The sequence below is a fragment of the Ochlerotatus camptorhynchus genome, unplaced genomic scaffold, assembly GCF_037179485.1.
Source record: "Ochlerotatus camptorhynchus isolate MF236.1 unplaced genomic scaffold, CSIRO-AGI_Acam_v1.1 ptg000257l, whole genome shotgun sequence".
Lineage (NCBI taxonomy): Eukaryota > Metazoa > Arthropoda > Insecta > Diptera > Culicidae > Ochlerotatus > Ochlerotatus camptorhynchus.
In genome coordinates, this window is record NW_027040747.1 from 1,267,555 (window position 1) to 1,411,733 (window position 144,179).

The 144,179-nt window shown below is 39.7% G+C and overlaps 6 protein-coding genes across 6 annotated transcripts in view; 4 read left to right on the top strand and 2 right to left on the bottom strand.

Moving 5' to 3' along the window:
- Positions 1 to 5,077: 5,077 nt before the first annotated feature.
- Positions 5,078 to 88,553, top strand: LOC135705077 (uncharacterized). Its single transcript, XM_065226648.1, has 4 exons — positions 5,078 to 6,015; positions 85,717 to 85,870; positions 85,957 to 86,078; positions 86,174 to 88,553. The coding sequence occupies exons 1-4, from the start codon at positions 5,977 to 5,979 to the stop codon at positions 87,167 to 87,169; spliced, it is 1,311 nt and encodes a 436-aa protein (XP_065082720.1). The 5' UTR covers positions 5,078 to 5,976; the 3' UTR covers positions 87,170 to 88,553.
- Positions 51,542 to 52,538, top strand: LOC135705084 (uncharacterized). Its single transcript, XM_065226659.1, has 3 exons — positions 51,542 to 51,950; positions 52,060 to 52,225; positions 52,289 to 52,538. Exons 1-3 carry the CDS (start codon positions 51,585 to 51,587, stop codon positions 52,531 to 52,533), a joined length of 777 nt encoding a protein of 258 aa, XP_065082731.1. The 5' UTR covers positions 51,542 to 51,584; the 3' UTR covers positions 52,534 to 52,538.
- A 15,090-nt stretch (positions 88,554 to 103,643) lies between the features above and the next one.
- LOC135705095 (uncharacterized) lies at positions 103,644 to 104,947 on the top strand. The gene is made up of 3 exons (XM_065226670.1): positions 103,644 to 103,680; positions 104,049 to 104,400; positions 104,542 to 104,947. Exons 1-3 carry the CDS (start codon positions 103,644 to 103,646, stop codon positions 104,945 to 104,947), a joined length of 795 nt encoding a protein of 264 aa, XP_065082742.1.
- Positions 104,948 to 116,454: 11,507 nt separating this feature from the next.
- LOC135705075 (cytochrome P450 302a1, mitochondrial) lies at positions 116,455 to 119,010 on the bottom strand. Its single transcript, XM_065226645.1, has 7 exons — positions 118,878 to 119,010; positions 118,180 to 118,262; positions 117,864 to 118,107; positions 117,617 to 117,801; positions 117,044 to 117,559; positions 116,661 to 116,983; positions 116,455 to 116,587 (listed from the first exon to the last, which is right to left on the bottom strand). The coding sequence occupies exons 1-7, from the start codon at positions 118,955 to 118,957 to the stop codon at positions 116,471 to 116,473; spliced, it is 1,548 nt and encodes a 515-aa protein (XP_065082717.1). The 5' UTR covers positions 118,958 to 119,010; the 3' UTR covers positions 116,455 to 116,470.
- Positions 119,011 to 135,499: 16,489 nt separating this feature from the next.
- RpL14 (ribosomal protein L14) lies at positions 135,500 to 143,194 on the bottom strand. Its single transcript, XM_065226686.1, has 4 exons — positions 143,189 to 143,194; positions 136,510 to 136,611; positions 136,091 to 136,285; positions 135,500 to 135,823 (listed from the first exon to the last, which is right to left on the bottom strand). Exons 1-4 carry the CDS (start codon positions 143,192 to 143,194, stop codon positions 135,587 to 135,589), a joined length of 540 nt encoding a protein of 179 aa, XP_065082758.1. The 3' UTR covers positions 135,500 to 135,586.
- Positions 143,135 to 144,179, top strand: part of TfIIEbeta (transcription factor IIEbeta) — a 1,188-nt gene continuing 143 nt past the window's right edge. Inside the window, exons 1-3 of the mRNA XM_065226588.1 lie at positions 143,135 to 143,315; positions 143,386 to 143,484; positions 143,545 to 144,179. The exon at positions 143,545 to 144,179 is cut by the window's right edge and continues 143 nt beyond it. Of these exons, the coding sequence (XP_065082660.1) occupies positions 143,254 to 143,315; positions 143,386 to 143,484; positions 143,545 to 144,179 (796 nt within the window). The 5' untranslated portion in view covers positions 143,135 to 143,253. The remainder of the gene's footprint in view (positions 143,316 to 143,385; positions 143,485 to 143,544) is intronic.

Genomic DNA, 144,179 nt, shown 5'->3' on the forward strand with positions numbered 1-144,179 from the left:
TGTCGACAAACGTTCCCCAAACACTTTAATTACATTTGTAACGGTTGATTTGGCAACTTTTAGCGATTTTGCCAACTTTGCGTGCGAGTAGCTCGGATTTTCGCGATGCGCGAGCAAAATTTTGATACGCTGCTCTTATTGCTTGGACGGCATTTTGACAACTGAAGAGTGAATTCCAAAATCAAAATAGGAGCAACATTCTACACACACACACCTTCAAAATGAGGGGTGTTCAGGTTTTTTAAATGCAAAATTGAAAGAAATACGTCAAGTTGATATTGACCAAATTTTGACCGTATCACCCTTTAATTTGATAATTTTGTTAAAAATTCCAAAGGAATTTAGAGGAAATTTATGAATAAATTCTAGAAATAATAAGGTATGTACGATACAAATTCCAATGGAGCTTTTGAAAGTATTTTTATAGAGTTTTGACTACAACGCCAAGTCAACGGTTTAAGTTCAAAGTAGAATTATTAGGTGGTTTTGTGTGAAATTACTTGATGATTGTTAAGAGGATTACAGGTTAATTCCTAATGAATATTCTAAATAAATTCCAAGAAGAATGTACAGAGAGTTCTTATGAGAACTTCAAAGAAATTCCGAGAGTATTGAATTCTGAGGGAATTAGAAATATAATTTCAAGTGAATTCTAATGAAAGTTCCAATGGGCATCCGTGAAAAATTACAAGAGTTTCGAATTTTCAATTAAATTCCTGAACCATTTATTTTGTCATTTATATATTATTGAATGGAACAGCAAAATAATCTCGCAGTTCTACGTGCTTTGGACACAACCCTCAACTTTTTTTTCAGGGCGGAGGAGTTGGAGTCGTGAAGTCCGAGTCGGGCGCGTTTTAGAGCCTAAGGAGTCAGAATTGAAGACGAAGAAAAAATACCGGCTCCAAGGAATCAAAAATATCTCCAAATGACAAAATGACAAGCGATAAACGAACCGAATGATAACGCTATGTCAGAAATGGAAAACAATAATGATATAATCTTCTTCCATTTTTTCCATGACAAGCAGCCCGTGCGACACAGCTCACTCGGGGCGGTAGAAGGAAACGAGCAAATTGTTAGCAAACTGCTTCACGAAGTAAACCCGAAGATGATACACGTGTGTTAATGGGAATTTTTTGTTATGTCTTTTCTCGATCCAGATCAAGCTATGTCCTCATTCATGTATATTGCAACAAAGCAGGCAAGCAATATATCATTATCCTTCTACCAGTCCGATCGAGCTATGTTACAGAGCGAGTTTGTCATAGTAGTCGTAGCAACCGGTTTGTCTGTATCGTTGGTTGCTTTATGTGTTTTGATTCGCTGACCGGCTCTGACTCCGACTGAATCAAAATTTAAAACTAGAGCTTCTCGAAATGTGATGTTGGCTCAAAATAATTCGATGGAATATGAGTGACTATTAGAACGGTGCACCGCCGCCGATGGTTTTGAGTCGGTACGAAGCCGTCATCATTTTTGACACACCACCTGTTCGCGAGCCATTGCTACCCCTCGATTTAGAAGGCTGAACCCAATTTCAAGAAAGTTTTTTGAAGCACGACTTCCGCTGTGCGAGACCCAAAATCCATACATAACACGTGTAACCGTCAACCAGGAATGAATAAATTTACAGACCGCTTGTTATTCAAATTCGATTCCTTTATTACCAGTCCGGATTACGATCTTCCGTCTCCGCCGGTGTTTGAGCTCCCTTCGTTTGTTCTCTGCGCGTACATTTGGTCCTTCGGGTTGGATTTCGCAAGTGAACCATGGAAGCAACCTGGTCTATACAAGGTGTGGAATTGATGGCCTGTACGTATTGGTGCAGTTCGTTTTTCACTCGGCTTTCAGTCGGCTTCGCACGATTTGCTTCTTTCGACGCTCAAACACGCTCGTAGTTACGTCATAACGTTTGTTTCAATCAGCGTTTGCATTGGAAATTGAATATGAATTATAGAATTTCTGTATGAAGCCAAAGTTTATGAATGTTTTTCTACTGAATGCTGAGATAATGTATTGATTATTTTATTAGCACACTGTATATCATGAAAAAGCAGCCTGCTGGTGAGTTTTTGCCCGTTTCCAAGTAAGGAGTTCCTATAATAATACAAAACGCCTGCTGATATTTTCCGTAAACTTTACAAAAGCATACAAGCAAGCGCAATCATCATGCAAACATATCTAGAATTTGCTGTACTTCATATTTCACAAATTTTCTTTCGACTGCTATGACGTCGTGGTCATCTTCTCCCGCAATGTTTACCTTTTTCCCACTACCAACACATACGTGAGGGCTAGATCTCCACACCTTGTATAGACCAGGTTGCCATGGAAGGCCTTCGAAATCGACGCGACGTGCTTTTTGAGCGAATGAAGTGGGAGCATAAAAAGTCATGTGAAGTACAAGAGCGATTACAGAAACTAACAGACTTGAGTGACAATTTTGAAAAAGTGCAAAGTGAAATCGAAGAGTGCACTCGCGGAATCGCTGAAATATCGACGATCTACAATCACCGAATAGAATTTGAGAACAGCTTCTACGAAACGAAGAATTTGTATCTGAGCTTTCTCAACGACGCTACCCTCCATGGAAGCACTGGATCAAAGGATGACCTCAGGGAAGCCATTAAGTTGCTGGTGAATTCGATGGCAAATACTCAAGTTGCAAACTTAGAAATAACTAATTTTACACGAGATGGAATCCATCTTTGACATTAAATATGAGACGTAAACAAACATGTTTTGTTATATTAAAGGGTGTCCCACATTAAATTGCATCACGGAAAAATCTCTATAGAACATTACCTAGTGGACCGATCCTTTTCAAATTTTCAGAAAATAAAATATAAGCCATTAGTAAGCTTTTGGCATATTTATTTCATTCAACTTCAACACTATAACCGTACGCTCGCACCTTACGCTAGACATCACGCATTAGGTTCTGTACAACATCTGGCTGCAGCTTCTTCTGTGCGGAAACCCACTTTTACATCATGTCTTCCTCAGATTTGAGCTCCTTGGAATGCTTCCGTAGTGCCTGCTTCATAATAGCCCAGTATTTTTCGATGGGCCTTGGCTCCGTTGCGTTGGGGGGGGGGGGGGAGGGTTCATGTCCTTGGGTACGAAAGTGACCCCGTTGGCTTTGTACCACTCCAGGACAACATTTGAATAGTGACACGAAGCTAGATACGGCCAGAAGATCGTAGGGCCCTCGTGTTGCTTCAACAGAGGAAGCAGACACTTCTGTAGACACTCCTTGAGGTAGATCTCCCCGTTTATAGTCCTGGTAGTCACGAACGGCGCACTCCGTTTACCACATGAGCAGATCGCTTGCCAAATCATGTATTTCTTGGCAAACTTTGAAAGTTTATGCTTCCTTACTTCCTCCGGAACATTAAATTTGTGCTAGGCGGTGAAGAACAGTAGCCCCGGAAGCTGCCGAAAGTCCGCCTTGACGAAAGTTTCATCATCCATGATGAGATAATGAGGCTTCGTCAGCATCTGAGTTTGCCGTTCGTCACGATTTGGAGCCTTCTGCACGTTGTACGTATGCAGTCCCTCCCGGTCCTTGGCTCTCTGAACGAAAGACTTGGACAGATTCAACGTTTTGGCCACATCCCTGACCGAACCATTGGGATTCCGCTTAAACGCTTACACGACACGTTTGTAATCCTGATCACTAATAGAATATCCATTCCGACCACATTTCTCCTTCCGTTCGATGCTCAGAGTTTCGTAGTAACGTTCAATCACACGACTCACCGTTGACTACACGATTCTGAATTGTTTTCCGAAGTCCCGATGAGAGAGTTGAGGATTTGCCAGGTGCTTGCGCAAAATCAATTCGACAGTGAGCATGCATAAGGGCGAATACGCGATGATCGATTCTCTTCATCGATTTTCTCTTTGCATTGCTACAGCTAAGCGAAACAATTTTCTAGAATTTGTTCAATGCAGAGTAGTAACAGGTCGTATTGGCTATCAAAAGCAACAGCAAACGCACCGAGAAACGTTAAATCTAGCGAGTTATTAACAAAAGAGAAAAACGACGAAGAGAATAGATCATCGCGTATAGGCCCTTATGAATGCTCACTGTCGAATTCGCGACGTTGCTTTTAGGGTGACGCCACTTTTTCCAACTTTCAAAAAACCGACAGTGATAAAAATACAGTGTAAACAATACACTTTACACTCTTTTTTTCGTGGTACAATTTGATGTAGGACACCCTTTAAGTGCTCTGAGACTGAAAAATTCGTTGCTTGAGAAAAAGTACGTTTGATTGAGCTGAATTTTGCGTCTATTATGACTGAGTTGTATGTCAAAATTGTCACTCTCAGAGCACCTAAATTGACATGTTTTTTTTTCTAAGCGTGTAGTAATCAACTACGAAAATTTAATATCTGCCTCATGTCCGACCATTTTCACATTCAATTTTAACTATTTTGTGGTTTAATTTTTTTTTTATTATTTTACGTTAGATGTTTGCTGATATTTTTTAAATAAAGGGCTCAGCTATCGTGTGTTTTTTATATAGTTTTACTGAAATGGTGGTTGTCCCATCAATTTGGCACCACAGTACTGTATGCAATTTTCAAAAAAAAAAATTATGATTAATAGTAATTATTGAAATACCATTTTAAACCCTTCCAACGATCATTTTATATTTCAACCCATCTAGATCAAGGGTCCTGTGTGAGACCAATACCAATATTAGATCACTTTAATCAAATTGTTCCTAACAACATAGTTCATTAAAAGTTTAACTGAACTTCGATTTGCTTCATCATAACTATGAATTTGAAAATCTCAAAGACAAATGACAAACCTCGTTTCGTTGCTTTTCTACGGTTAAACCCCCAGCCAACCCCTACCCATAGCTCGCTCCGATTCGGTTGCCAATTTCCTTGGGTCACTCACGACTCAGCTACGGACGCTTTCTTGGTTGTGCTTGACGGGTTGAGTGGCGTGCGCGCGCGTGTACCTACCGACTCAGTGCGAAACCATCATCGGCACACGGCTTTTGCACAAGCAAGAGATGAAAATTGCGCCAGTCAGTGGCACTTTGGCCAGCATTCGATTCAAACGCATTTTTCCTGACCCGCGGTGGCGCAAGCTCGGCTGAAAGTGTTTGCATTTTTCTGTTTTTTCGGGAAGGAAATTTTCTGTCGAACTACAGCGGTGCGGGTGCTCCCATATCCATTCAAAAAAAAAAAAAATTAAAACGAGTGTGTAATAGTGGAACGGAGTGCGAAAATTAAAAAGGGTGTGAACGCAGTGCAGTTCCGGAAGAAAACAGGTGCAAGATCGTCAGAGAGCGATGTTTTGAATTCAAATGAAATGCCGCGATAAAGATCAAATTGCATGTGCGAGTGCGAAGTGGTGCGGTAGTAACAGGTGGGAAATTGCATATGGAAGGCAGGAAAAACCTGAGCCATAAGAAAGCGACCTCTCTCCGTCCTTTGCGCGAGCGCGACACATTCAATGCGCTAATTAGTGACAAGTGATGTAACTCGAACGGAGGAAAACCTGTGATATTTTTTTTTCTTTCTAAGACCAGACGCGTTACGGTTGTCGGGTGCAAGGTAATGTGCTTGTGCATATGCATGCACTTATGAATAATTAGCCGAAAAAAAGTGATCGTGCGAGTATAACGAACTCCTCGTGCGCCGTCTGGATCAAATCGACTGTGAACCAATTCCTTCCACTTGGACTGCTTCGGGCGCTTCCGCTTTTTTGGTTTCGTTAGTCGTGTGCTAGTACCTAGGTAGCTGCTAATCAAAGTCACCTGCCTGTCTGCCTGCCTGCCTACCCACCAGGAGTGCGGCACATCCATCAACCGCAACATTTTCCGACTTTTCTTGCTAAGAGCAGTACTGAAGGCAAGGCGCTCACACCCACCCACCCATTTGCCTACCACGCTTATTGGCAGTAGCCGTTTCGTTTACACTCGCCTGAATTAACCGTCGACAAAAATGGGAAATATTTTCATACTGCTGTTTGGATTTTATCTGGTGAGTATTGGGTTGGGTTTGAATTTTCCCGGGGAAGGAAGCATGGAAGTTAATTTAGTGTGAAATTTTGTAATCGGGGGCTGTTAATTAAAGTAAATATGAAAATTGATAGGATGGCTCCGGTGTTCGAGTGGAAACGGAGAGTGTGGCCCGTTTAGGAAACATTGAACTTGACTTTTGTTTTTGTCCGGTTGGCGTTACGCAACAGATTGCCGTTCACTATTATTATATTTCTTCAACGAGGCCTATGTTTGAAGTTCGGTTTAAACATTGAATTTAAATCTATTAATCATCGCGATATCCGAGCTGATGGCTTGATATTTTCTTTTCGCTCCTTCTCTTTGCAACATAAAAAAAAACGTAATAATTCACCATCGGATTGCTATTGAAGATAAAACTTCGCGATGTCACCGTTTGAAATCATATTGACAGTAGTTTCCCGATTGCGATGTTATCCGCTGACCTGTTAACGATTAATTGCAATCGACTGTGCCAAAGCTTCTGTGATGAACACTTATCGTTTAAGTGTAGGCCAAGATATAAAAACGAATACACGGTGATTTGATGTGTCACATGCACATGTTCTTTCGGAGCGAAAAGTGGTCCTTGGGATTCTGAAACAACCGGTAGTGGCCTAAGAGGTGGTCGGAGGTCCCAAGGCTCTTTGAACAGGTAATTTTGTAATTTTATTTAACAATAATGTGAGACGGATCATACGTCCTATGACGAGAAGGTATAGGGGGAAAATCGGAACACTAAAATTGCAATCGTCACGAAAAGGCGTTAGGTTTTGAACGCTTATAACTTTGTCATTTATAGATGAATTTAAAATCCAAATACACCATTCGATAGGAAATATTTCTAAAAATCTGCATAAATGAATACTTTTTCAATTTTTCATTTAAAATAACGGGCAAAAAAATTAAACAAATTAAAAGTGGTAGTGTTTTTATTAAATAAACGTTTACCCACACTAGCCTGATGAAAAATTTGAAATTGTCGCTCCACAGTGTTCAAACGGTTCCAATTTGGTTCCTGATTAGCCTTCCAAAATTTGAAGTCATTTAGTAAGAAACTGGCCTGACACAAACCATTTGAAGTTTATATGGAAATTACTATAGGAAAACACAATTTTGTATTCATATCTACATAATAATTAATCCTATTACTCTGCTGTAAAAATTGATAGCTGTACTTGTAGTAAATTTGTACAGCTACAACTTTGTTCAAGACTGTTTTTCGATCAAATGTAAGGATCAAAAGTTAATAATGATTCAAGTCACTATTGTCTTATGATTATGCCCAATCAACTGCTCAACAGGCAACATTGATGTTTCTGGTGCGTAGAATAGAGCGAAAACATCATGGCTACTATGTCACACTGCAGAATACAGTGTTGCCAACAAAACAGTTGCTTGATCATGCCATAAGATTATCAATCTCTTAAATAATTAATAACTTAGTTGAAGATGTCCTAGCTCGCTATTCTACTTTCTGTATGCAATGTTCACACTGCCGTAATCTAAACGGAACTATCAATTCTATACTTTCATCTCCTCCTCATCTATCGTAGAAAAACTACCGCTTCAGTCTGTTATTCGAAATAGCATCTTCAACTATGTAAATCGTTGACTTCACGCAGAAGTAATACTAAAACATATAGTCAAAGTAAAAATTAATAACTATTTAATGTAATGTTTGGCTCAAAAAACAACATTTCGCAAAGTTGTAGCTGAGAAAATTTTCTATAAGAATAGCTATAGAAATTTTAAATGGAGCAATATGGAAGAAGGATAAAACACTACACACTTAGAAATACCTAACCTTACGCGTGACGGAATCCATCTTTGACATAAAGGATGAGACGCAAACAAACATGTTGTGTAAAATTAAGTGCTCCGAGCAGAGTTACATTTTTCTCGTGTGTGCAAAAATGTGCTGCCGAGACTCTCAACAAACCGTCTCCCGTCGCAACGAAAACAACATGTGACGAGCGAGAAAGAGACACGCGAGAATAAGATACGAGCGAGAAACAAACGCGACACCCAAAAATCCTGGCGTGCGCGAGGCTCGCGCTGATCTCATGTGCCTCATCTCATGTGCTACAATTAATGTTAGAACTGCAGAGCTCGAAGTTCTGGAAGGTGTAAGTAAGCGAAATACAGGCTGTTGAAACTTGGTTGCTTTGACCGACATTTCATTTGCGTTTGCACAAATTCTATTTTAGAGGAAAGGTAGCATATATTTGCAGTGCTTAAATTCTTGAAATCCTCTAATAGCAAAAGCCATTAATTTGCCGGTCAATTAGAATATTCTTTGTTTATTTTTTCCGGTTCAACACTTAACTGCACTTGCATGACTAACACACACGTTATTTTCAAAATATAGAATGGACAAAAATTCTACAAAAAGTGAATCGGTATTGTTTAGTACGGGGATTTGACCGTTGCATGACGTTCACACATTTTCAACGAAATTTAACCATTCATCGGCAACACAACTGGTATATTTTGTTAGATGGGATTCAAAATACGAATAGATTATATCGGAATGCTACAAATGCAGCAATGTTATGATAATTCAATGGGTGATAGATTTTTTTGCAGAACATTTTTTCTTGGCGTATTACCTTTACACGTTCACTTGTACTTTGTTACCATTACTTTAAAAATGTTCAGATTTTTTTTTTAATGTGCCTCATGTGATCGAGCATTCAGATAAATTCTATAACAGAAGCGGTGACCCACTGGGTGATGGCGCGGTATATGCTAAATAGTTGCAGCAAAATAGTGACATGAGCGGGCATCGTTGGCTTTAACTCAGATGAGCGTGTAGAACAGTGCAGTGATATATTTACCATTCCAATTATTAATATCACCAAGTCTACCGACCTTCTGTTCTGTTCCTTCAAATCGCTTTCTGGTTGGCACGGTACGATCTAGGTGGCTTCTGCTGACCATTGCTCTGCGGATTTCGATGGCATCGTTTTCGCGTCAATGTCCGTAATCGCTAAGAAGAAATAACCTTTTCGGTTAGATAACGGGGCGACCTTGCCTTCCCGAGCAAAGTCGGTTAACAAAATGAAAGCAAATCGATATTAAAGTTTGCAGTTCCTATCATAATGAAAACTAATTTTGATTTCAATTGCCGCGACAGAAGTCTGATATCATATTGTGCTTTCATTATGCAGTCAAGACTTTTTAAATAACTTAAGGTGATTCCCTGTAGCGTCCTTTTTCGTATTACACTTCGCAATTTCACATATTGCGAGGTGTTATGGAAAAATGGACTCTACAAGGAAAAACCTTAAACAACTTAACTTGAAGTTCTGCTGTTAACGTATTGTTTAAAATTTTATTTAAGTTCATGTTGTTGAACTAACGATTATTATTTTTTTAATTTAACGGAATCCTTTTATGAAGAGCTTTGAGTGTGTTGGTTTATTTCCTTTAAATTCCGTTATAATTGCTTATATTTTGACAGATACGCGTATTTCGTCTACTATACTTGCAGACTTCATTAGTGCCAAGTACTCAAGTGGTGTTGAGTACTTGGCACTGACGAAGTCTGCAAGTAGTAGACGAAATACGTGTATCTGTCAAAAGATAAGATATTCACCCCTATTCTGTATTTCGTTTCGAACGAAATTCTCATACAAAAAAATATTTTTTTTTTGTATGAGAATTTCGTTCGAAACGAAATACAGAATAGGGGTGATTATAACGGAATTTAAAGGAAATAAACCAACACACTCAAAGCTCTTTATAACGATTATTGTTTATTTGTTTATTTGTTTTGTATAACACATTTGAGGTCATTCGTGTTTTGCTCGGGGTGAGATTTGAGCTCAAGTCTTTCAACGTGAGAAGCATGGATACTAACCATTTACGCCAGGCAAGTATTCAGTTAAACATGAATGCAAAATCAGTAATCAAATTGATTTCATTGATAGCAGGATTACTTTTCCGTTTGATTCAACAGTGTAACATTTTGCTCTCATTTTTGCTGTGTTAACCGTTAAGTCAACCAAAATGAGATCAACTGGAGTGTTCAAAATAAGTTATATCATAACAGCAAATTTTTATTTCAATTTGATCTTCAGCTTTGCTCGGGTTTGTATACCAACAGTGTCAGAAGGAAGTGCCTGAGTATCGGCACCAATTCCACAAAGTGACCACAAAGCGCCACCATCTCGCTACAACAAACCAGAAAGTGGTACAGCCATTGCTACAACCTGCAACAGATCAACCGATCAAATCACCATGTTGCCACCATGTTACCAGAGTGTATGGTTTAAATTTGGAAAATACCGTGTTGAAAGTTGATCTATCCATTTGAAAAATTATGATATTCAAAAACTTAAGCACATTCTTAAGTCATCCTTTTTTTAGCAACTCTCTAATTCAGATCAGAAGAACATCAGCAAATGCTGATCTTTTAAAACTTCCTGGCTGTATAGGGAGCATATCTGAAAGAATATCCTGTTACTTATGCAACGTTTCCTGAACATCTACAAAATTTCCTTAGGTTTTAGAAAATTTACTCAAATTTCAAAGTACCTTGAAATTAAACGGTGGGCCAAAATCTTCATCTTCAGGAAGTTCATTGAGGTTTTTAAAATCTCTGGCAAACTGCTATGAAGTTCCCTAAACTGAAACGAAGATCCCTAAAGTATTCTATCTTTACGAAATTCCCTAAACTTTTTCAAAATGCCCTGTACTTCTATGAAGTTATACGCAGTTCCTCGAATTATTACGCAGTCCACAAAACTTCATCAAAGCTTGCTTCACGTCTACGTTTCTCGTTGATTTTGCGCAAAGCTCGACGCCCGAAATTTACTGAATTTGTGCGGAATTCTCTGAACTATTTCAAGTCCATGAGGTTTCATCAAAGCTCTGAAGTTATAAAAAAGGTCCCTGAATAATAAAGAGGTTCCCTGCCATTAAACAATAAACTTCTACGAAGATACCTAAACTTGTATAAAGTTCGCACTTCTACGAATTTTTCTGAACTTTTCCATGATCTCAGAATTTCAAATAATTTCACTAAATTTAGCTCATGATTCATCTGACATATGTTGGTCTTAATGCATAAAACAAAATATAATGTTCTAGTGAAAACAGTTAACGGAACATTAGTGTCAAACGAAGCATAAGTGTTACTAATCACATTAGCGACAGTATGGATAGCCTCATTCAGCCCATACTGTCAATTACGAGCTGCAAGGTGTATGAAGTGTCGTTGTCTTATAACTTTTTCAGGAACGTAGAAGAAGAGTTATCGAAGCAGTTCGATGAAACTCTACGAAGTTCAATAAGGTTCAGTGAGCTTCTACAAAGTTAGCTGAACTTTAAAGAAAAATCTGCACTTCAAGAAATTTTCCTGAACTTTTAAAAAGTTCCCTGAAGTACCAAGAAGTTTCTTGAAGAACTACAAAATTCCTTGCAACTCGGATAGCAGTTCGTACCCTGGTGTAGTGGCTGTAGGTGCATTGTCAGACAGCACCAGCAAATCAACAGAGGAAGTGGTAGAAGTGCTGCATGAAGAGGTAGTGATAATGGACGTGCCCTCAGGAGGCCGATAAAGCATGCAAAAACGAACATCAGCATCCTCGACAGAAAGGGTTTGTGGATCTGTCGAGATTCAATACGTTGCAAACAAAAAAAAATAATATAGGAAATCGATTTAGATCTCCATTGGAATATTTGTTTAGTCCTTCGGCTCCACAGAGCTTTCAAAGATATTGAACCTACTAAATAAACATTTTGGAAAACATGGTTTTTGATTCATATACTGACCGTTGAGTGTGACAAACATGTTGGATTCATCCCAAAATTTACAATCCAGTTTTCTTATTTCTCATCATATTTTCAGGTTGACTTCTACTTGGGACGAACATACCATGCTTTTTGTCTAAATATATTTGAACAGTTCTCAAATTTAAGTAGATGTTTGAATTAACTAGTGATGTCGGCTACAGCTTGAAAGGCTGAAAATACTGATGGATGAAGTCATACGAATCAATTTCAACAACGAAGTTTTTTTTAAAGGGCCCTCCGAACTATTGGTTCTCTGCCAGCTGCAAAATACCTATCAATTTGATCCACCAAGATCAATCGGATCCAAATCAGGCTGATCAATATCCCAAAATTTGAACTAATTTGGTGGCGAACTGATTCTGCACTGGCTCTTTGAAGTTTATATGGGAATTACTATAAGAAAAGTGTATTTTTTGTCCTCATCGTTCTAGCCCTGCACCATAATGATTTACGGAAAAGTTGTCCATCAGAGCCCCCCCCCCTCTTACGTGAAAATTTCCCAGCTACAACTTTGTTGAATGTCAAGAAAATTTGTTCTTAATTAATTTCCAAGTTGATAACGTGCTGGTAGGATTAATCGGCTGTTTTCAGGGCAACACTGCATCTTGCCCTTATGACATAATAGCCTCAATTTTTTGTCTGCTGAACAGTAAATGAACCATGTCAGAAGAACATTATCTTCCTAATCAATCAATAACTAATAATCCTAACGTTCAATTTTCCAATTCCCACATAAACTTCAAAGGGCCAAGTGCAATATGAGTTCGCATCCTATTGAGAACAAATTTTGTGAGAATTATTATTATTATTATTATTATTATTATTATTATTATTATTATTTAATTTTATTCATCGGACTATTGTCTACATGAAACAACCTTAAAGCTAAAACAATTCAAGTGTTTCTAATCCGTGCCAAAAAGCGAGATGAAGATTCCCCAAATTCGAATAATTCTTCGACAGCCGTAAACGTACGCATCATAGTTGTTAGTGGTTCGTTGTAACCGAACGCCGTTCGATGATCAGGTATGATCAGGTGCTGATTTGAAATCGTTTGAACTTGATGGAGCTAAATCAATATTTTGAACCATGAAAATTCCATGCGCATGGATCGGTAGCAAATAACCCCGCCGGTAATTGGTTCGTAATCGTTTAACACATCTTCCGCTTGAAATACTTCTATAAAACCACAATCTTTCAACTCTCAAAAACTGAATATCAACTGATTGAAATCAATCAGTTGTACCAGCAACACGAGAATGTGACAGGACTACAACAGTTCTCCACCAACCAGCCACTTTTAGCATGCACGCAGGACGTAGGTACGCTGCCGATCGCCCTAGAGCTCGCCGAGCTTAGCTCATGAGACACAGCACATGTGACACGAATGAGGCACGCAGAAACAAAAAAGAAACGCGAAATAATACGTCTCGAAATGTACCAGGCACCTACGATCTTATAGCAAGCGTGTCTCTATCACGCGGGATGGATGCACGTGTACATTAACTCTGGCTCCGAGACTGAAAAGTTCAAAAGTACGTTTGATTGAGCTGTATTTCACGTCTATTATGATTAAATTTTATGTCAAAATTGACGCTCGTATATGTCAGTCTCAGAGCACCTAAATTTACATCTATTTTTCTAAGTGTGTACGAAGAAGAAGTTTGGTTTCCCCATAGTAATTCCCATATAAACTTCAAATGGTTTGTGTCCAGTCAGTTTCTTACCAAATCAGTTCATACCTTGGGTGGCTAATCTAGACCCGATTTGGAACCGCTTGAGCACTGTGGAGCAAAGATGTCAAATTGTGCATCAGTCTAACCCACACTCACATGTCATAATCCAGTAATCGCTCTGCTTGAACCTGTAACGCTCATAGATTAATTACTATGATGAAAACATTTAATAGGTGGAGAACCTGTGTATGAGCTTGTGATTTAATTTTCTAATTGAATAACTCAGGAAGGCCACTGAATTTAAGAAATATAATCCTGATTTTTCTATGTTTTAAAGGCCACTTGGTCAAACACTACAGAGCCGAATGGGTCACAGACCGAATAGAAAGAAATTGTATGTTCAAGTGATAGATTGTACTTAGAAAATCTTTTTGAAAACAACGGATCAACGGAATTACATTTCACATCTCGAATTAAAATCATTTTTTTAAAGATTATATGAGAAAATTGTAAAGCGGCAATGCCAGTTTTTTACATTATTGAACTTTTCCGTCTTTGGAAAATTTGACATTTTCAATACGGCGTAATTTTCAAGATCTTTGATTAAAAAACACTACTCTTGGATTTGGACAATATTTTAGGATTTTAACACTTTGAAGTATTTTCTTGAGATTTTTGATAAGTATGTCATATGAGAATTGAGGAAAATTGAATGTGAATAATTCTAAAGGGATTGTGAGGAAAAGTTCCAAGTAATTTTTGGAAGTTTTACAAGACAATTTAAAAGAGAACATAAGGCAAAATCCAGAATTCAAAAGTAGTTCTGAACTCAGAAAATTCTAAATCAAATGAGAAGGATTGTCAGCATTCTAAGGTAAATAATTTGGAAGAGAATTCTAAGTGAATTAAACCTACGAAAACTTATCGATGATAATGATAATCACACTAAGCCCAAAATGATCGCCTGCGGCTGAAAATATTTTAAATGCAAACCAATATATAGATCAATAGAAGAATTCATAGAGAATAATGGTGAATAGAGCTCACCATTGATAATAATTCCAAAGAAATTTTATTCTGAAGCTATATATTTGCAGAATTTCAAGCTAGTTTCATGGTAGTTCCTTAGAGAAGTAATAAAATTTTAAAGATCATTTCCTATCGGGTTTCACATAGTTGAATTCACTGGAAAATTTCGGCATATTTCCAAAGATATTTGAAGTAGCGTACTCCAAATTTCCAAGGGACTGCAAAGGAGAGTTTCAACTGCATTTCAAGAAAATTCCAAGAGGTTCTCTCAAGGGAATTTTCAGAAGAATTTCAAAAGGATTCTCTGTATAGTTCCCTTGCAATTCTGGAGAAAGCTCCAAGGAAATTCTGGGAGAAAACTTTCTTAATTCAAAAGGATAAACCAAGACATTTCTGAAAAAACTTTGCAAACGAGTTTCAAAGATAATTATGGAGAAAAATTGAAGCAAATTTTCACGAGAGTTGTTTTGAAGACGAAGACGAATTGTGAAGCGATTTTCTAGAGTTTGCCGGAGGGAAATCTTGAATTGTTCTACCCAGAATTCCAATACTGTTATGGAGATAATTTTTAGAGAATACGAAGTGAATCATAAGGCTATTGAAGGGAATCCGTTTCAGAGAAATTTTCTAAGGAAATAGTTATTTTACAGAAGTTAGAATTTTACTAGGAAAACTGAGGGACATTTCTGTAAAGTGTAACAGTTAGATGTGTGAGAAATCAAACTTTTAAAAATCTTTTATACGTCGGACGTAATCCCAATCATCGAGGAATTTGGTAGCTTCAGTGACCGAAAAGTTTTCTAGGTTATAAAATTAACAAACATTTTTAAAATGCCAGACATTAGACATCTTACTACCACCGCGATTGCAAAGTAATCACAAGTCTGATGTTTAGAAATTGGTAGGGATTGTCATTGGTATCATTTTTGATAGTTGTCATTATCTTGAACTTAACAAATTTTGTAAATTTTTGGACATTGCTGATATTTTGAGACCTCAGATTTCGAGCTGCAAGAAATATTCAGAATTCTAAATAAAATTTCTGAGCTATCAGACTTACTATTTTTATCAATAGAATCTGAATATTAAAAAAATGTTTCAAATCAAATTCCCAGTTAATAAACGGTTTCTCTGGCTCAGTGCCCCCCTGATAACTGAATCTCTCTAATTTTCAATTAATGTTGTACTAAGCATCTATTTATTGGAAAATTCACAGAGCTTCAGAGAATTTCTTAAGGATTTAGAGAGCTTTGTTAAAATTCGGGAAACTTCATACAAGTGGGAACTTCTGTTTCGGGAAGTTTGTTGAAGTTTAAGGACTCACTTACTTATCCTAATCCGACATCCGACGATTGCACCTGCATCACAACGTTACGCCAATTCACTCGGTCCGTGGCTGCTTGTCTCCAATTTCTTGACCGTCCCACACTTTCAAGATCCTGCTCCACTTGGTCTAACCACCTTGCTCGCTGGAGCACTATTCGTCCTGTATCTTGCGAGATTGTTGTCCGGCATTCTTAAAACGTGTCCCGCCCATCGTACCCGTCCAGCTTTCGCAAATTTCTGGAAACAGGGTTCGCCATATTGTTGCGCCAGCTCGTGGTTCATCCTTCGCCTCCATACACCGTTCTCACATACCCCGCAATAGATGGTCCTAAGCACTCGTCGTTCGAAAACACCCAGTGCTTGCAGGTCCTCCTTGAGCATCGTCCACGTCTCGTGCCCGTAGAGAACTACCGGTCTTACCAGCCTCTTGTACATGGTACATTTAGTACGGAGGTAAAGTACATTTAGTACGGAGGTCTTGTGGAGTCCGTAGTAAGCACGACTTCCGGCAATAAAACGCCGACGAATTTCTCTGCTGCAGTTGTTATCCGACGTCACCAATGATCCGAGGTACACAAAGTCATCCACCACCTCGAACTCATCTCGGTCGATTATCACGCTTTTGCATATGCGAGCCCTATCCGCTCGGTTCCTACAGCTAACAGATACTTTGTCTTCGACGTATTCACCTTTAATCCAACCTTCTCTGCTTCACGTGTCAGCCTGGTGTTTTGCTCCGCACTTCCTGAAACGTTCTTCCGACAATGTCCACGTCGTCAGCGAAGCAGATGAACTGGCTGGACTTATTGAAGATCGTGCCCTGCATGTTAAAGCCCGCTCGTTTCATAACACCTTCTAGCGGAATGTTGAACAGGAGGCAGGAAAGACCATCGCCTTGTCGAAGTCCTTTGCGAGTTTCAAACGAGTCCGATAACGCACCGGATATCTTCACGCAGCACTGTACACCATCCATCGTAGCCCTGATCAATCTAGTCAGCTTTCCGGGAAAACCGTTCTCGTCCATAATCTTCCATAAGGGGCCTTGAAATCGATGAATAGTGCATAGGGACTTGATATTCACGACACTTTTGGAGGATCTGACGCAACGTAAAGATTTGGTCCGTTGTCGATCGCCCGTCCACAAAACCGACTTGATAACTTCCCACAAATCTGCTTGCTAGCGGCGATAAAAGGCGAAAGATGATCTGGGAAAGCACTTTGTAGGCCGCGTTAAGAATAGTGATCGCTCGATAGTTCTCACATTCTAGTTTGTCGCTACTCCCTCTTTCCACTCCTCCGGTCGCTGTTCTGTATCGCAGATCCTGACTATCAGTCGGTGCAGACAAGTGGCCAACTTATCCGGGCCCATTTTGAAAAGTTCCGCTCCAATACCATCTTTCCCAGCTGCTTTGTTGTTCTTAAGCTGTCGGATAGTATCCTTCTTCTATCGTTGGAGCTGGCATGTCCCCCTCATCCGCTGCACCGACGAAGCCATTCCTTCTGCCGCCTTGGTCCTCCGTCGCTGCGTCATTCAGATGTTCATCGTAGTGCTGCTCAGTTTATGGAACCTTGTTTAATTACAGGAAACTTCATAAAAGTGTTCCATGACCTTCTCTTAATTACAGGGCACTTCGTTAATGGTTTTTGTTAGTTTATGGAATTCTGTAGAAGTTCGGGGAACTTTGTAGAACTTCACAAAACTTCACAGAAAATCATCGAAAATCTTAAAACTTCAAGAAACTTAATAAAAGTGCAGTGAACTTTGTTGAAGCTTATTGCAGGGAATTTTGTAAAAGATCGGCAAACTTTCTAGAAGTTTGTAAAATTTGTAGGTGTTCAGGAAACTTCGTACATGCTCAGGAAATGACCTATCAGTTTAGGGAACTGTGTAACTTTGGGAGCTTCGTTAAGCCAATATGTTCACGAAAATTCAGGTTCAGGTTCTTTCCTGAAGTCAGAAGAAGTTGATGGATATTATGAGATCTAAAAATAACTTTGCAGAAGCTCAGAATTTTTGATTAGAAGCTAAGAGAATTGTGTAGATGATTACGGAACATTGTAATTATTTGGAATTCGTACAAGTTCAGCAAGCTGGGTGGAAATTTAGTTAAAGCTATCGAAAAATTAAAAGTTGTAAGCTATGGAAAAATCTTCGAAGTACTGGGAACTGCGTAGAAGTTGACGGAAAATCGCAGAAGTTCGACGAACATTCAGGGAACTTCATAGAGACTTTGACCAAATTAAAGTTCAAAAAACATCTTGAAATTGCAGGAATATTCGAATATGTTTTTTATTTCCGTGCTGGGTATTTTGATCACTCCGACCAGTACTTAGATCTATTGTGATATATTCCCCGTTTTGATATTGCTTTATTAGCATGTTGTAACACAATTTTATGAAGCGACCGATATAGACTGACCGAAAGCATTTTCCCAGTCAGGTATTACATTTCGAATGAATTGCACTACTTGGCTGGGAACTGAATTCCAAATATCAAAGGGTTCTGTCAGCCCTTAACCAGAAAAATACACCTCTTATTGAAGATTCCTGTACAAGAGCATAGCAGGCGTTCAGGTGTTTCTATGCCACATAATCGACACATGTCATCTTGAAGTTTTCCTATTAGCTTCCAGTGATATTTATATGGACAGTGCCCTGTTAATAAACCAGTGTACATACTGAGATCTTTCTTTGATAGTAAAAGAATTTTGCTAGGCATTGAAATGCTCGGATTAATTAACCGTTTGGACTGCCTAGCAATGAGAGTGTTGTTCCAATTGCTCTCCACTTTCATTTTTTCCCATTTCTTGAACTCCATTCTAAAAGAGCAAGCAGAAACTCCACAGAATGGTTCTGGTCCTATAAATTGTTGTGTCGGCTTTCTCATTCCCTTGAATTCCACAGTGACCAGGAACCCAAAATAGGTCCACTTGGTTTTGGCAGGCCAATTTTTGGAGTGACATTGCACATTCCCATACAAGTTTAGAATTACGTGTTGCTGATTTTAAAGCATTTAGTGCTGCTTAGCTATCAGACATAATGCAGATATTCGAATGTCTATAATTTCTACGCAAGCAAATTTTAGAACATTCAAGAATTGCTTGGACTTCTGCTTGGACCACGGTAGGCCAGTAGCCCATAGATATTGAGACATTTATACCTGGACCTGTTACCCCTGCTCCTACACGATTATCCAATCTGCTCTAGATTGTCTGTATAAAAGACAATTGATCCTGCACGAATGTTTGGTCCCCCATTGTCCCACAAATCGCGATCCGCATCTGCTACATTGTAAAGACGATCGAAGTGATATTTTTTCTTCATCCAATCCTCATTTTGTAGCACAATAGAATCAATATTGAACATTTTTAGGATGATCATATGTCCTCTAAGATCACCTTCAAGGAAGTGCTGTGACCGCGGATCCTTAATGCACTCCTTTCAGCTTCTAATTAAATAAATTGATGCAACGGAAGCAGATAAAGTAGAGCATCTAGTGCCATACTTGGTGTGCTACTCATTGCACCAGTTATAGAGAGAGTAGCTAGTCTTTGCAGCCTCCCCAGCTTTTTCTGAGCTGATTTTTCATAGGTTTTAGGCCACCAAACCAATGATGCATTGGTTATTCTGGGTCTTACAATCGTCAAATAAATTCAGTGGATCATTTTAGGTTTTAGTCCCCATTTCCTACCAAAAGTTTTTTTACCTATCCAAAGAGCATTTGTTGCTTTACTAATGACTTGCTCTTGATGCGAATTCCAGTTTAATTTGCTGTCAAGAGTAACTCCCAGATACTTGACTGTGTTTGAAAGTTCTAAAATTATTCCTTTCAGTTTAATACTATTTATGGACATTTTTTTCTTCGTGTAAATGGTACAATAACTGTTTTAGATGGATTAATATTCAATCCTTCGTTAGTGCACCACGATGACACCATAATTTAAAGCAATTTGCATTCTACTTTAAATAATATAGTCATATTTTCCATGCACTAATATGACTACATCATCTGCGAAGCCAATAATCTTGAAGCCCTGTGCTTCTAAGTTTTTGAGAAGGTCGTCAACTATTAAAGACCACAGTAGAGGTGAAAGAACACCACCTTGAGGACACCCTTTTACAGCTTACTGTTATGGACGAGCTTCCAAGGTTTGATGAGATTTCTCATTTGCTAAGCATTTCGTTAATCCAATTAACTATGCTTTTATCGAACTCATGTTTTATCATAGCGTTTTTCATTGAGTGATAAGATGCATTATCAAATGCTTCTTCAATATCAATGAACGCTGATAGGGAAATTTCTTTTGATTCAAAAGATTTTTCTAGTTTTGTAACCAGCGTTTGAAGATCTGTTAGGGTTAATTAACCAGTTTGATATGCAAACTGATATTTATTAAAAAGAATTGTAACCAAGAACTTTGACTTTATATACTCATCTATTATTTTCTCCATTATCTTCAGCATAATGGAAGATAGGCTAATCGGCCTGAAGGATTTAGGAGACGTCTTATCCATTTTGCTAGCCTTCGGAATAAATATAACCTTAACTTGACGCCAGTTTATTGGAATATAGCTTAATGTTAAGCTTGTTCTAAACATGTCTGTAAGAATAGGTGTCAATGTTTCTTTCTCTTTCTGGAGTAGTGCTGGAAAAATGCCGTCCCTACCTGGTGATTTGAAAGGTTCAAAAGAATCAATAGCCCATTCAACTCGTTTCTCTGTAAGAAGTATTTTGGCCAGATTTTGAGCATCTTTCCTGGCTCTCTCTGATCCAGCCGACTCGTTCATTGTTTCCTGAACATACGTCCTGGTTTTTTCAGAGAAAGTTTTTGCTGCACATATATTCTGATCTTCATTTATGTTAGAAGTTGAACATGGAAAGTGTGTTTTCATCATTATCCCTAACGTTTCCTCCACTGATCCAGTAAACGTGCCGTCCTCTTTTTTAAGAGTTCCTAGGCCATTTGTATGTTCTTTTGAAAGAACTTTCTGCAATCTAGCAGCAATTGGAGTATTTTCAATGTTTTCACATGTATGCCTCCAATCTTTTCTTTTTGATCTTCTAATTACTCTATTGTAAGCTGTTAGGGCTTCTCTATATTGATCCCATTCCTTTGTTATTTTTGCCCGGTTAAATAGTTTCCGGGCTTTCTTTCGAAGTTTCTGTTAGGTTTTATTCCACCAAGGTACATCTCTATTGGTAGAACGTGCCTTTGCAGGACAGCTATCGTAATAAACCTGTTGTATTAAGCCAAAGAGCTGTTGAGTGCCCTAAACACAACGTGAAGATTGTCATCGGAGATGCAAACGCGCAGGTCGGAAGAGAGGAATTCTAATCATTGGAACAGAGAGCCTTCACTCTGCAACGAATGATACTGGCCTGAAGCTGATAAACTTCGCTGCTGCTCGTGATATGGCCATCAGTAGCACCCACTTTGCACGCAAGGATATCCGAAAGCACACCTGGAGACACCCTAATGGCGAAACTTGCTCCCAGATCGACCACGTGTTGGTGGATGGTCGGCATTTCTCGGATGCCGTAGATGTCAGGACCTTCAGGGGTCCTAATATCGACTCGGATCACTACCTCGTTGTCGCGAAAATTCGAGCGCGTCTATCGACCGTTACGAGTTCGAGAAACCGCAGATCGATGCGTTTCAACATCCAGCGTTTGACAGTAGATGGTGTTGCTGCAGAGTACCACCAGAAGCTGAATGAGCGGATAGCGGAAATCAACGTGAACGAGAATCTCAACAATCTGTGGGAAGCTGTCCACGGAGCGGTGAGCACAACAGCACGAGAGACGCAAACAGACTGGAGTGCGCCAATTACAGAGGAATCACGCTTCGGCGTACAAAATATTATCACATGTTCTGTTCAACAGATTGAGACCGCTTGAGGAATCCTTCGTCGGCGAATACAAAGGCTGGTTTTCGTGAGGGTCGATCAACTAAGGATCAAATGTTTACCCTGCGTCAAACCCTTGAGAAGTTCCGGGAATACAACTTGCAGACTCATCATCTGTTCATAGATTTCAAGGCAGCGTACGATTCAGTAAAGAGAAACGAGCTATGGCAGATAATGCAAGAAAACGGTTTTCCGACGAAACTAATTAGGCTGATTCGTGCAACGCTGGATGGTTCGAAATCATGTGTACGGTTTGCAGACGAGATTTCGGCCTTGTTCGTGACCTTAGATGGGTTGAAGCAGGGAGATGCTCTTTCGAACTTGCTATTCAACATCGCCCTCGAAGGAGCAAAGGAGAGGAACGGTACCATCATCACAAAGTCGCACATGCTCCTTGGTTTTGCGGACGACATCGACATCATCGGAATCGACCGTAGAGCAGTGGAAGAGGCGTTCGCGCCTTTTAAGAGGGAGATAGCGAGGATTGGTCTCACAATAAATTCTACCAATACGAAGTACATGGTCGCCGGTAGAAAGCGTGGGAGCAATAGTGGTGTTGGTAGTGACGTGGTGCTAGATGGCGAAAAATTTGAGTTGTGGACGAATTTGTTTATCTTGGTACTTTAGTGACTTGCGGTAATGATGTTACCCGTGAGGTGAAAAGGCGTATTGCAGCCGCGAACAGGGCTTTCTACGGGTTGCGTAGCCAGCTGAAGTCCCGCAGCTTGCGTACGAAAACGAAATTCGCACTGTACAAGACGTTGATTCTGCCGGTAGCCCTTTATGGCCACGAATCGTGGGCATTGAAAGAGGCCGATTTCTGAACCCCCAAACTACCAATGGGTAATGTTTGAAATTCCAGGATTGTCCTATTTTGAAACCCTCTAATAAACATATAGAGGAAACGTTCCAGTTATGGCATTAATGCTCCCCTAATTGGCCATACGGCCTAAATCAAGTTCAAATTAAGTTTATCAATATTGTTCGACGTAGGCATGCAGAACAGCTTTGAGACTAACAACCTGTGAACTAAATTTTGATGTGTATGAAAATTTTGATTGTACGGCCAATTAGAGGACCAGTAGTGCCATAACTGGAACACTTCCCCTATCTGAACCTAATTGAACGCGTTTCCCAAAAATACATGACACACCTGATAACAATTCATAATTAATATTTTTTACTTATGTATGCAGTGTTCCACGTGTATCCCCTCATGGAACAGCAAGTGCCTCTTATCGATGAAAATTGAAATAATTACCCTACATAACGATCCGCTTTGCCGAAGGGAAGTAACCCAACGCCAACGGTTCGCTCCTGTATGCACTTCTAGATCAGCCATGTGGCCGATGCCGATCGTGGCGCCAATTGGTCTTTGTTCATTTTTTATGATTCACGAAATTGGTCCTATTACATCGAATTAGATGATCTCAGCACGGTATCTGTGCCATGTGCTTTCACAGGGCTGCGAACCGTTTATGCCATTCCAACAAAGAGACCTTTTTTTTTTGCAAGGAAAATCCCTTACTCATTCATCTGTCCTACACCAGACCTGAACTATGCGCGGCCCAGGTAATTTCATTGCACCGATGTGATTTAATTTATGAAAATGCGTCGCAATGCCACAGTCACGATTTCTTTCTTTCGATTCGGCTGCTGCTGTAATGGACGGCCTGGGTTGCATCTATGAGGAGCAGCATAGCCGAAGAAAATCAATGAATTTGTACTGCATATCCTACGGCCTACACTATTGCCCTACTACTGGTTTCCAGCAGCCGGGTGGCTGCGCTCCAATTTTGTGGGCTGTCGCGTCACCTTAAGTAGTTTTTTTTTTCTTTTGCACTGCTCTGGTGGTAAACATCGCATCTGTAGGGTTTCGGACCCATACTGAGCTATGGTTGTCGTTAAATCAGTTGACAACGAGAGCGTCTCGGTGCGGTGCTGTTCGTTTCGTATACCTACATGGATAACGGCTAGTCGAAGATGACGAAATGGAGTGCACATGGGGTTTGAAGCAACACCACAGTCAGAGTGGTCCGGCCGATGGTGGTTGGTGAATGATTGGTTCACTCTAGCAATGCACTGCTGCTCGTTGCATTACTGCAGTGATGTTTTTAATCGAAAACTAGACTCTTGGAAGGCTCTCAACACCTACGCTGCCGATGAAGTCATGCCCGCAAGTGACCGGCCCTCAGTTATTTATGCACCGATTGCGGTGTGCAACTTGAGAGCGATGCTCGATGGGCTTCAGCGGCAAATTTTATGCCTCGTTTGGGCAGTTACAATGTGTGAGAAGAATCAATGTTACGTCATTTAAAACCGACGGACTGGTTTAGAAGTCCATTGCTTACAATTAGGTGAAAGTACAGTGGTTCGAATGGAAGATTTCAGCTTTTTTTTTGGCATTTTTGGCCATAAACAGTTTCAATGTGAAGAGCAGAAATTAACACCAACGTAATTTAATGTTGTTCAAATGTGATAATGAACTGAAATATGTGAATTGATTACTTTAATACCGAAAACAACTCCACCAGCTACCAATGAGTGGTTAATAAGTACCGTAAACCCAAAAGATGACGGTCTTTAGTCAACACGCTCGGAAAATTCTAATTACGCACTACCATATGCGTGCACCCATTTCTCGTGGACCGTGCGATACGCCATCGTAAGCCCTCTTTTTTCTCAAATCTTACGTTACCAGACACGGACGCCCACTGCATGATTGGCCCTTGTTTTCCCATGCACCCGTTGCTACACATTTCCTAGCTGATGTAAAAAATTAAATTCACAACTACAGTACACATGTTGTGCGTTATTGTGTAACAAGTGTTTACACCGATTTTCCCCCTTACCGCAATGCACTCGTCAGTGTATGCGCACCACCTTCGCAGGCGGTGTTTTACCCACGATGTTACCGATGATGACTGGTGGTTAAGTCCAAAAATCGACCCTAATGACTCAAACGAGGGGCACAAATTTGCGTGCAGCTTCGGCTGGGCCTCCGCAGCCTCATTTCCCAAAAACAAAACAAAAAACTCTTGCCTGATTGTATGTATTACGAGATACATCAATCATCTGATGGGCATCGAAGAAACTGCAGTTGTAAGAAAATTCCCACTGATCAATCGACGACGAACCATCGGAAAAACAAGGTACAACCAAGGTACAACGGATGATACACGGCCAATGAGAGTAACTCAGTGGCTTGGTTAAATTCGACCCAATAGTTCTCAGACATTTGGGTTACGCAGTGAATGAGTAAAATTTCCCTTGCTTTGCCGGGAAAAACTGCTTGAATATAAGGAAAATCGACGAAAATTTTACTCAGTCTAGGAGTATAGTTAGCTCAGTCGGTAAAGGTACAGCTACTAAGGTGGCTGGGTTCGATTCCCGGTCCGGACTAGGATTTTTTCGGGTTAGACAAATTCTCGACTTCTGCGGGAATAGAGTATGATTGTACTTGCCAAACAATTGTACGAATGCAAAAATGATACCAGAAGCACTTAATTAAAAACTGTAGAAGTCCATCTAGAACACGAACATGAGAGCACGCAATGAGCTAATGTGCGATTAGCAATAACGTTTAAATGCGAAGAAGAAGTAGTACTATACTAGGGGAATTTACGTATTCTCGGCAACCTAAGCAGCGACCTTCTTTCTATAGTCTTTTTCTCTAAGGAACGCACACATATGCAGTATTTGTTTGTTTACAATCTTTTGCTGCCAGCTGCTCTAACAATTTCAGTCGAAAGAATTGTCAAAAACTGTTTTGAAACGCTTTTACAAAGCTCCAAACTTCTCTAGTGAGAGCGAGTATTGTCGGCAACGAGTTTTTCTTCGGCAACCGTTCCATTTGAAGTGCATGTAAATCTACTGTTCTATTATCGGCAACTCGAAATCAGCTACAATTTGTAGTGCGTGTGTTGCATTTCAAGAAAACCTTGCTAGATTGCTTTTTCTCAGTGGTAAAAATATAGTCAAATTGAACTTGAAAGCATAAAGAATCGTTTGCATGCATTCAGCGAAGTGTTTTCGTAAGAAAATCCAGTGAAAATAGTGTTTCAATTTGGGTTGCCGAAAATAGTCTGTCATGCCGAAGCCGTCATTTCCCCTATATTTCTCGATTTCCTCATATCCGAAAAAAAATCTGGAAGATCGAAGAAAAATCTGGAAAATTTTACTCACTCAGTAACCCCACTTTTTGCAATTTTGAGTCGAATTTTACTCAGCCACACAGAGTTACTCTCATTGACCGTGTAGCGTGTGCAGTGCGCAATCGCGGAAAGCCCAATAGGAAAAAAAATGGGAATCAATTATTTCACCATTAAGGTGTATTCAGATCTGAGCGTACATTAGCGGAGCGGAGCAAAATTTGCGTTGGAATGAGAGAGATAACTACTACTTTTCTCCCTCTCGTACCTTCGCAAAATCTCTCTCCGCGCGTGAAATATCGCTCAGATCTGAATACACCTTTAAGCTGCAGTGTTTTTTTTTGTTTTCTTCAGATTTTCGAATTTGTTTTCCACGTACCTTCGCGATTCCATACGAACGGTTGCGACGGATGGGTGGTTGGTGACGATGGAGCAATAAATTTAAGTGACCTTGAAATCGGTATCACTGCACGCCAATCAGCGATCCGTGAAAATGCGAAGCGCTTTGTGCGCATGTGTGGAATCACTATTCATAGCCTCTCGGTGGGTGGTGAACTCCGGTGGAGGGATGGATGCGCGTGTGCACACCATAAGATTACGACGGGCTACTACCCGAGCAAAGCCGGTTGACAAAATAAAAGCAAATTGTTAGTAAATTTGGCTGTTCCTATCATAGTGAAAACTCATTATAATTTAAATTGTCCTGCATCGTGTCCGATATCATATTAGGCCTTCATTATGCAGTCAAGTGTTTTTAAAATGAAAACAACTTAACTTCAAGTTTTGCAATGAATTACTTGTTGAAAATGTCATCTGTTGTTGAGCTACAGGTATACCTCGATATAACGTAACTGTCACTTTTGACTTCCATTGCTGATTTCTAACTATCATTGAATCAAACAAAGTAATAACACCATCGGAAATATGAAACAATCCTCCATCTATTGGTCATGCCAACTTCTATGACTGAATTGTTATATGTGAGATATCGACGATGCAAGTCCAACGTGAAAGTTAAGTTATATCGAGGTATACCTGTAATGATTATTGTATATTTGTTTTGGTTAACATATTTTAGATCATTCGTGGCTTTACGTGAGAAGCAAGGATGCTACCCCTTTACGCCAGGCCCATGTCCAGCTAATGAATGCAAAGTCAGTAAGCAAATTGATTTAACTAAATGCAGAATTAGTTTTCCAATTCATTCATCACTATAAAATTATGCTCTCAGCTTTAATGTTTTTACCGTTAAATACATGCAAAACGAAATCAACTGGAGTTATCATAAAATTTACATCATAACAGTAAATTTTGATTTAGTTTTGATCCCCAGTTTTGCTCGGGTACAGTCATTCAAAGCAAAACAGAATCATCAGAGTGTTTCCATTTTTGATTAATTAATAATTCAACACGTAGTTAATTCGGTTGAGTTAGTGCTGCAGGATTGGTGGGAGACTGATGGAGGGATAAGAGATGATTTTTTCAAAAACAAGTTTTAAAACGAAAAAAATTGTATTTAAGTGCATAGAGCTTTCTAATGAATGACCCTAGTGACACAAATTATTGGACGGGAGGACAGGTTGTAATGTTACCTAGATTTTGGTCCAACGGTATTCTCATTTTCGTTTTATCCTTAAAAATCACACGTTAGCATCATCTTTTTAACACTTAGATTTGCGCTACTTGCAAAGCACATCAATTTCTTGCGTTGTAATCTTATGACAACAGCTATTCCAGAACACAATTCACTCACATGCGACACACATAGATTAAATGTATCTCTCATGTTAATTTGGACGAGAGTAAGAACCCTAGAAAACTACAACCCTGGAGATTCATCACCGTCGCTGCTTCAGCTGATCTGCAGCCAGCAAAGCGTTTAGACTTCAAGTCGAAATGCGTCTATTGTCTACACGTAAAGGATAGCAGCGACCATTGTCATACCTACGATCGGAGCATCGAGAGCGGCAAATGAGATGATCATACGACGAATTGATAACTGTTCGATGCTAAGCTGGACCAAACGGACGGATAGTCTATAGCGCGAGAAGGAGATTTAATCTACGCTGCCACGGGTCAAGCGATGACCAGATCGGGATACGAAAATCAGTTGGTTTCGGTCACCGTATAGGACGACTAGTGTTTGCCCAATCCGCGAGTGCCCCTTTTTGTGTTTTTGTAAGAAGAATACTCCCTGGAATTCCGCACCCCGTTTCTCCCCAAAGAAACACCAACAATAGCCTCTAAGCTACAACAGACAATAAATTAACCCCAAGCATACGAGTCCCCAAGCAGTGTTGGAGTCGGCACGGATGCTCCAGTGCCACCACGTATCGAATGAGGTAAGCCGGCTATCCAACATTAATGATAATAGACTTATACATTACCTTCAGGTGTTTCATACTTTGAAGTGTATTGTCATTTATTTCAAATTCATGTGATTTACAATTGATTGATGAAAATGAAAACTTACCACCACCCATTGTAGCACGGAAACTCTATCCGACAGCAGTGAGCTCTCTTCTCTGTTTGTCTTGATCAAGCTTAAAAACCTCTGATAGTCCTCAACATGTCGCTGTGTGAAGGGCTAAAAACGGATTGGGTGGATCGATAGGCACAATTGGTAAAAATACGAGTCCCCAAACAGGAAGATGCCCCGCCCCACTGAACGTGGAGAAGAGCCCACCCTTTATCCACGAAATGTTATCAACACTCTCCCCGTCCAAATCGCTTCAATCGGGTGCATCTCGACATCTCGACTAGATAGAAGGTTGCTGTCAACACAACCTATCGTATAGTGGACAGCTCATTTCTAAATCCTCACAACTGGCCCAGCGAGAATATACGATTTGACTTATAATTACTTGCTTTAACTTGAAAGCTCGACTAGATAGATGGTTGCAATATCAACCCAAATTTGTATAATACACTGACTGATGCATGTAAACAAGAAAACTAGGTGTGAAGAGTGTGTAAGATGATGATGCCAGTTTAGTTAGTTTAGTTTCTTTACTATCGAAACTTTCAGCCGTGGGCTGGTTCGTCTCTTACGCCACTGGAGGTTCCGGGAGGGAGCCCAATCAGATACAAAGTTTGAGATGGGTGGGGCTCCAGATGGTTTATCCCCTACACGCAAACCAAAAATCTATTACAATAAATGTTAGTTCCGTTTCCTATCATCCTCTGTTCATGAACATCGCAACGAATGTTAGGAATTGACTATGCAAGCGATGTAATGGTTTTTTTGTCTTTTTTTATTTCGTGTTAGCGTGGATATTTCGACTATACCAGTAAGATTGTAGAACGACGCACACACTTGCCTCGAATGCCTCTATTACAATGAATGTTAGTTCCGTAATGGTTTTTTGTCTTTTTCATTTCGTGTTCTATCTACGCTTTAGACTATACCAGTAAGCTTGTAGAACGACGCACATTGTAGAACATTGTAGAACGCCGCACACACTTGCTTCGAATCTCTCCAGCAGAAAAAGCATACGAAGCCGAGTATGCGAGAAAATGAGCGCTTCATGTTTGCTTTTAGGCTATCCATATTCAGGAGCATGGAGAGAGCAGTGGAGAAAGCACAGGTCTGATAATCGAAGCGTTCTTGGTTCGAGTCCAGTCGGCAATCGGATTCCTATTTTTTCGACATAACTAATTTACCTCACTAATACACTCTAGATTTTGCGGTCTCCAATTTTCTTGCATTGGACCGCAGCTAGGTATATCGCATCCTCGGTTCATGCGGTCTCCACTAACATCCTGTGATGATGAATCCCACATAATTGTAAGCGAATCTTACATCCCTCGGTTGAGTGTAGTTACAAAGTTAATGGTGAGGCCCCAGAAGTAAGTCCCCTTAATTACAGAGTTTCGAATATAGGTGGAAGCCCCAGAAGAGGATTCCCCTACAATCAGAGTTGCAGTTTTATCAGAGTTGCTGCTGTCATAATTCATGTGGTGCTGTCATAGAAATCATCCGTTGGTGTTACAGTGCAAAAGCCATTTAAATGATTTTTATTTCTTGTGATTGTGTGGTTTACATGTATGAATTTTCAAGTGACACAGATGCGTCTTTTCAACTTTAGTACATTTGAGATTTTAATTATTATTTACAGTTCCTAGTCCTATCAGGCCTATTTTAAAGTACACTGGAGTCGCTTTTTACGCGGGTGATACGTCCCGCGTAAAAAAAAACCGCGTAAAAAAAACCGCGTAAAAAAAAACCGCGTAAATTCCGGAATCCGCGTAAAAAAAAACCACGTAAATTCCGAAATCCGCGTAAAAAAAAACCGAGTGAAAAAAGACCGTGTAAGAAAAAACCGCGTAAAAAGCGATATACCGCGTAAATTCTGAAATCCGCGTAAAAAAAAACCAAAATCCGCGTAAAAAAAAACCGCGTAAATTCCGGAATCCGCGTAAAAAAAAACCGCGTAAATTCCGAAATCCGCGTAAAAAAAAACCGCGTAAAAAAAAACCGTGTAAAAAAAACCGCGTAAAAAGCGACTCCAGTGTATGACCACCTTGGTGGGATTGGTTTGATTTGAATTGGAAAAAGGAGACTACTTATAACTACTATTTACAACTACACAGAAAACAATTCTGAATTTTAATTATCGCGCAAAATCTCCCTTCGTTTAATTTTGAGCTGTAGTTGGCATAAATAGCGAAATCGTTTACAAGCTTGCATACAATATTGCTAATTTATGCGATATTGTGCCTAAATTTACACGAAATTTCGCGTAAATTTATGCCAAATCTAATGTTAATTTTATGTGCGCTATATCTTGCAGAAATTTACATGAATTTTTCGAACGGTGTACAACTAACCTACAACTACTATGTACACCTAACCTACTATATACAAATTGCTTATCAAAGCATGTTCTGATAAATTACATTTTTGTGCAAATTTAGTCTTAATTTCGTTAATTTTGGAATCTATTTTGGCAATGCCTGCCTCTTCATGTAAATTTGTTATTCTAGTGTCGAAAGGACGATCAAGAACCATCCTCAGCACTCTATTCTGAGCGACCTGAATTTTGTTCCTGTGAGTCTGTGCACATGATTCCCACACCGGAGCTGCGTAGAGGATCGCAGGTGCTATGATTTGTTTGTAGACGGCCAGTTTGTTCACCCTTGAGAGGCGGGATCTGCGGCAAATCAGCGGATACAGACACCTAACCAAGACAGAACACTTGACTACTGTTTTCTCTACATGCGAACGGAAGAGGAGCTTTTCATCGAACAACATCCCGAGATAGGTTACTTCGGCGGACCACTCAACCCTTGTGCCATCCATGATTACAGTACAAGAGGGAGCCGGTTTTAGTTTGGGTGATTGCCGATGGAGGAACATGATTGTTTGTGTTTTGGAAGCATTGATTTTGATTTTCCACGTGGTGGCATAATCAGCAAAGGCGTTAAGGCATCGTTGAAGTTTGTTCGTTATTTCGCGAGGCATCCTTCCTTTGACGGCTATTGCGGTATCATCTACGAACAGGAAAAACACGCAACCGTCTCCAAGGGGAGGAATGTCGGAAGTGTAAATGCTGTAAAGCAAGGGGCCCAGCAGACTGCCTTGCGGGACTCCTGCTGGGATGGAAAACGTGTCTGAAAGACAGCCATTCAACGATACCTTAAACGACCTTTGCTGGAGGTAGCTACGGGTGATTTTAACCAGATGTAATGGAAAGTTGAAGTTACAAAGCTTGTACACAAGCCCATCATGCCAAACATTGTCAAACGCTTTCTCAACGTCTAACAATGCCATGGCTGTGGACTTGGATACAGCTTTGTTACTTCGGATGTTATTCAACACCCGTACTAGCTGATGATTGGTGGAGTGCCCCTTTCTGAATCCAAACTGTTCCGGAAGGAGAATGTTGCTTTCCTCGACAAACTTGAGCAAACGATTGAGAATGAGTTTCTCGAACAATTTGCTCAGCGCTGAAAGGAGGCTGATGGGTCTGTAGCTTGAAGCTAGCGTTGGGTCCTTCCCGGGTTTGCGGATAGGTATGATTTTCGCTGTCTTCCAGATACTTGGAAAGTAGTGCAGTTCCAAGCATCTGTTGAAGACAGCAGCCAGCAGAGAATGAACCTTCATGCTGAGATTTTTCAACACTAGGTTGAATATTCCGTCAAACCCGGGGGCCTTCATGTTTTTGGTGCATTTCAGCGCTGAGCAAATCTGTTCCACTGTGATTCTATCCTCCGGAGGGATGGCACAAGGGGAGGCATCTAAGTTTTGAACGCATTGCTCAACCTGAACTTCGAGCGGACTTTGGATGTTGGAGCCAAGCAAGTGCGATTTGGCAATATGCTCACCAATCGCATTTGCTTTCTCCTGAGGGGTGATTATGAGCCGATCGTCATCATTTTCATCTTTTAGTGGCGGAATGGGTTTAGGGTGCGTCTTTAAGACCTTGGCAATTTTCCAGAATGGTCTGGAGCGGTCGTCCAGATTCTGGACAAGCCGCCCGAAACTTTCGTTCCGGAGTGAGACCATTCTGGAAGCAATCTCCTTGTTCAGATCGGCCATTTCACGTTTCCTCGCTTGATCTCCAGTCCTCTGAAACTGGCGTCTACGAACATTTCTCAGGCGAATTAAGAGTTGGGTGTGGGAATCAATAGCAATAAACTTACCCCTCACAGGAACTCGTCGGACGAACGTCTCGTCAGCCACGGTTATGGCTTGGTGGAGTCCCTCCAACGCTCGGTCGATGTCCTCCACGGTGTCAAGCGGCGGGTTGTCGATGATGTGCCTGTCTACCACGCGTCCAAACTGGGCCCAGTTTACGTGATGATAGTCCTTGCGCAGGCTTGAAGCAGGAGCCACGTTGCAGCCCAGCTCAGCCACCACCGGTTGGTGGTCGGAGCTGAGTTCGTTCAAGGCTACCGGCTTGGACAAGCCGATATTTGTCAGGAACAGGTCTAGCGTCGATGGGTTGCCCGCCGGTGAGATGAATGTTGGTTCATCCGAAAACCAAACGGAGTACAGCCCATGCTGTGAGTGGTCGAACAGGAGACGACCGTTCTGGTTCTGCTGGTAGTTCCGCCAGGCCTCATGGCGAGCATTCAGATCTCCTCCGATTACGAAGCGGGAACCGGTACGGGTGATGGTGGACAGGTCCTTCTTAAATTTAGCCGCTAGTCCACTGCTGGCGGCACACTGTCGAAGGCAGTAGACGGCGATGAACTGGACGTATCCAGTCGACGACTCCACCTCCACACCAAGGGCCTCGATGATAGAGGTGCGGATATGGGACAGAGTGTGGTATTTTATTCCTTTCTTGACGACGACCGCAACACCACCCCCCCTGGAGCTGGTGCGATCAAGCCGGATAATGTTGTGGTCAGGCAACCAGAAGCTGTCGCCGGACTCTAGATGGGTCTCGGTTAGAAGGCCCACGTCGATGCTGTGCTTGCGGAGGAAGTCGGCAAGCTCAATTCTTTTTGCTCTTACGGAGCAAGCATTCCAGGTGACGATAGTTAGCGGTTTAGACGCCATACTGGATGATGAACTTACCGAGCACTTGGATCTGTTCGGGCTTATTGCGGCACTTACGAAGAGCACCGGACATGTTGACGAAAATTTCCATCAGTTCATCCGCTGAGAACAGATCGGGGTTGTTGTTTTGTGTTGTTGGTTGTCTCCAGAATCCAGGGGGGATGGAGAGCTTTGGCCAGCAGAATCACCGGAAGCTTCTTGAGGAGGGGCGGGTTGCACCCGCGAATTCGCTTGCCTTTGCTGGGGAGCACGAAGAGGCGGAAAATCCTCCGTCCTGAATGCTGGGGTTTTGTCCTTCTTGCGTCCTGGTTGATTGTTGCTTGACGCCTGCTTTCGGATGCGTTTGAAGTACTCGCGTTTGGAGCACTGTCTGTCGGAACCTTGATGTGCACCACCACAGTTGGCACATTTTAACGCCACGGCTCCATCCGCAGGGCAGTTGGAAGTGGCGTGTTCTTGAGCGCAGTTGCTGCAGCGTGGCTTGATGTTGCAGTTGCGGGTACCGTGACCAAAATTGAGGCACCGCTGGCACTGCGTTACGTCACGATGGCCGCCACGGTATGGCTCCCATCGTACGATGATGGAGTAGATCGATCGGATGGCTTGCAGCGCATTGAGAGTCACCGTCCCTTTCTGGAAGTGCACCAGGAAGAGGCAATCCGGGTACGTCTTCACGTTTTCGTCTCTCCTTGTCAGTCGGAATACAGCGATTGGGGCTAGCTTGTACCGGTTGATTTCAGCTTCGACCATCTTGGGGTCGAAATTTGGTAGACCCCTGATGACTACCTTGAAGGGCTTCTCACCGGGGATGTCGTGCGTGAAGAATTCCGCCTTGGAATCCTTCAGATATTTCACGGCCACTTCGTACTCCGCTTTTGTTCGCAGCATCACCTTGGTGCCGATCCTGCCGAGCTTAAACTCAGCGGCAACGCCCAGCGATGAGAGATCGCCAATCAGCGTGTTGAGTGGTACTTGCTTCACCACCAGTGGAGGAAGCTTGATTTTCACCGCACTCGGGCCGGCAGAATTCTCGGTTTCGACGGCGTCGCCGAAATCACCGATGTCGCTGGCGTTCGTCGCGGTAACATCGTCGCGTCCGCTCGTACCATCGGACTGTCCTTGATTCTTCTTCCTCTTTTTCGTCCGCTTCACCGGGACTGGGTTGGTATTTCCAACATCGGTGGGCAGAGTAGCGTACCTATTTGAGGTAGGTACCGAGCTACCCTCACCACTGTTCTTCTTCTCCGCTTGGTCACGAAGTCTGCTCCGAGAGCGCTGTCTTCCCATCACGCTATGCGACCGACACTACTGACGACGCGACGTGCAGTATATCTGCGAACGTTTGTAACAAACTATAGGTTCTCCGTTGGTGTTATCCATTTGAGAAAGTAATGTAGGTCGAGTATTGTCGGTCATCCAGGTTCGTGTTCAAGTGAGAAGCTAAGGTTGCTAAGGTGTGGGTGGGATAAACATTGTGATCGGCCTCAATGGGTCAAATGGATAAATATTAAATATATTCCAGTAGTCTGGCTTCTCTGCGGAATCCGAGTAATGCCACGGTTCTGGTCGGGTCCTCACTAAGGCATCTTTGATGCTTCCAGGTATATCATAAAATTCACGGGGGCACTCATATTGCTGGCAGTGGCATATGAGGTGCTTTACTGAGTGTGAGACATGGAATATGTCGCAGATTCTGTGGAAAGGACCGTTTCCGTAGAAGTTATGGGAAATGTTGGTGTGCTCCGTTCTTAGATGAGACATCACGATCTGAATTCACTGTTCTCGTAAGTCCTCCCACCTATGTGTGACCTCATTGATCTTTCGGATGAAAGTATCAGCCGACCAGCAGTCCCAGATGACTTATGAAACCAAGTGTTTCAAATCCTTCGCTGAGACCTCCCGTGTGTAAATAGGAGCTTGTCTTGCAGTTGCCGCCAGGTGCTCGGCCTCTATATTCCCGCGGATACCGCAGTGTCCAGGAATCCAGACGAAAGTTGTGTTCTTGGGGTTAAATGTTTCTGGATGTCATGGATCCAGGAATGGTTGAAAACATCTGATCCGATGGCTTCAACGACGTTGGCAGAGTCCGTGAAAACAGCGATTGGTCTGTTGGATGGTGTAGTGGCAGCGATGAATGCAGCGGCAGCCTCCACCGAAAATATGAAGTACTGATCCGGTAGCAAGTGGCATACAGACATTAGCGAGTCCGTACTTCTTATATCGACAGACTGCCGCGGGCTGCAGAGTCGTCGGAATATTGGATTGTATGGCCGTTGTATAAGGAAATGACTTTTAACATTACACGATCTATAACGTAAACTTGTATACCTATTCTATGTTTGTAGGCTCCATTTATGGGCATCATATTGAACAGAAGTTTACACTAGAAATACTCAGAGGGAGAGATGGGTGGAGAGAATGTTTTGAGCCAAATGAACTGTCAAAATCTGAACCAATCGAACATTCCAATTAGATTTTTTTCCGAGGATTTCTTATTCTTACTAGAATACATTTGAGAGTATTGCAATCGAACAGCAATTCAATCACCTTTATGTTTTGTGTGCTTCTCAAATTCAACTAGTTTTTGGAACCAAAAACAATATTCTAACTCTATTGATTAATCGATCTTCGTTGGTTAATGAATGGCACCAAGAAATGTGCAAAATATTGCGATGCAATCAATTATTATTTTGCACGTAAATCGAATCAAAAATAAAAGTCATTTGAAATGCTAGCTTCTAGCAAGGGTTGCAAGATAATTTAGGAACAAATCCCTGCTGCCGGATTGTCTTTTGTTTTTTCCGCCTATCTCTCCCTCTGAGTATTTCTAGTTTACACCACTTTTCTATCTTCTAACAGGAGTGCTTACTAACTAGTTTCAAATGCTACATCAATCAGTGGGAAAGAAGAATCTTATTGGAAAAAAATAGGTCAGATCACTTTTAAATTTTATGTCAGCATCCGAAAGACCTGGATTTTAATCTATGACAGGCAATCTATAGGAAAAAGTCGAAAAGGGTAATCCACAAATTATTTATGGGTTTTTGGGTGATTATTAGATCCAACCCCTCCCCTTCCACACTGTAATATTTTCAGTAAGCTCACCTCCCAATAAAATCTAAGCAAGATTTCAAAAATTTCGGAAAAGCTGCGAGTATTTTTATGTAAATGGATTAATTTGTAAGATTGATTTATATTTTTGGGGCCTCAGATAGACTGGTCAGTTAAGGCACGCTATTATCAGCCAGCCGTAAGTGCTGGGTTCGATTCCCAAGGAAATCTTTCAGTATGAAAATTTTCTTGACTTCCCTGGGAATAGAGTTTTACAGAAAGCCACACATGATTGGCAAGAACTCGAAACGTGGGTAGATCACCTTTTCGTGGTACGTTACGGTATGTAAGATCTAACATCGATTCCTAGTCCTGACTAGTTCAAACTAGGGGAACAAGGTTTTTCAGTAATCAAAGGAACGCATCTTAGTCCTTGTTACTTTTTATGCCTTGTTGATAGTGACAAGACTCGGCTTTGTCCACCGAGGATGATCTCGAAACAAGGAAAACATGAGTTAGTTAGTCTTCACGTATGTAACTCCTAATATTCTATTCGTTGTTCCATAGTTCTAAGTGATTTAGACTAGGGTTCATTGCTTAATTTTGTTGCTAAGGAATATAATTTTGACCAACAACGGGGCGCGCCTTTAGCGGGACATTTCAATTAGAGTCGAATCGTTGCGATAAATGCATAATTCATCATTTCTCAATAGTGATGGAGTAATACGACATGCACTAAACTAAGGACACGGGATATACTACAATAGATCAAATTACTGGTCGCAGTGGTGTTAGGTCACGAACAGAGGAAAAACAACAAGAACACTAAGTTGAGAGCTGGAAAATGCTCGCTACAGAAGCGTAAAAACATAGCAAACGAAGAAGAAGAAGATCGAATTTGCATATGCTCATTAGGGTGCCAATGACATGTAAGGGAAAAAGGAAACCATCGAATTGTTTAAATGGCCCACATAAAAAAATCATCATTTAAAAAAAGGACAAAGCAGTGCAAAGCAGTTTTAAAAAAAAATCAATTGGTTTGAACAAAAAAATACTTCTAGATCTCGGCATCTGACATACAAAAAATTCGATTTCCGAAATTTCATGTAGGGTAGATGTACCAGTTATGCCCACACGTTCCTATTATGGTGTGTATCAGTTATGGCCTATGGAATTCCCATATGCCATAATTGGAACACACCACAATATGAACGTATAGCCATAAGTAGTACATCTACCCTGCTACTACGGGATATTTTTCAGATTTAAAAAGTTCAAACTTTGACCGCCTTGAGACACCCCTAAATCATGTCCGATTGAGCCCAAATTGGCATAAGGACTGTTTTTCAGACAATGAACATTTTGTATATAGTCTGCCTCTAAAACAAATCATTGGCACCCTAATGCTCCTTTAAATATCGTCACATTTTAAGCATAAAAGTGGTTAAGATAACTGATTGTCGTCTAACAATTAAATCTTAAGTAAGATAATGTCAACTCTGCCCATTGCAAGAAACTGTAAAAAAATATGTTGGATAAAGGGTCGAAGAGAGGAAATACCGAAGAAGCAAAAGGGACAACCGATCGAAAGGACAAAATTTCAAAGGGATAAAAAATCGAATCGTTGTAAGAAGAGTTGTGGCAAACATTATCGAATGATTGAATTTGTTTGATGATTCCAATGGTGAGCTTCTGAGACTGTGGCCCAATTTCCAAGTTATAGATTAACCCTGCTTCGTGTTTATTTCTGACAGTAAAGAAATTAGATTTTCCCAACCGTGATTGAGTTCTGCTCGAAAACCGTTCGAACGACAAACACAGGGATTTTCGAACATGGAGAAAAATTATCAAAATGTCACTATTAATCACGGGTTAAATTTAACTCGACAAATGGAACACAGCGTCGACCATCAACTTTAAAGGATGAAATTACTAAAATTCGAAAATGTAGTTGAGTTTTGATAGATTTGGTTTAACGTCAAAGAGAATAGTTGAAGATGCTAATTTCAAATAACAGACTAAAGTGGTAATTTTTATACGATAGATGGAGTAGATGAAAGCAGAGAGTTGATAGTTCCGTTAGAGTATGGCAGTGTGAAGATTGCATATAGATATTAGAATAGCGAGCTAGGACAACTTTTAGGGAAGGTACAAATCGGTTTTTTCATCTCTCTTTACCAAACTCCCCCTTTGGAGAGAGATGTTATTTGAAATTAGCATCTTCAACTATGTAAATCGTTGACTTCACGTAGAAGTAATACTAAAAACATATAGTCAAAGTCAAAGAGAAGTTTTGAATTACTGCGCTTTATTTTACACCTCCATTTCCTATGTAAGTCGAAATAAATACATGTGCATTACACAACTGCACTATTAAGTCAGTCCATTCAATGCGATGACTCCACCAGTAGTGCAATAAGTTTGCGATCAATTAAACTTGTGCTCTAATCCCGTCATCGTCATACAGCCAAATGGAGATCGGATTGATCTATGGCAGCCGCAGTGATACCTACACAGCAAAAAAATAATTTTGATATCACATCAAACTGGATGCACTACAATCATGTCGAAAATTTCATGTAATTTTTATGACCACATAAATAAACAAATGTAGTAAAAGCAGCGTAATGTCAGTTCATACATTGTATTAATGATAATTTTGTCCTTTTTAGCAAGTAATATTACACCATATTTTCGACATGATTGTAGTGCATCCACTTTGACGTGATATCAAAATTATTTTTTTGCTGTGTATAAAGGAATAAATATTCCGAGATCGTGACGCCACTGCCATCGGATAAACGACGATGATGAGTCTGCGATTCCGATGATTTTCTTCCGATCTTTCTTTAAGGGCGGTAAAATTATTGGAAAGAGAAATGTGTTTACTTTTCGATGTCGACGAAATGGAAGGTAAATAGAAATGATCTGTTATTAAGATGATTGACGCTACTTTTAAATTCCTACCTTAGCTTGAAATTTGCAACAATTGATATTTTGTAGACGATGCTGATGGATGGTTACCGGCTATTTTCAAAGAACTATAAATTAAAATGTAAGACCTTCAACAAGGGATATATTTTAAACCTTCACTGTCGATGTATAACAGTTACAGTCAAAATGTTGGATGGAACCCGATTGTGTTTCCTATCCATCTGGTAGACTTACAATTGGTAATGACATGAACGCGTTCAAAAAATTATTTCATATCAGTTTCACTTCAAATCAATTAAAGCCCAGTGACGCAATTGTTAAAGCAACACCCGCTTGTTATTCTCCATTTCATCCACTCTTGGCTGCAAGGTTTCTGTTTTCATCTTGTTTATCGGTGTTCCTTCACTGAATGCATTGCTGCCACTAGCGTGTACAGCGTGAATTTAGGGGGCGGGGTAAGAGGTGGTATATTATTCTTAGACTTGTAAAAGCCCATTTGTATCAATTTATGGTGCTCCAAAGCCCCACAACCAGCTAACAAATAAACAAAATAAATAACGGGATCAGTATGACAGTTGTTGGGGCACTCATGACGAATTCACATCTTTTCTACATCCTAAACAGAAGACTTCAATGCACAGCAAAAACGAACCCCACCACCGTTCAAGTTCGAAGTTCTTTCCCATCAGACGTGCTCTAATCGAGTTCAGCCAAAATCAGCTGGATGTTGCATAATTCGTGGGACGCAGATGCGCGTTCCATCAACGCTGGAAACGAGTTTCCCCAAAACGAAGCTAATAAAAGTGGAGCACTCAGCCATTTCACTACATATGTATGCGAACGGCGTTTATCGGAAATATATAAGTAAGGAGCAAATATGGACAAAACGAGATAAGACTGGCAATCAGTCGGTGGTAGCTGGTACAAAACAAAACGGCGTGGCTTGGCGCCTCGGCGTATAGTGAAGCTTAGTGGGAAACGACCAGCGGTATGCTCTTGATTGCCGTCTGCTGATGATGATCATGAGTGGGAAGAGTTGTAGCAATCCAATTGACGGTGGTAACGGTGATAGTGGTAGCATAAATTAATTGAAGATGGGTGAGAAGAAGTGGTTGATGTTCATTATGTATGTTGATTGTGATAAATGGAGCTTGTTGATGCAGCTCACACACATAAGTGGCCATTATGTTTATAATATCTGCTGTTTGGCAGTAATTTGAGGAATTATGAATTTGTAAAAGGCAATATGTCTAAGCCATCATAACACTTTTTTGAATATTTTATGGTTGAACCGACTCTGTTTGTAGCTGATTCACATAGAACTCTTTGATTTTTATATAAATCGGACATATGATTTCGGATATCTGATGATTGAAATAGGTTTTGAAACACAAATAACTCAACATAATTCAAGTGTGTAGTCAGGTTTCAGAACCAGGCAAAATCTCAAAAATTGTGACCTAGTCATAATTGAATTTTCCAAATTAACAATCCTGAAATTCAATGATAACACAGTCCTGAAAACCGCTACATAATTTTCTCCCTTTCACCCCTGAAAAAAAAAAATTATTTCAATCTTGATTGATTTTCAAATACCAAATTTTTTGAAGGAGTAAGAATTTGATAAGAAATTTGATATTAGACCTGTGACTATCGTATGACCAAACACTCCCGGGTAACTGGCTCAGTAGCATAAGACCCCTGAACTGTGTCGCAGGGCCGGTATGTTACTGGGCAAGTATGGGCCGGCATGTTACTGGGCTACGTGGGCAAAGTATGAAAACACAGGACAATTTCATTTTCTAAAACATTTATTGCCCTTTTCTGTGGCGTGTGGGTGTGGGTTTTCACATATATGTGGCGTGTATGCGAGGGTTCAAAATTGGCACTGTACTCACTGCTGCAGTGGGATCTCCTACGGCGTCGCGACGCTGGCGTTGGCTCCCAGGGCTGCTTCTGCACTACCGTGTGGCCGGAAACTTGCGGCGTGGGCTGCAAACAGCGGATCTGGTGGCGTTCATCAGCGACATACGGCTCAGCAGGCGTTGCTAGCTCGTTTCGCTGGCAGGCGTCTTCCGTCGTTGATGACATCGGCTGAGCGTGGCATGGCCACCTTGGTCGAGCCGAGACGGAAGTTGGCAATTACGGCCACCGGCCTGAGGGAATCGTCCCTGATGGACGATCGAGGATCATTAGCGATTAGGCTCGGAAGCCATCTTGACTTCCAAGCCGAGTCGTGTGAGACCATTTTATTGTACGGTACGAGGTCCTGAGAATTATCACAATTCAGTGAGGGAAATTTCCGTCAGGATAATAAAAATCAACCAATTCAAAAGAGGTAAAACGCGGGATGTGCTTAGTAAGACGGAAATTAGATCAAAAACCTTATCTGTAATTTTATCTTTCATGCATTATTTTAAGAAGTGCTCGTTACTACACTTCAAACTATTGAAAGATAGCAATGACGTCATTAGTCAACATTCGAACATGATGTGAGTACCATAAATAAAATAAAATGACATGGCTACTGAAATAGTGAATTCCTATGGGATTGTTGTTTTATAACTCGACATTTCCATAGCTCGATGGAACCTTCAATATCGAGTGGTAGAAAGTTCACTGTATAAGAAAATTTTAAATTTTCTAACCAATTTGTCAGAATTTCTGTGACCCACCAAAAAGTAGCCCATAGACCCACCAGTGGGCATATGTTAATAACTTTTCACTCATTGGTTGAAACTTGTTATTCTTTAAAGTAATTGATAGATTAGGATAGATAGATTAGCGAGCATTCCTCTTTTCATTTTTACAACGCAAAATCAAATACTGTTTATTATTAGAATTAAAATTTACTTTTTTAAGTTTCTATAACAAGCTTAAACTCTATTCTATCTGCAGCTTCATAAAGAACTTTTTTTCTTTTATATATATATAATGCGTTTTTTTCACGCTCATTTGCTGTAGCTTTGTGGAGCCGATCTTCATTGTTAAGATCACAAAATTACTCAAAACAAACATAGTTGAAGATGCTAATTTCAAATAACAGACTAAAGTGGTAGTTTTTGTACGATAGATGAGGAGATGAAAGTATAGAGTTGATACCCCTCACCATCTCCTTCAACGGGGGAGTTTGGTAAAGAGAGATGATCAAACCGATTTGTACCTTCCTAAAGTTGTCCTTGCTCGCTTTCTACTCTATGTATACAATTTTCACACTGCCGTACTCTAACGGAACTATCAACTCTATACTTTCATCGCCTCATCTATCGTATAAAACTTACCACTTTAGTCTGTTATTTGAAATTAGCATCTTCAACTATGTAAATCGTTACTACTTTGCAGCGGGCCAAGAAACGAGCCGGGTTGTCGACGTTTAAGAAGGTGAAGGTGGCGAACCGAGATTACAAGCAAAACACGTCGGTAAAGCAGCCAGCGGTCCCGAAAGCTGTATACGAATCTGCTCACAAAGTTCGACTGTGTCGTCATGGACGACGAAACTTATGTGAAGGCGGATTTCAAGCAGCTTCCGGGACAGGAGTTTTATACCGCATCACGAAAAGGGAAGGTGGCTGAAATTTTCAAAACCATCAAACTATTGAAGTTCCCGAAAAATATCTCGTCTGGTAGGCCATATGCACGTGTGGTCTAAAAAACGGCATTTTCATTACTACGGGAACCATCAATCAAGAGATCTACGTCCAGGAGTGTCTGGAAAAGTGGCTGCTACCATTCTTAAAGCAACATAATAGACCTGTGCTGTCCTGACCGGACTTGGCCAGCTGCCACTATGCGAAAAAGGCAATCGAGTGGTACGATGCGAACAACGTGATTGTGGTGCCCAAATACTACAACTCTCCCAACAGCCCAGATCTCCGCCCTATTGAACGGTATTGGGCCTTGTTCAAACGGAATCTAAAAAAAAACTAATAAATCCATGGAAAACGAGCAGCAGTTTAAATCTAAGTGGCGTTCGGCGGCAAATAAGGTCGATGAGACCACTGTGCAAAATTCAATGGAAGGGTTTAAGTGGAAGACACGGCAGTTCGGATTTGGCAAACCAAAAGAATAAACGAATATTTTTTTTCCTTTAAATATATGGATTGAACAACCAAAAGAAAAAATAAGAAGATTTTTGTCGACCAATTTTTGCGCGTTCCAGTCTTTATCTTAAAATTTTCTGGGCATGGGATTCTTTCTGGTATTTTCTTAAAGTTCTAGTGAATCACTAAAAAACAATCAAGAAATACACTCTTAATTTTGACTGATTTTCGTAGTAATTTTCCTCAAAAATCTCATCGAATTCTTCGCAAAATTCCCTTAGAGCTCTTCTTAGAAGTGCCAGTTTTTGGCCCTAGTATTTCTCTGATTGGCCCTATCTTAAATTTGAATTTTTACCATTTTTATCAAATTTATTGTGATACGGAAATTGACGTATTCTCGGCAACCTAAGCAGCGACCATCTTTCTATAGCCTTTTTACCCTTCTTACAAAGAAGGGTATAGATATCACTTGAAAAACCAACTATCGTACCGAGGCCCGGAGGGCCGAGTGTCATATACCATTCGACTCAGCTCGACGAGATCGGAACATGTATTTGTGTGTGTGTGTGTGTGTGTACGTGTGTATGTGTGTATGTGTGTGTGTATGTAACGAAATGAATGCGCTTACGTTTCTCAGCAACCGCTCAACCGATTTGGACAAACTCGGCGCCAAATGATAGGTCTTGGGGTCCCATTGAACGCTATACAACGGTTTTGGAATCGGTGAACCGGTTCCGGAGATATGGCCGGAATAAGATCCAGTGAATATGGGCCTTCACACTGGATTTAACGAAAAAGGTATCAAAACCATCATGCGACACATCAAATTACTACAGAATTCAAAAATAAGATCAATGCAAAGTCGTGTTAAGTGTTCCAGACCACATTGGACACACTTGGACATGTTCCGGGTACCCCGGGGAAGTTGCTTGAATATGAATTGAATTAAAACCCATTAAATCACATTAAAATACGATGATAAGGTGATTGGTAGCCTCACCAAATAGACTACACCCGGATATATTCGGGGTACCCCCAGGCAGTGGCGTAGCGTCACTGGATGACACGGGGGTGGGGGGCTTGGTCACTGATAATGACAATAAAATAAATAAACTTGAATAAGTAAGAAGGGTCTGATCACACCATAGGTGGATAAATTCGGGTTTTTCTCTAAGGAACGCACACATATGCAGTACTGGTTTGTTTACAATATTTTGCTGCCAGCTGCTCTAACAATTTCAGTCAAAAGAATTGTCAAAAACAGTTTTGAAACGCTTTTGCAAAGATCCAATCTTCTCTGGTGGGAGCGACTATTGTGGGCAAGATCTTGTTATTCGGCAAACTTTCTATTTGGCTGCGTGTTAAACAGCTGTGCTTTCATGGGCAACTCGAAATCAGCAGCATTTTGTAGTGCACGTGTTTCATTTCAAGAAAACCCTACGATTGCTTTTTTTTAGTGGTAAAAATATAATCAAATTGAAGCTGATAGCCTAAAGAATCGTTTGAATACATTCAGCGAAGTGTTTCCGTAAGAAAATCTAGTGAAATTAGCATTTCAATTTAGGTTGCCGAAAATAGTCTGTCATGCCGAAGCCGTTATTTCCCCTACAACGTTAGAGCATTAATTTTGCCATGTATCTATGTAAATTGAACCATGAAAATTTATTTCAAATTTGAGTTAGGTCCAAGGGCCAAAAACTGGAGCATTATTGCTATAACTGGCTCACTTACCCTAGTACTCCTAGAATTTGTAGGATCTATTAGGATAAGTGAGCCAGTTTTTGGCCCCTGTGGTCCTCTAATTGGTCCTATCTTAGTTTTCTATTTTATTAAGTCTTTTCCAAATTTATTTAGATGCAAGGTTAGAACATAACTTTTGTCATACATCTACGCAAATAAAACCATTAAAATTTATTTCAAATGCCTGCCAACAATAAGAGCCCAAGCTCCATAACTGGCACACTAAACTGATGCAAAATTTGACATTTTCGCTCCACAATGATCAAACGACTCCGAATCGGGTCCTGATTAGTCTTCCAAAATCTGGAATCATTTGGTAAGAAACTGACTTGGCACAAACCATTTAAAATTAATATGGACATTACAATGGGAATTCAAATCTTTTTTTCATTGTCTTTTAGCCTTTTTCCATATTGCACTGTTAAAAAGATCTATAGCTATTCTTATGGAAAATTTTCTCAGCTACAACTTTGCCGAATCTAGGTTTTAGGCCAAACGTCAATTAAAATAGTTATTAATTGTTTAAGAGATTGATAATCTTATGGCATGATTAAGCAGCAGTTTTGTGGCAACACTGTATTCTGCAGTGTGACATAGTAGCAGGGGACTGGCAACCCCATATCAATCCTATACGTTTGACAGTAGGCAAGATCACGGGCCTTATTTAAATACGGCCCGCCTTACGTATACATGAAGGAAAGGGACGCAACATCGTGTTGTAAGCAGAAGACAAGAGCAGATGAAAGATTAAAAAACATAGCCGCCCGCCAGGTCCCTGCATAAAGCTGGGTTTAGACAGGGCAAGTCAATTGATCAAGTCAGTTGAATTCATTTGACTTGAACGCGAATTGTACGTGTAAACCATGCCATTCAACTGACTTGATCAACTCACTTGAATTGAAAAAAAGTTAAACCAGGCTCAACTTTCCAAGCCAATTGAATTCCACTGAGTTGATCATTTGACTTGCCTAGTGTAAACCCAGCCTAATAGTCATGATTTTTTAGCTCTATTCTTCGCACCAGAAACACCAATGTTGCCTGCTGAAAAGTTGATTGAGCATAACCATAAGACATCAGTGGCTTGGATCATTAATAACTTTTGTTGCTTACATTCTATCGAAAAGTGATGTTCAACAAAATTATAGCTGACACAATTGCCTACGATTACATTTATCATTATTTAAATACGGTGAATTGTTAGATGGATAAGAACAAAAAAATGGTTTTTCCATAGTAATTTCCATAACAACTTGAAATGGTTTGTGCCATGTCATTTTTTTACCATATGAGTTCAAATTTTGGGAAACTATTCAAGACCCAATTTGGAACCGTTTGAGCACTGTGAAGCGAAAACGTCAAATTTTGCATCAGTCTACTGGCACACTTTCCCTAGGCTGCTGTTATTCAAATAGAAATAATTATGCAATAAAGGCCATTTTTGTTCCAACCCATAAACAAGAAGAACGGGAAGTAAACAGTGAGAACAGTTGAAGTACAGAAGTTTTAAAATTGGGAAAATTTCCCCAAAAACTGAAGAAAATAAAATCAAACCAATCAAGACAATGGAAATTGAAAATTATGGTAACGCTCAAAGATAGATTTTTATGATCCATGATTTGAAACCTAAAGTATTAAAAACAGAAATGATTCCTGGAGGGGATGAATTTCTTAATCAAGAATTTCCAAACTTTAGATTCAAGGGCAATGAATCTCATTTGCTGGGATATCGCAGCTCGGAATATCAAGCTAACAAAACTCACCAGCTGCAAATCTCACCAAACTGTGGTGAGATTGAGTTTCATGATTTTTGCTTTTTAAAAATTGTGCTTTGTGCTTTAAGGAAAAATTGTCGATACCGATAAGATTGAGAACAATCTGGAAACGCTGCATTCTTGTCCGCTGACTAATGTATAGAAAGCTATGTCTGTTTCTGTACTTGATTTCCTGCAAGATTCTGTAAAGCAAAAATTAAAAGGGTTTTCCCGTATTTTCTGCAGCATTTACTTTTCACAACAAATTACAGCAAAAACAAAAAAGCAATTATGGAAACAATTTAGAGTGAACGGTATTGTAAATATAATATATTTGATAACGGCTTTTCTCAATTGTAAACTTTGACAAACGTTTATTTTTTGCACAATCGATCGGGAAATATAAGATTATATTACAGATTTTCATAAAAATCATATAATATGTTGTTAAATGTATAGGGTAAGTGTGCTCCTTTTTGGCCCTAGTGGTTCTCTAATGTATCCAATCTTAAATTTAAATGTTTGCCATTATTTTCCAAATTTATTTTGAAACAACTTTAAAACATAGATTTAACCATACATCCACGTAAATAAAATCATGGAAATTAATTTCAAATTTGAGTTAGGGTCTATGATTCATGATGCATGATATTATAGTGGTCTAACACCCAGCACGGAAACTAAGTCCAATAGCAGTAGGCTCTCTTCACTGTTTGTAATTATCAAGCTTAATAACCTCTGATTGTCCTCAACATGTCGCTGTATGAATGGCCAAAACGAATTGGGTGGATCAATAAGAAAATTCGCCTATGACGGATTTCACGCCAACTCATCCAGTGGTTGGCAGCACCCTCTCAGAACCTTATGGAACTTTGTGGGTGTGGAGACTTAGCAATTTTAAGCAACTTTGCGTACTTATTTTTTTCAAAATTTATCTCGCCTAACATTTGATAAGGGTCAAAGTTTTTTGTCGATTTTTTTTCAAATCGATATAGCTTAAAAATGACAAGCCCTACAAAAAAGTGATGTATGGCGAACTTTTAGCAAATAATCTGAAATTTTATAAAAAAAATTAAATAAATTAAAAAATTGGTTTCTACACTCTAAAAAAATATATTTAAAAATTAAAAGTCATTTTCCCAAAAATGGTACCCCTCAGATTTGCTTGATATTTTTTCTCATGAAAGGCAATATAATTGCCTAACTTTTCTTCATACATCGCAAAGTGGGTGCTTTTAAGGAAAAAAAGTTGTTCAAACAACAACTTTTTCATGTTAATTTTTTTTTAGCGTGTTTCACTCAAAGTCGAATAGTAATACGCGCACAACCTTATTAAAATCCGTTGAAACTTAATGAGCATAAAGATTTTGACCTTTTGATAATCTGGGCGTGCTTAAAACAAAAATCTAGCCTTACATTTGAAAGGGCCTAATACAGAGGATTTTCCTGAATTTCGAATGGTGTTTTAATAAATGAAAACTACGCAATATTTTGGATAGGAAACCGATGTTCCCTTCCAAAATAATGAATACGAAGAGCATTAAGTCATAACTTTTTGGATTAGCTGCATTTAAAAGTTACCTCCATTATCAAAGACATCCCCGTTTACGGTACATCGAAGCCGCATCTGAATTTTCCCCATGTTTGTGGAGCACGATATGCAGCTCGCATATCGTACAGTCGTGAAAATTTGATATTTGAATTTCACCGAGGTTGGCCTACCAATCGATCAAATTTGTACGATAAGCGGTTCATCCAGCTCGTGCTCTAAAAAAATGTTGAAAATGAAGTTGTATCTTCGATGTACAATCCTTAAACCACACAGTTGAAACAGTTAAAGTTATTATTATTTACCTAGTGTATCATCAAATTCCTGATGTTCTGATTGCTGATGACTTGTTGATGGTTGCGGCTCTTCAAACTTCCGAGCATGGCTTGATTCTTTTCCATCCGATCGCCTCTTTTTCGGGAGAGGTGTCCTATTGTGCACTAAAATTCCACGACACGATTCACAAATACGCATTGTTACATCCAATTGATGATCAAAGCCCCATGAATGTATTTTCTCTATGAGACTTGATGGTAAATTACGTAAATTATTGCGGCTGCAATTGGGATTGTTTATGTTGGAACTACATTGCACCCTCTTAATAATCAATTCAGCAGATTTTTCCATTGTTGTATATATAAACACTTTTTCGTTTCAACAACTATGCAGCACTACACTTTCAACAACTATGCACTACAGCAACTATGAGCATTGTTGTGATATCACCAAACTTAAATATTAGATTATGTCGGTAGAAACAGACTGCGGTGCTTTAAGTTTATACCTTATATCTCTCATGTGACTACCTGCGTTGTTATATAACTGCTATATAGCAGGTAACTTAATGATTATTTTAGGCATGCCTTAAATAATCGTTAAGTTACCTGCGCTATTATATGTATTCACTTGAGAGATGAGGTATAAACATATATGCATATTGCTTACTAATGGACACACCTAATACATAAAAATAAATGAATGATTATTTTTCTAATTAAATTAATCACAAATACATGAATTGAAATCTTTTCATGAATAAAACATACTAAGTGATTTTTACTTAGTTTACCTGTTGATTTGGAACAATTTGAGGGTGGTTTTATAGAAGTTGGATAGAGTGTATGCATATATTATAATACAATCCATCACAGGAAAGTGCAAACCATGCTGAGATGGCTGTTCCTCATTAGAACGTTTTGTTCTGAACTCTTATTGGACGATTTGCAGGTAACTTCTCTGTACCCTTTTCAAATGTTAGGCTAGATTTCGCCCAGATTATCGAAAAGTATACCCATAAAGTTTAATCGAATTTTAATAAGGTTGTGCGCGTATTACTATTCGACTTTGAGTGAAACACGCTAAAAAAAAATTAACATGAAAAAGTTGTTGTTCGAACAACTTTTTTTCCTTAAAAGCACCCACTTTGCGATGTATGAAGAAAAGTTAGGTAATTATATTGTCTTTCATGAGAAAAAATATCAAGCAAATCTGAGGGGTACCATTTTTGGGAAAATGACTTTTAATTTTTAAATATATTTTTTTAGAGTGTAGAAACCAATTTTTTAATTTATTTAATTTTTTTTTTATAAAATTTCAGATTATTTGCTAAAAGTTCGCCATACATCACTATTTTGTAGGGCTTGTCATTTTTAAGCTATATCGATTTGAAAAAAAATCGACAAAAAACTTTGACCCTTATCAAATGTTAGGCGAGATAAATTTTGAAAAAAATAAGTACTCAAAGTTGCTTAAAATTGCTAAGTCTCCACACCCACAAAGTTTCATAAGGTTCTGAGAGGGTGCTGCCAACTCCGAAGACGAGTTGGCGTGAAATCCGTCCTATACGAACCTACGGTACAGTAAAGAATCTCCTTCCAACTACATGATCGCAAAATTTGACTAAAAGACGAGCCCCAAAACAGGAAGATGCCCCAATGAGTGGGGAAAAGAGCCCACTCTTTATCCACGAAATGTTATCAACAGGAAGCTGCCATTCCCACGCTTCCCCTACCAAATCGCTTCAATCGGCTACCCTGTTGGACCCACCGTTCAATTTTGTACATGTATTTTGTACATGTATTTAAATTTATATGTTATATATAATGATTCATCACTTATGCGAGTCGATTGAAATCTACCAAAAATAAATGAGGGCTAAGTTGATTATTAACATAGAAGCGTTGATGCATAGGTAAAGAATAGAAGAAAGGAGAGTCAAATGTGCATGCAGAATAAGAAGTCGTCTAGATTGAATGCACATGTTTAAATATCGTTGATCTAGTTAACTATCTTTTAATTGTGCATCTAGCTATGATTATTGTCAATAATACTTACATTTCGGTGCTGCCTATTTTACCTTTAATTTGATACCAAACATCACATACGCCAACTTTAAGCATCTGATCATTCAATTGATCAATTAGGCTCTAGGGCCAAAAACTAGTGCAATAGTGCCATGGCTGGCTCACTTACCCTAGCTGTGCAGTAAAAATTGCCAAAATTCGGTCAAACAATCCGTCTGGATGATTGATTGCAACACTTATTAGCTCTTTCTCAAACACAATGCCCCCCATCATCGCGGTAAATTTCTTGTTCGCATTCGCACGCGCCCTAAAGCACCAAATTAGGCGGAACACATGTTGATTGTTTGCCGCGCTCAAAGAATAGCTGCCAGTTCATTTGCAAACCTACTGCAGCCACTACATATTTAGCCTACCCATCATCGATTACCGTGTTTCGTTCATTCCCATTCCACTCCATTCGCGGGTGAGAGATCCGCGAGGGTGGTACCTACCTCCAAGCGAATTGCAGTTCCATGCCGACCTTGCCATCGCGATTGAACAGCGTGTGCAATTGTATATAGTAACAGCGTTTACAAAATGTTTCCATGGGAATCATGCCTACCCGTACGATGTCATGGTTACGTGGGCGATTGACTCCCGCTCGTCCCGGGTAAACAGTCTATTTGGTAGCTTGTTTAGATCGATTACACTTCTTGCTGAGAATCGAAGTCAAGTCAACGGTTGTTCTCAAGGATGTCGACCACTCCCGGAAAAGGACCCAAGAAGAAGCCGCTGCCGTACTTTATGCAGCGCTCGGAGGACACGGTGCTGCCGTCGTTCCAAAACCGGCGTACCCTGGCCGACCACGTCAAGGACAACATGCTGTGCGCTGGGCGAAAGTCCTACTTTCAGCGAATCGTTTACGTGGGACGACATTCGAAGGTTTCGGCCATGACGATTCGAGATCGGTTCTTGAAGGTGATCAAAGAGATGCAGGAGAAAACGTCGATCGAAATTAAACTTTTTGGGCTGATGATCAACTTTGATGGGTACTCGATGCACATGGTCGAAAGTGCGGAGGAGACCATCGGGGAGTACATGCGGTATCTGGCTGCCAGTGATCTCTTTGAAAGTAGCCGGGTGGTGCTGGTGTATAATAACATTAATCAGGTGAGTGCGAGTGGGTTACTTCATGCCGGGCGGTCGACCGGTCGGTCGGTCGGTTAATCGGCCGGCGTGCGTCAAGAGTTCATTGGAGGTTTGAATTTTTCGATTGTAGAGATTTTTCCGCAAGCTGGTTTGGAGATTCGCCGATTACTTAAACGATTTAACTCCTTCTGTGATCGATCTGAAGGATCCCGATGTGGTTCAAAAGACTATCAACGGAATCATGGTACAAGTGTACACCCTCTCCAAAATGGTGCGTGCTGAAGAGTTGGATGAAAGTAATGTGTGATTGATGAGTTTAAAACATCAGCTTAGTTCATACCAAGCATCTTTATTTTCAGGATCAGCCTTCAAATCACTGTACTTGGATGAAAATTACGAAGAGCATACTCCGGATGCAGTCGTTTTGGAATATCTACTGAACTTGAAATGTCTGTTCACGATTCAGGAGTATGGACAATTTTATGGCGTCGTTCCGGATGTTACAACTTTCAAGGATAAAGTATGGCCTATTCCGCAGGATTTGACCCCCTACGATGTGTTCGATACTGGAAAGTATCAAATTAATCTCACTTTCGGAAATTGAACTTTCATATTGAAAAAAAACTTTCAGCTTATTGCGTGTGCGGTTGACTTTAATTAATTCTTCTATTTTGTGAAGGGTACGATAAATGCAATAAAAATATTCATCATTTTCCACTGAAGATGTTTTACTATTTTATTCATTTTAATTTTTGTTCGGTCTCTGTCCCACACGTAGTGCCCATCACCGACACCATGAAAGCCATTCCACGCCTGTGTCCTATAAATGGAACCCACCAACACATGGGGCAGGGCCAACGGCTTTATAATTACCTAATACAAACCCGACCCGTACCCGTACCCGAGATCTTCAAAGAAGTCCGGAGAACTTCAGGGATGTTCATTATTTTTTGGAACATTCATGGTACCTATTTGAAGAATGCTTGGAGATCTTCAAAGCAGTTTCTTTAATTAGTTGCTGGAAATTTAAAGAATTTCCGGAAAATTATAGATAATTACAAAAATCTCAGGAATATTGTGAGGTTTTGAGGGAAATTCCTTAATGAACTTGTACGAACTTCTTGATAATTTAAGGAACATTGTCATGGAGGAACAAAAATTTCAGGAAAGTCCAAAGAAGTTCAGGGAAGTTTAGCAAACGCAAAAAAACCAAAAACCTGTCCAAGGTCAAGGCGAAAGCATTTGAACGTTAAAATGTCCGTAAGTTATCATCATCATCATCATCATCATCATCGAGCAAATGTGCGAACATATGGTTGCCGTTGGATTCTGAACTGGATCAAATTTATATTAGAGCTGGTGAACCGTAACGAATGGTGTGTTTTAAAGGAAAACACTGACGAGAATACCTTGAATCGGATTCTGGAGATGCGATGTCTTAAGGTGAAAGTTAATACTTTTCCGTTGGTTTGGACTCCACACCCGTTCGAATTACCCAAAAGGGGAGTAAAGGGTGATACGGTCAAAATTTGGTCAATATCAACTTGACGTATTTCTTTCAATTTTGCATTTAAAAAACCTGAACACCCCTCATTTTGAAGGTGTGTGTGTGTAGAATGTTGCTCCTATTTTGATTTTGGAATTCACTCTTCAGTTGTCAAAATGCCATCCAAGCAAGAAGAGCAGCGTATCAAAATTTTGCTCGCGCATCGCGAAAATCCGAGCTACTCGCACGCAAAGTTGGCAAAATCGCTAAAAGTTGCCAAATCAACCGTTACAAATGTAATTAAAGTGTTTGGGGAACGTTTGTCGACAGCCAGGAAGTCTGGATCGGGGGGAAATCGAAAACCGGAAGCCGCTGAGACGACAAAGAGAGTTGCCGGTAGTTTCAAGCGAAACCCTAACCTCTCTCTCCGAGATGCCGCAAATAAGCTGGGTGTATCGTCTACAACCGTGCATCGAGCCAAAAAACAATCCGGACTATCGACTTACAAGAAGGTAGTGACTCCAAATCGCGATGATAAACAAAATACGACGGCCAAAGCGCGATCCCGGAGGCTGTACACGACGATGCTGACGAAGTTTGACTGCGTGGTAATGGACGACGAAACCTACGTCAAAGCCGACTACAAGCAGCTTCCGGGACAGGAGTTTTATACGGCAAAAGGAAGGGGAAAGGTAGCAGATGTTTTCAAGCACATGAAACTGTCAAAGTTCGCAAAGAAATATCTGGTTTGGCAAGCCATCTGTACCTGTGGCTTGAAAAGCAGCATTTTCATAGCTTCCGGGACTGTCAACCAAGAAATTTACGTGAAAGAGTGTTTGAATAAACGTCTGCTGCCTTTCCTGAAGAAACACGGTTGTTCCGTACTGTTTTGGCCGGATTTGGCATCTTGCCATTACGGTAAAAAGGCCATGGAGTGGTACGCCGCTAACAACGTGCAGGTGGTTCCCAAGGACAAGAACCCTCCCAACACGCCAGAGCTCCGCCCAATTGAGAAATACTGGGCTATTGTCAAGCGGAACCTAAAGAAGACCAAAAAAACTGCTAAGGGCGAGCAGCAGTTCAAGGCAAACTGGCTTTCTGCGGCGAAGAAGGTGGACAAGGTGGCTGTACAAAATCTGATGGCAGGGGTCAAGCGTAAGGCCCGGCAATTCGGATTTGGAAAAGCGGAAGCCTAACTGAATATTTTTCCTGAATTTTATACTAATTGAACTTGAAAAAGAAATTTAATTTGATTTTTTAAATAAACGATTTCACCGATTTACACGCGTTTTCCCTTGACCAAATTTTGACCGTATCACCCTTTATTGACATTTTGACCACTATTTAAATTTCAATTTCAATGCCAAAATGGCTGTCGATCTTCAAAAAATGGTGAATCCAAGATGGTGGGTGATTTTCAAAATGTTGGATTTATTTTTTGATTTACGGTTTAGCGACTTTGCAGTCAATTTAATTGTTTATAGGAAAGTTTGAACATACTGAGAGGTAAGCACATATCATCGTGTACTGAATGGGAATTGTGGGTTGGAATCTCACCGGTGCTCTTAGATTTTTTCGCAAATTTTCTCACACACACGTCTCTTACCGATGATTTGTGCTTACCTGTTGGATTTAAGATGGCGGATCTTTGATAAAATCGTCAATCTACCTGAATGCAATATTGTAATATTAATTAATTAATAATGTATTGTATATAATGTAATGTATTAATAAATTAATTCAATAATGTTGATATTGCAATGACAATTTCATTTCCAAGATTGCAGATTATTACGGTCAAAATAGCGGTAGATTTCGAGGGGTACGACACACCCAAATCTCAATTTTAGATGGTCAAAAAATCTCACGTTAGCAAATCAAACTACGAAAAAAAAAATCATCTATTAAGTGTGCGCGCATCTCACAAAAGTAAAGCAAAAATTTTCCTGCATCTTAGATAGAGTCACCCCCCTTGGTAGATTTTCTAAATGGTAGATTCAAGATGATGGATCGTCAATCTTCCTGACTGCAATATTGTTGTATATTCATGACATTTCTGCTATTGCAATGATTATTTTAAATCCCAAGATGGTGGATGGATGATTTTCAAAATGGTGGATTCAAAATGGCGGATGTTTTACAATATGATCGATCTCTTTGAATGCAATATTATAGTAATTGCAATGACAATTGGAATTCCAAGATGGTGAATGATTCTCAAAATGGTTGATTTAAGATTGTGGAACCCAAGCAACACACATGTTCTATAATAGTTTACATAACCTTTGGATGACATGATTTGGTTGTCATGCAGTTTACTCAACATAATTCAATGAATTTGTGTTACTTAAGAAGATTTCCCAAATATTGGATTCAAGATGGTGAGTCTTTGATAAAATGGTCAATTTTGCTGACTGTAATATTATTGTATACTGATGATAATCTCCTATTGTAATAACAGTTTAAATCCCAAAATGGCAAGTTATTTTCAGATAGTTGCCGTATGCGTGATAATGTTTGCACCATTAAGCAACGTCAAAATTAAATAAAAATTCTAAAAAATTTCGTTTTTGAGTTTTTTATTTATTCAAAGGGGGGATGTTTCTCAGAGTCTTAAACTATGTTAATCATCGATCTAGTTTCCACTTGCTGCAATTACGGCCTTCATACGCTTCCAGAATGCACGGCAGGTTCTTATAATGTAGTCTGGATCCATTTCTCTTCAGGTACGGGTCAATGTTTGTCTGAGGCTTGCTGTACTCGGGTGGCGTTTAGAACAGGCCTTGGCCTTCATGACGCCACATATTGAGTAATCCAGCGTATTAAGATCGGGGCTGGATGGCGGCCACATATCCTTCGCCCAGAATGGAAGATGTTCCTGCAACCACTTCTGAGTGCGGTTCGAGGTGTGGCACAGAGGCCCATCTTGTTGAAATACAACATTTGGCTTCGGACCGTACTGTTCTTTGATCCACGGAAGAACATACTTACTTAAAATCCCGATGTAGACCTCCGTGTTGACCTTGTCCTCTTCTGGAATGAACACTGGGTCCATTTTTTGCCATCGGAAGCCACCAATCCAAACACCATAACGCTAGCAGGATGCTTGGTCAGATACACGTTCTTTTGCTCGTCGGCCACGTTTTTTTTACCGGAAGAGAACTTATAAACCGGTCGCTTCTGGAATTTGATACGGGATCGACGGTAAACATGCTCTTGTCGGTGAACAGGATTACCGGATTTTTTCGCTTAAAGAAGTTCAAGATTTTCTTGTATCGTTCGACTCATAGCTCCCGGACGCGGTTGGTAATCATGTGAGTTTTTTTTTTCGTGCCCTCGACTTCGCCCCGCAATCTTCCTTTACGATTTTCCGTGTCACTGATCCCGTGTTCCTTTGCCATTTTCCTTATTGAACGCACTGGATTCACCAGAATCTTCCTTTAGATAGCAGCGATAACCCTCGGAACCCGAGTTGACCTCGAACGACCTGTGACCACCTTCGCGGATAGTTGTCCTTTCTTTTCTCGGTCTAAAACCCTTTTGACGGTCCACCGGGACACTCCCAGGGCGATTGAAATGTCTTTTTGCGACATTTGCAGGTGGGACAAACTACGAATACGCTGCCACTTCGGCATGGTGCAACTGTCAAACTAAGTAAATCATTTTATTTTATACACAGCCTACTACGGTATGAGCTATAGGTTACGTGCATGCAAAGAAAACCAAGGCATTGTATGCACAGGTGAAACGGGAACCATATTCGTAGATTGCATACTGGTAACTGTCATGTCTCAACTTTGACATTCTTATTCTGATTGCTTAAAGAAAGCTATTTGGGAGTGAATAGTTCTTCAATCAAAGTTTAAAACAGGAAAAGCATGACCATTAGCATTGCCGGCCACGCCCATCTTTTCCGTTACTGTGGAAAGGAAGGATATTGTTGATGCAACATCTACTTAACGGGAGGCCAGCGACTCACCGACGCCCCCATAGATGCTACGGAGTTGCATAGTTGTGTAGGAGATAGGTCAGGATTCGCTCAAGCATGGCAACTGTTTTATTTTGGAGGAGCCTGGAAGTAAACCCACGCTCATCTACTCAGTAAGCAAAAGCGGCAGCCTCCAAGCTAGCCGAGTGCCTCAATTTAAATATTAGGACCTTATTTTGTGAAGTTAATATAATACTAATACTAAGAATACTGATTGAAATACAATGTAAATAAATAAAAGTTAAGAGTCTCATCCAAATCAAATGATTCCAAATGCTACGGATTCATAGAAATTAACGAAAATTTGAGACCTTCCGACAGGTGTGTTACAGGGATTGATTTAAGGGTTTTTACGGCTCTCGGTGCGGTAAATTTCGCTGTTGATGGTACCCATTGCACAGCAAAAAAATAATTTTGATATCACATCAAAGTGGATGCACTACAATCATGTCGAAAATTTCATGTAATTTTTATGACCACATAAATAAACAAATGCAGTAAAAGCAGCGTAATGTCAGTTCATGCATTGTATTAATGATAATTTTGTCCTTTTTAGCAAGTAATATTACACCATATTTTCGACATGATTGTAGTGCATCCACTTCGACGTGATATCAAAATTATTTTTTTGCTGTGTGTGATGTACGGTTTACTCAGTTTACCGCATTGGCATATGGCCTGCGAGAGCAAGTATTGTTTGGCAAAATAGTCCACTTTCTTCTTCCTTATGTCTTCCGGAACATCAAACCGTGATTTGCCAACGTAGAACTCCAGCCCCGGTTTCTACTTTGCGTCTGCCTTGATGTAGGTTTCGTCATCCATAACCACACGCATCGGTTTCGTCAACCTCTCTCGATACACCTTCCGAGCCTTCACAGGGTCAGCTGTCTTCGATTTTCTTCCACTTTCAGCCCGCCACTCGGTCGTCTGGGACTCCTTAAACGATTTTACCACCCGAGACACAGTTGTATGGGTGATTCCCAGTTGTATGGGTGATTCCCAGTTGTCTTCCGATCCATCTCATGGTCACAGTCGGATTTTCCATGAGGTCGCAAAATTCTCCAGCGATTTTCTTCTTGTTCGATGACACCTCAATAACCACTGAACCGTTTGTTATGAAATTTTGCACATGTAAACAATTCACTCCAAACTAGTTATACCAAGATTTTCATCAATTTTTACCCACGCATAAAAAAGTAACACACGGATAAAAATGGTGCATTTTTTTCGAGTACAAGCCTTATTCAGAATGCTTTAAACTTCAATGGCATGGTATCAGTTGCGACCCAACATAGATGTTTCTATTTTATAAAATGTGAAAATAATAAATCCTTACGGAATACTTTAAATAAATTATTATTCTAAATCAAAAAACCTTTCAGTACCGAAATACCGGTACTCGGAAAAAAGATCCGGTACTGACCCCTCTAGACGTGCCCAGAGATTTGTCGCCTCAAAAATCCCGCCGAACTCGGGTGGCATTGAACCCCGACCCTCTGAAAAAGCAGTCACACTTACCACTCATCCACCGGCGCCATCAACTCTCTTCTTTGATGCATAACAATTTTGTCAAACTCTTGTCTTCCTAAAATTCAAATCTAGCATAAAGCACTCGAATAACCTCGCACAAGAGAGTAATTCATGAAATCAATTAAGGGTTCCGAACGGTTCAGATCCCCCAGAGGTTTTATTATTTTTTTTTTTTCCTTTGGTTTGTTTTTTCCGTCGATCTTGTTTTCCGTTCTGAGCACCAATGCTACCGACGTGCCAGGAAGGCAGCTCCCACACCTGGACTCTACCTATCGACCCATCAACTCATGAACCGGGGACCAACGGCTTTACTTCCCATCCGAAGGAAGGCGTGATCAGAGATGTTATGCCTCAGAACATCCCGGCGGCGCCGACCAGGATTGAACCCAGGCCTACTGGGGTGAGAGGTAATCACGCTTACCACTACACCACCGGCGCCGTTAGGTCTTATTTCAAGCATGGAGATATTCTTAATAAATCGTGAACTTATCCACATAATTGAAATATTACTGAGCGTTGAAAATTATTGATTACCCCATGATTTGAAAATTGGAACCGGGTCTCGGAAGGGGCATAAATCGTTCGACACGCTATCACCATTTATTTTTTCAACACGGTTAAAATAGCACATTCCATTCAACAAGACCTCGCACATAAACTCAAATTTTATTAGCAGCATTTGTTTTCGTGTTTCAGTGAACCTTGAACTGTTGTGGGCGTAAATTGTATCACAAGACAGCTTCCCCCGCCTTCAAGGTCCCATCTCTCATCACTCCTTTCCGTTGATAAATCTCCTTACAACTAGATTTTACAAAACATCACCGTTCGCGCTAGAAACCCGCGATGAAAGGCTCGCATTGTTGCGGGGGACATGTTGCAAAATTATCTCCACTTACTCGAATAAACGAGTGATCTTATCCGTCCACTCGTATACATTCAGGTCAGTTCGCTGAACCTTCCGCTCGGCGAGTGTCGATCCAAGAAGTTGAAGCTGAACCAACAGCATGGTACACAAATACGCGTGATTGCCTATGCTATATATGCGGCAAAATGCAGATTGACAGCTCCACAAAAAGCGCATAGTCACGAGATTCGATCGGTTGACTGATCGCACCTCTCCAGCTGTAGTGCACTATGTGTGCTCCGGAATGTGTCGTTGGTATCGATTCTAACAAAAGCTGTTGGCTTTTCTGGTGTGTTCTCGTCGATCAAGGCTCCCCCCGTGCGGAACACCGTTCAACTTTGCACGGTTCAATCGTTCGGTTACGTAAACGTGATTTTGACCTTATTGGCAGCATAATTTCCATTGCTACAACTAGCCTCTAGGTCTCGTAAACACAATGTGAGATTTTCCCTTGAGCAGGGTGGAAAGACAAAGCCAGACGACAATAGCTGTGCGGGACCTAAAGGCCGCTGCTCGACACATGTTTGTCGTTACGTCGTGGATGCGGGAGCGCTACGAATTGAGATTTACCTGCCTTGATTGGAGCTGATGCATGGATTATAATTAAACTAATCGTTTGGATACGTTCAGGAAGGTGATGCGGTGTATTCAAACATAATTTTTGAGTTGGCGAAGTGCCGTTGTCATATTTGCTACCAATTTGCTATTGTTTTCATAATGTGTCATTAGTATGTACATATCATTAAGTAAATGGAACTCAAATTGAGACTGAGACTTAGCAACTTGTTCTGTATTCTTTAAAAAAAAAGGTCTCGTTGAAAGCATAAACATCAAGCAATCAATGAGCATAACATCAATTTCCCCTGCCTACGTAGACATATCACTGACAGGCAAACAACAGTACACTAATTTTTTTCCGGTCGTACCTCGATCCATTCCCCAGTTAGAGCCGGTTACCAGCAATAAATCCAACTTCTTTATCGCAACATACCTCCTACGGAATGAGTTACCGGAAAAGCAACCAGCTTTATGATCTTACATATGAATGCGGCATCCTGCTGGGAAGTAAGTGCCTCGACCCCATCATCGTGTCTACGTCTCTCAAATCATTTGACATATTGTGCATCCACGATAAGAACTTGTTTTCCCCTATTACGTATTCGCTTTCCAGCTTTTCATAAATTGGGATCGTTTATAATCGCATCCCACCAAGCAGCAACCGGTTCCCATCCTACTTGCAAGACTTGGACGCTCTCCACAGCCTCTCGAAAGAAAACGAAAGCCTAATGCGAGGCAGCTTACTTCAGTTGGTCTCAACACCAACCGGCTGATTGAACCTTGTTTGCTTTATTTCTGTGCCCAGAAGGGGTTCCATTCAGTTGTCAGTTTTTCGCAGATTTTCCTTTGACATTCGCACCGAACTGGAGTAGGTTGTATCTGTGAGGTAGATTTTTGCACGCCCCGGAGGAGATGTTGCATTTCACTTTGGCCTACCTAACTCTATGACCGACGACGTCAGACCAGAGCTGTTGACTAGGCTTAGCCTGGGGTTCGATGCGAAATTGAGCGCCGCTAGGGGTGAGTAAGGCCATTTAGCATCAAGTGGAGCTTAATTAGTGCACCTCCTCAGGGGCGGGGGACTTGGCAAAGGAAAATCGATTGGTCGATTGATCGCCAGCGTCATCCGGTAAAAGGCCGAAGAATCGGTATGGGTTACGCATTTGGTGTGGTTTATTATTAGGTTTCGTGGTTGAGCTGAATCGTTGCACGCTTGGAAATGCTACGGGATGTTACGAGATGGAAAGGTAATATCATGGGCTGTAAATGCCCAGTAACATTTTTTTAAATAATTTTCAAATGCAAGAGTTAGCTTTAAATATGCTTTATGATGCCAACGATTTATTCAAGCACGGGATTTTTTTATTTAAATCTGTGATCTCTAAATGTTATCAAAGTCTACAATAGTTTCAAGAGTGCACAGATCAAAACATTTTGTAATTTCCAGCTGCAAACTGGAGCAGGGTTTAGAATATAGTTTAACGATCAGTAGATCAATGAATTGTTGTAATGTAATGCAACTGAATTGATTATTAAATACTTTCACGTAAAATTAAAGTTGTATTGTTGCATTATCATATTCAACATTAATACATCAATGTGTCAAATGTAAATTTACATCGATTTTGCTGTGTGAGACAAAGTTGGGCAAATGCTAGATTTGAGGTTTTCAAGGTTAATTAAAACTCAATGTTTCAACATACACTGAAGTCTTTTTACACGGTAGGTAATCGAATGGCATACATTTAAAAAAAAAATCACAATTTATGGTTTATATGTCTATATGGACCACAGCATGATATTATTACAAATGGCAACAAAATCCAATTTTTTAATCACATTTAAGCATGGGAAAAATCAATATATTGTACGTTTTTGACGTAGGACTACGTCTTTCATGAAGATGGGGGTACACTTTATGAAAACCTAAAAATGAAATTATGAAAGATTTTGAACGTTAATAACTTATTTTTTTATCACCAATCGATCAGAAACTTTTCTACGCATCGATAACAATGCTTTTGACTGTTGATTTTCAAATTGAAACTATTGAAAAAGTGGTAAATGTCAAGCATTGTCTAAAAGCTTCGAAATAACTAATAAATCCACCAATACGTACATGCATGTGCTGCTTCCCCAACACAGTCATCAGAGAGTGGTTCCTAGTTGAAACAAGTTGAACTGACATTCGCCTCCGATCTTCGGCCGTGTACGAATAGGGAGGATGCAATTGAGGAACATTGTGTTGCCAATTCAGAACCACACGCCCCCAACGACCACACAAAATGCTCTCCGTTTTTCTTCTCCTTGGATTTGTTTTCCGTGCTATGCACCAATGCTACATACACCCTACCTATCGACCCATCAACTCATGAACCGGAAACCAACGGCTCAGTGGCGGCTTTACTTCCCTTCCAAAGGAAGGCGTGATCAGAGATGTTGCATTTCACTTTGGCCTACCTAACTCTATTACCGACGACGTCAGACGAGAGCTGTTGACTAGGCTTAGTCTGGTGTTCGATGCGAAATTGAGCGCCGCTAGGGGCGAGTAAGGCCATTTAGCATCAAGTGGAGCTTAATTAGTGCACCTCCTCAGGGGCGGGGGACTTGGCAAAGGAAAATCGATTGGTCGATTGATCGCCAGTGCCAGCGGCCTAAGAACTTCCTCTTTTCTGAAATGAACTTGATGGGCCTGAAAAGAGCCGTTTTGTTACGTTGGTGATAAGTTTTAACCACCAAATCCGTACAGCATGCGTCCCTGTCGCTTCAGAGCGTAGACGACATCCATGGCCGTGACGGTGTAGGTGACGGCATCACGGTGACGGCATCACGGATCACATTTTATAGGAACACCTTCAGCACACCTCGGGTTTCCTCGTAGATCATACCGGAGAAACGCTTAACACCACCACGTCGAGCCAGACGACCAGACGAGGGCCTGCCTGGATGTTATCACGCAGAACTTCCGATGAAGCTTGGCGCCTCCTTTTCCAAGACCTTTGCCTTCCTTGCCACGACCAGTCATTGATGCAGGTGTTAACAGATTGCTGAATGAGTTTAAGTGTTTCCAAGCAAGTACCTCTGCGCTTAGTCTAGCCCCGGGACGGGCCTTGACAATCGAGCTTCTTGCTCTTCTTAATGTTTTTAGAGAATGCCCTTCGGAAAGTTGTGCGTGGTGTTTAACGGAGTTGACCAATGATGCCAGGAATGTAAAATATATTTTTTTTTCTATTTGGATTTTATTCGGAGATTCTACCGCAGTTTAGCTGTTTGTACATCATAATTTTTGTCAACACAATAAAAACAACCATAAACAAACAACAATATCCATAACATAAAACACGCAGTACACTCAATTTTTCAACTTTCCTTTCGCAAATATAAATAGTTAACAACGCCATTGTCGTCAACATTGATTCCGGCATCACTGCCAGCCAGATTGATGCGATCCCTCTGTCCTATTTATTCCACGATTACTACTGTCAAATCGACCAATCAGAAACAGGCTCAGATTTGACAAAAAATCGAAATTGCTACCCGATTGTCAAGTCCCGCCCCAGGTCTAGCCTATCGGTCTCAAGTACATCTATAAGCGTACCCCATTCTAGTCGAAATTCTAGTACTACACTATGTTTGTTTTGATTCGCTATGACAATTTGACATATAAAATGAGGGGATCGTAGATTTTTCGAGGGAGGCGACACATCTAAATATCATGTTTAGATGCTCAACAAATCTCACACTAGCGAATCAATCTTCGAAAAACCTTTTTTCATTTGTCGCATCTACTTGCATCGCGCATCATCTTTTTGTAGGAAATCTTCAGAATCGTCATCAATCTTCTTTCTATCTACTGTGCGCGCAGCTAGCCACAGCAAAGCACAATCTTTTCAGCATCGTAGATAGAGTCGTCCCCCTCGGGATTTTCCTATGTTTCCAAGGGGGGGGGGATTAACTTGGGACCGAAGATAGTACCAGAGCTGAGCTAGATAGTTGGGCACGTTTCTTCGGGACCTTCTGGTCTTAGAGTTACCTGTATGATTGAACTGTGGCCGACTATAATACGACCGACCCGTCATCGTCATCAGCCACGCCATCGTCCTATCCACGGATTAAACCGGGGCCAATAAAAAATAGTCTTTTTTCGGAGTAATTTATAGCCATTGGTTACTCCCCTAATAAATTCGGATACCCTAGTACCAACAATCAATACAAAACTAACGATTTTAAATTGGCTCACTACTTGACTAGCCTGAATCGATTAGCTTGGGACCGAAGAACCGTCTATTCTGATGGTGGGGAGATTTGGAGTGTGAATAAAAGCCATGTTTATCGTTTTGGTCATGTTCGTTTCGGATCCAGTGAGTCGAATTATGAGGAAAGTATGAACCAAAGACAGTTGCTGATGGTAAAAAATTGACTGACAGAGAAATTGTGAGTTAAATAAATCACCGTTATTAATTGAATGTCAAAAAAATCAAACGAAAGTCAATTTCGAACCCGAAAGATTTACTTGACTGGACCTGGAATCGAACCTGCCGTTACTGGCTTGGTTATTTCCTGGGCAGGGTTGTCAACTGATTTTTAAAAATAACTGACAAAATGCACCCGAAAAATTGGAACTGTATTAAAATAAATATGTTCTTGCAAACATGCAAATTTCTTAACTTTCTATGATTTTGTTTACCTAGGTTTTTCTTTTATTTATTAAGACTCCACTGTTAAAAAAAAATTGGGGTTGTGTACAAGCCACGACCGCATGGTTGACGTAGACTACGTGAAGCTGTTTAGTGAAATTCTCGTGCATTTTTATTGATATTGATTTAAACTACAGTAGAAGCAATCTTTTCTTTCGGTTCTGTAAACATATTTTGGATTACATACTTAGTAAAATATGGCTGTCGCGTCCGGGCACGCTTTCAATTATCCAAGAAACAAATTATGAAAGAGCTAAAAGATGCTCTTGAGAAGAACAACTCTTATCGTGAACAGATGGTCAATCTGACAGCGGGATCGGATCAAGGTCTTCCCGCATAAACAATAACCATAAGATGCGCCTAACCACCAATTCGGGATATCATCCCAATTTTATATGGTATGGTTGCACCATCTAAGATATCGTCAGTATATGGTACACGTTTATTAGGGTTAGCAATGGATTTCCCCAGGCTTGCTCCAGCACAATGCGTGACGACACGTTACTACTATCAACAATGAACAACTGGACATTAGGCACACTCAACATCCCGGAATGTGTCCCTTCAGAGGGAGGAACGGAAGTTGACAAGCGAGCATACGAATATTGGAAGGACATCTTGGTTTCATCTCTGAACCTAATCAACGCTGTTGATGAACAAACAATGTTCGGAGTATTCAAGATTAAGGCTGGACCAAAGCTTCGTAAAATATTCAACACAACCACCACTACACCAGGAATGCCTGATGAGAAATTATTGATGTTGATAAAATTATTGAAATTTATGGCATTGTTGAAGATGATGGTGATGCCAAAGTTTATGGAAAAGTGAAGTTGATGGTTGGATTGCAGTTGAATTTTGAAGGAAATATTGAAGTTGTTGGCAATAGTGCTATAAAGTTGAAGTTGATGGTCAAGTGAACTTTTTGGCAATATTCGAAACATGTGCTTGAAAACTATTAAGCTAATGAATGTTCGTTGATGTATTTTGTTGATAATTGCGGTAATGTGTTTGTGTTGTTGAATTGTATCTGTACTCGTAAGAGTAGAGAAGGGAAAGAATGTGGTAGATAGAGTTGGTACTGAATAATAATCACAGTGAATAACGATAGCTATACCTTGAGCAAACTTGATTCAGCGTGTAGTCTTAAAATACAAACGACTTGAGTATACTGAAGACAGCGTGTAGCGATTATTTGATGATCAAAGAAACGCACACATACATATACATGCGATGAGGAAACTACCCGAAGCATGAGCTTCGCCTTTGTGCATGACTGCATGGTGTCTAATTTTTTTTAACTAATTTTGTAGCACACGGTTGTGCATTGTGCTATAGTCTTTGTTGAGAAAAATGGCCGAGGCTTGAAACCTCGGTCAGGTCACGACAAGTACCAGCATAGAGGTAACTCTAACAGTAGAAGGTCCCGAAGATACGTGCTCAACTTTTTGGCTCAGCTCTGGTACTCTCTTCGGTCCCAAGCTAATCGATTCACCCCTCGAAACAAAGGAAAATCCACTAACCCCTCATCTGTCAAACTTTCATATCGAATCAAAACAAACATTGTGTAGTACTAGAATTTCGACTAGAATGGGGTACGTTAATCGTTTGCTTGGGACCAATAGGCTAGTCAAGTAGTGAGCTAATTTAAAATCGTTAGATTCGTATTGATTGTTGTTACCAGAGCTGAGCCAAAAAGTTGAGCACGTTTCTTCGGGACCTTCTGGTCTTAGAGTTACATCTATGGTAGAACTGTGGCTGACTATAATACGATCGACCCGTCATCGTTATCAGCCACGCCATCCTCCTATCCACGGATTAAACCGGGGCCAATAGAAAACCATACACTAACGATATCATAGACGGTACGACCATACGACATAAAGTTGTGATGATATCCCGAATTGGTGGTTAGGCGCTTCTTATGGTTAATGTTTATGCTGGTCCTTAATACCTTCTGAACTGCTGGGAATTTTGAAGTACAGCTATATCATCAATATCATCTTATGAAGCTCAAACATTATCAGATTTAGTCTCTTTTCATTTGATATCAACCAACCATGTTTGGGGTAGACTAAAAAAGACGTTTCCAAAAACGGGAAGGCACTGTATTCATTAGTAAATATTAGTGGTGCATTGAATATTCGGTCACCATAGTATTCGACCGTATACTTGGGCCGAATATCAAGCTGTGCACTCTAGAAATTGTGCATCTCGTGTAAATCTCGAGTTGGAAAAACTCTTAGTTTCCCAACACAGCTTGATCTCTTTGGCCTAGGTATAAGAGAGCTTTAAGAAGACTGAACATGAATATTTTGAGCGTAAATTATTCATAAAGATTGTACTCGAAAAAAATACAATAACTTCTTTTGTGTATAACTTTTTAATGTACGGGTAAAAATTTATGATTTTTTGTGTAAAACTAGTTTAGAGTGTAATATTTACATGTGCAAAATCCTTAGGGGGGACGTGCTGTCATATCAGCCTACTGATCATCTTGTATGAAACTGGTTCCAAACGTAAACAAACGCTGTAGGTTTCTTATGGCTTGTTTACGTTTGGAACCAGTTATGCTAGGTAGGTGACGATTGTTCGTATTTGACAGCCACCTCCCCCCCCCCTTGGCAAAATCTCGTCACAACTGTCATGTGGTTATAAAGATGGCTTCCAAGCCAGAAGTGCTTCGACAAAAAAATTGGCGAGCGGTCGTGGAAAATCCAGGCCTGTCCCACAGTTAGATCGCGAAATAGCTTGGAATCAGCAATTCGACCGTGTCCTGTGTGGTAAAATCGTTCAAAGAGACTCAGACGACTCAGTGGCGAGCTGGCAGCGCAAGAAAAGCGAAGACGACCAACCCCGTGAACGCAAGGATGGCGAGGGATTACATCAAGCGCAATCCGATCCTTTCGATTTGGGACGTGGCCAAGAAGGTCAATTCTTCCGTCTGGTTCGTCCAGCAGACAATGAAGCGGGCCGCACTTTATGTCATCAAGGTAAAGATGATGTACCACGAGTGGTTGGTGCAGCCGAAATGCATCGTAATGGACAACAAGACGTACATTAAAGCGGACGCCAAGCAGATCCCCGGCCTGGAGTTTTTCGTCGGCAATGTTCCATAGAAGTTCCGGAAGAAAGAGTGGATGAAAGTGTTAAAATGGTGTCAGGTTCTTATTTCCTGCATAATTTCCTGATCTGCTCGTTCATCTTTGGCCAGAAAAACCGCTCTTTGATGGTGGCTAGGGTTTTCTCAAAACCGAAGTGGGCTTTGTCATGTTCCCGTTGCATGATCGAGGTTCTTTCGGCTTGCGTTGGAAACTGCTTCCACGCGAAACGAGGGTCGTTCTGTCGGCTGAAACACTTCACATACTTCCAGATTTACCCTTCCTCAGACGATCTGCTACTATCCCGAGTAGTCGAAAATGGTCCTCCAAAGTCTCCGTGGCGATCACAATGTCGTCTAGGTAAACAAAGACGAAAGGTTGAAGGTCAAACCCAATGACTTTGTTCATCAACCGACACATCGTGAAAGGTGCGTTTGTCAATCCAAACGGACAAACCTTGAAACGGAACAGCCCGTTTGACGTTCGGAACGCAGTGTAGTTTCTGCTCTCTTCCTTTAAAGGGATCTGGAAATAACCATCCTTTAAGTCAATTATTGTGTAATATTCCGCATGGCCTAGTCTTTGGAATATATCCTGCATGTTTTGCATCGGATATGCATCCTTAAAGGTCATCACATTGATCCGACGGGAATCAAGGCATACTCGAATCTTCCCATTGGACTTCCTCACAGGGACCAACGGGTTAGTCCACTCGCTGTAGCATTCTTCGATTGCGCCCAGCTCCTTGAAACGCTCGATCTCCGCATCAATCTCTTTCTGGATGAAGGGAGAACATTTGTAGATTGGTTGATTCCTCGGTTTAGCATCCTCCTTGAGGACGATCTCATGTTGGTTGAGGTCGGTTCAGCCTAGCTTCCCAGGAGCGGTGAACTCGAACAGCTTGATCGTCTCGATTAGTCTACTTCTCTCGCTCTCCGACAGCTTGTGCTCCGTCTCGATGTTTCCCAGCACTGGTTCTGTCGGCACGTCAAATGTTGGTATGTCAAGTGTCTCATCTGGCTCTTTCTCTTCCACTTTCGGTAGTTCCCCTGTTGGTTCTATATTGAAACAGATGTATGGTTCCTCTACGGCTCGTAGGGTTTCAATTCTCTTCGGTCCATTTCCGACATCAATAATCGGTTGGATTCCAAAGCTTCCCAAAAAATCCGCACCTAAGATGAGAGATCTAGAAATCTGTGGGACGATTATTGTCGGAACTACCCTAGTTATCCCTTTAAAAGTGAAAGGAATGTTGAGATACCCCGAACACTGGTACTCCGTTCCATCTGCTGTGCTAACTCGGACTGCGGCTGCAAGAACCTTAAGCCCGTACAGTTCTGCCAGATCCGAGGAGTTAATGGCGCTAATGCCTGCACCCGAATCCAAAAGTGCTTCTATCTCCGTCTTGAAAACCGTTACTCGAATTTGAGGACATTTTGTCACGCTTACTAGGATGTGGTGAATTTTCGTTAGAGGGTCAAAATCTGTTTTTGTAGTATTAGTTTTGGGAATCTCGTTCGATGCAGGAGCGGTTTGATTCCCTTTCACACACCCCTTGCTTAGTTTCCCTGGTTCGTGGTTGTTCTATTCATTGTCGAACACCGTTCGCAGCAACGAATAGTTCGTCCGAAATTTCCGCACCCGTAGCAAAAAATTACCTTGGGTCTGGTACATTCTCTCCAACCGTGACCTTACTGTTGGCAGTTCCAGCAGGCTCGTTGGGCTGATGACTCACCATTTCCGGATGTCGGTTGATTCTGTCGCTGGGTTTGTGATTGGATCTGCGCTGTTGAAGTCCTGTTATCCCTGGTCGGTCGCGGTCTCATAGCTGCTGACTCGTCGCTGTTGTAATCTGATCCATCGAGTTCCACGTTATTAACGGTTCGCCTTTGGTCTCCGGGTTGATGAAGGGATGGGTCCGCTGCGTCGATCCGGTGGTTCAACTTGACCAGTTGCTGCAGGTCTTTCACGTCGACGATGGATATCTTCGAGCGATAGTGCTGTCTCATGTTGTCCCAGACCAACTCGAACTTCCGCCTTCTTGACAGTGGCTTAGACAACATCCGGTTCAGCTTCTCAATTTCGGTGACGAATGCGATAAAAGTTTCTTCCTCTCCTGGATCTTCTGGCGGATTTCCGAATCGGTATTTGATGAGTCTCTCGAACGTAGACCAATCCTCAAACTCGTCCACAAAGGTAAAGAACCAATCGGATGCCGGCCCGTCTAAGAGTAAGTGAATGTCCCTCAACAATTGTCTCTTTGAGACGTCCTCTCGTTCAGCAATCTTTTCCAGTTTGTACAAGAAATTCTCTACACTTACTGATCTGGAATCTGTAAGAAGTGCGCAAGTTTTGCACAGAATTTGATGGGTAGCGTTAAGTCCAAGGTGCTGGCATTTAGCCTACAAGAGGAGGTCGAATAAACCAGTTTTGCAAAAACATAGCTAATATATGTTTATTTATTCCCTGAGAGTTTTAAAACATCCGACTGAAAATGAATTTTTAGGGATAATTTTTGACAGTTGCATTTTTTCGAGTACAGTCTTTAAATTATCGCATCATATTGACATTAAAATTAAAACACTTCTGTTCTTATACAGATCATAGAATTTCATAGGTATGATTGGCGAATGGAACCTTTAGGTGAGAAACTGAAAGTGCTCCCATTGGGGTTCTACTGGAACGAGTTCCGTGGTATCCGTGTCAGAACCATCCACCGGACTTTGGCATGATGTCAAAATGATTCTGTATGAAGAATCGTGTAACTTTGATAGATCTAACGGCCCACTGGGTTCTGACGTATCCGGATGTGTTCCAGCCCTTCTATTCGGCCTTTCCAAAAGCCAAAAGCATATCAGGATGAATAATCATGAAGTTTGTTAGGTCGAAGAGCACATTTAGTCCACTCATTGCACCTTGTAACGTATAAAAATCATGAACTATGATAGGTCTAACAGCACGTTTAGGTGAAAACCGTCAAGTTAATATTTAGTAGCTCATTATCCAGCGCATACGCCAAAAATGGACGCTATACTGACTACGAAAAACATATCCGCCTAAGACTAACTAGTATACTAATATGAGGGGACCTCCTCTCATTTAGAACTGAAATGCAAATTCCTTCATCAGTGGCTAAACTAGAGCGTAGGTCGCACGGCAATATATGTAGTTATGTGCGTGGATTATATTGCATAAATTATTCATTTAACACTATAAAACTGTGGTGCTCGGTAGTGCATCGAAATAGCTTTGACACCCAATCAAGCGCGTGGAATATTAGGTTCAATGGGTGAGCTTACAAAATGATCAATCCATTCAATGTGGGAACAAAAACATGCGGAAAGAGTGAGTTATGGCGCCAGCCATCGCTCAGCCATATGAGAATTGAGAAAAGGTGGGCTTTGTTCGCATTGATCAAGGTCGTTCGATTGATGGAGAGGTGAAGAAATGAAATGGAAGCGTAAATTTTAAATATTGTTATTGATTTATTGGTTTCCTGTGCACGTCGTATCGATTCTCTACAATAATTACATAATCTATATCATTTGGACGAACTGTGACATTCATTCTGGGCGGAATATTACGGAATGACCTAGAAACAGAAAACCACACGCGTTGCTTTCCTTCCTTTCTTGAGGGTCTCGACGAATTTATGTCGTCTCTGGACAAAAGTAAAAGTTGTTTCGAAACTATATCAAACTGACACTGCACTCGCAACAACCATTGTTAAGTAACGCTCTGAGTCTGAGGGAATGGGATTTGGGACCTGTTTGGTTAGGTGGCAGATACCAGTACCTGCCAATCTCTGGAAGAGCTTGTTTTTTGTTTGTTCAAAAGGTCCCTCTCAGAAAGAGTCGATATGTGGCGAAGGTGAAGCGATCTGCGATGAAGGTGATCGATAAAAAAGGTAGAAGGTTTCGGGTTTTTATGCGTTCCAAATTGTGCCAATTTATTTCAAGGGTAGCTTCGGTCGTGACTTTTGGGACCACACTTTGCTCTAGATTTATGAAGTGGATTTGGCGTAGACTAACAATAAGAGTTAGGCACTTGGCTTCGGAGTGAGGTTATTCGTGGATAAGAACACAGATGATATTTTAGATGTAAAGATTTTAGCCACCACACTGAGAAGCGCCACTACATTCAGCAGATTCAACCTAATTCTGAACTTAACTCCTTTTGTTAAGTTGATTGACATCAAGTGACTATTATATAAATTGGAGTGGCAACTAGAAGAGCCGGTCGGCGCCGGTGGTGTAGTGGTAAGCGTGACTGCTTCTCACCCCAATGGGTCTGGGTTCAATCCCAGCCGAGGTCGGTGGGATTTTTCTGAGGTATAAAAATCTCTGGTCACGTCTTCCTTCGGAATGGAAGTAAAGCCGTTGGTCCCGGCACATATGTGTTTGAATGGGTGCGATATCCTACGCAGGTGTGGAAGCTGCCTTTCTGCACATTCGATTGTCGTCAATAGATGGCAATCGATGTCCGTCGGTGATTGGCACTAGATGGCGGAACAGAGACCGACGTTAAATTAAGGAAAAAAATGAAGAACAAGAAGAGCCTCGCACGTCGTGTCCAAATCGGCGGATTATTCAACTTTCATATACCTCGGGTTTTGCATCACCAGAAGGTAGTTTGGATGGTTTTAAAATATTGTATCCGAGCAAATTGTTGATGCCTTTTTACATGGGAAGGTTTTGACTCTTCAGTGTCATCTCCTAACATTTGTATGGAAAATTAAGTTTAATTGAATAATTGAATTCAAACACGACGCGCCTCGGTTTGTAAATGACTCTCACAGCTCATGTCGATCTTTACCACTCTTTGGAGAAAGGCATCCAAATTAGGCAAGGTCGTTCATATGCCTTCACGCTTTGAGGTCCCCATTCACTCAAAGCACCCCTCAAATTGAATTAATACGCCTCTTATGCTTGATTGGGTCTCGACTCTTTTCCAACCCTGCATCTGTCAGTCGACCGGCACCTCCGGAACCGATTTTTCACAAAACGCTACGCTCGAATTGTTCGCATTAAATCGATCGAAAGAAAAACAGTGAAGAATTTATGACCCCAATTAGCACTTCAATTGCACCGATTAGCACTCGCTCCGATTGATTGATTGTTTCGGAAAACCAATAATATTTTTTTTTCAATTCTGTCCAACCCATTCATTCACCATTATTTGTCCTCGTGATCGAGTTCATTACCAGTTTACGTTGTTTTTGTTCCAGTTTTTACTGACTGACATTTTTGTCGTCAGATTGCGTGCAATTCCACATTGCAATCAAAAGTTGAACCCACCGGGCCAGTTCTTCGTTCGTATAACCATTTAGAGGCGTGTTCCGTGGTGAGATAATATACGCGCGCGAGCGGTGATCTTTCGGAACCGATCAACAACTACGTACCGTCGTACCATCGTCTCTTCCGTACTTTCAAACTTGCACTGACTGGATGGGTTCCGTGTGTAGATTCTACTTTCACTGTCAACTTGCAGCGACCATATCGGTATAAAAATTGCATAAAACCTGTTGCAGCGGAGTGCAAATGCAATGGGCACGAAGCGACCGGTTGCACCAGCTATAATTTAGATTGAACAAGCGCGGGAGAGCACTGCACTGCAGCTGGGAATTTGTTTAACCGAAACTTGTTTTGAATGTTAGCATTGATCATGCAATGGCTTTTTCATGATCGGTCGAAAGTTAGATTGTCTTTAAAGCATTGCTGCTGGCGACTATGAGGAAGATGCATTGAGTCATAAACTAAAGTTTTGCTTACTTCCGGACGTTGGTTGTTTGAAAAGAAGATGAGTCAAAATGTTATAATAGTGAGTTCATCTAATCATGTTTCGAAAAATAATTATGATTTTTTTATTTTGAAAAATGTCCCTTGTAATGTGGGTTGTTGTAATTGTAATTGTAATTGTTCAGTGTATAGGCTGTGCCAACCGCTAAGTTGGCTTATCTAGGGACTAACCCCCTAGTCTATACACCTACTGTCCTTCCCGTTGCACTCGTCAGTTCGTGCGATACTCTAGACACACATGGGTGGTCGTATCCGGGTCCTCCTCTGGGTAGGCTCATGTCCGTCCAGGTTCTGGTACATTAACTTATATCTATGCATGGTAATTATACTTTACAACTCACCTTTTGATTACAAATGTCGATAATGCTGAAACTATATGAATGTTAGTAATCATAATTAGGTGTGTGCTGTAATGGAGTTGTAATTGAAGGAAATGAGGTTCTCATGTGGCTTATAGGTAATTCTAAAATAGGTAAATCATGCAAGCACACACCTATTACAATTCTTATCCTACTTACCAGTTCCGTCCAGTATAAATTGGCTGTTTCCAAATGGCCTAATCCTTTCTGACTACCTACTCTCTTACGTTTTCTTGCTTTTTTTCCTTCTTTCTATTGAAAATCTGGCCGTGTTCCCATTTGTTCTCAGGTAGGTAATATTGGTACATGAGGCGAAGAAAGACATAGAACAAATTAAGTGTGAGCCGCATGCGTTGGTTATTCGTTTGGGTCATGGTGTTGTGTTCCCTATTTTATTTGCCTCTATTCAGCTCTCAGATCGCCCCCTCCCCCCCCCCCCCCAAACTATTATGGATGAGAAAAAGAACCCATATTTGGTAACCTCTCGCGAGCTGCAATGCATAAGATATGAATAACACACAAATCTAGAACGGGGCTTAAACATATAACATTTTCTAGGACTGATCATGATAAATATAGTATGAATAATGAGAATTGTTTGAAGAAAAAATGATCTCAAAAGAAAGTTCCCTAGCAATAAATCTGAGTTCCCTAGCTAATCTGAGTTATTTCAAAATGGGAATCCATACTCAGAAACTATACCCGACCTCAACAAACTGGCCACTTGGCGCTACCAGCACTTAGTGTCTAGTGTATGTTTTGCAACGCCAGCGCCATCATGTCAAAGAGGGTTTTTAAGTTGGGAAGTCGCCGTTAGTGGCGCTTAAGTCGAATAGGAATCTTTACACAAGTTTTTAGAGAAATTTGTTCTCTGTGGCTATCTTATATCGAGCTCTTTCCAATAATTGCAACATGTGAATAATGCAGAACAAGTTTAAAATTGTTCTAGAGCCAAATTGGTTTGAAGGAAGGTCAAACTACAAACGAACAGCTCAGCCGCTCTGAACCCTATGAAAATTATGCTTTTCCAATATGGTACATTTTCTCACTATAAACCTGTCATTTCTAGCCTATCTGAACTATTTAATAAATGGAAACCATAACATGGGTTACGCTACTGCTAAGTGGGCCCTCCGCATCCTATCCTTGTCTTTTCTCAAATGCCAACGGTTTGAATGTATCAAATAAACCCATACCCCACTCACTTGGCCAGGCTTCAGAATCGTCCAGTGGGCAGTGCGCTCTACACTCCAAGTTTCCTTTCTTTCAAATTTACCCCAAATTTTATATTTTACCCCTTTGAGTGTTGATTAATCACAATGAAACATTGTGACAGAGCACGGACTTGAGGTTACTACAGTATTAAATAATCTAGGTCCTATTTAGGATTATATCTGAAAAATCCAAATTTGGCCAACGCCCACCATTTCTTTATTTTGAATAATGTCCCTTGTAATGTGGGTTGTTAAGGAATATTCCTATTGCTCCAAATGTCCGCTTACTGTACTGAACCATAATTCATCACCTTTCGTATATCCTTAGCACCTCCAGAAAGTCGTAGAGCTACAGTATATAATATCAGTCTATCAGTCTATAATATCAGTGGCCCTTACCGGTCTGCCCGCAAAAGCAACAACGCCCAAATCTCAAACCTCTCTGGACGTCCCCTCGAAAATGCTGATTGTGTTCAGAAGCACTTTTGGTACACTTTTCTCGGATGTTCTCTGGACCTCTCTTCAAAAATTCTCTTAACTTCTTGTCAGAAGCTCTCTGAACTATTCGTCGAACTTCAGGGAACTTTTATAAAGTTCTGTAAACTTCTGGGAAGTTTTGTGAACTTTAGATATTGTTTTAAGTACTCTGAACTTCAGGAAAGTTCTGTAAACTTTTTGTCGGAAGTTCGGAGAACACTTATTTCAAAATTATGCGAATTCCTTTAAGTTCATAGAATTTCGCTCGAAGTTCAGAGAAATTCGCTTGAAGTTCGGAGAAATTTGCTTAAAGTACTTACCACTGCATTTTCCGTCCATTTGGAAGAGATTTAGAGCAAGCCAATCGAAAATCACAACAAAACAAAAGATTTTTCATAAACGTAAACGGAACTCAAGCACAACAAAATTTATTTGAATTCATGGCCAACTGTGATTTGATCATTGTTATTGTCATCCCTAAAGAGCCTGAATTTATAAAGAGGCGACATCTTATCTATTTGACAGGTCTTCTGCTCGATTGGAATGACTTTTCCTATGACTTTGACAGACAATCGATTATTCCAATTTTGACATGTCGTCTCTTTATAAATTCAGGCTCTTTAGTCATCCCTATGGATACGGCTGTCACTCAACCGCTAATTCGGTTGAAGTGTGTTGAAGAAACCAGCGAGTTATGAATAACCAAGCGTCTACAGAGAAAAGGTCTTATGAAAATGATCAAATTTAACATAGAAGCGCAAACATGCGCGAAATGAGGATAAGATATTTAAAAAAGGTCTTAAAAATCCCTTCAAATAGTTCATGTCTAATTTACGCGCAATTGGTGGCATTCAAGGGGTAAGTCACTCAGCCAATGTGCCGAAAGTAGATTCGGCATAGCTTGGGCACATCCATCGGCACATCTTCGGCACAATCTCGTAGGCATTGGATTGTTCATTAAATAAAATGGGAGCACTGCTGGACAGCTGTCATTGAAGGTGTTCACAACATTACGTGCTGTTTGACTTTGTATTTCAGAAACATACTTGCTTTACCAATCAGGCTAAGGCCTTGTTGTCCTCTGCTGTCCGAAGAAGTCGTCTCCACTCTACTTGATCCATGGCCACAGTTCACCAACCTCGTAGTCTGCGAAGGGTCCGCAGGTCACCTTCTACTTGGTCGATCTACCTTGCCCACTGCGCGCCAATGGGCAATGTCAATGTCATCGGCGAAGCCAAGGAGCTGGATGGACTTCCTGAATATCGTATCACTCGTGTCTATACCAGCTCTTCTGATCACACCTTCTAACGCGTTGTTGAACAGCAGACACGAAAGTCCATCACCTTGCCGTAACCCCCTTCGAGATTCAAAGGGACTCGAGAGTGTCCCCGATACTCGAACAACGCACATCACTCGATCCATCGTCGCCTTGACCAATCGCGTCAGTTTATCCGGAAGTCCGTACTCGTGCATAATCTGCCATAGCTGATCTCGATCGGTTGTGTCGTATGCGGATTTGAAATCGATGAACAAATGATGTGTGGGCACGTTTTATTCGCGGCATTTCTGCAGAACCTGCCGAATCGCGAAAATTTGGTCCGTGGTTGCGCGGGCACCCATGAATCTCGCCTGGTATTGCCCCACGAACTCTCTTGCAAATGGTGACAGACGGTGGCATAGAATTTGGGAGAGTACCTTGTAGGCGGCGCTCAGCAGTGTGATCGCGCGGTAGTTGCAGCAATCCAACTTGTCGACCTTTTTGTAGATTGGGCATACGACACCTTCCATCCACTCCTCCGGTAATATCTCCTCCTTCCAAATCTTGGCAATTACCCAGTGCAGCGCTCTAGCCAGTGCTTCACCACCGTATTTTAATAGCTCACTTGGTAGTTGATCTACACCAGTTGCTTTGTTGTTCTTCAGCCAACCGATCTCCTCCTCAACTTCTTGAAGATCAGGGGCCGGTAGCCTGTCGTCTTCTGCGCGTGCTCCAAGGTCTGTTACCGTGCCACCTTCGTTTTCTGCTGCTTCACCGTTCAGGTGCTCGTCATAGTACTGCTTCAACCTCTCAATCACCTCACACTCGTTCGTGAGAAGGTTACCGTCCAAGTCCTTGCACATATCGGCTCGCGGCACGTGGCCTTTGCGCGAACTATTTAGCTTCTCATTGAACTTCCGTGTGTCGTTTACGCGGTACAGATTTTCCATCGTCTCGCGATCTCGGTCTTCCTGCTGACGCTTCTTCCTTCGGAAAACCGAGTTTTGTCTGTTCCGCGCTTGTCTGTATCGCTTCACATTCAATCTCGTGCGATGTTGCAGCATTCTCGCCCGTGCTGCATTCTTCTCCTCTACTAACAGTTTGCATTCGCCGTCAAACCAGTCATTTCTTCGGTCCGGAATTGCAGTACCTAGTGCTGGTGCAGCAGTACTACCTATGGCTGAACGGATGTCCCTCCAGCCATCTTCAAGAGAAGCTGCTTTTCCGTGGGTAGTGCAACTTTCAGCTGCTGCGCGTAGTCCTCGGCAACTCCGGCGTCCCATAGTTGCTCAATGTTGGGTCGCGGCGTTCGACTTCGACGTGTGTTATGCACCGTCGATAGTTTTGAGCGCATGCATACTGCAACTAGGTAGTGGTCCGAATCTATGTTCGCACTGCGGTACGTGCGGACGTTGATTATGTCCGAGAAGAATTTCCCGTCGATTAGAACGTGATCGATTTGGTTTTCTGTGTGTTGGTCAGGTGATCTCCAGGTGGCTTTGTGGATATCCTTGCGGGGGGAAAGGAAACATACTCTAATTGAATGTACTAGAGAAACTCTAACCAGCAATGCTTGGGACGCTGATGTCCACCGTGTCGAAGCTCTTGTCCTTAATGAAGGCTCGCCATGATTCACAGAATTCACCCGGGAAGTTTTCCTTGGAGAAGACGCCCAACATTTTGCCATCCTTAGATCCCTTGATTGCCTCCAGCAGGTTTTCAAAATTGGCCTTGTCTTTATCGTTCTTTTCCCGAACCAACAGCTTCACCAACGGAATGCCCTCCTCACCTTCCTTCTCGATCTGCTTCAAGAAATCGACCTTCTTCTTGCCGGTCAGGAAAAAGATTGACTTTTCGCACCGTACCGTAATCGTATCGGTAGCTCGTATCCCAGAAGCCAGGTCTTCAGCGAGGCTGATTTACTGTAGATGATTTTCTCGTCTACGCCGACCGCCGTCAGAATTCAATCTACCTTCTTCAGCGAATCATCATGGGAAAACTCTGGTTCCTCCCAGCTGGCGTAGAGACGTTCTATTCGTCGGTAGAAGGAATCGTTATCGAGTACGATATTCGTCATTTTCGGGGTGGTTGCGATTGCAAACCTTAACATTAAAGCTGTCAGAAATACCGGGTTGTCAAATATATCATACTAAAGGGTGATACGGTCAAAATTTGGTCAATATCAACTTGACGTATTTCTTTCAATTTTGCATTTAACAAACCTGAACACCCCTCATTTTGAAGGTGTGTGTGTGTAGAATGTTGCTCCTATTTTGATTTTGGAATTCACTCTTCAGTTGCCAAAATGCCGTCCAAGCAAGAAGAGCAGCGTATCAAAATTTTGCTCGCGCATCGCGAAAATCCGAGCTACTCGCACGCAAAGTTGGCAAAATCGCTAAAAGTTGCCAAATCAACCGTTACAAATGTAATTAAAGTGTTTGGGGAACGTTTGTCGACAGCCAGGAAGTCTGGATCGGGGGGAAATCGAAAACCGGAAGCCGCTGAGCGAACAAAGAGAGTTGCCGGTAGTTTCAAGCGAAACCCGAACCTCTCTCTCCGAGATGCCGCAAATAAGCTGGGTGTATCGTCTACAACCGTGCATCGAGCCAAAAAACGAGCCGGACTATCGACTTACAAGAAGGTAGTGACTCCAAATCGCGATGATAAACAAAATACGACGGCCAAAGCGCGATCCCGGAGGCTGTACACGACGATGCTGACGAAGTTTGACTGCATGGTAATGGACGACGAAACCTACGTCAAAGCCGACTACAAGCAGCTTCCGGGACAGGAGTTTTATACGGCAAAAGGAAGGGGAAAGGTAGCAGATGTTTTCAAGCACATGAAACTGTCAAAGTTCGCAAAGAAATATCTGGTTTGGCAAGCCATCTGTACCTGTGGCTTGAAAAGCAGCATTTTCATAGCTTCCGGGACTGTCAACCAAGAAATTTACGTGAAAGAGTGTTTGTATAAACGTCTGCTGCCTTTCCTGAAGAAACACGGTTGTTCCGTACTGTTTTGGCCGGATTTGGCATCTTGCCATTACGGTAAAAAGGCCATGGAGTGGTACGCCGCCAACAACGTGCAGGTGGTTCCCAAGGACAAGAACCCTCCCAACACGCCAGAGCTCCGCCCAATTGAGAAATACTGGGCTATTGTCAAGCGGAACCTAAAGAAGACCAAAAAAACTGCTAAGGGCGAGCAGCAGTTCAAGGCAAACTGGCTTTCTGCGGCGAAGAAGGTGGACAAGGTGGCTGTACAAAATCTGATGGCAGGGATCAAGCGTAAGGCCCGGCAATTGGGATTTGGAAAAGCGGAAGCCTAACTGAATATTTTTCCTGAATTTTATACTAATTGAACTTGAAAAAGAAATTTAATTTGATTTTTTAAATAAACGATTTCACCGATTTACACGCGTTTTCCCTTGACCAAATTTTGACCGTATCACCCTTTATTCGTATTTTTTTGTTTTAAATCGCAGCTTAATCTATGCCCGGCACAATCGGCTAAATCGGCACACCATCGGTACACTTGCAGCAGACTGAGAAAAATGTTGACCCAAGATTGGTGTGCGGAGAGACCTACCCCTTACAGTCGCTTACAGTCTAAGAGTTTTGCCATCATCTTAAAGTAAATTACTTGTAGTTTCACATGCATGGTTGATAACTTGCACCATTTTGCACCACATTGAGTTACAAGTACATAAAAAATGGCCAAAAAAACAATAAAAACCTTAATAACTTTTTAATTTGAAAAACTACAGGGTTGTTATTTTGGTATCCATGACAGGGGATGAGTACTTAAGGGGGTTAGATTTTGATAAGTTCTTTAGTGGGAATGACACTGATGAAGACTGCACATTGTAGTCGAAATACGTATCTGTCATGGATACCAAAATTAATTAAGTGGAATTAAATGGAAGATAACCTTTTTTGCTGTTTTATTTAGCATTCCGCTAACAACCCAATTTCATTACTTTATTATAAACACGCGATTCTCTGTGCGAAGAGTGAGTTCAAAATCCCGGTATATGTGGATTGTGAAGCAGTGACCGTTCGAGTGCATGATCTTCCTCTGGCATGGCCACAAGCCACTGTTATGAACCACATGGCAAAGTACGGGACAGTGATTTCCAGTCGACATGAGAAATGGAAGCACTACTTCCCAGGATTCGAGTGTTCGAGTTTTGCGAATGCGACTCGAAAGCGCCATTCCATCGTACATCACGGTCGACAACGAAACAACGTTGGTAACCAAAAACGTGCCGCCATTGTGGCCGAGCAGCACATCCCAAACAGAAATGTTTGGATGTAGCCACATCGAACAATAGCACCGCTCCAGCAGCTCCACCAACCGAGGGGGTATTCAGTCTCGATGATTTCCCGTCGATTGATATCGAACAAAACCAGCCAACGACATCGGGTCAATCATCTCCTGCTTTCACCGGGTTCTCAGCAGAAGAACAACAGCGAAACATCGACAATCAAACCGAGGATCATCACACTTCAAGCAACGACGAAAACTCTAGCACCAGCTCATCAAACGCAACAAAGGATTTCAATGAAAATACCAACAAACGCCGGCTGTCGAAACACAAGGAGAACGAAAAAAAGAAAGTTCGTGCTGATCAGTGCACCCAGAAGACTGGTCAGCAAATAGATCGTTTAGATGAAAATAATGCAACTTATCAAATAGGGGATAATACGTTTTATTTGAAAAATAAAAGCGGTAAGGGATCTCATTGTAAATAATGGTCATCGGCCCAAGCAATGCCTAATAGGCGAGGGGGCCTTATAAATAAACGCATAAAAAATATAAAATCTTTAAAACAATTTTTTCTCAAAAAAGGATTTTTTGTATTTTTTTTTAATTTTTGGTATATTTTAGGGAACAAAAATGCCATCTATTGCACTAAAGGTGAAGATAGAGAAATGATGAACAAAAAATTTATGATTTTTTTTTTTTAAATCAAGTGTTTGGAAAAATATTCAAAACTTGGTCCAATTACTTTTATAAGTTCTTTGTATATACCAACGAGCGAAATATGTATTTGCAATAAAATATATTGTTTTAAAACATACACATTCCGATTAATTCACACCATATCGATGAGCCACCAGAAGCATTTTCATTGTAAAATTTTCTGATCTTTCCGGAAAAAATGTTTTTCGAACTGAAGAACCGCAAAATACATTTAAAAAGGCCGAAAACTACCAACATTATAAAATATCTACTTTCAAACTGCTACATCTCGAAAACGGTGTGAGTTAGCAAAATTTTACACAGGTGCTTTTTTCTTGTAAATTTGGTGTACTTTCATTTCAGCAGTAATTGGACCAAGTTTTGGATATTTTCCAACAATTTGTTTTTTTTTTTAATCAGAACTTTTTTGAAAATTTTTCCATCATGACATATAGTGCAATATATGGCATTTTTGTCCTCTAAAACATATCAACAAATAAAAAAATACAAAAAGACCTTTGTGAGAAAAATTCTTTTTAAGACTTTATCTGAAATTTAAAATAAAAGTTGCGTAAATTTTTTTAGAGTGCATATTTTTTTCAAATAGTTTCGTCTATTACCTGCAATATTGTTCAAGACAAACACAAACAGTTTTCAAGTAAAAATTTTCTGAAGATAAGCTTGATATATTTCTATATGCCCTTTTCAAAAATAAGGCTGGAATCAAAATGGCGATATGAAGATGCAAAATGGCATTTTTGGTCATAAGGAACGTTTCCGCAAATTTTCAACCAAATCAAAAAATACAAAAATAAACCGATTTGTGAATTTACAGGGAATTGGTTTTTTTCTGAAATCAAGCTTCAAGCAGTAAGCGATATAAAAATGTAATCATTAAATTTAAAATAATCAATGGTTAAGCCTTTTCACAAGTTGGTCGTGAAATTCAAAAAAATGTTTATGAACAACGTATATTGACGATAAACTACTATAAAAATTTCAGAAATTTCGAAAGAATTATGGAAATATTTTTGACCGCCTGCTGTATGGAAATCCCCCATAGTGATGTTGTATGCTTCGGTCTACATTGGTTCGGTGGGTATAGTGTAACAAGGGCGTAGTCAGGATTCAAGCTAGGAAGGGGCGAAAAAAAATTTACGATGGAAAATTTGGTCGAATGCCATTTCACCGACAGCCTTTGTGTTTCTAAGTTTAGGGGGGCAGTTCACAATAACAATAACAATAACAATAGTAACTGTATCACAGTATATAACATATAAAATATGCGAAGAGCTTTCAAAAATATATGAAAATCGATAACAATTTAATTTCATAAATTAATAAGCCTTTTTGTGAATCTTTCAATGGATAGGCCTTTTTTGTTAAGCCGTTGTGCTTGTCATCAGAAATGGTACGCCCTTTGCTAAGCCTTTTCGCAACGTCAAATAAATTCAAAACAAATCATCGGCCCTGCCTCAAGCAGTAGGGCCTAGCTTTGGTTTGAAAATTTTCAATCATCGGTCACTTCTACGTCACTAGGCTTATCGATGAAATGAAATAAATGAATGGTTGGCCGTTTTAGTGTGCGGGCCTATTAATGAATTGAAAAATTTCGTTGATCGGCCGTTTCGAAAATCGAGTTATTTTTAATGATTTTTCTCGATTATGCGGAACTTTCCTACACGATTAGTAGTTATCAAGCGGTGCTAAAGAATGGTATCAAAACCCGATTTGTTTACGTTATGGACATAGGCCCATTTCAAATGTTACTCGAGATATGATTGTTTTCTTCACAGTAACTTTTGAAGATGGCGTATTAAAAAAAATGATTATATTTTTTTTCAAAAAATCATAACATCAAAACTATTGATCTGATCAAAATGACACCTGAACATAAGTTGTAGGTAATGAAATTATCATTGAAACTATCTTTTAAAAGAAAAAAAACCTGATAAATTAATATTAAAAAATCTTAAACATTAATTATCTCTAAACACCGCCCCTTCAATCTTAAATTTTTTTTAATCAAGAAAACTGAAGGAATGTTCTAAAATTTGGTGAAGAATGTAGAATGAATACTTGCTTTAAAAAATCTACATTTTTTTTTAATTTTAATAAGTTGATAAAAGTGCATACCTTTTAGTAAAATAATAATTAATTCAGATTTTACGCATAATTTTCGAGATACTTGTACGTATAAACTGTTTTCCTTAGTCCAGCCATTCTCAAGGTAATGCGAATTATTAATAATAGTAATAATAATTTAAAACATTTCAGACCATTTTTAAATGTTAGTCGTGATGTCCAGCAAAGAGATCATTTTCCATAATTGTATATTAAGAAAACAAATAATTCATTCTCAGATATGGTAGCTTCGTTTCTATTTAGACGCAGCGGAAAAGAAACAATGTTATGAGTAAGAAACTCTCCATCCTCTCTGTATCCAAATAATCAACCCTAATGTGCCTTTTTCAGTCCTCAATTAGTTGTATACCTGGGTAGAATTGTGTATGGCATAACAGAGGCAAAAAAATCTAAACAGGTAAACAAATATCTGTTGAAATTAAACCCAACGATTTATAGCACTACCAGAGTTGACCTCTTTGAAAGGAAAATTCATCATTTCTTAAAGCAATACAGTGAATTAATAAAATACTAGAAACATTATTGCCATTATATTTACAAGAAATGGCATCCTACTACTTCAAAGCACATACATACATTATCATCTATCAATAAAATCCAACTTATTATTCACATCATACCAAATGGTTTCTGTTTCAATCTCCCACCAACGCCAACCTCAATAAATCAAATGCCGTATTTTCAAGCGGATCTAGCCTAAATTGCATTTATTACTTAATCTCGAATACCAGATCACCCACCCGATCTAGAATCTTATTCAAATCAACTTTTCCTCACCCTCCCCCAGTTAATGAAACAACTGTTCCTCTCTTTAACCAAGTCAACTGGCAGTCATCAAGTCCAACTTACCTACCGGGCGTGCTCTTATTTCATTAAATTAAATTGCGCGTACCAGAGGCACTTACTCAACGCGGTCCCCGCCGTCCAACGTCCGTCAGTCTTTGCACGCGTGCAAACATCTTGTCTGTGGCTGACCGGACAGACAGCAGGAGGAACAAGCTACCATAAACGGATTAAGTTTCGCAAATATTTTTCTTACAACGGCGCAGCTGTAAATCATTTCTTTCCGTTCTGGCCATAAGTCGGTTCACGTGGTTAGTCGACAACTATGTGACAATCCTACGCTCCTCGCGTCACGTCTTGCCACAAAATGCTCAAAGGAACAAAAATGCCCCAAAGTTCTAAACCCTCTTGATCGCCTTTTGCGGTACATCACCCCCACGCAGTTTCCTAATTAATTGATCAACTCGTACAATTTGGTCGCACAGCTTACTAATTCTACCGTTTTGAATTCCCCGATCCCCCCACAGATATACCTGAAAAAGGTCAACGCATCCTGGGGCACACTGGACAGCAACCAGTACCACATCCAAACGGACGAAGGCCCCGAACGGTACTTCAGATATCAAACCGACAACGGACAGTTTCGGAAGGAGAAACGCCTCCAAGATGGCACAGTGATTGGTACGTATCGGACCGTAGGAGTTATTTGGGGCTATGGTGTTGATTTGGCAATTTGCTTTGTTCTCTGTACCCGGTTGCCCGTTTAGGAACTGATGCCTGGATCGATGCCTCCGGCTACCTACGCCAGAAGGACTACATCGCCGACGATAAGGGCTATCGGATATTGAAATCGAAAACGGTGTTCGTCGGGAAGGATCGGCCGATTCAGGTATACACGCTGGAGAATAACTGGACGCTGATTTGCATTCAGGTCAAAACAAGTCAGTGAACTATTTTTAAATCATATCGTTTGCTCATTTCCAGGACGCCATCAAATCCGTCAAGAATCGACCGGCCGATTCCGGAGTCCTAGTATCTCAGGGTCCAGCCTACCGGCCTTCACTGCCACCTGCACCGGTGGCCATCGTGCCAACGACTCCAGCACCGATAGCCCCACCAGTGACCCCATCGGGCATCAAATCCGTCTTTATAAGGCCTCACTCGCAGCCTGTTAGCACCAGCTATCTGCCGGCAAATATTGCACGTGATCAATATTTACCGCCTAGCAGACACTATTCTACTAGCACGCCAAGGCCGGACATCTACGTTTCCTCGAGCACGCCGTATTCTCCGCTGTCAGGAAACGATCTCTCCTCCACGCCGATCGCCGTCTATGGACCGTCCTCGACACCATCACCGCTAGCTGATCGTTCCGAAGCACATCTACCTCCATTAGTCATCTACAATACCGATCCAAAACGACCGAACGACTACAATTATCCGACGCCACGACCAGAAGACCCCATCTACCAATTCAGTAATGATCTACTACCTCCGAGGCATCAATTCGTCCACCACCGAAGACGAATCCCACAAGATCGGAGACGTCCCGTCTACGTGGAACCTATCGGCATCACTTCGGCAGCTCCGTTCATCGAGCGTGCAACGCCCGCTCCAAAACCGTCGGTTTTCCCTCTCTCCGACAACAACCTGGAACCCCAGCCAACCTTTAACCGTGATCTCCTGGAACCCCCACCAAACTACCAGCAACAGTACCATCAATCAACCCGTCGCTCCGATCAAACCTACGATGGCGTTTCGGTGACAAACAATGGTTTCCGATACTATCTACCAAGGCAGTATCACGAGGAAGCCAACTCCGGCAGTTCGACCCGGGATGGCAGCTTCGGCTACATCGACCCGTTCGGTATCCGCCGGGTGGTCTACTACAACACCGGGCCAGGTAAGGGTTTCGTCCACCGGAAGAACAACCGCTATGTGGGCTTCAACGCGACGCCGTACGATCCACGACCGCTGTGAGATTGAGAGATAAAGAGACGGAGAGAGCGAGGACCACCTCCATCAACCGCCAAGTTTTTTTTACGCTTCCACTAACTTATTTATTAGCAAAAATTTACTGTTGACTGCCTGCTAGAAGTAGGTGGCCATATTCGCGATAGTAACTAGTAGATGAACGATTTCAACCCGGACCCGCCGACGACGGTCGCTGGCGGTCAACAATGCTCTGCAAGGATGTACGGGGGCGAAGTCAATTTATGATTTGATTACTGTACAGGCGTACTTTGCGTGACAGTGAAGTAGAGCAGTATGTTATTGAATTCAATCAAGCTTTGTTGTTGCACTAATGAAGTGGACAAGCAGTGTTGACCTCGTCAGCGTCGTCGTCATCACCGGCGCCGCCGTCCGGTGGACGGTGTGTGACAATTTTTGAGGTGATTTACGCAGAGCAAGAAGCGGTTTAGTCATACGTACTGTCCGGATTGGATCTGGTGCTTTTAAAATTCAAGGTCCACACCGATCTGGACTCGCAATGAGAGCAATTTGCTTCAATCACAATTCGAATTTCAAATCACAAGAATAGAATATATGCATCAATAATAGGCACGGGACCGATCGATCGGTTCTATGTGCGAGAAGGGAGAAGTCATTGAAATGGAGAATGACTTCATTTTTTTTTCTGAGTGCGGTGATCGAACCCCAGATTGATTCCAGGAAACAGTCACTCTTTTTAAGAACGTAATAATTACAAATCGAATTAAGAATCAAACAAACGATACAAACCCAACAAGCGCGGGTGCTACAAAGTCAATGAGTCAGAAAATCTCGCAGGCGCCGCGGCATTCGAGTGAGGTCATTTTGTCAATGAGCCCATCACGTTAATTGTAGGGTACCTACCTTGGAGAGTAGCATATACTGAACTTATGAGCGAAATCCAAATGTGCGTTTCGGTGTTCCGGTCAAACTTCACTGTTCACGGTGAAGGTCATTAAGCCGACCGTAAGAGCTCCTACACATTTTATGACTGCGGTCGTGATTAGGTTCCGTTTTCCCTCCGGAGTTTCCGTGCTGCGAGTGCGCCTTTATGAGTGATATAATTCGTTGCGTTCGAGTGGTCAATGATATAGGGGCACTTGACGCCATGTGGCGAATTCAATGAGCCTCTTCATTACAGCGTGAGTCGCAGCGTGATAGCGATCGGCGCTAATTGCAGTCGAAATTGCGGATGACATTTTGCATGACGGCGCATTGCAGAATGTAAGGTCTTTGCATTTTCCTTAACTTATACTTAGCGGTTTTGTTCATTAGTCAGGTTGAACCTTGTTCCAACCCGTCTGAACCCTCGATCCGGGTCAGATTACAAAATCGTGTGTCAGAAAGACGCACTTAAAATAGTATCTCAGCTCGGCTGAAAAAAAAGCTGATTTAAAACGGCAACTCAAAATGTTGCTGATATTTAAGCAATCAACATAATTTTTCCGAGATTTACCTGAATTGCGGTAAAGAATATTAATTTGCCAAAATTTGACATATTAGCAAAGTCCGTCAGCAAATGTAGATAATACCGAAATAATGCCGCGGATACACTTGGATGACCAACTATGAGCATGAGCATTATTTGTATAATAAATTGTGAGCACATCCATGGTCACACTTGTATAGTTTGTGTATAGTTGTTATATAGTGCTCATAATTATTATACAAATAATGCTCATGCTCATAGTAGGTCATCCAAGTGTATCCGCGGCATAAGCATGATTACATCTCACCCCAGCAGGCCTGGGTTCAATCCCAGTCGGCGCCGCCGGGATGTTCTGAGGCATAACATCTCTGATCACGCCTACTAGGGAACTAAAGCCGTTGGTCCCCGGTTCATGAGTTGATGGGTCGATAGGTAGGGTTTAGGTGTGGGAACTGCCTCCCTGGTATCGGTAGCATTGGTACTCAGTACGGAAACCAAGATCGACGGAAAACAAATCAAGGAAAAAAATATCTGACCAGAGCTTGAGCCAATTGTAGAGTTGAGGTAAAAGATCTATCAACAAATTAGCTTTGATTAATTGCAAATTAAGGTCATTTAGGGCATCCAATAACTGATGAAAGGCTGAGATCTTTTTGTTTGCTGAACATCGAAATCAAATGTTCATAAGAAGATGAATTTTGAGGCCCAGAGTCTACATTGAAGCTAAATGTAGGCATCCATGCTTCTTGGATTTTACTCATTTGTATTGTTTTTATGTAGCCCTGAAAAAAAAGAGCATAAATGCAACTCTAAATGTAATACCGTAATTTGGGGGCAAATTGATCACATTAAACGTAAATATGGAAATTAATTCTTACATTAATGAAGATTGACAAATTTATGGTATTCAAATCAATATGCTAGCGGCACCGGTGGTGTAGTGGTAAGCGTGATTATCTCTCACTCCAGTAAGCCTGGGTTCAATCCCAGACGGCGCCACCGGGATGTTCTGAGGCATAACATCTTTTAGCACGCCTTCCTTCGGAAGGGAAGTAAAGCTGTTGATCCCCGGTTCATGAGTTGATGAGTCGATAGGTAGGGTCCAGGTGTGGGAGCTGCATCCCTGGCGTCGGTAGCATTGGTGCTCAGCACGGAAAACATGATCGACGGAAAACAAATCAAAGGAAAAAAAATCAATATGCTATGATGATACTATCATTCCGCATAATTACTTAAAACATTGAGCGTTTTGTTTTGTTTTTGGGCATTTATGTAATCTGAAATTCACCAGCTGGTTTTGTTATGTAAACATGATCAGCTAGAAGCTTGAGAACAAATGTATCTGGACATCTGGAGAAGTGTGATTGAAACCAAGCGTTATATATATTCCAATGTAAAAAAGATATCGAAAGCAAAATATGAGATCGATGACATTAAAATCACTCGAGTCTAAATGCCGAAAAATTTCACAATCTTATGAAAAAATAATTAAATGCAGTTGCATTACTGATAATTTCACAGAAAATCATTAATTCTAACATTGGAAGCATTTTACCATATTTAAAAAAAATGATGGGCATTGAAAAATGTAACTTTCAGTTTTTTTTTTTTTTTTTCTTGTCGGGTATTTTTATCACTGCGACCATTTTTCTGATCTATTGTGATATATTCCCCTTTTTTTTTCTTTAGCTATTTTTTTTTTCTTTAGCCGTATCACTATTATTAGGAGTGATCGCCATCGTTTGACTAATAGTATTATCCCAGCACGGCATTATACTTCGAATAAAGTGCACTGCCGTACTGTTCTCCAAATATCATACGGGTCCTATCAGCCCCTTGTCGAAGAACTTACGCCTTTTATTGAAAATTGCCGGACAGTGACATAGCAAATGTTCCAAGTCTTCCTTTTCTATGCCACAGAAGCGACATACATCATCTTGAAGTTTTCCTATCAGCTTTAAGTGATAACGGCTCGGACAATGACCTGTTATAAGACCTGCATATACACACTTAGAAATAACTAATTTTACACGTGATGGAATCCGTCTTTGACATAAAAGATGAGACGTAAACAAACATGTCATGTAATATTAAGTGCTCCGAGACTGAAAAGTTCGTTGTTCGACGAAAAATACGTTTTATTGAGCTTTATTTCGCGTCTGTTATGACTCAAATTTATTTCAAAATTGACGCTCGTATATGTCACTCTCAGAGCACCTAAATTTACATGATTTTTTCTAAGTGTGTATACTAAGATCTTTCTTAGAAAGTTCCAGGATTTTGCGGGTCACAGAAATGTTTGGATTAATAAATCGCTTCGACTGCCTAGCAATAGAAGTGTTCTACCAGTTTTCCTCCACTGTTGAAGATTCCCACGCTTTTAGCTCCATTCTAAGAGATGCAGCCGATAAGCCACAAAAGGGCTCTGGCCCGATGAACTTATGAGAAGATCCGAGTCTTGCTAGTGCATCAACTCTTTCATTTCCCTCAATCCCGCAATGACCAGGAACCCAATAAAAGTTGACTTGATTATGACAAGACAATTTTTGAAGTGATTGAACACACTCCCAGACAAGTTTTGATGTACATGTCGCCGACTTTAAAGCATTTAGAGCAGCTTGACTGTCGGATATGACGCATATATTTGAACTCTTATAGTTTCTACGCAAACATATAACGGAACACTCTAAAATTGCTTGGATTTCAGCTTGGAACACAGTTGGCCATCTGCCCATAGGAACCGATATTTCTATCCCTGGGCCAGTTACTCCTGCTCCCACTTGATTGTTCAATCTTGAACCATCTGTATAAAAAACAATCGATCCTGGACGAAGAACCGGGCCACCAAATTGCCATGAATTACGCCCAGGGTCAACAACTTGAAAAAGTCGATTGAAATTGTATCTTTTCTCCATCCAGTCTTCGTTGTTCCTTACTAGAGAGTTGATACAAACAGTTTTTAGAATCCTAAGATGTCCTCTAAGGTCATCTTCAATGAGTTTAACAGACCTTGTAATCCTTAGAGCACACTTTTCGGCTTCTAATTGTACAAATTGATGCAATGGTAGCATATAAAGCAAAGCATCCAATGCCTTCTCATTGCACCTGTTATTAAGAAAGTTGATAGCCTTTGGAGTTTTTCTAACTTTCTCTGAGCAGGCATGGAAAATCATTTGCATTCATTTCGTGCATTCATTTACATTCATTTGCCCCTAACTTTTTTCATCAACAGAATTCCGCAAAATAGTCTACAGAACATTAGTAGGTTTTATTATTAGCTACAACTTTTGTTAGCAACTCAAATCCGTATCTCTTATGTATGACGAATTAGAGCGAACAGAAGTCACTACTGTTTTTCAGTGAATGTATTTTACATTCACTGAAAAACAGTAACAACTTCTGCCCGTTCTAATTCGTGATGCATAAGAGATACAGATTTGAGTAATGGGCAAAAGTTGTAGTAACAACAAAACCTACAAAAGCTCTGTACATCTTTTTGCGGAATACTGCTGATAAAAAAAAGTTAGAGGCAAATGAATGTAAATAATTGCATGAAATGAATGTAAATGATTTTCCATGCCTGTCTCTGAGCAACACTCTCTTTTGTTTTTGGCCACCAGACCAATGCACCATAAGTAATCCTGGGTTTCACAATTGCCGAGTAAATCCAATGGATCATTTTCGGTTTCAGTCCCCACTGTTTACCGAATGTTCTTTTGCATATCCATAGAGCATTAGTAGCTTTGTTTATTGCCTGCTCTAGATGCATATTCCAATTAAGTTTACTATCGAGGATTACTCCAAGATATTTGACAGCATTAGAAAGTTCCAAAAGTGTGCCTTTCAATCTTATGTTGTCTAATGAAAATTTCTTCCTTCGGGTGATTGGCACGATAGTAGTTTTAGAAGGATTTATGTTTAATCCTTCCCTATCACACCACGATGAGACAAAATTTAAAGCAATTTGCATTCTGTTAGCAATAATACAATCATATTTGCCACGTACAAATATGACTATATTATAATTCTTTCGAAGCCTTGGGCTATTACATTTTTGAGAAGGTCATCAACTATTAAATACCACAATAGAGGTGATAACACGCCTCCTTACGGGCATCCTTTGGTTGCTCTTACACTGATGAGTGAGCTTGCAAGGTTTGCTGATATTTCTCTTTTCGATAACATTTCATTGATCCAATTTACAATGCTTTGATCGAAACCACGTTTCATCATAGCTGTAGTCATTGAATCGTGAGATGAATTATCGAATGCACCTTCAATGTCAAGGAATGCAGCAAGTGAAATTTCTTTTGCTTCAAAAGATCTTTCTAGTCTTTCAAGTTAAGCACAACAATCGTTTCAGCCCTATGATTTGTATGTTTGAAGACTGATATTATATGTCAAATCAACTTTTTGTAAATAGACACTCGCTACAGCTACCATTGAAGTCTTATAATGAAATGCTATCAAGATGTATCTTAATATCTGCCACCAACCAACCAACTTTACCCCGGTGATCAACTTGCCCCGGGATCACAGTTGTTACATTAATTTATTTATTTATATATTTTTGTGTTGAAATGTAGATTCCACATCTTTGTTTGGTTTTCATCTGCTTAAAAAATATAATCGTGCATCTGAAATTAAAACTTTGAAAGTAGATGATATGGATCCCCCCGTAAGGATAGCAGCCCCTGGCACCCGGATCCTAAATCCGGCACTGCATTGACTTAATCCATTAAAAAATTTCGGTAATACAACTGTCACTTTTCTCACTCGCCATTCAAAGATTCAACTTCTGAGGAAACCTCGGAGGAAACCCCGATAATCTGACCGTTTTTAATCTGACACATTTGACTGTGATCTCCGATAATCTGCACGCCGTTCAAACTATAAATGGTTCAAACGTCATTTAGCTCATGGAATGGAGTAAAGTGAAATGGAACATTGTGAAACGGAACGCAGAATGAAAATAAAACAGTTGATAGGGCTTCCAGAAACACGCTTATTTGATGCTCACATGGTTACTAGAAGTTCAAATTAGAAATGAACCCCGTTAATATGAATGAAGTATCATTTATATAAGCGGTGGTTCACGGTATAAGCTGTTTTTTGATCATGGAATTTTGGAAAAGATGTTGTCATAACTGATGAACTTAAGGTGATACTCTAAGGAAGCCTTAGCGTAAAACTTTAAAGGCACAAATGTCAGCTTCCACAAAACATACAAATTTGAAATTGCTACTCCTTGTTTGCTGTGCTACTACACACAGAGAGTAGCAATTTCAGATTTATATATTTTGTGGACGCTGAAATTTGTGCCTTTGAAGTTTCACGCTAAGGCTTCCTTAGAGTATCACCTTAAGCAAAGGTATAACTGGTCATGCAACACCTAGTTTTCAGATTTGCAATTACAAAACTGATGATGTATTAAAAAATATTCCAAACGATTTGCCAGGTAGCAAAACGTCATTATCATTTTTCACATCATTTCCATCTGCTGGTCGACCGTCACTTAAATTCATCAATTTACGATCTTTTCCGCAAGTACCTATATAATTGATTTTAATATTTTTTTAAATTTGCATTTTGACCAGATCCAGGCCAAATAACAGAATATTAAAATTTTTGGGTTGCGTTTTTCTCCGATTTCCATGAAACTTTGTATAATTGTGTGTTATGGGCAATCATGGGCAACATTTTTGCAAAAACTTCGGCCATTTTGGATCCTGCAATTTTTGTTTAGACGGTGTGTTTCACATTTTTTAATAAATTAATAAAGCCCGAAATCGTCCCTTCTGATCGAAATAACGTCTGAGGCGAAGTTGTTAAGAAAAGTAATGTCTTTCTGTAAAAAAATTTACACGGTATCTTTTTTAGAAATTTTGAGTAAAAATTTAAAAAAAAGTAGACAACTGGAGTATCTCAAAAAATATAACTCCAATAAAAATATTTTTTTTAAATAAAGCTCTTAAAAATTGCACACTTTTGGGGTATTCAAAACCATGGAAACTTGAAAACTTACAAAAATTGTAGAACATCAACTTTTGGTAGTATTTTTAAACTTCTTGTTAAAAAGCTTCTTGATGTAATTTTTGAATAGATAAATAATAATAAAATATATAATTGAATAACAACATCTCAAATATTATATCCTGTAAAGAAATTACATTAAAAAGAGTGCTAGCCAAAAGTTTAAAAACTTAAACAAAAATGCTTATTCTACAATTTTGTCTAAGTTTTCATTTTTTATGAGCTTTTTTATAGACTTGAAGGTATCCAATTTGAGATATATGAGTTTTAATACTAGTTTTTTAAATTTGTACTCAAAATAACAGAACAAAAATTTCGTATGTATTTTTCCCAGAAAGATTTTATTTTTCTCTAAAATTTTGTCTCAGACGTCATTTCGACCAGAAGTGACGTTTTCATGCCACAATTTATCTAAAAATGACAAAGACGCCATTTAAAAAAATGACAAGATTCATAATTGCCAATTTTTTGCAAAATTGTGAATGATTAAATGAAAGTGTCATACAAGTCGGAGATGCTTGAGTTTTTTCAATGGTGGCAGTTGTTCCACCTACGATTATGGGGTCATACAATCTAATTTATCACCAGCCAGTTCTTGAAAGCATCCTGGAAAATGATTGATACACGTTCGTCATTTTTCTTGTCTATTTGACATATGTTTCACATCGAAGGTGAGTCGAACATACCAAAACGGCCAGGCCTACTGTGTAGCATTTAAGGGACAAGATGATTCAGAAAACCGAAACACGATGGTTTAGAATCCAATCAATGGATGAAACGTGGACATCTCGTACAGTACGTTCCGTTTTTGGAAATTATATGATTGGTTTGTCGTTGGAATCATCTAAGCTAGAAAGGTTAAGTTATGCTACATTTTCCTCTGACGATTGGGCATGAGCACTAACTCTTGTCCTAACCTTTTATGGCTTATGGCTATAGCGCCATTACTCAATTTCTGAATAGAGAAGAGGAAAAGGACAGGGTTACTTCCACTCACTTGGTATAAAAAAATGTTTTTCGGAATTATGAAATCATGTAATAGTATAATGCTAATTAGTACTTGTGAGTCACAAGAAGAGGTCATTCAGTATATGTTTGACACATAAAATCTGTCAATATTGCTTTCAGTGCGTCACTATCAGCGATTTTAAGACTCGTGAGCGCTCACTCTGAGTGAACGCTCACGAATCATAAGATCACTGATTGTGACGCTTTGAAAGCAAAATTGACAGGTTTTATAAATCAAACACATACTTTAACTCTTTTCTTGTTGCTTACATGTACAACATAAAATTATAACATCTGATGATTGCATAATTCCGAAAAAAAATTTATAGTAAGTGAGTGGCAGCAACCCTGAAAGGAAAGCAAAACAAAAGGAGAAGGACTTGGGAATACTCTATAAACATATAAAAAATATATATATTTTTTTTTAATAAAAAATATAACAATTAATAACGGGGGTGGTCACTACCCGAGTCTTGTCAGTATAAAAAATAACAAGGACTAAAATGTGTTCCCTTGATTGCTGAAAAATCCTGTTTCCCCTAGTTTGAAGTTTTCAGGACTAGGGTTCGGTGAAAAATCTTATACCAGTAATGCACCACGAAAAGGTAATCTACCAACGTTACTGGATTGAAAAGATATAAATGGACGAAAAGGAACGAGCTCACCAAGTTAATCCAATGGTGATGTGTTGATGTAGAAGTTCAAATTGTAGACGGTCCGCTTGATGTAGACCAACATAAACTAGTCCGGTTTGCGGTAGAGCTTGTACGGAATGTCTTCCCTCGATTTGAGATAAAAGATGTTCGGATGTTGTCGATTTTGTATGTGCATTGGCAAGCCTTTTCGTGGCCAATAGTCAGGTTCAGCTCTGCAACTCAACGATGAGACGAATGATGGGACGTGGGCCCCATGTTGGTTCTACTTGGCGTCGGAACAGCTTGTCAGCGGTAAATAACAGCGACGTAGAACTAGATAGAATGAGATGCAGCTTTCGCAGGACTTCTTCTATCTTAGAGAACTCGCGGAGGAACTAGAAATCGTATCCTGGGCATGTGTTTTACCAGATCAGCAACTGATTATAGAAAAAAAAGTAAGTGGTTATATCCAAGACTCAACCGTAGATTTGACGTAGGATTACGAGCTCGGTATCAATATTTGGCGACTATGTTAGGGAAACCACTTTTTGCAGGCAATCGGTGATAATTTTGATCACCATTGCAGCAGTTGGACATTTGTGTATTTTTCAATAATGACCTATTGAAAATTAATAAAGTATTCATTTTAGCAGCTAAGTAGAAAAAATACCAATCGATTGGCTTGCTTAGAATTAAAATTCATCCGCTATTGACAGAGTTATAAGTGGTTAAAACCTGACCACTTTTCGTAACGCGGTAGATTTTGCTTTTTTGAAATTGCACCCCCAATATGTTGCCGAAAGACGTAATCCTTTATCAAAAACACCACGAAAAAAACCAAGTTCGATCACACGCACAGCCTACTTCCTACGATTGTTGGGTCATACAAGCTACAAAATCAATTTCAAATTTAATTTAATCCCGGTTCATATTTTTTCCAGGATTTGGTAGAACGTCGATGAAGTTCTTCATAACTTCCTGGTGTTCTTAGAACTTATCTGAAGTTCACAAGAGTAAGCGTTTTATATATTTTACTAATAAACAACTTTGTACAAGACACCAACGCTACAGAATGGAGTAATAAAAAGTTACATTTTTAATAGATCAGTAAAATTATTTTGCTAAACATTTGGGCAAAACGAAGTTCAGATAACTTTCAGGTAGTTCATTGAGCTTTTCTGAGATAACGTCTCTGACAAACTGCTACGCAGATCCCTACGCTGATACGAAGATCCCGAAGTTGAACTTTCACGAAGTTCCCTGAACTTTAACAAAATTCTGTGCATTTCTATGAAGTTTTACGCAATTCCTGGAAATGCTACGTAAATCGCTAAACTTCTACAAAGTTCACTGAACTACTTTGAAGTTCGTTTTACTTCTGCGAAGCTCCCTAAAGTTCGTTGATTTTCAACGAAGTTTTTCAAACTGTACTAAGTTCCCATTCCTACGCAGTTTTCCCGATGTTTTACAAAGCTCGCTGAATGTTTATGAAGTTCTCTGAATGTTTAGGTTCAAAAAAACCCTGAACTTTAACAAAATTTCCAAAAATTTCTCATAACGTTCACAAATTTTCTACAAATTTTGATGAAGGTCTACAAAGTTCCCTGAATTTTTATAAAATTTTACAATTCTAAAAAAATGTACCCTCTCAATCTAAAATTCTCCACCAGCAGATGAACTTGGCATTTTATTTTGCTTTTTTTTTTCAATATTTCAAAACTTTTCATTTTTTATAAGGTTGATTTTGAGATATAAAAAGCTTACAAGATTCTGGTAAGTACAAAAACATTAGCAACTTATCTATTTAGGACTCAATGAATAAGAATGTGGCGTGACTTTCATGGTTTTCCAAGCGCTAGAGAGTAGGAAGTTAAAGAAGCCAAGAGATGCACACAGAAATTCAACACGTCTGAGCTCGAGTTCCTCCGAACTGAAAATACATTTTGCAAAAGATCACAAAATGGTCCTAGTTGTTTTAGATTTTTCGTAGGTTCCGATTTATTGGACGTGGATTAAAACTAATCTAATAAATAAAACTTAGAGCATTTTAAATAACCAACTTGACATATTTGGTTGCAAAAACTGCTAATAAGGGTAACAGAACCCTTTCCTTGCTTTGCTGAAAACCTCTGTAGGAGGACAAAACAGATTTTAGCGCAAAACACGTAAGCGACACGAAGTCTAATCAAGTACACTCTCTCCCCAAAAAATCGCGTAAATGCACACGTAGCATATGGGATTTGACCTAATAGGGACCAACATGAAATATCTCACGATCCTGGACATATAGAAGGTTACTGTCTTTGGCAAAGTTGTTAAGTAGATCAAGACCTAATGGTTGGTGGACAGAAGTTCAGAATTTTATCACTACGCGGCACTAGTGTGCTTGAATTTGTGATTTCCTTGTTTATGTGATATCTTGAAATCCTTGCCAGTTAGAATGTTGCTGCCTTAGGTGAAGTTGTTCAGTGGATCAAGACTTAATGGTTGGTGGACAGAAGTTTGGATTTTTTTCACTAAGCGGTGCTAGTGTGCTTGAATTTGTGATTTCCTTGTTCATGTGATTTCTTGAAATCCTTGCCATCTAGGAAGTCACTGCCTTTCGCAAAGTTGTTCAGTGGACCAAGACCTTCAATTTAAAAAATAAATTAGTGGATAATTCGGCAACTTCGTCCAGCTCCTGTATATGTGAGATGTTTTTCGTGCTTTATAATAAGAACCTATCATTCTAGGAAAATATAACCTAGGAAAATATAACATTATGAAATCTGCACTTAAACATTGTTTGCTGCAGGAGACGACTTCGAGCAACACAAAAGTCCAACATGGAAAGTAGTCAAGGAGAGTTGACTTCGTCATTCAGCAATATCACTTCTATCATTCCTTCGTAATTTTCACCCAGCTGCTATTTTTAGTTTGCGTGTAGATAGTTGAAATTTAATTAACAATCATATTTGGTATGGTTGTAAAAAATAATCAATTGAAATTGTAATGATCCTATGAACAACTATGAAATTCTGAACCCCTGTTCATCAACAATTCGGTTTTGGTCCACTGAAAAACTTACTCGAAGACAGCAACTTCCTAGATGGCAAGGATTTCATGATTTCACGTAAAATAGGGAGTCATCAATACATTTACACTAGCGCCACGTTGTGAAAAAAATACCGAAGTTCTGTCCACCAATCATTAGTTCATGATCCACTGAACAACTTTGCCAAAGGCAGCGATCTCCTAAATGGAAAGGATTTTAAGATATCGACAAAAACAAGGAAATCACTATTACATACACACTAGCGCCGCGCCGATCTCGGATCCTGGATGGAAATTATTTCAGGATATGACATAAACAAGAAAATCACAAATTCAAGCACACTAGCACCACGAAGTGAAGAAATTTCAAACTTCTGTCCACCAACCATAAGGTCTTCATCCACTGAATAACTTTGCCGAAGACAGCAACTTCCTAGATGGCAAGGATTTCAAGATATCACAAAAACAAGGGCATCATTAATTCATGCACACTAGCGCTGCGTAGTGAGAAAATTCTGAACTTCTGTCCACCAACCTTTAGGTCTTGATCCACTGAACAACTTTATCCAAGACAGTAACCTTCTATATGTCCAGGATCGCGAGATATTTCATGTTGGTCCCTATTAGGTCAAATCCCATATGCTACGTGTACTCCATTGACACGACATCGATTTACGCGGTACGTATTACTCGCGCTCTTCGGGGGGAGAGTGTAGGTGCCAAACCTGAAGAAGTGCCATTAGAAATATGTTTTGAAAATTGCGAAACACCAAGAACTCTAACCTAGAAATACGTCCTAGAATCCATTTCACATCCTTCTCAAGAGCAGTTGTAGCCGTCGTCGGTGGAGACGCTGCCGGGACCGGAATCTAGTAACAACAAGGTGAACGGGAACGTGATCGTTAATGCTTTATGATATGAGGAGCTCGGTGGCCTAGTGGCGACCGACCGATTTTGCTTACTGAGCAGAAAGCGTATGGAAGTTCGGTTGGAGGAACGAGTACGTAAGTTTTATGAAAGATGTGTTGATCGGAAAGTTATAACAAATCCTTCTCAAGAGTAGTTGTTATCGTCGTCGGTGAGGCCGCCGCCGGGATCGAAATCCAGTAATGATTGAACAGGAGCTTGGTCGTAATTGTTTTGTGAAATAAGGAGTTCAGTGGCCTAGTGGTAAAATCATGGGTTCAATCTTAAGCTCCTTTACATTAAAGAGTTGTACCAACAATCAATACGAAACTAACGATTTTAAATTGGCTCACTACTTGACTAGCCTATTGGTCCCATGCAAACGATTAACGTATACCATTCTAGATGAAATTCTAGTACTACGCAATGTTTGATTTGATTCGCTATGAAAGTTTGACAGATATAATGAGGGGTTATTGGTTCTTCCTATGTTTCGAGGGGTGAATCGATTAGCTTGGAACCGAAGAGAGTACCAGAGTTGAGCCAAAAAGTTGAGCACGTTTCTTCGGGACTTACTAGTCTTAGAGTTACTCTATGGTTGTACTTTGAATCGGAATTTCTTTCATAATATGATATAAAGCGTAATGAAGTTCGGTTGGGTACGATTACATAAAATAAATAATGTTTGAGTTTTAGGAAAGTAGAATTGCTCGAAAACCCATAACAAATGCATTTCGGGAGCAGTTTTTGTCGTCGTCGGTGAAGTCGCCGCCGGGATTGTTGAACGGAAACATGATCGTTATTGATTTGTGATATGAGGAGCTCAGTGGCCTAGTGGCGACCGATTATGCTTTCTGAGCAGAAGACCGTGGGTTCGAATCCAAACACCTTCGCGCTATTGAATCGTTTGTACATCATTTCAGCATATCGTTTACCAAAACGAATCCTGCTGTAATCCCAACCCTTTTTCCAACATACCAGTGATTTCTCATGGAAGTGCAGAGGTGTTCTCGGCTTTTATTAAAGCGAGTATTACGTCAACATATTCCTACCCATTACTTTCTTGAGCGTTGTCTAGTTTTAGATCACCAGTTTTCACACATCGAGGATGATTCCTATTCCCAAGCAACGTCTAATGGTTTTCCCTCTAATGGGGCCTCCCTTAGCTTAGTCGGTAAAGGCGCAGCTACAAAGCAAGACCATGCTGGAGGTGGCTGGGTTCGATTCCCGGTCCGGTCTAGGAATTTTTCGGGCAGGAAAATTTCTTGACTTCCCTGGCCATAGAAGTATGATTGGACTTGCCACACAATTATAAACTAATGCAAAAATGGTACAGGCATCGAAAGCTCTCAATTAATAACTGTGGAAGTGCATCTAGAATACTAAGCTAAGAGCACGCAAAAAGCTAATATGAGATATGCAATAAGCTTGAAATGCTAGAAGAAGAAGAAGAAGAAGAAGAAGAAGAAGAAGAAGAAGAAGAAGAAGAAGAAGAAGAAGAAGAAGTCTAATGGTTTTCTGTGTAATTACAGTTGATGCTGATGCTCATGCTCAGAATATTTTTCAAGATTATGGGACTTGAATATTGTATTTAAATTCTGGAGTTATATGAAAATTTAAAATCTCAGGTACACTCAAGACCTTTAACTGAAATATCTTTTAAATGAATGTACGAAATCTGAAACAAGCTTCAGTTAAAGGACACTATCTGTCAAAATTGTGGATCATCAAATTCTCAAGAAATGTGTGAAAATTCGATTGAAATTCTATGTATTTTACAGACTTCTAGGGATTAAAAAAAAGTGCAGAAGAAACTCCTAGCTCATCACTTTCAAAAGGTTTTACTTTTTGAATGATGCGTCTTGGGAAAAAATTCCCTTAAATTCAGTAGGGGGTCGTCCATTAATTATGTCACACATTTAGGGGGGAAGGGGTTTTTGAAAACTGTGACGAGTCATACAAAAAAATTAAGGTTCATTCAAAAAATGTGACAAAGGGGGGAGGGGGGTTGAAAATGGGCCAAATTTGCGTGACATAATTAATGGACCATCCCTAGGGGCTACTGCATTGAAAACAAATTATTTCTATTTATGGATTGTACTCCATGCAAAACTAACAAAACTGTTTCCACTTATCAGCATTCTGTTCGCTACATGGCTGTTTAATCAGTCACAAAGTAAAATTGTATTGCTATCTCTTTTTCCCTCTCGCCAATTTAACTTGATTGTCGTAAAAATTCGGGTTACTTAGAGACTGAGTATTTAACCCCAGTTTTTAATAAAAATCATATGCAACTAAATAAAAGTGACTCACGCACTGAGTTAGTCTCAGCTGCCATGTACACGGACTAAAAAGTAACTCACAGGCAGTCAAGTTTACTCACTTTGTATTTTTTTTCCATACAAAATTTTACTCACTTTCGTAAAAAGTGGATTTACTTACAACTGTGATTAAATCCACTTTTTACAAAAGCGATTAAAATGTGTATGAGAAAAGAGAGAGTGAGAAAACTTGGCACAACCGGCGATTTACTTTTTATCCAGTAACCAAATTGACAAAATTCACAGCTCCTGACATTTACTTGGAAAAATAATGCAATCTCCTCGTTGAGAAATCAAAATATAATCATCCGGGAAATTTTTCAATTTCCGTGGAATCTGATAAACATAATTCACCCAGACGTTTCTTCACTTCTATGACTAAACCCTTGCCTTTTCTATGCGTAAATCACCGCTCCCTCCGGAAACTCTTTATCACTTCAACGTTCGCCTAAGAACCGAAAATAACGCTGCCGCTTGCGAAAAACAATTGCCATAATGTTAAGGAGTTCTGTTCCAATTATTTCATTTCACTAGTCTGTAAGTTTTGTGAGCAAACGTAGAACGTAGTAGAAGTAGATCATCTGGATGACCTCCCCCTCCCCCTTACCTGTAATATGTAGTAATGCTAACCAATAATTGTGATGACCGATAGGAAACAAAATACAAGAATCACAGCACAAACTAATTGCCATATTTTTTAGGATTTTGAATACGAAACCCAGAGCTGGCATTACCGTGTTAAAGAAGAACCAGGCAGGATTTATCATACACTAAACAATGCATGAAGTTCGGATTCTCTGATGATAGATATCCATTTGACACACTCACTCTAATTGTTTGAAATGAATTGAAATTACCAACCATCCGTACACCCTCGACACACTGACCAAATGGATTCCCGTCGCAGAGAATTTCGGAAAGCGGATTAAATCAGGACGCCACTCTCATTCAAAGCCTGCTCGGGCCAATGCTTGTTAATAATTTTAATCCTCGTTTTAGAAAGAACAAACCCTGCAGAACCAGTGTTATTAGGAAGACTTATTTATAACCACATTTACCAATAGCAGTTGATCGATAGAATCGCATCTTCCCTAATAATGTGCTGCGTGAATGTAAATAGACAATGCGACACATGTACGGAATGGAGAAAACAAAAAGAGACATGCCATGACCGATGATAAGTTGAGAAATAAAATCATAAGATCCAGTTTTCGATTGTAGTATTCATTTTAAGCGCTTCCGAAATTCCAGTTCCCGAAGCCGGAAGATGGTTCGGGCCCAGTTTGATACAGTTTGATAGGTTTTGAGCAACAGCTGAGTGGTATAAATTGCATGTTCTGATCAGGCTTAGACCATATTCTGATTGGGTCCGTTGAAGGACCATCATCATCATGGTAAGTACCCTTGGGATTTCTCAGCGTGGCATTGATCATCAATAGTTTTTTTGTCTTAGGCCAACCTAAAATTAATTTTAATTTTGGTAGCAATTATCCTCGCTGTAGGTGATTGTTCGAAACTTAAGAAAGCAATCAAAAAATCTATCAAATATGGAGGAGCAAGCGGAGTAACCGGTATAGGTGGAATTGGCGGAAGTACGGTACGATTCGTGAGACAACTCGCAGTTGGAACATACCCAGGTCCGGTTATACCAGCTACTCACTATGGGCCTATACCATGTCCTCCACCACCACCACCACCACCGCCACCACCACCTCCTCCACCACCGCCACCGCCACCTCCTCCACCACCGCCTCCACCACCGCCACCTCCTCCACCGCCTCCACCACCGCCACCTCCTCCACCACCTCCTCCACCACCACCACCACCACCACCACCACCACCACCGCCACCTCCGCCGCCACCACCACCACCACCACCACCACCACCGCCGCCACCGCCACCGCCTCCACCACCTCCACCACCGCCTCCACCCCCACCTCCACCACCACCTCCGCCACCAGGTCACCCAGTCTACGGAGTTCCGGTAGCACTCAGCCCACCGCCAGCCATAGTGTCACAGAGCCTTTACGAAACGCAGGCAACCTTCGGTCAAAACGCCCAAGCCCAAGTAATTGTCTACCCATCTGGTCCGTCCGGATCCGGCAATGGTCCCTCGTTCAATCCATCGGTTGCCACGCAACAGATTCAGCTGCAAAACAGTAATCCACAGATCAATGGACCGCTCAATGTGATCAATGCGGGAGGAGCAGTCGCCGTACAACAGCTCCCGTATGTAAACCAGCTGACCGCTCCGGGACCGCTGCCTGTTCCGCCTCCGCTGACCTGGGTGGAACCACTGCCCCCTCCGTCACCGCTGCCCTTGCCGCCGCCGCCCCCTCCAGCCTACGTCGAGGTATACGATAACGGCAGTTGGAAACCACAGTATGGTGTACCGATCTAGTTGTGAAAGCTAGCGAGTGAACCGATTTACGTGTTATGTTATGAAATGTTTGTACTTTTTTTAAAATGTTGAATTAAACAAATGAAGTTATACATGCGTATTATGTTGCTGATGATCCGAAATTTTATAAAATAAATTCGAGAAAATTTCTAGACGATCATTTTAAAAGGTTCTATCTGCGTTGATCGATTCGCAATAACTCAGCTGCATAAACATTCCCTGTTGTATTTTACGTTCTGTATGCTAGTGTTTGTATGGTGTGTTTTTTGTAACCAGCGGTGTGTAGTTCTATCGAGAGTCTCGTCACCGTGTGCGAGTTTGAACACGGTCCGGTTGGTAAATTAGCTGGGTAAAGTGCTGATAATGTGTCCGCCACGAGTTTTGGTGGTGATTCAATGGCCAACGTTGCCGTGAATCAGCGAGTTTACGGCTTGCAAAAGTGCTCGTCTGCTGGTCTCTCGCCAGTGTCGGAGATTGTGAGCAAGCTGAAAGATGCCTCGCTGGATACGCCCAAGACTAAACGGATGGTAGCTGGTGGCCGTTAACGGTTCCTGGGGAAAGCACTAGACGCGAACCTCCTCCCAGATGACCATGGCAATGCAGGAAGCACAGACAAACAGACATAACACTCATAAGTTGTTCATCGCACAAGCATTTAACGGTCAATTTGAAAGTATCTCAGTTGATAGTACTGCCACCTGTGGCGCGCATAGTACATTCCCTTTGCGTTTGACGATTACACACTACCGCCATCTGTTCAGCGTACTACCCACCACAACGCACTATGTCCGACACTATGTTTAACCTACAGAACAAGAGTAAAATCGATTGTCGCGTGTGGGATTTTCCGTTTTTCAACTGTACCGATAATACAGGGTTGTTTGGTTTCAAGTTTTATATATTTTTATTGTAAATAGGGCTCCCAAAGATATGAAAAAAAACCCAATGAAGCATAGGGTCACAAATGACTGCTCAGTAAGTTATTCATATTATAGACTTCACTCAGTCTATTGGTACTACTTATAGACTGAATAAAATTTTCGTCAACTTCATCATTTCCGGAAGATTTTTGAGTTTTTTTTTTTTTTTTTTTTTTGTTTACATTGGAAACCACTTTTGGCGATTATGAGTGAACTAAACTTAAATTTGGGTCGTTCTCATTCACCGTGAGGAACTCGATTAAAGTTAATTGTGATACATAAAAATTGAAAAGTATGTAGAAAGAACCAATGGTCAAAATACGTACAAGAAACACTACACTTGATTAAAATTTTCATTACTGTTAATTTATTTGTTCTAAAACTCGATCAAACAAACGCCAACTCGGTACAGTTTACATGCTTGTACGCTTTTCTGCAGGTGGTGGTGAACGCGACTACGGTGGCTAGCTTTGTTGTCAATGAGGGATGTGGTGTGGAGATACAGGACGATGATCAATGCGTGGACCACGGTGGTAATCAGTTACATTCCGGACCACCAAACTTCGAGGCGGATAGACCGTCGGAATTTAACGGATCTGCCCGGTGGATGGTAGCCGGGAGCAAGAACTAGAGCAGTGGCCAGAAGCACTACGCAGAACGACGGACTTGAGCAAATGCCACGGAAGCAACCGGGTTCACTAGGCCTAGATTCCAATCGCAGGCGTTGCGAGAGACACGTGTGGGCGCTAACCAATGCTGAAGATGGCGTCAAGTCAATGACGAAGGGTTGGAATTGATTCGTGCTACCTTCCAAGACGGCGAATCGGTCGATGGCGTGTTTTTCCGTTCCACGGCATGCGCTGTAACTCACTCGGCTTGAAGAGAATCCCTGGGAACGAAAAGATATCCTGCAGGGTTAGACCTGCGAGGCCGCAAAAGAAAAGGCCCAAACTAGGATTTATTCCTACACTGAAACAAATCGATATGTACCGTTTATTGGATCCATCTTATAACATAGCAATGTCAGGAGATTTATTCATTCTATGTGATGATTGATAGATTCCAATGGATTATCACTTAAAAACTATGACTGCGATATGGAATGATTTCTATCGTAATTTCACATACTTAGTACTTGATAATACTTTGCTTCGAACGTGGTTAGCGATAGGTAAGATGTATATGAATATTGTCTGATATATTTCATGGTGAAAAACTGTTGATATGTCATGGGTGGGAACAGGCATCTAGAAACTAATGGAAAATCATATAAGTTTGCACTATGAGCAAATCGAGTAAAATGTACCTGTTTTCATGATGAATATTGCTCACTAAAAGATATATCATATAAGATAATCATGTATATTTTATTGGAGTTGCTTTTAACGATTTTTGACGTTTGTTGATATGTCGCGTGTAAACAGACATGTAGAAACTATTGGACTGTCATTTAACTTTGCAGTATAGGAAAACATGTATATCTCATTGGAATAGCTTCCTTTGATTTTTGAGGTTTGAATATTGTAAAAAGATCTATCCCAATCATTAAATAGTCATATAGATTTGCCTTTTAGGAAATCCAACATCAAACATTTGTTTTGGTATGTTTTTCTGGGATGAACATCGCTCCCAATAAAATACATCTTACATAATTGTTCTTTATAAATTATTGAAACAATTTTCAACTTTGTTATCGTACACTCATTAGAATGATTAATCGAACTAAATATTGCTAACAACAATGATACTGTAATAAATAATCATTGTTTGTTATTGTTTCATAAGATAAGGGGTTCCGGAAAAGAATGTTTTGAGATTGAAAAAAAAATGATTCTACTGCAATATTTATTTGCTAAGATTCTAATTGTAAGCCTTCTACACGGCTAATTCAGATTCCAGCACTAGTACTCGAACTTCATGAACCAGTTCCATGAACTCATATAATGTAGTCGTTGTTTTATTGCACACAGGAGCATTAATTATGATTTGAATACACGACACCACTGAAACGGAGCATATATTGGTCAGTGCTATTTTTCTTCACTCTAGCAAAACGAGCATAACGTTGCTCTATATTCCATGTTGGGAGAGCTGTTATTACTTCATGCTAATTGAACGAGCTCAATATTGAAGTCAGCCGTGGCCCAATGGAATCGAGCGCAGACACGAAAAGCATCACAGCTCAACAGTTCTGGATCGAATCCCAAATCAGCTACAATAAAGAAAGACACAACTGCCTGATGTTTATTTTTCGATTTATTTTAGGAAATCGATTAAATATATGTGTCAAAGGAAGAAGTAAATTTCATGTGGTTTTCACATAAACTTTACTTCGATTGATTTATGGCACATATAATATATTGTGGTGAAAAGTAAAGCTTATGCTTATGGGTTTCAAATCCATTTCAGTTATTTATTATGATTTGACAGATTTTCATTTATCATTTTCATTTTTCATTTATCATATAAAAGTTACCAAATTATCAGCATTGTAAATGTATCAGATATTAATATAGAATTAACCTGACACATTTTCAATCATATCATTTTCAATGGATTATCTTATAGCGCAAAATTATTAGACTTCCACATAACAGGAATATGTCAAATTGGTTCAGTGTAGGTACACCATTTAACATTTGTCTTTCTCAATTGTTCTTTTACATGCTAGATCACCATTTTGTAACCCTTTGTTATAATAATTATCATTTTATGATGATTCTAGTCCAGTCAGGTCTATAAGGTGATTTAAGAGACGTTTCTCCGTGGAAGCACAGAGAACAGACGTTCAAGTTCGGTCAGAAACTTGTGTAAAATAAGTGGGAACGTCGCCGTTACGTAGTGTTAGCATCTCCTGATTTTCTCTATAAATTTTCCACTTTCGACCAATTTGGCGCTAGTATCGATAAATTTTCTGTTGAAAATTGCCACTTGGCACTACCAGCACTTAGTGGTTAGTGTAATTTGTGCAGCGCCAGCGGCTTCAGGATGTCAAAGAGAGTTTTTATGTGGGGAAGTCGCCGTTAGCAGCGAATAAGAATCATTACACAAGTTTTTACAGAAATATTGTTCGAGCCTCAACGTCTGTTCTCTGTGGTGGAAGTGATAGCTAGCAATCTAGAGTGTGTGAGTGAGCTGGTATTAATGGTGCTTAATGTAAACAAACAAAGCAGAAATTGATATGAGAATAAACTGCCAGTTCTACCACAGAGAACAGACGTTGAGGCTCGAACAAAATTTCTCTAAAAACTAGTGTAAAGATTTCTAAAATACTGCTGATTGCATCTGAAACTGGACAGTCCCAAAAATGCAAAAAGTGAGATAAAAGTGCACGTTAACGTCAAATCGTTTTGATGTCTTCGGTTCGGAGCACTTATTGCTTGCATCATAATGAATAAGTGCACACCAAGACGATTAGACGTAAACTTGCAGTTTTATCACACTTTTTAATAAGTGAAAACGCGATTATTAGTCCAATTAGGTGTGAAACGCGCAATATAATACTTAAGCACCAGTAACGGCGACTTCTCAACTTAAAAACCCTCTTTGACAACCTGATGGCACTGGCGTTGCACAATTTACACTAGACACTAAGTGCTGGTAGCGCCAAGCGGCAATTTTCAACAGAAAATTTATCGATACTAGCGCCAAATTGGTCGAAAGTAGAAAATTTACAGAGGAAATCCGGAGATGCTAGCACCACGTAACAGCGTTGCCAGATATACCGATTTATCGGTATTTATACCGATTTTCAAACTAGATACCGATATACAGATAAGGTTCCTCAGAATACCGATTTTTAAGATTTTATACCGATTTATACCGTTTTTTTTTAAATAATCAAAATTATTATTGCCTGCCCACGCTCGAATCTTGAATAAAATTTTTGTGAGAGACTTGTATCTATTTGAATACCTCATATTTGTTGAGCCTTCAAAATTCGAAACAATCATATCTAAAGATGCCTTATGCTTGATACTCTTTCCACTAATGTTTGAATTTACTCACCGTTTTTGGCTACCCATCAATCGAGATTTAGTCGATGGCTCTTTCCGGTAATTCCTAGGAAATCGAGAAATATATTTTAAACATTATTTAACTTCCGAAAGTTTTTATTCATTTTTAAACTTCTTGAAGTTTCATCCAACTTTCCCTGGAATTTTCTTCCACCTTACCTTGGACGCTTCTTTAGCCTGATTCTTTCATCTTCTCCCGCCCGTTTTTTTTAACTTTTCCGGAGCTTCAAGGATGCTATCAGATTTTTATTGCGGATCCACACTAGCTGAAATTCTGAAACTTCAGAAAAGTACAGACTTTTGTGTAAGTTTGGATAAATTAAAGACAGTTTTATTAACTTCTGTTAAAATTCGAAAACCCGGAAATTTCGGAAAAGTCCTGCGAACTCCAGTGAACTTAAGGAACCATCATAAATACTTTGGAAACTTCACAAGTCCAAAGAACTTCAGGGAAATTTAATGGTTTTCAGGAACTATTGTGAAGCTCAGAGAACATCAGGACAGATCAATTAATTTCTATGAGGTTGCTGAAATTATAAAAAAGTTCATAGAAACTCAGGCGATTTCCGAAAACTTCAGCAATGTCCATGCAAATTTGGGAAACGTAAGGGAAGTTTACATTAGATCATTGTGAGAACATTTTATGGGAAGTTCTATGCTTTTTAATGGCAGTGTCGATAACTTTAAAAAAATCGGGACGATCAGAGAATTTCTATGCTGATGTTACAATAAATTCAAAAAAATTGTGAGAGCACTTAAGAGATTTCGTAATCTTCAATAAAGTCCAGAGACCTTCTAAGATGATTAGAGATATTCCGGTAGTCTTATTATGACCAGGGAAGTTCCGAGCACTTCGAGGATGACCACAGAACACCAAAACAGCCAGAAAATTACAAGAACTTTTAAGGAATTTCGAGGAATTATGGAATAGTCTTAAGTGCATTTCAGGAATGTTCCGAAAACTTCAGGGAAAATTTCAAAGTCTTCAGGGATGTTTTTGAATATCAGAAAAGTTTTCTGGATCATTAGAAAATCTCCCAGGAATCTCTTTCTTCCGGAATTATGTCCTTGTTTCTTTCGACTGTTCCGTAAGCGCGCTGGCTTCCAACTTTCTTCAGATGTTTCTTCCAATCTACCTAAGGAAGTTTCTGCCAGCGTCTCCAGAAAGTTTATTTCGTCTTCTCAACAAAAATAATTCTCCCAGAAATTTCTTTCGTCTTCTTCTGGAAGTTTGACCATAAGCCAAAGGTTTTTTTGTTCGACTTCTATTGAAAGGTTTTTCCAAGCTTCTTCTGGCTTTCCCTGGAAATGGCTACTTCTGGAAATTTACTTCCGGTTTCGAAACTTTTCTGGCTTCCTTTGGACGTGATATCCGATTTTTTCCGATAGTTTATTTAAATTTTCGCCACAAGTTTCTCAATTCGTGTCTTGAAAGTTTCCCGGAGGTTTTTAAGGCTTTTCTCGAGCTTCATCCAGGAGACCTTCTTTCGTTTTTCTCTGGATGTTTTTTCAGCTCCATTCAGAAGCTAATACAAACATTCCCCGGAGTTTTCTTCCGGAATTTTGCGATCATAGTTTAAACGCTAAAATTATGCTTTGAATAACGGCTTTCTCAGTCTTAAAACACTGCAACGACTACCATGTAATCTGCCCGACATTTCGGTCATAGGTTCTGGCTTTTTTCAAGGGAAAATATTGTTTGTCGTTATTGTCAATAGTTTAGTCGTTGTTGTGGCTGATTTTCCATATAATTGGTTTCATTTAACGATACACACTCAGTGACGTTTTTTAATGATAATCGGTAAATGAATAATAATACAGATTTTCGGTATATTTTTACCGCTAATATCTAAGTGTATTTTAATTAAAAAAAAACACTACTTGGTCACAATTTTGATCACCACTTGAGGACAACGATAATTTTAAAATTTAAATTAAAAAATAAAAGAGTGTTTTACGACAGAGAAAGCCGTCAAACAAAGCAATTCCCCTCAAATCCCAGTCGTAACAATCGTTAGAATTCTCGCTTTCAAAAACGGCAAAAATATAAAATTAAATAATAGTTAATACCGATAAGTACCGATATTTTAATACCTTTGATACCGATAAGCTTTAAAACAATCTGGCAACGCTGCCACGTAACAACGAAGTTCTATCTTTACACAAGTTTCTGTCCAAAGTTGGACGTCTGTTCTCTGTGGTTCTACTCTGATCTATCAAAAGTCCTTGGTAAACAAAAAAGTCAGCTGATCGCAACTGTCTCGTGGACAGCCTTGATGAACCACCCGTGAAAAACCACTAATACGACACCTATATTTCAAATGGGCGGAACTGTTTTTTGTTATGTTGGTGCCGCACTAGTGAATACCTTTAAAATAAGCACTCAGCTCTGCGCATTTCTAACGACAGCTGAGAATTTGGTCACCACTGACTCACCAGTAAGACTGTCCAGTATGCTACGGGCACAGACAAACAGACATAACACTCGCAAGTTGTTCATCGAACAAGCATTTAACGGACAATTTAATAGTATCGTAGTGAGAATTATTTACAGTGAGAATTATTCAATTTGTTATGTCTGTTTGTCTGTGCTACGGGGTTGGTTTTAGCACAGACAAACAGACATAACACATTGAATATTTTTCCAAATAAAACCACCGACAAACCGACATGAATCATCATACAAATTACAGAGAAATTTCTGATCAAAGCACAAAACTGACATCTGCCGCCGTGTTCGCGGAAAATACTAATCCTAGTCACAAACACGCGTACAAAATGTATGAGTTGGTTCGTGACCAATCTATTTCGGACATATTATTTTTATCTAGATAAAACATTTCTACACGAAACGAAAATCAATTATTTTATTCATGTTTTTCACTTATACATTTTTGCCAAAAGATCAGCCTTATACCAACAATCAATACGAAACTAACGATTTTAAATTGGCTCAGTACTTGACTAGCCTATTGGTCCCAAGCAAATCGACTAACGTAGCCCATTCTAGTATAAATTCCAGTACTACACTATGTTTGTTTTGATTCGCTATATGAAAGTTTGACAGATAAAATGAGGGGTTAGTGGATTTTCGTATTTTTCGAGGGGTGAATCGATTAGCTTGGGACCGAAGATAGTACCAGAGCTGAGCCAAAAGTTGAGCTCGTTTCTTCGGGACCTTCTGGTCTTAGAGTTACCTCTATGCTTATACATTCCATAAGACAAACCACATAGGTCCTATAAGAATGCATAAAAGGTATGTGTGACCGCTTATACATTTCATTTGGCACATGAGCTTCATTAACTTTTTGCAAGGCGTCTGCTTATTAGTTGACTTATACACTCAAAAATATTACAAAACGAATATAGATTAAATTTTATGCATTTTATGATTTTTTTTCAAAATTTATACATTGGTTCGATTAAAATTTTCGTCAAAATTATACTAAGTCCGAATAACGGAGTAGAATTCGATCAGTGTTTACTAAAATGACAGGAATAAAAACATCTGGATTCCCTTCGGAGCTTCATGCTGGTGAAGGGCTTTTTCCCAGCGGATTTCTACTGCACCTGTAATCTGTTGGGCACCATCGAAATTGTAAGTTTTTTTTAAATATTATTAATAAAAAATAAACTAATGAAAAAAGCTTCCTGAGACAATTTTTATTTTCTTTTGAAAACAATAATATTTACCATAAATGAAATAAAAAAGCGAAAAATACATTCTCTTGAATAAACCGTATCTATGCATTGTGAGTATATTTCGATTTTATACTATGGCACGCATAAACCATTTTTATACTAAATTTGCATTCTCTCCCTTTATATCGACCTTTGCGTCGGTACGGAGAGTTGCTATTTAGCGTAACTTTTATACTATTTAGATTTCAATATTTTTTGAGTGTACATTTTATGAATAATCAGTAATAGAAATTTGCCAAAAGGCATAAGGAGATTTCTATCCGTGTATGGTTTTGACAGATGGGATCGCTGCACATTTGAATCCGCCGTTATGGGTTCTCAAGGGTTATTGACTATGTGCGCCTCAGTTGGCGATATTACCAACTAAAACATTTAAATTTATTGTGTTCGATGAACAAATTTCCAGTTTTATGTCTGTTTGTCTGTAGTTAGTTAGGGTAAGGATATTGGAGGAGGAACCGACAAGTAAATATTTGAAACCACCGGTTAAAAACCCTAATAAACAAATACCATTAACGAACTGTATTCCGGATGGGTAAACTATCCCACAAATGGTTTGGATGATACTCCGAACAAGTGGTTAAGCTCTCTTTTAAGGTAATTTTTATTAGAGAAGTGATAGTTGTAGTGTTCTCGCCTCATCCCGATCAGAAGGGCATAACAAAATTATAACACAATTATATCAATGGTTGATATTTATATCAACGTGTGTTATATTTTGATATATTAGTGAAAAGTGGGTTGTGCGAAGTTTCTCATCATATCAGAATTATAACAATGTCAGTTATAATTACTATCAATACATAAAATATGTATTAATGATTCCAAAATATAAGTTTATTCACTATTTTCTGTTTCTATGTGACGATCATTGGAGGCATCTGTGTATAAATAGTAAGAAATGATAAGATTTTCAGATGATTGTCAAAGATTGTTTAAATCATAAACTTCTTATATCGCGAATTTCTTCAGTAATAACCGGTGTCTTGTATTCAGCTATCTTTTTTGAGTATTTCAAAAAAGATTATATGATCTGCTGTTTCGTATCTTAAAATAAAATAGGTTGTTGGTGTGCTGCCATTATTGAACAAGAAGACGCCAGTGCCAGAAATATTATGTCTTTGATGTTGTCATGAAATTTTGCCGATTGATCGTAACTCGAAGGCTCCTGAGAAAAGATAGAACGTTCTCAGTCTTGTCTACCTTGGATAAATAAGATAATAAATACCGATCCGGAATATCGTTCATCGTATCCTTCGAAGAATTCTGCTTGTTTAAAATCTTCCGATTTTTCTGATTCGTCATCGAAAAACGGATCCGAAATAGATTGGCTGCCTACTGCTTCTGAACCAGATAATGAATGAAATTTCATCACCATAGGAATCTCATGATTTGATGGAAGATCCTCCAACAATCCATGTGGAAGACCACGAACGACGGTAACCAAGCATCGGGCTCAAACGCCACATAACACAATTAAACGCGTTCCACTTGAGCCGGAAAAGTGAAATATGCGCGAGGTAGCCTTAATTTTTCATTCATTCATTCAGAATTACTAAAACAACCAATTTTCTTTGACCGATGAAGCACCACACATTATGAAGTGAATTCTGGCATATTATGGAAAAAGAAGCCAGGATTCACTTGGCAAATTCACAAATGACTCTTAATTATTAAAAATGACCTACAGTTGATGAATTCCAATTAATTATTAGACTTAGATTCAAAAAATGTGAAAAATTAATGGCATAACCATTGACAGAAATATGGCAAATTTTATATCTAATTTATAACAACGGTTGTTATGTATGTATATTTTTGAATGCGATAGATTATATCTAATTTTGTAATAATTTTGATATAATCATATCAAAGTCTGTTATAATTTTGTTACCACTAGACAAATTTTTGTTATGATTTTTGTTATTTTAACAACTAACCAGCCACACGTTCTGTTACATTTTTTTTTTGTTAAATAAATAACTTCAGTTGTTATAATTTCGCTATGCCTTTATGATCGGGATTCGTTACTGAGATGATTGAACCCGTTCAACAAATTTGCATTGATCAAGTAGGTATTGAAGTAGGGGAAATGGATGTAATGTCAGCCTAAATGCTCCTAATTTGGGCCCATACATAAATTCAGCAATCGACTAAATTTTCAATAGCGACTAAAAATTGTGGTTTGCTGTAACTAGCTGCGCGTATGCTGAGTAGATATAAAGAGGATTTATGACGATTCTGAAGCTTTCCTGCGAAAAGATAATGCGCGATGTAAGTAGATGCGAGAATGAAATAAGAGTAAGACTGAAAACACGAGAACACGATTCCACTGAGAAATCGAATTAATAATTTTTAAAATTCGTTTCGTATTACTTTTGCAAAAAGAACATGTTTGACAACACTGCCAAAAATAGACAATAAATTTTCAGACTCCTTGCAAATCTCCAAACTGAAAACAGCCGCCATGATTTTCTGTAGATCAATTTGGCATGACAAAGTTGTAAAGAGGACAGAATTGATAGTGCCGTTAGAGTACGGTAGTATGTAAGTCTAGACGTTGAGTCTATAAAACATCAAGATCTTAACTCCAGGACATTTTGGAGAACCTTTAAGACTTCAGGATCTCAAAATGATGTTATATGATTAACTTAGGCACATTCTAATACATTCTAATCAAATTATGCAGAATAAGCAAGAAAATATGTTTGGCCACCTCCTTATTGTATGGAGATTTCCTATCATGCAACGATCAACCATTTACATAAAAACGATCTTTTACTAAATCTATCTACAAAATATATAAACCAACTTTCTGCTATAACAGTTACATAAATTTATTAGTACCATTGCACATCGTATAAATCCAAAAAACAAAAATGCAATCACAATTGTCTCGACCTAAACGAAATGTTGATCGGTTGATCCGGCTGGTTGATGAGCTTGGTTTCGATTCCCATGGGAACGCGCCCCACCCAGTCAATCTCATACGATCGAATCAACTGAAATATTCAATGAATAGTTAAATTCCCTCCTCACATTGGCGTTCCAACATCATCCTATCCTTCTACTTACTCTCAACAACAGCACCAGCATATTCTGCTCAGCCATCCTCCGGGCAATGCACGAACGCATCCCGTGGCCGAACGGAAGCACCAGATGGGGATTGACATTCTCTTTGGTGTCTCGCATCCATCGCTCCGGAATGAATTTGCTGGCGTTCTTGAAGTACTTTTCCTGCCGACAGGAGATCAGATTCTGGGTGACTATGACGGTCCCCTTGGGAACGTGGTAGCCGCCCAGTACGGCATCATTGTTCAGGATTCGTCCTACGCCAATGGAAATGGGATTCAGGCGGAGGGATTCCTTCAGCACCGCCCGGCAGTAGGTTGCTTCTGCTGCAATAGAAGGAAGCACTCAGTTTCCATGGTGAACATCGGTTGAAGAAGATTGCGTACAGTTCAGAGCAGCAGCATCGATTTGGCACTCCCACGGATCGGGTAGGATCTTGCATGCTTCCTGGTACAGCTTATCCTGAGCGTCCGGATTGAGACACAGGTGGTAGAGGGCGAATGCCGTTGTGTACGAACTAGTATGAACACCTGCGAGAAGCAAATCAGCTGCCATTCCGATGATGTCGTGCAATTCCAAGTTGGGATTCCGAAGATATTCCTCCAGAAGTGATCTGGAACGATGCCGCCCGGAGGCCATCTTCTGCTGATCTTCGTCAAAGTAGAGTAACTTTTGCGATACCAATTCTACGGCGGTTTTCTCCATGAATTCTTGTGCTTTCCGAAGCTTCCGATAGGCCGGAGTCTCGAAGTATTTCCACAGTTGGAAGCCCTGATCTGTCGGTAGGATACTCTGGTTGGTGGCTTCTGCAGACTCCATCAGTCGAGAAGACAGGGAGTTGGGTTTCATCTGCTCTTCGGAGAAACTGTCCAACCGGACGTCGAAAGCCATTAGACAAATTACTGCAAAATAATCCGATTAGAACTTATTCAAAAATCCTCACACATTGACCAGCATACATTCCAAGTTAAGTCTCGAAATAGCAGGCATAAAATCCGGGGCGCAATCACTGTCAGTCGTCTTCATATTGGCCACGAACTCCCTAGTGACCTTGTCCGTCAAAGGCAGGAAATTCCTCACGCTTTGAGGTGAACTCAACCCCTTCTGCAGCTCCGATCGTATCTTCCACCACTCGATACCGTTTCTGAAGGTGAAAAAGCATGATCGAGTAATTTTGAATTTCAAATTTCCAGATGCAAATCTTACGTGGCCAGCAAACCCGCCGTTCGGTACACATTAGGGCGATCCCGTCGATATTTGGCGAGAGCAGTATGGCTTCGGCGCGAAGGGTAGATTCCCGGAGTTTTGTCATTCAACACGGCAGCTATGTCCTGGGGGTCATACAGCCAAACGATGTCCTGGCCAGGGACCATGGTTTCACGTACGATGGGGCCATATTTTTCGTACTTGTCTCTACCACACACATGCAGGGCATCGAAGCTATATTTTCCTGAAAAAGATGCAAGAAGTCCGAGATCCAGTTACCGTCGGTTACACAATAAAGAATGTGCATGGGAAGTACCTATTCCGGGAATGTACTGGTAGAGATTGCCTAGTCCAAGAGGACCACGGGGTCCAGGAATTTGTTTGAAGGGTTTTGGAGATCTTGGGAAAACAAATAAACATTAAAAGTCAAAATTACATTGCGTCTACTTTTTACAACTTCCGTGGGGCGCCCAATTCCAGACTTTCAATAATGAACTAAATGTCAATTTCTTCAGAATTTTTGTGAACAACGGTTATCATCTCTTTTCAAATAATGATTGAATTATGTTTCGATCTTCAGTAAAACATTGAAGATGATCATCGAATCTATTACTTAACATCAAAAAGGAATGTTACCAGGTTTTAAGAGCTGAAAAAGTAAGTATTTACGAGTTAAGTCCACAAATTAAATTTTGTATCCATGACAGATACGCGTATTTCATCTATGCAAACGTCATCAGTGTTAATCTGGTTCCATTCAGATTGACGCTGATGACGTACTCATATTGCTGAGAAAACACGCGTATCTGTCATATGGATTAGAATAAATTACGTGTAGTTCAATAGTAAAAATTCAGTATTCTCGCTATGATCAGTATTCCATTAACACATTAATTTAATACCACACTTTAGTTATACATGTTCATGCGTTGAAAAATGCAATGCTTATAAAAGCATTTATATTACTAAAATTTGATTAAAGAAAATTTAACAAATTAAATCAAATCAACGTACTCTGAACTTCCAGCTAAACACCTCCTAGTACTATACCACAGATTATTTGAACACCGTGTCCTCACAGATGAAGAATACATAACTACTAATTGCACTTAAATTTAGCTTAAACATGAAATCAATCAACAACGGAAGCCAAATGTATCGAGCTACATTTGCAACGAACGTCTAACAGCGAACTCCCTCTCTAGCACAGCCGGTAGGCAACTCTGGTCGTAAGACTTATCTGTTTGAAAAAGACTGCAAAACAACCCGGTGATTGTGTGAGCGAAGCGGGCCTCCTATAGGATAGAATGAAGCAGACAAACATTGAATTACCAAACCAATACCTACGCTGACCGCGTCCAAAAACGTCCAGAACATGCGCAAGGTGAATGTATTTGATGGTCAGATGGTCACCTTTCCTTCCTATTGCAGTTGAATGGGTTCATTCGTTCGGAATGTGGTGGTGATCGTGATCAAATTCATGCTTCTTACGGCTCTCATACACACGCCTTATTTGGCCTTGAATTCCAGATGATTCGAAAGCAAAATATTCATTCCCAGTTTCTCCGTCATCAATGTCGTCATGGACCAGATGAGCGTACGCCTGGTCAACATGATCGATATTTAATAGAAGCCCCCCACACACCGCCAAACTAGTTAGGTAGGTTATCAAATTTTCCAATTCAATCTAAATATGCCTCCAAGGGGGAATAATATAAACGGAAACTTAAAACTAAATATTTATCAATTAACCACTTATAAAGAGCCCTTCAGGCTAAATCAATTGTAATGTAACAACAAAATTTGTTGTTACATTACATTTCATTTAGCCTGGAGGGCTCTTTATATGTGGTAAATTAGTAAATATTTAATAAAGTTTTGTATTGATCACTGGCGTGCACAGGGTGGGGCATGGTGGGGCGGTTCTATAACATTCCCCAGAATGTACCATTCCCCAGAAAAGAATGCCATGTATTAGATTGACTATTTTTGTTTATTATAGTAACTCCTGGAATCTTCTTTCGCGTATATAAAAAGAATAGAAAAACTTCTTAATGGATCAAGGGGTTTTCCTTTCTTTGAAAATATAAGAAAAGGAAATAATTAATTCGTTAAATATATGGTAAAGAAGGGAATATTCCCTTCTTTGAAAATATAACAAAAGGAAATAATCAATTCTCTGGATAAACTATAAAGAAGGGAATATTCCCTTCTTTCAATATATAAGGAAAATATATAATCAATAGTACTTCGCTAGGGATATGCGGTAATGCCCATTCGGGATAATAACGTGTGGATTAATGTTATAAATTTGTAATCGGTAGTTCAACGTTCCATGCACCGATTTTTTAATCCATCATGAGAAATTCTTCAACTCAGGTCGAACAATTCTTCGGTTCAGTGTTCACTCGGCTGTCGACAAAAGCAGGCCACTCTCGATGTGTGCTACGCGATCGTCTGTTTTCTCGGCAGCAACCATTGTGTGGTCCTCCTCATTGTTCTTCATCAGCAGTTCTTTCGGTCGATGCGTCGTCGACTTTGGAAATCAACCGTTTCGTGATGAGTGTGTGAGTGCTGACCACGTTTTGCGTCCATTGCTGCAATGGACGCGCTCTGACCCTCGTTGGCGTACAACAATTTGCCATACAATGAAACTACTAGAAGCGGCTCCAGTTCTGATAGAGGAGGCTTTTTGGATAGCGGAAGATAAAGTGTTTATTGTGTTGTACCTTTTGACTATAGTTTTAAGATGTATTGTATAGTGACCAAAAATCCTCGGCTCTGTAAAGTTAATTCGGTTGAGCCTTATCAAATAAATTAATAAACAAAAAAAAAAAAAAAATTCTTCGGTAAGGTTTAACAGTTTCCGACTGGTTGAATTGGATTGCATAGTAGACCCTTTGACTTTTTAAATGATGAACGAAGTGCTCGAAAACTTGAAGGTTGTCATTTTCCAAAGAGCTAAAAAATGGTTTGGAATTGATAAATACATAGTTCCATAAAAGTAAACGTAGTGTATCGTCGATAGTAAACTGAAACTAATCAGAGAGTTTTATCATGAAAAATATATTAAATCAAATGTGTAAAATTTATCGAGAAAATTTGTATTCAGAAGATGTATTACAGGTATACCTCGATATAACGTAACTGTCACTTTTGACTTCCATCGGCAATATCTCGCTCAAAACAATTGAATCATATACATTATTATTACCAATAGATTGGAGATTAGCTCATCTGTCCGATGTTGTTATTACTGAAGACAACAAATCAAGAAGACTGGCAACTTTGCTAGAATCCAAGCGACAGATACAAAAGCGCTGCGCTTGAGTGAAGGTGGAAGCAACGCATAACAAATACACGAACCTTGATTTGTTGTCTTCGTTATTACTTTGCTTGTTTGAATGATCTTTTGCTAGAAATCGGCAGTGGAAGTCAATAGTGACAGTTACGTTATATCGAGGTATACCTGTATTCAGTGTGCAAGATACTTGTGGACCTGTTTATTTATGGACGCCTGTTCTGTAATATAAAAATGAAATAAAATATCAAATGACTAAAAAAAATGATAAATTACTAATTTCATCATCTTTTCTGGGGAATGGTGCATTCTGGGGAATGGTTTTCTGGGGAATGTTATAGAGCCTGGTGGGGCAATTGCCCTCCTTTTATAAATAAGATTTGTATTTCCACATTTACAAAATTATGATGTAAAATAACTTGATTTCTTGATAACTTGATTTGAAGGTAAAATAACTCCCTCCCCATGGACATGGAGGTTCACGGTACTGAAGCAAAGGGTTATGTTTAATTTCTTTATATTTGCAACGATGATGATTTCCTATAGTGACACATGTCACCTTCTTAATGTATCATGAAGAATGGTTGCATGCAGGGTTGCTTCCACTCACTTGCTATAGATAAGTGATTTTCGGAGTTTTGAATTCGTTAGATGTTGTAGTGGAGATTTGTGTTGTTGGATGCGGGAGGAGATTGGAGGGCGGGTGTTTGACGCATAGAGCCTGTCATTTTCGCTTTCATAGTGTCGCAGTCAGTGGTTTTATGATTCGTGAGCGCTCGCGATTCATAGAATAGTTGATTGTGACTGCAAGTGGATTTGGCGAGTTTTGTGTGTCGGACGCTTGGTTTTTGGCCTCTTCTTGTGTCTAACATGTGCAGAGTATCATTATAGCGTCTAATGGTTTTGAGATTCCTGTTGCGTGACATATATTTGTGAGACTATCTTTTTGAGATTTTAGTAGTCACGTTTTGTTTGTAGTTTATATTTTATTTCTTTCATGCAATTATCGTAAATAATAGTTATTCAATAATAGATAGTTCATCCATATATTCGTACTTTGACGCGAAGCGCTGTGGATTATGAGATGCTCGATGACCCTGAAGGGATCGTTTTTGCTTACTGAGCAGAAAATCATGGGTTTAATCCCAAGCTCTCCGTCAAGACTCTAAAATTCATGATCACAAAACAAAATGAATATGTTCTTTCGATAGCCGGCTAACGAGAGATTAAATAAACAACAAATAAACAATACATACTTTTGGTTGTATCGCCAACTTCAGGTGAATCCTAACCGAATACCCTACCCAACCCTCCAACTCCGTAGCACTTATGAGGGTGTCGCTAAGTCGGTGGCCTCTCGTTAAGCAAGTACTACATCAACATTTCCTTCCCTATCCCTAGTTATGGTAAAGATGAGCGTGGCCGGGAATAGAGACAGTCATGCTTCTGTTACTCTTGTTTAGATTGGATCCAATGCTTACTCCCCAGCATTATTCCTGAAAGTAGTCTAACTGAGAATTTCAGAAGAGACGTGAGTGTCGCTAGTATCCAATCTACGAAGTATATCATAACAACGGTAACGCTAACTTGATTTGAAGATAAAATAACTTGATTACATAATATAAGAGCACTGAAAACATTTTATTGGTGCCTGAAAATAGCACCAGAAAAGTGCATGAAGGGAAAACTTCAATGAAATTTTTTGGTCAAAAAATTGCACCCACTACTATTCACCATTCTGCTGCCATTTTTTTTTTTTTTTTTTTTAAGGTGGTTCATGGAGGGTTAAAAGAAGAGGGCAAATTTAAGGTTGATAACATTCACCGTCGTGGTGGTACATCGAAGAAAAAGCTTTTGTATTGAATATTTCTGGTGCGAAAATATCATCAAGGTGGTGCATGGAGGTACTAATTAAAATGAATAAATCTGGTGGAAAAAATGAATCACGCTATAAATTTGGAGGTGCACATTTACCTGAAAATTTTTGGTGGAAAGTTCGAATATAGAAGCAACGTTTAATCATTTTTCTGGTGCATAGTTTGCATCGTTCTGATGAATGCATGCTACATTGAAAATGTATGGTGGAAAATTTGCACCATTGCACAGTGGTTGAAAAGTCCATTTTGACGCTCTTAATTAATAGCACCATGGAGAGTGGATTTAGAGTAAGGACGTCGTCAACAAAGTTGATGAATATGACATGCTTCATATTTTAAAGGCATGGGTTTTGTGATTAATCCCCCTAAAAGTGAAATGAAAAATTTATTTTTTCACAATGTCGAGATAAATGGTTGACGTTTTTAGCAAAGTTGTAGCAAAAATGATTACAAACAACTTTGCCGAAGACATAAAAGTCCTAAATTTCACTCAAATCGAGATAGAGAGCGTTGTTTGAGGACGGACCCCCAAAAACACGTTTTTCATCAAAACACATATATTCTTTAATTTTAGGTCCTCATTATGTTCAACAAAGTTGATTGGTATACTAAAATACACATCGTTCTAGAACATACTATACCTGCATCATTTTAATAGGATGAGTTATTGATAAATTTTCTTCTATTTTCCTCATATTTTGGCCTTGCGTATCTTTCTTAGGTGCAGGAAGTTGCAGATGAAATCAAATGCATCTAAAACTACATTAAAAGAGCTTTTAAATGGTGGTAAATTTGTCCGTCCACGACCGTCTGCTGGGGAGTTGTGATCAAAACAAGTATCTATATCTTTACTCTGTTTTATGGTATAACCAGTATAAAAAAGATAATCAACTTCAATATATCCACATATTTTTCTTGATTTAATTCTTTTTGTTCGATTGGTTTTGCATTTTTGTTGTCATTATTTTGTATTGTATTCAATTATCATCATTATTATCATAATCATAACCATTAATAGAATCATTATCGTTTCCTTCAGCTTCTTCTGCTAGCAGCTGTTTAGCATCGTTCGACAATGGCTTCTCGTGCTTTTTAGGCCATCCACGAATGCTAGTAATCAATGGATCTGATAATACTAGGAGCCAGTTCAATAGATCACGATTTGTAAGCGATCTTGATTGCTTGCGGGTATTGAACTCTTGGTATCTGTTAAATAAAAGTTTTATTAATTTATTCGTTGTTATTTTGGTTAAATACATTAACCTCTTCCAATCCTTGTTCCTTCCCTCCTGTGCTTCCTCAGAAAGCTGACCGATTAGAACAAGGAAATGTTCAATCACGGCTGATCCATGTATCAATATTTTATGAATACTAGCTGGCAAGTAATACCAGGTTCGATAGGTTGGTGTCGATTAACAAAGCCAAAGCTTGTAGATCTGTGTATTTGGGTATAGGGTTGCTCAAGGACTTCTTCAAAGAATGAACCAACTTATTTTCATCTGCAGGACTTGCGTGAGAAACGGTTTTCAGGATATCCGTCACCTCTTTCTCATCTGATTCTCTCATCTTTATTTGTGTCGCAAATGCTAGCTCATTAAGATGGTAGCTATTCCGATCCTCTGAATAAAATTCCTCTACGTTGTTTCACATCATTCTCCGAAAGGAACAACCTTCCGTCCTGCCACACTTTTTGCATTTTCAGAAGTAGACAAAAGCAAGTTTAAAACGTTTTCAGGAAGCGTAAACGGCTTACTGAAATTCTCGGCGTGACACTTTTCAACCATGCAAGAGCATGTTTGGTCCAGAGCTTTTCAAAAAAAGTCGCACATCGCTTTCACGGGTTTTCCGACATGTGCAGCCACATCCGGCATAATATTAACATTTATGGCATAACACTGGAGTACCTTCTTATAAACGCAGTTGAATTTTGATGATCGGTCTCCACTCGTTTTTTGACCAGAGTGATAAGAGATCACGCTTATCAATTTCAATTTAAATTGGATCAAGAAAAAAAAAGATCATTGGCACTTGTTGTGATCTGACGATGAATTGAAAAATTTAAAAGAAATTAAGCCCTTCCAGATAATGTCATTTTACTTCAAAGCCCTGATCTCGTAGCTTCATCTGTTGTCCGGTTTCTTTGACATAATTAGTCTCTCTCTCCTTCACTTGGTTTCCGCAGTTCTTCTATCTTACATGCTTTCATATACAGGGTGATTCGGAATAACTGTCCCTTTTTAAAATCGTCATAACGATTGAACGCTTGCGTGAATTTTTGATATCATTATATTCCAGATATTCTACATATATAATCTTCAACTAAGCATAGTTTATTTCAAATCTCTCTCCCTTTACCTTAATTATCAGCCACATTTGTCATGAAAATTAACCACAGCTGGCACGCACGCTTTAGTTCCAGCACTTTTTGAGTCCTGGTGATGCGTTTAAGCTCTGATATTGAATGGATTTTCCAAGCATGGTTCCTTTGTACCTCTATAATGATGCAAAAATAAATGTTACATTCTTTCGAAGAGATTTCAGTTTCTAAAAGATAACACACGATTTTTTTAAAGATTTATGCCATTCTCTATTTTGACGTCAATGGCTGCTTGAAATCACAAACGAATGAAATTTCATATCCTACTATCAATAAAAGCTGATATTTGTACACACTTAAAACAAAAATACTTCAACATATACCCATTTTACCCATTGAGAATTGAATATTTGTGAAATCGGTGACAGTTATTCTGAATCACCCTGTACTTTCACAATTCTCGATAAACATTTCAAATGGTCCTATCTGCTTTGATCGATTCTCTTCATCAACTTTCTCTTTTGATAACCACTGTTTAATAAAGAAGATTCTTATCTAGCATCCAAAACGTGAAATACAATAGCGAAAGGTTTTGAAGCTGAGTTAATAACGGAAGAGAAAGTCGATGAAGAGAATCGATCAATGCAGATATGAGCTTTTGAAATGTTTATCTAGAATTGCTTCACGCTTGATGAAAAACAGTGATGAGCACTATGGAAAAACACTTATCGACTCACAAGTTTAACTGAATTTGACAGTTTTTTTTTTTTTTTTTTTTTTTTCATTCTTGATGCTTTAGTTTTGCCTTCTGGGCAATTTTTGGAAAGAAAATGTGCCGTTCTTGAATTTGATAAGATTTGAGAAGTAGGAAATTTGTTTATTGAGTCGGTTACTATGGAAACGAATTTATTACGCGGTATAAAACACACTATCCCCTTGTTGTTGACATGACTTCTATAAAGCCTATCTACGGGTGTTTGTTTTGATCATAACTCTCCAGCAGACGGTCGTGGACGGACAAATTAACCACCATTTGAAAGCTCTTTTAATGTAGTTTTAGATGCATTTGATTTCATCTGCAACTTCCTGCACCTAAGAAAGATACGCAAGTCCAAAATATGAGGAAAATAGAAGAAAATTTATCAATAACTCATCCTATTGAAATGATGCAGGTATAGTATGTTCTAGAACGATGTGTATTTAAGTATACCAATCAACTTTGTTGAACTTAATGAGGACCTAAAATTAAAGAAAATATGTGTTTCGATGAAAAACGTGTTTTTGGGAGTCCGTCCTCAAACAATGCTCTCTATCTCGATTTGAGTGAAATCTAGGACTTTTATGTCTTCAGCAAAGTTGTTTGTAATCATTTTTGCTACAACTTTGCTGAAGACGTCAACCATTTATCTCGACATTGTGAAAAAATAAATTTTTCATTTCACTTTTAGGGGGATTAATCACAAAACCCATGCCTTTAAAATATGAAGCATGTCATATTCATCAACTTTGTTGAAGACGTCCTTACTCTAAATCCGCTCTCCATGGTGCTATTAATTAAGAGCGTCAAAATGTACTTTTCAACCACTGTGCATTGCATGAAGAGACAAAACCTGAAAATTGCACTACAAAGGTGCATGGTGAAACAAACTTCACTGACAATTTGTTGGGCACCGTTCTGGTGAATGGAGGAGCAAGCTTTATTGACAATTTCTGGAGCAAAATTTGTATCGCTCTGATAAATGAAATGAACAGAAAATTTCTGGTGGAAAACTAGTACTGGTCTGGTAAATGCAGATCGAATCCCACCTATTTTTATGAAAAACTTAGCAACTGAACTCACAACCCCTTTATTCTGGCTGTTTAATATGTCGCTTAAATCCGGTATATTCCCGAAGGAATGGGAAAAATCTTACTTAATACCCATATATAAATCAGGTTAAAAATCCGATATTCGAAATTATCGTGGGATTGCTATCAATTCGTGCATTCCAAAACTCTTCGATTCAATTATAAATAAAAACATTTTTGGCCAAATAAAACAAAGAATAACTAATGCACAACACGGCTGTTTTAAAGGCCGTTCAACCACCACAAACCGTTTGGAATTTGTGGACTTTGTATTAAATGCAATGGACAGAGGTAACCAAGTAGAAGCTCTATATACAGACTTCAGCAAAGCGTTTGACAGAATTGATATCCCAATGCTGATTTTTAAATTAGAAAAAAATGGGAATTGAGATGGAGCTCCTCACCTGGATTAAATCGTATCTTGAGTAACATTTGAAATGGGCCTATGTCCAAAACGTAAACAAATCGGGTTTTGATACCATTCTTTAGCACCGCTTGATAGCAACTAATCATGTAAGAAAGTTCCGCATAATCGCGAAAAATCATTAAAAATAACTCGATTTTCGAAACGGCCGATCAACGAAATTTTTCGATTCATTAATAGGCCCGCACGCTAAAACGGCCAACCATTCATTTATTTCATTTCATTGATAAGCCTAGTGACGTAGAAGGGCCGATGATTGAAAAATTTCAAACCAAAGCTAGGCCCTACTGCTTGAGGCAGGGCCGATGATTTGTTTTGAATTTATTTGACGTTGCGAAAAGGCTTAGCAAAGGGCCTACCATTTCTGATGACAAGCACAACGGCTTAACAAAAAGGGCCTATCCATTGAAAGATTCACAAAAAAGGCTTATTAATTTATTATATTGTTTTCGATTTTCATATGTTTTTGAAAGCTTTTCGCATATTTTGGATGTTGTATACTGAGATACAGTTACTATTGTTATTGTGAACAATATAAATGCCTAAAATACTTCAATTTTCTTAAATATGAATTGAATAGTGGCGGTCAAAATTTAAAATTCATTTTCTGGTTTGTTTACGTTTTGGACATAGGCCCATTTCAAATGTTACTCTAGGTATTTAGTTGATCGCCAGCAAATTGTAAGATTCGACGTGAAAACATCTGAGCCAATTCATGTCACGTCAGGGATTCCCCATGGCTCGCATCTAGGTTCCCTTCGTTTTATTATGTACATTAATGACGTCTCTCTTATTTTAAAAAAATATCAGGGTACTTATATATACGCTGATGACATGAAGCTATTTTTAGAAAAAGAAAGCGATAACGATATGAATGTGTTTCAGAATGAAATACATATTTTTTCAGATGGTGTAGTAAAAGTTTATTGAAACTAAATATTAAAAAATGTAATCTTATAACGTACAGTAGAAAACTAAACAAACAAAATATTCGTATTACATTAGGTAATGAAAATGTTCAAAAATGTGAAAATGTAAGAGATTCTAGATTCTTAATTGACATTTGTGGACCATTATAACACAATAATACATAGAGCAGGCAATATGCTTAATTTTATAAAACGTTTCGGTCTCCACTTTAAAGATCCTTATACAATTAAATCACATTACGTTGCTTATGTGAGGTCAATATTAGAATATTGTAGCGTTGTTTGGTCACCCTATATGAAAAAGCATGAAGAACGAATAGAGTCAATCCAACAGCAATTTTTATTATATGCACTACGTAAGTTAGGTTGGACGGCTTTTCCTCTCCCGTCATATGAAGCACGTTGCTTGCTGATCAGCATTCAAACATTGAAAGAACGTCGGGATTACGCAAAGATTTCTTTATTAAATAATATCATTTCGCAACGCATTGACTCAGCTGATCTATTGTCAAGGTTAAATTTGTATGCACCTTCCCGACAATTACGCAATCGACAGTTGTTCGCAGTAGATCGCCATCGGACCAATTACGCTAAATTTGGACCGGTAAATCAGATGATGACTGTTTATAATCATCATTGTGGAATGATTGACCTAAATATGCCCTCAACAGAATAAAAAATATATTTCAGAACCCTGCGAAGTCATAGAACATAAGTCCTAATGTTAATATGTAGTCTACGATTTGATTGATTGACGAATAAATAAAAAATAAATAAATAAATAAACTAATGAAGGCACAAGTTTCATTTAAAATTGAGGTATATTGAAAATTTATGGTGGAAAATCTGCACCGTTCTGGCAACAATCAATATGAAACTAACGATTTTAAATTGGCTCACCACTTTAGTAGCCTATTGGTCCCAAGCAAACGATTAACGTACCCTATTCAAGTCGAAATTCTAGTACTACGCAATGTTTGTTTTGATTTGCTATGAAAGTTTGACAGATAAAATGAGGGGTTATTGGTTTTTCCTATGTTTCGAGGGGTGATTCGACAAGCTTGGGACCGAAGATAGTACCAGAGGTGAGCCAAAAAGTTGAGCACGTTTCTTCGGGACCTACTTGTCTAAGAGTTACCTCTATGGTTCTGGTGAACGGATGGGCAAGCTTTTCTGAAAATGTTTGGTGTTAAATTTACATCCTTCTGCTGAAAAGAGAAACAAACTTTTATAATAATTTTTGGTGTAAATTTTGCACCGTTCTGATGAGAGGAGAATGTTCTACAGAATAGACTGGCAATCTTTACTGAAAATATCTGGTGTAAAATTTGCTCAGAAATTGTGAATGGTTTATGGTGGAAAATTTGCATCGTTGTGAAAAAAGAAGCTTTACAGAAAATTCTTAAGGGGGTATTCCCAATCTTTTGCCTTATTTCGGCCTGTTTTTCAATTAATTTTTTTTCAAGGAAAATGAATAGTAATGCGCCTAACTCTTTGGGATTCTTGTTTATTGAACATTAAAGTTTACAAATAATTTTTTTTCGACATAAAAAAAGACATTATTGACGTCACAAAATGGCGACAAACAGACCCCTGTTCGCCGCAAACGCCTGGACGGGCGAAGACTTTTCTCTGGAACGGCTTCATCTGAAACAGATTTCGTGATGAAATAATAATCTGCATAAGATTTTCTGGAGCTTCTCCCGTTGGCAGCAAAAAATCTTGCAAATTAACAAAATGGCGGCCATATGAAAAAACAGGCGATTTTTAGCCCGCTTTTTTGCAACTTTAAGGTGCTTCAAACAATGTTAAATGTTAATATTTTTGGCTGAAAGTGGGAGAAGCTCCAAAGAATTTAATAAGGAACAAAATGCGCAAAGATTCAAGTCAATATCTCTTATAGTTTCTGAGAAAAATCTTCGCCCGATAAAAAAAATGTGGTTTCGAGATAAACGCGTTTAAAGTTTTGACTTTAGTTAAAACCATTTGGGGGTTCTTACCATTAGTCAGCTATGCCTGGACACCGAATTCGCTGATCGGAAAACGGCTTGGGGGGATGAAAGTATATAGTCTAAAGTACAAAAAAACGTGAAAAAAAAAATTTGATTTTTTGAAAAAAAAGATCGGGAATACCCCCTTAATGTAGGGCGAAATTTACTGAAAATCGCTGGTGTTAAATGACATCGCTCTGGTGACTAGATGGGCGAGTTTTCATGAAAATTTGTTGCACAAGCTTTGTTTGAAAATGTTTGGTGAAAAATCTGGTAAGAGATATCACACAAGCAACATATTTTTTTTCTGGAGGAGGAATTTGTATAAACTCTGAATTCTGCAAAACTTTTCATCTCATAATGGTAAGTTTTGTAATTATCTATCGTGACAAATTTATTACCAAATGGTAGGTTTCTAGAAGCACGTTTTCGAAGATGAGCAGCTCCACCTCCCAACAAATCAGTTCCAACATTCCAAAGGGGCGTAATTGTATTTGTAAACAATGGCTTTAGCCGTCGATTTCTCGCGAATAAAAGCTCACTCATGAAAAATAATGACACCAGCAGGTAGAGGAATGTTTCCTCTACCAGCTAGCATTGTTATTTTGGAGAGGTAAGATTTCATTCGCGAGAAATTTACGGCTAAAGTCATTGTTTACAAAAGCAATTACGCCCCTTTGAAATGTTGGCACTGAAATATTGAATGTTAAATAAGAGCTTATTCAGGCAAAAATAAGCTTCTTCAGCTACAAAATGGCTTATTCAGCTGTTAATCAACACAAATTGTTTGTTGGGCTGCAGACCAATTATATTAATCAAATCTCGATGAACATTTCAAATGGTCCTATCTGCTTTGATCGATTCTCTTCATCGACTTTCTCTTTTCATAACCACTGCTATGCAAACAGATTTCGCGCTAATTCTACCACATAGTTTGATAAAGGAGGTTCTTATCTAGCGTCCAAAACGTCAAATACAACAGGGAAAGGTTTTGCAGCTGAGTTATTAACGAAAGAGAAAGTCGATGAAGAGAATCGATCAAAGCAGATAGGACCATTTGAAATGTTCATCGAGAAATGTTTCCGAACAACTTTATTGAACAAACTGTGTTGATTTAGCATTTTCAATAAGAAACAAATAATTATTGGCTTTTAAGTATTACTGGCCTCTCAAATCAATATAATATCTAATTTGCAAACATTAATACTTGCTTACCATTTGATTCAACAACACAACAAAACACCAGTCATATAGATCACCACACATTCGAACTATCACCACCATCTGACGTGACTTCAGCTGAATCCAACCACCAAGGCAGCAACATTCCAGCAAATGTATCATTTCGGTTAAACCCCTACTATTGCAACCATATGACGAACCGATCATCATCGACATCGTCGATGGAATTAAAGAGTCAATTCCCATTGGCTATCTGAAAGCAGTTTTCATTGAAGAAAACCAACGATCAGCTCGGCATTTTATTTTGCTGGATCTCAGTGAAAAACTTGCCGAGATTCAGCAAAACTTATGTTTGTTAGCTGAGATCTCGGCAAAATTTGTTAGCTGAATCTCGACAAGTTTTGACGTAGGACTACGTCTGTGATTTCTAGATGGGGGTACACTTTATGAAAACCGAAAATGGAACATGTAACAAAATTATGAAAGATTTTGAAATTTAATAACTTAGCTGTCCCTGTCTCGGTCCCTGTACCAATTTAAATAATTTTATCACCTATCGATCAGAAATATTTCTACGCATCTATTGAATTTGAGACTGTATCATTTTTCAAAATGTCACTATTGAAAATTGCACGAATGTGCAACTGTTGCTATGATAATTAAAATTATCACCTATTGCCTGCGAAAAGCGATTTCCCTAACACAGATTTCAAAGTTGAATTCCATCCGGTCTCATCAAACGGTGTTTATTCAATCACCGCGTTGTGATTGGTGGTGTTCTACAGTACACAACGAAAGGCTGCCTGTAAGCAACGAGCTGGAGCCCACATGAGCATTCATAGATCGCATCGCAGTGGGCCATCTATGTCAAGCGCGTCATACTAACGAGTATAAACAGAGAGAACCCAGCTCAAATTCCTATTCTTACAAAAAACACAAGCTTTTGCTGCAGTTAACAAATAAGATTGATTATAGCACGTAGTCCTACGCGGTCCTACGTCACCATTGAGTACAACTCCGTTGGGCTGTCCCTTGTAGTTTTTCACTGAGATCCAGCAAAATAAAATGACGAACTGCTTGGTGGTGCCCATCTCGGCAAAAAATCTAAGTGTGCACAACCGGGGCAAACAAAATTAGCTAAATTGAACAGTAGGGAAAAGGTGGTGGGTGAACAGCACCATCCACCACGCACTTTGGAGTACTCCCTATCCCCAGATTAAATGCACCATAGAATAAAAATGCCCCTCTTTAACTAGATTCCTGTGCACGCTAGTGGTATCGATTACCGAAAAGTTATTCCTATTTCCAATTAAACACATATAATCTCATAGTGATAGCAATGTTTAACATATTAAGCAGGGTTTTAATCATACAAAGCAGATCGATAGCTTTTATGCTAAAAAGTTTGCTGGTTTTTGAGTTAAAAGTTATTATACGTCATTTGGTGGCCCCCTAATGATACTCAAGTCAAAGTGTATTTACCAGTATATTCGGGAGAATTATCAATCACCTCTCCTTACGTGCAGTCTATTCATCATTTTAGGACCACCGAAATCATCTTAGCAACAAACAGTTCAATTTATTCACTTTAATAATGAGAAAGCGAAACAACGAACGTGTTTCACGGGTTTCTCTGCGCTGTTACTTAAGACAAACGGCATCTCCATAAAAATCGGGTGACTTAAGTAACATCGAAAAATATTTTGATCGGAATGTGATTACGTCAAAGAGCAATTTGACTGGTAAATAAATTTAAAAATGGGATGTGATCCTATATTCGGACAGTATATATATATATATATATATATAGTGTAATAACAGGAGCATCGATTGACACTGATAGCTCGACTTTGTTGACGAATTTGCTTTTGAAAATGTAAGATCATAATACATAAATATAAAAAGACATTTTAGTAGTAGCAACCGGTGGAAACTAACGATTTTAAATTGGCTCACTACTTGACTGGCCTATTGATCCCAAGCCAGTCAAATCCCATTCTAGTCAAAATTCTAGTACTACACTATGTTTGTTTTGATTCGCTATAAAAGTTTGACAGATAAAATGAGGGGTTCGTGGATTTTCCTATGTTTCGAGGGGTGCATCGATTAGCTTAGGACCGAAGATAGTACCAGAGCTGAGCCAAAAAGTAGAGCACATTTCTTTGGGACCTTCTAGTCTTAGAGTTACCTCTATGGTTTTACCGCACATATCGGTGATATTTCTAGAATGGGCAGTGCGTCTTTCAGACCGTCGATCGCCTCCGAATTTCAAACTCACTTTACTCAGTACATCATGTACGCCTGAAGGTATACGCAGCGAAGTTGACCATAAGGATTGATGCATATATTCCCCCTTATTCTGCGAGTCACGTGACTCTCTCTCACCGGTGAGGTGACAATTGTCACCTCGTGTGAGGTGACTCTCCATGTAAATCAAATGGAGAGTCACCTCACACGAGGTGACTATTGTCACCTCACCGGTGAGAGAGAGTCACGTGACTCGCAGAATAGGGGGGAATCCCCCCTATTCTGCGAGTCACGTGACTCTCTCTCACCGGTGAGGTGACAATTGTCACCTCGTGTGAGGTGACTCTCCATGTAAATCAAATGGAGAGTCACCTCACACGAGGTGACTATTGTCACCTCACCGGTGAGAGAGAGTCACGTGACTCGCAGAATAGGGGGGATTATGTTACGCTCTAAGGCGGAGGGGGGTCTAAGATTTTGGGACGCATTAGGTATAGGAAAAACGTAACAATGATAAGTTTCTATCATGATAGAACCCCTATCCCATCTTTGATACTATCATGATAGAAAAATCGATGATGGGATAGGAGAGATAGAAACAAAATCATCTCCCTTTGCTATCATGATAAATGGTTCATTCGATAGTTGAATTATACCACAGCGTATAACCTTTAGATATATAGGGGAAATGATTGTAATGTCAGACTAAATGCCCTTAATTTGGGCTCATACATAAATTCAGCAATCGACTAAATCTTCAATAGCGACCAAAAATGTCCATTAGTACCGATTAGATAAAATTGATAAATAGCAGATTTTTAGTGATGGGCCCAATCTTAGAGCCATTTCCCCTATGTAGCTATCAATCACCTGTGATTTTACGCAGTCACTCATAGAGGGTGGGAATTTTTGGTAACGCGGTCAGAAAAGGGTTTAGTAACTTTTTTTTAATTAATAAAAAATGTTTGATATGTACCTCAACATTCCCAAAATGCTGCGTAGTTCAGATAAAAATTCTGTAGGCCTATTCTGCGCGGCATGTGAGGTGAGGTGACAGTGAAGTGACAATTGTCACCTCGGGTGAGGTGAGTCTCCGTGCAAATCAAATGGAGAGTCACCTCACGCGAGGTGACAATTGTCACTTCAGAAGTGACAGCGTGTCACCTCACCTCACACGCCAACTGGTATTATTTATGCTTGGAAGTGAAAGACCCAAATCTTATACGTCTATTAACTGCAAATCAATAACGTTTAAACTGAAGGACAGTCAAACAAAACTTGTGGTGTCTTGTTATTTCGGAGCAATCCAGATTTTACAGGTAACTGGATCAGGTTTTCATAAAACTTGCAACGCTGCACATCACCAACAACAACCCTTTTCCAACACTGCTCTCCCCGTCGACGCAAATCCTTCCATCCAGATGAAACGAAACCAGAGCAAAGGAACAAAATGAAAAAGACAAGCAACTCCTGACTTAAACACAAACACAAACTTTCATCTTATTTCAAACGTAGTTGGATTTACTTTTTTATAATTATGTATATTTCTTCTCCCATTTCTTCAGTACACACATCCGCACGAATTTATCACCCCCAATTTTTGTTTTTTACTTCTTGGCCGGGGCCTTCTTGGTCTTCCGGACGCGCTTCTTCTTGCCCTCCTTCTTGGGAAGGGGATTGCGTCGCTTCGGCAGTGATTTCGTGCCCTTGACTGGCTTACCGAACAGCATACCGTTGTTGACGACCTCCTTCTTCAGCTTCTTGAACTGGGTGCTGACGATGCGGTTACGCTCCGAACGGGCCAGGCGCAGCTTGAACCGATCGAAGTCGGTCAGATTACAACGCTGATGGGACGAGAAGGGAATGATGAAGAATTACTTGTATGGTCTTTGAAGGTTTACAATTTTCTTTAATTTTTAGAAAGTAACGATGTTTAACGAAGTTAGATTACAAACAACTTAAAAATCGCTTCTTTCTTAAGATATCAGAACAAAGTGGCTTCATATTTGAATCAGTCGGCCTTTCCTATCAATGAAATTATTATAAAGGGTTCATCATCGAATTGATTTGTCTATTATCTCCAATGGAATGAAATCAAACACGAAACTCACCTTAGCCTTGGAGGCCGCACGTTCCTGCCATCTGGTGGTAGAGAATTTCTCCTTCAGGTTGTAGGCTTCCAACGCTTTGCGGACCACCTTGGTCTTGGCGGTGTATGGGAACTTAACCCGGTATTTGGTCAGATGCAGGTGGTTCACGGGGTACTGCTGGCGGGGCACACCGGTGATTGGGCCATCGATGAGTACCTATAAATGAGACATACAATCACACTGTTAGTTAAACTTCTCTGTATGCTAAGTTTACTAATGTAGCCTTGAAACGGTTTTCAGTTCTGGAAGATTTGGCTTCATATATGGTTCAGGCGGCTCTTCCTTATCTTCTAGTTTCCTCTGAGGGAGAACGTCATCACGTTAAAATGCAAATTGCTGCCAACGATTGTTTAACCACTATGAAAGGAATAAAAACTTACCCGATTCTGGTCAATCACATTGACGATAGCGACGAGGCGTCCCTTGTATTTTCCACTGGCGCACTTGGCCACGCGGCCAGTCTCCACAAAACGCGTGAAGGTCTGAAATCAAGACAATAACAACACCTCCGTTAGTAGTTCGCTTCCTCATTTCGCTGCACTGCTTCTAGAACTGCTCGTATTTCAACACGATGAATTTATTTCCGTTATGAAGAAGTTGCCAGCTGCCATCGGAAAACGCTAGGTTCTTTATCTCCGCAAAATTCAGACTGCATCCTACGAAGCCACTTCCAACTCTATCATCACTGACAGGATAAACATGTGGAAAGTGTCACCCTCGGCCAACACTATGCCAATATCACACACTAGTCCGATGGTCTCGCAAATTTTGATCTCCTAATTTCCAAAGAAAATCACCAAATTCCATCACTCCGATAGACACCTGCGGCAATCCGGCACAGCTTCTTCACAACGGAATTGATTTCACTTGGATTCAAACCGAATTTCATCCATTTTAAACGCGATTTCCATACGAGCGAATCGACCGCAGAACTTGCTCGCTTACCATTTTGGACCGGAAAGAAAGAGAATAGTAGATGATTGCTGCCAACCTAACGGATGCAAAAAGACGAAAAGACTATCGCGCGTTTGACGTTTCGAACGGATGCAGCTGTCACACGAAAAGGCCTTTTATGTTTTACTTGACAGTTGTTAATTTTCAAGAACGGGTGAGCCCGGTTACACTCAAAAATATTACAAAACTAATATTGATTATTATTATTATTTATCTTTATTAGGGAGGCTTTCAGCCTTGGGCTGGTTCGCCTCCAATACTAATATTGATTAAATGTTATGCATTTTATTATTAATCAAAATTTATACATTGGTCCGATTAATATTTTCTTCAAAACTATACTAAGTCCGATTATCGGAGTGGAATTCGATCAGTGTATACTAAAACGATCAAAAATGACAATGTCAAACACGATGACACTCGTAGTCGTTTTTCAGTTCACGTTGAAGGTGATAACGTTCTCAAATGGTACTGCAAACATCGTCCGCTCATTGATCGAAAGAAGCTTATTAGCCTGCTGGAAGTGGAATCAGAGCCTGCCATCAATGGCAACCCTGTATCGATTAGCCAATAAACTGCTGATGCACAGTAATTTCTTCTATCTGTTCGACTTAACGGCCAAAGCTTTGAATATAACAATTCCGGTGGACCCAAGTTTTAGCCGCTTATCAAAAATCAAAACGGCGATTAACGATAAACCTGGGTTTCGATAATGATAATTTTATGGTATGCTTTTGCTTTAATTAAAACTTTAATTTTTATTTGAAAACAATCATATTAATTACTAAACGAAAAAGAAGCAGAAAATACATTCCCTCGTATGTATGCATTGCAAGCATATTTAGATTTTATACTATGGCAGGTATAAATCATTTTTATACTAAGTCTGTATTCTCTCCCTTTATACCGACCTTAGCGTCGGCACGGAGAGTTGCGATTTAGCGTAACTTTTATATTATTTAGCTTCCAATATTTTTTGAGTGTACACGCTGTTTCAAAACTACCCAAATTTGTGTAGAATCCACCCAGATTGGTTAAACCTACCCAAAAATCGGTAATCTATGTTGGGAGTTACAAGTTGACAAATGGACAACATCGCCATGAATCTGATCGACTTTGTTCATTTGTCAACTTGTTACTTTCAACATAGTTTACCAATTTTTGGGTAGTTTCAGTTTCGACCGGTCTACGTGGATTCTTCCCAAATTTGGGTAGTTTTGAAATAGCGTGTATAATGTTACACCCGCTATTTCAAAACTACCCAAATTTCGGAAGAACCCCCCCATATCGGTCAAAACTGAACTTTTACACTAGGGGCACGCAATAACCTTTAACTCCAACGCTGCCCGCATAAACACGAACCATAACTTGACCTTACCAAAGATGGTTAAACATTGTTTATAATCCCTGCTAAACTTCAACTCAAATGGTTATAGAACTTTACATGAACGTTTGTGTGATAAAGTTTTAACTAGAGTCGGTGTATAATGAGTCACGCCAAGAGAAAAACAGTTGAACTCGCATCACGGTTTTCGAAAGATTCCCTTTTTTTCACTTGGCAACAGAGGACTTCTACATCAACTTCAAATGACTTCTAGCGAGAAAAAAATAGCGGCTGTAGTAAATCATTATATCAGTGATTTTGTCAAATTATCTTATCAAAAAATAGTAGAAATTCTCATTACTGATCATTACCAAACGTATCCCATGACAATTTAATGCTCACTGCGTGATTATGATCATTTCTTCGATCATATTTTATATTTTATTGCACCTCTCATAGCATCGTAATGTTTGTTTACTTTGCACGATAGGTAGCCGGTTTGGCAGTTCAATAGGTAGACTTGGCTTCACTCTTGGCGTGACTCATTATACACCGACTCTAGTTTTAACCTTATGAATTATGGTTTTTTGGAAGTGAAACTTTGAAATAATGGGTTTTTTTTTTTTCTTTTGGTTTGTTTTTTCCGTCGATCTTGTTTTCCGTGCTGAGCACCAATGCTACCAATGCTCCCACACCTGGACCCTACCTATCGATCCATCAACTCATGAACCGGGGACCAACGGCTTTACTTCCCATCCGAAGGAAGGCGTGATCAGAGATGTTATGCCTCAGAACATCCCGGCGGTGCCGACTGGGATTGAACCCAGGCCTGCTGGGGTGAGAGGTAATCACGCTTACCACTACACCACCGGCGCCGTTTAGAAATAATGGGTTGTTAAGAACCATTACCATTCCAAATTCTTGTTTTCTCCATTTTATTTATGATTCGAGAACTTTAATGGTAATGGTTATGGTAGTCGCTAAGGTTCACTGATGGTTTTGTAACATCCATCAACTTTATGTGGAATATATCGCGAATTGGTTGCCTGTAAATTGCTGATTATCAATTCGTGATATATTCCATGTAAAGTTTACCTATAATACAAAACCATTAATGGACCTTACTGGCTACCATAATCATTACCATTAAAATTCTCAAACCATAAGTAAAAAGGTTCTAATATAGTCCTCTCTCCGAAAATGTATAGAGAAAACATCTATTTTGTATGGTAATGTTTCTTAACAACCCATTATTTTTAAGGTACACTTCCAAAAAACCTTGATACATAAGGTTAAAACTTTATCACACAAACGTTCATGTAAAGTTCCATAACCATTTCAGTTAAAGTTAAGCAGGGATTATAAGCAATTTTTAAGCATTTTCGGTAAGGTCAAGTTATGGTTCGCGTTTATGCGGGTGGCAACGGCTGTTATTAAATTAATTCCATTAACTACAGCTTTAATTACATTAATTACACAATGTAGAACATAAACCAAGGGGTGGTCACTCTACACACTTGTTTTGCGACAACTTTTTTCTCAGTGTACCTCAGTGTACCGCAGCTGTACCGGCAGTGCCAAGAAGTCATTGAACTTAAAGAGCCTAAATTTATAAAGAGGCGACATGTCAAAAATGGAACAATCGATTGTCTGTCAAAGATATGAAAAATCATTCCAATCTAGCAGAAGACCTGTCAAATGGATAAGATGTCGTCTCTTTATAAATTCAGGCTTTTTAATTGAACTGACTTTTGATTGCTTGTGAATAATGCTTTGTTTGGCAACCCGGTATATTAACAGCTCTTGTTTTTGTTTTGTTTTACAATGTTTTCAAAAACGACATGGTCTCCAGTTGGGACTACACACTGGATGCATCCGTCTCCAAGGATGCCTGCAACGGACGAGCTCAGTTGCTACACGATCCTTCCTTCTTCGGCGGAAGGCCGACCCCGTACAACGAACGTCAATCATTAGTCAACCAACCCTTCTGGGAGCCGGCGGAGGAAACGGATTTGCACCGAATTTTTCACCGCCCGAGTATCGGCCGTCGGGACTACCAACTACAATACTTTTAATTTTATCGTTAAATACTTTGTCGATGAACAACTTTCAAGTGTTATGTCTGTTTGTATGTGGGTATCGAGATGGGTATTCTATTCTCCACGGGGGAAGGGCTTAAACCATAGAGGTAACTCTAAGACCACTGGGTCCCGAAGAAAATCATTATTATTTTTGGCTCACTCAGTACCAGAACAACGGTCCCAAGCAGTCCCAAGTTATTTCACTCACCCCTGCATGTTCTGCATGAATCCACACACCCCTGATGTTATCTGTCAAACTTTCATAGCGAATCAAAACAAACATAGTGTAGTAATAGAATTTCAACTAGAATAGGGTACGTTAATCGTTTGCTTGGGACCAATAGGCTACTAAAGTGGTGAGCCAATTTAAAATCGTTAGTTTCGTATTGATTGTTGCTATAACTCTAAGACTTGAAGGTCCCGAGGAAACGTGCTCAAATTTTTGGCTCAGCTCTGGTACTCTCTTCGGTCCTAAGCTAATCGATTCATCCCTCGAAACATAGGAAAATCCACTAACCCCTCATTTTATCTGTCAAACTTTCAAAGCGAATCAAAACAAACATAGTGTAGTACTAGAATTTTGACTAGAATGGGGTACGTAAATCGTTTGCTTGTGCTTGGGACCAATAGGCTAGTCAAGTAGTGAGCCAATTTAAAATCGTTAGTTTCGTATTGATTGTTACTATAACTTGAATTTGCCAAAAAACTCATCTCGCTGAATCTGATCGACGCTGGTGGTATAGTGGTAAGGGGTGGTCCATTAATTATGTCACGCAAATTTGGCCCATTTTCAACCCCCCTCCCCCTTTTGTCACATTTTTTGTATGAACCTTTTTTTTTTTGTATGGCTCGTCACAGTTTTCAAAATCCCACTTCCCCCCTAAATGTGTGGCATAATTAATAGACGACCAGCGTGATTGCCGCTCACCCAAAAAGGCCTGGGCTCAATCCCAGTGGGCGCCGCCGGGATTTTCTGAGGCATAAAATCTCTGATCACTCTTATGCTACGTTCAGACTACAGAGTTATAACATGTTATAGCGCTATCTTGATGGTGGTTTCTGTGTTGCAATTATTTGACAACCGTTATAACATGTTATAGCTCTCCAGTCTGTACAGCGTTTTAGGGAAGTAGAGTCGTTGGTCCCCGGTCCATGAGTCGATGGGTCGATAGGTACGGTCCAGGTGTGGGAGCTGCCGTCCCGGCGTCGGGAGCGTCGGTAGCTTTGGTATTCAGTACGGAAAACAAGATCGAGGAAAATAAAAATTCAGTAATTGTTGTACTGAATCTCAGAAAATACATTGCAGAACTACTTGGCTGTTGGAATCTCGCGGTTATGTGTAAAAGTGTAAAAGTCACCATCTTAGCGCTTCTCGGTGGGACTTTGTATGTGAGCGAGCTGTCAACAAATATATTTATTGACAAAAAAAATCAATATGACTGATATAAATTAATATCGTTGTGTGCAGAAAACGAAGATTATCCAGATGATGTTTAAAAACTGGTATGTTTTCGAAGTAACACAGCCTATTGAAAATTTTTTGCTGTATTTTTTATTTATAATAAACTAAGACTGTCCATTTGGTGAATTTTCACTTAAATTAGAATCTTCGAAAATAAATTATAAATATCGAAAATCCCTGAACGGTCAGAAATAAGTCTGGTATTGCTGATTGCATCTGAAACAGGACTGTCCCAAAAATGCAAAAAGTGTGATAAAAGTGCACGTTTCCGTAAAATCGTTTTTAAGTCTTCGGAGCATTTATTGCTTTCATCATAAGGAATAAGTGCACCTAAGACACCAAGACGATTAGACGTAAACTTGCAGTTTTATCACACTTTTTAATAATGATTATGTTTTAGAAGAAGAGTATTAATGTTTAATCATTCGATATGATTAAACTGAGTTCAATGCGAGGTTCAATGTCAAATTGATTAAATTTCAAGCAAAATGGGAACAGTTCAATTTATCAGTGTGGAGAAATTTTTAAAAACTGCAGGAACTCACCCTAATAAAATAGTTGTGGTTATTTTGCTTAACGACGTGTTCTGGGTATAATCCAAACCATTTCAAGAGCCACATGTGAAAAGGGCATACAAGCTTTTTGTAAACAAACCTTTGTGGGCCCTTTTCTCGCCAACCGAGTGTCGCCTACGCAAACCAACAACATTATCGGGAAGAGGAAAGCTTCCCCTACCCGCTAATGTTAATGGTTTGCGTTGGTGTCAAATGAGTGGCGAGAAAAGGGCATAAGAAGGTTTGTGTACAAAAAGCTTGTATATCCTTTTCACATGTTGTTCTTGATTTGTGGAATTGTTCAAGAATTTGGATTATCATTCGTTTATTTTTTTTATTAGGGCAGCGCTGAGCTCGGCCTGAGAAACTGCAGTTTTTAAAAATTTATCACACAACTGAGTAGAAGTGGATCTCTCTCTCTTTCTCTGAGTTATTCTCAGTAACCGTGTAGCTGATTTAAAATTTCCCATCAAAAATATGATTGACGGAGACCCCTCGGCGGGAACTCACCAGCCGGTGCTCACTTCCGGTGCCTGTCTATGAACCATTTATTATTGTTGTTGTTTTGAAAGTTTCGACGAGTTGCTTTGTTTTGTTCGTTTTGCTGATGCACAAAAAGGCAGAAAAGTCGTCTGTGTACAAATTTTTTATTTCGTATTGAATTTCGGTGAATTTTATCCTTACCCTCATCTCCACCGATCGGATCATCCAACCAGCTTCAAGTTCCGTCGAGCGAACAAAAAGCCATCATGGATCCAGCACTGCTTCGCGAGCGGGAGGCCTTCAAACGGCGGGCCATGGCTACGCCAACGTAAGCAGTCTTGTTCGGGATTTTATGTTTTATTTGTTTTGAGATTTTGCTATGTTTGACCGAATTTCAGCGTCGAAAAGAAGGCCCGTACGGAACCTAGCTATTCTGCACCGAAAGATGTCAAGAAAGCGCGGCCATCGGTCGCCCCTCCGAAGATCGATGTCAACAAGTAAGTTCCCGTATGGTCGCGGAAAGTGTCCAAAATGAGTGATTTTATTATGGGTTTTAGCTACAAGACAATGTCCGGAAGCTCCCAGTACCGTTTCGGTGTGCTGGCCAAAATCGTCAAACACATGCGATCCCGTCATCAGGATGGGGAAGATCATCCGCTCACATTGGAGGACATTTTGGACGAAACCAATCAGCTGGATATCGGGTCCAGTGTAAAGGCCTGGCTTCAGACCGAAGCGTTGAGGAACAATCCGAAGATTGACGTGACACCTGAAGGACGCTACGTATTCAAGGCTGTGTTTAGAATCAAGGACGGCAAGAGTCTGATGCGATTGTTGAAGCAGCACGATCTTAAGGGGCTAGGAGGTGTGCTGTTGGACGACGTCCAGGAGTCGCTTCCGCATTGCGAGAAGGTTCTGAAGAATCGAGCTTCGGAGATTGTCTTTATCACGCGACCGAACGACAAGAAGAAGGTGTTGTTTTACAACGATCGGTCGGCGAACTTCCAGATCGATGACGATTTCCAGAAGCTGTGGCGTGCCGTGACGGTGGACGCGATGGACGACGCCAAGATCGATGAGTACCTGGAGAAGCAGGGCATCCGGTCGATGCAGGACCACGGTCCGAAGAAGCCGATGATTCCGAAGCGCAAGAAGGCCCAATCAAAGAAGAGGCAGTTCAAGAAACCGAGGG

Excerpts from the sequence above, each read along its gene's own strand:
- LOC135705077 (XM_065226648.1), top strand. The coding sequence starts at position 5,977 with ATGGGAAATATTTTCATACTGCTGTTTGGATTTTATCTG. Across the intron at positions 85,871-85,956 it reads CCAAGATGGCACAGTGATTG|GAACTGATGCCTGGATCGAT; the intron begins GTACGTATCGGA and ends TTGCCCGTTTAG. Across the intron at positions 86,079-86,173 it reads GGAAGGATCGGCCGATTCAG|GACGCCATCAAATCCGTCAA; the intron begins GTATACACGCTG and ends GCTCATTTCCAG.
- LOC135705084 (XM_065226659.1), top strand. The coding sequence starts at position 51,585 with ATGCAGCGCTCGGAGGACACGGTGCTGCCGTCGTTCCAAAACCGGCGT. Across the intron at positions 51,951-52,059 it reads TGTATAATAACATTAATCAG|AGATTTTTCCGCAAGCTGGT; the intron begins GTGAGTGCGAGT and ends TTTCGATTGTAG. Across the intron at positions 52,226-52,288 it reads TGCTGAAGAGTTGGATGAAA|GATCAGCCTTCAAATCACTG; the intron begins GTAATGTGTGAT and ends CTTTATTTTCAG.
- LOC135705095 (XM_065226670.1), top strand. The coding sequence starts at position 103,644 with ATGTGCTGCGTGAATGTAAATAGACAATGCGACACAT. Across the intron at positions 103,681-104,048 it reads AAATAGACAATGCGACACAT|GTGATTGTTCGAAACTTAAG; the intron begins GTACGGAATGGA and ends TCCTCGCTGTAG. Across the intron at positions 104,401-104,541 it reads CCACCACCACCGCCACCTCC|CCCACCGCCAGCCATAGTGT; the intron begins GCCGCCACCACC and ends GGTAGCACTCAG.
- LOC135705075 (XM_065226645.1), bottom strand. The coding sequence starts at position 118,957 with ATGTATTCTTCATCTGTGAGGACACGGTGTTCAAATAATCTGTGGTAT. Across the intron at positions 117,802-117,863 it reads ACGGCGGGTTTGCTGGCCAC|AAACGGTATCGAGTGGTGGA; the intron begins GTAAGATTTGCA and ends TTTCACCTTCAG. Across the intron at positions 117,560-117,616 it reads TTCGAGACTTAACTTGGAAT|TAATTTGTCTAATGGCTTTC; the intron begins GTATGCTGGTCA and ends ATTATTTTGCAG.
- RpL14 (XM_065226686.1), bottom strand. Across the intron at positions 136,286-136,509 it reads ATGTGATTGACCAGAATCGG|GTACTCATCGATGGCCCAAT; the intron begins GTAAGTTTTTAT and ends TCTCATTTATAG. Across the intron at positions 135,824-136,090 it reads GTGCGGCCTCCAAGGCTAAG|CGTTGTAATCTGACCGACTT; the intron begins GTGAGTTTCGTG and ends TCGTCCCATCAG.